Below are 144,179 nucleotides of genomic sequence, written 5' to 3'. Positions count from 1 at the left end.
GGTTCTCAGACTAGAACTACTCAGATGAGTTGTTAGTATAGTAAAATAGCCCAGCTGTAGTATAGTAAAATAGCCCAGCTGTGTCTTTTCTAAGTCTCCCTCCTTAAACCACAACTCTTACATTTTTTTTTAGCTTGGTTTGCTTTTCACTTCCTTTTTTAGAGAAAAGATGTTGGTTCTAAGATGGCCACTTAGCTTGGCCATCAGTGTTAGACTTCCACAATGAGCATATCATTTTATTTTAATTTGATAAATGTGTATACTCCTGTCCTCTCGTAATACCAGAGAATTTCATAGCATTTTTCAATAGCATAAAATGAAGATAGCATTACAACTCTTAGAAGCAATAGAAGAAATCAGCAATAGCCAACTAATTGTAGGAATAGATAACCATAGCTGCTGGAAGGAAAAAATACAAAAGTATGCTATGTATGCCATATTGAGCTCTTGAAGGAAAGGTGAGATAAAAATCTAAATAACCACACTAAACAAAAGCATAGCAAATTGCAGACATGTATATCAACTTTATCCAGGCTGCATCTTTCACATGTTGAACCATAGTCTGCATCATTCATAGCCAATATGACTTTTGTAGCCTTAACATAGCTGGAAGCCCACTATATACTGGGCAAAGGATGGGTACATATTTAATTGTTCAGCTATTATATGTAGATCTGCTTTTTTAAAAACGTGTCAATATACAGTATATTCTAAATATGCTACTGGAAATATTCATAAATAATGTTGAGCTCTGAGCACCCATGGGAGCCCACAGGAAGGATTGAGTGCATTAATCAGACACCTGGATTGGAGAGCTAATCAACCCATGGCACAGAAGGGTTTCCCATCTATGTTCTCCTGTCAATTACCCTATACGTCCTGCACATTTCAGCAGAAGCAATCCAACAATTCCAAGTAGAGATTCAATCCAGACTAATCCAATATTTCAAAAGTTTAATTGGAATCCTGCTTACTCAAAAACAGGTTTACATTCCTGAAATATGCTTCTAAGAAAGTAATGTAGTCTTAACAAGCCAGTGGTTCCAATAGAAAATGTAACTCTATTTTAACCCACTGGAATCCTGGAGCTGCCAGACTGAAGCAAATCAATGTGGCCATCTTTAAATATGGAGAGAGGAGTTGCCATGCAAAGCAGTTTCAAGAAGATACATCACATGAACCTTTGTTGAAGCCAAGCACCTTTCACGATTCTGCACAGAACTGGATATGCACCCCTCATCAGGGTATCCACCCCTAAATGGATCTGCAAAATTAAATAATTAAAAAGCAAATTTGAAACACTAAGATCTTGTGAGATGACCATATGTCACCAGATTTCAGAAGATTTCAATTTCCTTGCATGAGGCATCATGAGGGATGTTAGAAGAGCAGGTATAAGGTGGTTGAAACCTTGAGAGATTTAACTGTCTTTAAAGACATTTCAATTTGTTTGTTGGATGTTAACATGGGGAGGCAGGGCCCAGCATCTGAAGAGGTCACCAATCCCTGATTTAGCAATAGGGTACATGCAGCAACTACTTCACAGACTGTCAGAGGAGACAGTATCATGCTGCCTTCAGGCATTCATAGAAAACCTCAAGTTGCTTGGGTAATATTTCTGCACACCCAGCAGTATGGTAAAGAGCTGCACTGTGGAGCTTTTATATGTCAAAAAAACAGCAGTTTGGTGAAACTGAGCCACAGAAAAGCCCTTAGTATCTGCCAATCTCTGTGCTCCACCTGATGTTATTTTGTAGAATATTTTAATTTAAAAAAACATATTGGAAATACCAGTCCCCCTTCTCCAAATAATCTTTATTTCTAGGAATGCTTCTGGGTCCCACATATACCCTGGAGGCATTCTTGGGAAATTAAAAAAAATGCAGACTGAAGCCTAGTGTTTGGCTTAGAAGCATGTCCATTTGACACCTTTCCCCCCAAAAAACATTGCTTAGTTGAGAGGGTGCATCTTAGGATCTACCAGAGGAGGCTGATCACCAAAACGACGGCTATTTGCTCAAACAGGAGGGACAGTCATGAACCTGGACGCCAATAATACAAGGCAAGGCAATAGATACCCACCACCTATTTGAATGCATCTGTTGATTACATACAAGTCTATGGTGTGTGATGTCACTGCTTTCCATCTATATCCATGAACATGAATCTTAATCAGACATGCTTTTACAGTGCTCCCAGTCAAGTATGTGCCTATGTTCCCAGCATTACATCAGTGGTATTTAATCCCAGAATGTTTTAGTTGCCCTGGAGAACTAACACCCAACATAAGCTATTAAAATGCTAGCCCAATCATGTAATATGTCCATGGCTGGGAAATCAAATGACTGCATTTTCAGAATAATGTGCCTGTGTGGCTGATATTTACAGAGAAACCCACTGATGAGTCTGAAAACTACTGTCTAGAAATGCTGTCCCAGTCATCTCTTTTAGCAACTTACAGTAATAAACAATTTTATATCAAATTGCTCAAGATAATGCCTATTGTTCCCTTGTTTTGCATTATTTGTCTGTTTATTATTTTACAGTTTTTAATAGCCTACCTAACTCAAAAGGCTTGTGGACAGCTTACAACAAGTTAAAATTATAGATATAACAGTAAAATAAATCAAAACATGGGAATTACATGAGAAGAATGGAAACTATCATTGCTGATCAAAATAGTTGGACAGCAATCATTGCCCAGTGAAATGTATGGCATAGGTAGAACTAAACCACCTAAGCCTAAGGTGCAAATGTCCAGGCAGAAAGAAGTCCTAGATCAGACCTGCACATAAATAACTCACTGAGTAATTCCAACTAGAGCTGCTGCTGAAACACAGAATGAATAAATTCAGGTCAAAAGGGGCATGGCTGCAATTCTTGACTGTATAGTTGTTGTTGTCTTAATTTATATTGTACTTTTAATTTGTTTGTCACATTGTCAGCCACCCAGAGTCAATTTGGAATTGGGTGGTGTCCAAATCAAATAATTAATTAATCAATCAATCTAACTTAAAACATATTAAAAAGTTAATTTTTATTATCTGTGTCTGCCCAAAACTATGTACTGTTAACGAAGTATTCTGGGGCCTCTGAAACCATTCTCTTCTTTATTAATTTTAAAACACTAGGAAGTTCATCTCCTGTGATGCAGCAACAGAAACCTTCCATAAGAATTTTCCATGCCGATAAATAATGTAATGAGCACATTCTGAATGATGATAAAGTTCTTTTGCCCTTCATCACCTGCAAATATCTCTTCTATGCAACCATCATCAAGTCTAGACCATATCTGAATTGAGCCTGACCCCTTCCATGAGTGGCCAAAGAAAATCTGTGTTTTCCATGACAAATCTCAGTTATGACAATCTGGATTGGGGCAGAGACAAGGAAATCGAAAGCCTCTCATCAAATTACACAATCAGTCCTTCTTGCAATTGCAGATGGTAACAAAAACCTGTATTACTATATCACTGTAGCAAAAGAACCAAATTACTCTGCTCTGTTAGTGAATCACAGGAACTCTGCCCCCATTGTTCCACAGATGATTCCACTGCAGCAGCTAAAGACAACTCATAATACTACATTATTTGAGGACAAGGAAATCTATATACACCCAAGCGTCAAAATCTGTTCCTGGATGAAATTTAGCCTTACGGTTCAATCTACCGCTGGTGGTCTCTCTAAGTCAGAACTGTTAGAGTAAATCAAACTGTACTCAGAATGTATTTGTAGGTTAGTGTTGGTTTGCTTAACAAAGAGTTCAAGGTTGGATGGCAGAACAAGATGCATACAGTGAAACGTGTTCACTTGTGAAAGATATGAGGTAGTTCAAGCAGTATTTGCATAATCACATTAACTTAAAGAACCTTCTTTAAAATTGTCCTAACAATGCCTCCCATTGTTAAAAGCCACAGCTGTCTATGGTGATCTGACACAGAGGGGAATTGTGCTGTCACAGAGCAAACATCTTCACAACCATTCAAAAGAATCCAAATGTAAAACCTTTGACAACTTTGGCAGCAAAGGGGAGCTTTGCTCTCCATGAACACCTGGGCCGAACAGCTCTGTCAACATTCTATTTCTTCCTTTGATTATTCTTATCTAATTGCCATCACATCTAAGACCATAGCATGTGAGATAAGGAACACACACATCAGGCTAGAAATGCTTATTCAAATGTTGCAATGAATAAGAATGAGCTGTAATAATTTACCTTCAGGTATGTTTACTTTTGGCTCTGCAAAAATACAGGTAGCATGTCATAATTCCACACAAATATTCCACACATCCTATCTCCTAGTAACATAATTGCCACCTTTAAAAACTAGGCTAGGTAATATGCATCTTCGTCTTCTTTATCAAAGCTTATCCACTTTGAAAGTGGTAACTGATCTATTACCTGGCAGGTAGTAGCTGAGAAAAGGAAATATCTGTCTATTATACTACTGAACATGCTAATTGAGGCAAAATTTACCCAAAGACTTATTGTGGTTATGAAGGGGGAAAAAAACATAGCCAACTAATTTCTGAGGAATTTAATTTGGCAGACACAGTCACACTTCCATCCAAACACTCCTGATATTTATTTTTAAATATCAGCAGAATTCCTGCTTAGTCATGAAAGGTGTTTAAAGATCAGCACTCAGATTAATCCCATTTCAATGCTTTGGCTGCCATTCTTTGTACCAATGAAGGTGGAAGGTAAAAGGGAAGCAAAGATCTTCTCATATACACCAAGTTAATAGTATATTGAATTGGTGCACTACCTTACCTGCACTCAGCCCAGCCTTAAATCAGATGACTTTTTAAGGAAATGGAACCTGGCAGTCAATCTAATCATCAACCTCCTATCACATCCTCCTCCTCCTCTGCAGAGCAAATGTATTAAAACCATGAAAGAAGAAGTTAAAATAACAATAATAAAATATAATCCATTAACAATTTAAAAATCCATAAATCAAAAAGGTGTAGTTTTCTGTCTTTTCAAGAGAGACCAATTACGTCTTCAGAGAGATGTTCCACAGCTTAGAAGTGACATAGGAGACAACCCTTCTTTTTGGATCTTCCCCAAACATCCCTTTGGAAATGGAGCTGTCTTAGAAGACCCCTTCTTGCAGATCTTAATGACCAGCAATCAGGCCCAAAACCAACAGTACTGCTAATTAATACATGTGGGATTTAGAGATTTGTCTTACAAAATGTCCTCTTCCATGGGGAAGGGTTATCAACTTACAAACTGCCATAAAGGACATGGCCAATCATAGTTGATGGAGTTTTTAAAGGTTAATAAAAGAACTCCAAGCAGCAAACAGCAATCTTGCAGAGTAGAAGCGTGAACCAAAAGGGAACTTGCACATTAAGCTTAATTGTGTTCAGAAATAAATTCAGTCTTCACACAGTAGTTAGATGAAGAAAAATAGAGATAGCTTACTTTTATTCAGTAGATCTGGATACAGGTAGGTTCATAGTAGAAAGCACTTAATCATCACTGGTTCTTTGTAGACACTTTCTATGTGGAATAGAAAGTGTGTGCGCGAGCAAGATGGAAGGGCAGGAGCTGCATTTCTGCAGCAGCTCCTGCTTGCATGCCTGCCGATGAGGTAATGGAGATTGTTAATCCCCAAGCCCAAGAAGGAGTAAGTGGAAATCAGGTGACCCATGTGATATCCCACAAGCCCAGTAGAGGTGCACTTGCTAGAGAGACCTCCTTACTATGTTTGTGAGACAATGCTGAGTTGACCGCCTGATAATTCCAACAATAGTCACAAAAGTCAAGGGGTGTCAGAGCCAAGCTTGCTTCTGACTCAGAATTAGTTTCACTTTCTGAGTCAGAGGAAGAATTGGAAATTTATCACGCTAGAATCGGAGAAACAAAACTCCAGCATGACTCAGCAGAGCGGGAAGAACTTACAACGCTGATTTGGTGAGATCCTGGGGAGGATTTGAATACTCCAATCAGTATGCACCAGAGACAGGCTGAAAAGCACACGAAGGAGAAGGCAGCTTGATTGGCTGCAGGAGACTTCAAGCACACCAAAGATAGGGATAAAAGGCAGCCACATGGACAGCAAGCTGCCGGAGACAACCGAACCTCTAACTCTGCAGCTTTGGGAGAAGAGTCCTTACCGGTATCTGAGTCAGCATCTATGGCTGAAGAGGAACCAGAGCTCAAGCTCCATTCTGAAGGCGAATCGAACCCTGCATTTGTCGTCAGTGAGGAAACAGAGTCAGCTGTGCCCAGCAGCCTTTGCCTTGCTTCCAGCCGCGAATCTCCACGATACCCTCAGCAGCAGCATGAGTTGGCTTCAGCTTCCCAGAGCCACTGCTTGTCCACAGTTCTACATGATGGCGCATCGCAGACTCCAGAGTGTTCAGAAGTTTCACACCTATCCTGTTCAGGATCTGGAATGGTGGACCACAAGGTCCTTCCAGCCAAGTCCAGCCTAATTCCAAGTCCCAAGTCTTGCTCCAGATCTCCAGTCCAGAGGATCCAGCCTAGTCCAGGGCTTCCAGCCGAGTCCAGCCTAGCTCCAAGTTCTAAGTCTTGCTCCAAATTTCCAGTCCAGAGGTTCCAGTCCAGTCTGGGGTTTTCAGCCGAGCCCATCCCTGTTCCGGTTTCAAGCCTTGTCTTCAAGTCTTCAACTCAGAGTAACCAGACTTGTCCAGAACCCCCAGCAGAATCTAGCCTTGCTCTGAGTTTGAGTCCTGCTCCAAGCCTCCAGCTCATCCCTATCTGTTGTTTGTAGTCCTGTTCCAGGTCCAATGAGTCAGAGATTCAGTGTCAGCATTGTTCCAGTACTGTTCCAATTCGAGAATTGTTGCCTCCAGCCTTCATGTTCCAGTTTGATCCAGTTGGCCCAGTTGGGCTTGTTTAACCCAGTCTTGCATATCAAGGATTTACTTATTGTAAATAGTTATTAATAAAGAATATTGTTTGAGAACCTGTCCGGTGCTTAGTCTGAACAGGACAAGGGGCACAGATAAATACTTTATTTCTGACAATATCCATCTGGGTAATCTTAATTAATATATTGCAATATATATGAATAAAAATGTGAGAGGATATATTTAGGGAGCACCAAATGTATTATACTTCATAATTAAGATTCTAGCCCAATGCCTCTTTTCATTGTTGTAAAGTGCTGAATTAGCTGTCCAACACAGAGATTCTACTGCTCTCTTCAGTGAATGAACAGGGATCTGCAATCTAATGGCAATTATTCAAAAAGTGTTTGTTTTATTAAAATTTTAAATACTTTTGGAGAGGTTAGAACAGTTTTTCAATCTTGGAAAATTGTTTTTTTTTTCCTGTGCAGGAAAAAACTAAGCTGAACTACATAATATTTTAGCTTTTGTAGAATAGATGGTTGAGATTAAATATATCCAGTCTAGTGGACAAATTGGATCCTGGCTTTTCTTCTTTCTTCAACTCAGGTAATTCTGTAATTCTGCATTAGGTATGTTTGGCTTATTCCAGACTTCCTCAACTTAATAGCCTTCAGATATGGGAACTAAATTCCAGACATTTGAGAAAGCATTTCAATGATAAAAGAATACCCTCTTTAAAAGTTAAAAAATGTGAAGGAGGCCCCAAAAGTTGGAAAGGCAGTATAGCTATGTTAATGTTCTGTCTCAGGGATATATACAGTAGCTCTTTCCTTTCTAACATTCAAGCATTGGCATTTGTTCCTATAAAACATTTATATTCCTAAGTTTTCCAACATTGGAAACAGGATCATGCAAGGCTCCCAGCTTCATTCTGAATTCAGCACTGGATGTTAGGGGACAGGGATGCAGAAAACACAACTAGACTAAGACCAAGAGTAAAAGAGGTTTGTTGCTTCTTCAACATGTGGAGCCCATATTCACTGAGCAATGTACAAGGAAGCTATGGAAATAATTAAGAGGATAAAGATGCCATTTCTTGGAAGACCAAGAGACAAAAATGGGAAAGCAGGAGTATTTATTCCTTATTTAGAGGACTGACAAGCAGCCAAGAGAGAAGCCATGGAATTAGGCTTTAAAGCAAGTTGATCTAACTGTGGTGTCAAAATTAGTATTATTCTAACCTAAATTTGTTGTTTATTCATTCAGTCGCTTCCGACTCTTCGTGACTTCATGGCCCAGCCCACGCCAGAGCTTCCTGTCGGTAGTCAACACCCCCAGCTCCCCCAGGGACGAGTCCGTCACCTCTAGAATATCATCCATCCATCTTGCCCTTGGTCGGCCCCTCTTCCTTTTGCCTTCCACTCTGCCCAGCATCAGCATCTTCTCCAGGGTGTCCTGTCTTCTCATTATGTGGCCAAAGTATTTCAGTTTTGCCTTTAATATCATTCCCTCAAGTGAGCAGTCTGGCTTTATTTCCTAGAGTATGGACTGGTTTGATCTTCTTGCAGTCCAAGGCACTCTCAGCATTTTCCTCCAACACCACAGTTCAAAAGCATCGATCTTCCTTCTCTCAGCCTTTCTTATGGTCCAGCTCTCGCAGCCATATGTTACTACTGGGAACCCCATTGCTTTAACTATGCGGAGCTTTGTTGTCAGTGTGATGTCTCTGCTCTTGACTATTTTATCGACATTTGTCATTGCTCTTCTCCCAAGGATTAAGCATCTTCTGATTTCCTGACTGCAGTCAGCATCTGCAGTAATCTTCGCACCTAGAAATACAAAGTCTTTCACTGCTTCTACATTTTCTCCCTCTATTTGCCAGTTATCAATCAAGCTGGTTGCCATAATCTTGGGTTTTTTTTGAGGTTTAGCTGCAAGCCAGCTTTTGCACTTTCTTCTTTCACCTTCATCATAAGGCTCCTCAGTTCCTCTTCGCTTTCAGCCATCAAAGTGGTATCATCTGCATATCTGAGATTGTTAATATTTCTTCCAGCGATTTTAACTCCAGCCTTGGATTCCTCAAGCCCAGCATGTCGCATGATGTGTTCTGCGTACAAGTTGAATAGGTAGGGTGAGAGTATACAGCCCTGCCGTACTCCTTTCCCAATCTTAAACCAGTCCGTTGTTCCATGGTCTGTTCTTACTGTTGCTACTTGGTCGTTATACAGATTCTTCAGGAGGCATACAAGATGACTTGGTATCCCCATACCACTAAGAACTTGCCACAATTGTTATGGTCCACACAGTCAAAGGCGTTAGAATAGTCAATAAAACAGAAATAGATGTTTTTCTGAAACTCCCTGGCTTTTTCCATTATCCAGTGGATATTGGCAATTTGGTCTCTAGTTCCTCTGCCTTTTCTAAACCCAACTTGTACATCTGGCAATTCTCGCTCCATGAAGTGCTGAAGTCTACCTTGCAGGATCTTGAGCATTACCTTACTGGCATGTGAAATTAGTGCCACTGTTCGATAGTTTGAACATTCTTTAGTGTTTCCCTTTTTTGGTATGGGGATATAAGTTGATTTTTTCCAATCTGATGGCCATTCTTGTGTTTTCCAAATTTGCTGGCATATAGCATGCATTACCTTGACAGCATCATCTTGCAAGATTTTGAACAGTTCAGCTGGGATGCCGTCGTCTCCTGCTGCCTTGTTATTAGCAATGCTTCTTAAGGCCCACTCAACCTCACTCTTCAGGATGTCTGGCTCTAGCTCACTGACCACACTGTCAAAGCTATCCCCGTTATTGTTATCCTTCCTATACAGGTCTTCAGTATATTCTTGCCACCTTTTCTTGATCTCTTCTTCTTCTGTTAGGTCCTTGCCATCTTTGTTTTTGATCATACCCATTTTGGCCTGGAATTTACCTCCAATGTTTCTAATTTTCTGGAAGAGGTCTCTTGTCCTTCCTATTCTATTGTCTTCTTTCACTTCCGCGCATTGCTTGTTTAAAAATAATTCCTTATCTCTTCTGGCTAACCTCTGGAATTTTGCATTTAATTGGGCATATCTCCCCCTATCACTGTTGCCTTTTGCTTTCCTTCTTTCTTGGGCTACTTCTAGTGTCTCAGCAGACAGCCATTTTGCCTTCTTGGTTTTCTCTTTCTTTGGGATATATTTTGTTGCCGCTTCCTGAACCATGTTGCGAACTTCTGTCCATAGTTCTTCCGGGACCCTATCTACTAAGTCCAGTCCCTTAAATCTATTCTTCACCTCCACTGCATATTCCTTAGGAATATTAGTGAGCTCATATCTAGCTGATCTGTGGGTCTTCCCTAATCTCTTTAGTCTGATCCTAAATTGTGCAAGAAGAAGTTCATGATCTGAACTACAATCAGCTCCAGGTCTTGTTTTTACCGACTGTATAGATGTCCGCCACCTTTGGCTGCAAAGGATGTAGTCAATCTGAACAGTTGTCCATCTGGGGAAGTCCATGTATAAAGCCGTCTCTTAGGTTGTTGGAAGAGAGTGTTTGTTATGCAGAGTGAGTTGTCTTGGCAAAATTCTATCAGCCTATGTCCTGCTTCGTTTTGTTCTCCCAGGCCATGCTTACCTGTAATTCCAGGTGTCATTTGACTGCCCACCTTAGCATTCCAGTCTCCCGTGATGAAAATAATGTCTCTTTTAGGCGTGTTGTCCAGTAGGTGCTGCAGATCCTCATAAAACTGCTCTACTTCAGCTTCTTCAGCATCTGTGGTTGGGGCATATATTTGGATCACTCTGATGTTAGATGGCTTGCCCTGAATTTGAATTGAGATCATTCTATCGTTTTTTGGATTGTATCCAAGCACTGCTTTAGCCACTTTACTATTAATTATGAAGGCTACTCCATTTCTTCTGTGGTCCTCTTGTCCACAGTAGTAGATCTGGTGGTCATTTGATGTGAAGTGGCCCATTCCAGTCCATTTCAGTTCACTGACGCCCAAAATGTCTATCTTTAATCTTGACATCTCACCAATAACCACATCCAATTTGCCCTGGCTTATAGATCTTACATTCCAGGTTCCAATGGTGTGTTGATCCTTAGAACATCGGATTCGCCGTTCAACCACCAGCACCGTCGGCCGCTAGCCGTCCTTTTGGCTTTGAGCTAGCTGCGTCATCACGTCTGGGGCTAGTTGAACTCATCCTCTGTTCCTCCCCAGTAGCATTTTGACCATCTTCCGACCTGGGGGTCTCATCTTCCAATGGTATACTGACATATGTCTGGTTGTACTGATCCATTTAGTTTTCACAGCAAGAATACTGGGGTGGGTTGCCATTACCTTCTCCAGGGATCGCATTTAGTCTGACCTCTCTGTCATGACCTTCCCGTCTTGGGTGGCCCTTCATGGTTTAGCTCATGGCATCATTGAGGTGCTCAAGCTCCAGCACCACGACAAGGTAACGATCCTTTGCTGAAGAACCTAAATTAACTGAAGCTAAACAAATGTTTTATCATGGACAACTGCAGGAAGTTGCTGCTTTCATTAGAAAGTTCCCTTTTGTACATGAGTGTGATGTCACAACATGTGTACAAAAACATGTACAAAAAGATGCTGCATTCAACAATCTACCCCAGCCCCTGCTAATGCTGCTGGTTTCTACTGATTTCTTTTAAAGTCATTTTAAAATTGCACTGGCACTAGACTGTACCCGTCTCCAAACCTGGTGCCTCACATGTATGTTTGGACCCTAACTCTCAGAATTCCCAACAAGGATGGACAATCCATCATACAAGTTGGGAATTCCTGAAGTTCTAGTTGAAACACATCTAGAGAGGAATAGGCTGGGAAAGCAGTCTGTAAACTAGTTAAACAATCTGAGCTGCAATCAGCTCCCAGAAATCTCCATTGTTATCAAATTTCCATTTTTAATATGCAAAAGAGAGAATGAACTCAACCCATGATTGGAGAGGAATCCATTATCTTTTTTTTCTTTTATTAAAAGCGAATGAAAAGAATCAAATATAGTGTTGGCCTGGTTCCATTTAATACTTTCTGGGGTGCAGCTGCAGCAAGTACACTTAGATGCCAAATGTGTCCCTTGGCCCAGAAGAACTTATGGATAGACAAGACAATCTGCAAGGAATGTCTTGAGGAAGCTCTACCTTTGAGTAATGCCATCTACATTTCAGTCAAGCTTAGCAGTAGAATAATGCAAAAAGAACAATCAAATACATTTTTCTACTTAATTTGGCAAATTCATCAAATTCTATGATATAGTCAAAACTAGATTAAGTCAGAGGAAACAAACGCCTGTCTGTGGGGAGATCACAAGTGAGTCGATTGTGTTTTCTTTCCGGTTAAGTCAAAAAAAAAAAAAAAAAAGGCCGCTTGATCCCGTTGCATTCTCCTCACCAAAAGAGAACTTCTCATTCAGCTCAAAGGCAACCAAGAACTGAGGAGGTGACAATGTTTCACATCACATGTCAGGTGTAAACCTCCCAAATGGGAGCTCTTAGCCCGTTTTTTTTTCCTTTATTGTTATGTAGCTGAGAACACCGCATCCTCTCCAGTTCACAATGAAACACGAAGTGACGCTCCTTTTTCAAGGCAAGAGCCCACGTCCTTTCTGACAGGGTGGCCTATCGATAAAAGCCTGCCCACTCCATCTCTCCCTCTCTCTCTCCCCAGTGCGTCAAGGAGCGCGACTTGGTTGGCAGCTGGGCCCTTTTCTTTCTCCATTCACAAACAAAAGGTGGGGCACGCACCCGCCCGCTGTCTGTGAGGGCCGCTCTGCCCGCTCCTCGCTCGGGAGCCTGCGGAGTGATCCATCGCCCCCGATTAGCATAAATGAGCAGACACAAAGGTTGCTTGCGCCGTGGACTACGCCGCTCTCCTGGGAGAAATTTATTATCCGAATTGGGCCTTTGAGTTGCGTCTCTTCGCTGTTCCGTTGCCCCGTTTGGGGGCTGAGGGATGCCTCAGCATTACCCCGCGCTCTCCCAGAGGTGCGGATATTCCCGCTATTTTTTTTTTAATGACCCTGTAGGTGCAAGAGCGAGCGAGCGAGCGGGCCAGCCAACCAGACAGCGCGAGCGCCGAAGGAAGGCGCGGCAGCTTTTCCTTGCCTCGCCGCAGCCCGCCGTTGGCAGCATTGCTGCGCCGCCTGCCTGCGTGCCTGCGTGCCATAGTGACACAACACCTTTGATCCCTGGGGAGGTGAGGCGGAAGTTGGTCCTCGCTATAAAACATTTTTATAGATAGCAAAGTCCATCCTTCTTCCACCTGCATCCAAAGCAGCGAGGCAGCTGCTAGAACAAAGCGAGGGAGCGAACGAGCTGGCCAGAACGTGTCTGGTCGCAGTTGCCAGGTGCAAGCTTGTTTTTCTCTTACTGGAGGCGTCTCTGGTGACTGTCAGGGTTTGACGGAGACTCAGTAACCCTTTCTTCCCCGAAATGGGTTTACGTTCTATCCGCGCTCCGAAATGCCGAAGCGAAAGGATGGCTAACAGGGCTGCCTTCGCCTCCGTTCCCAAGGCTCCTGAGGGGCCTGGACAACTTCTGCTTCGAAAGCCAGTTGCCCAACTTCATGGTGGCTCTCCTTGCCAGAAATGGGGAAGGCAAGAGCGTTGCAGTGAGAGCAGGAGAACTCCAACTTTAAAGAGTTGATCTGCCTCCTGCAAGCCATCTTCTTTATACTGAACAAATTTGAAGGAATTAATTAAACAGCAGGAAGCACATTTACCATAGCTGTCTGCCAACAAAGGAAGATTCATTGCTGGGTTGCATAAAACATTTTTCTTCTCCTTCCCAGGATGCTAGAGTGACACTCACAAAGTGCATTCACCCACGACTCCTTCAACACAACCGACTATTCAATATTTATTTATTTATCTATCTATCTATCTATCTATCTATCTATCTATCAATCAATCAAATTTGTCACCGCCCATCTCCTCCCACTGGAGGGACTCTGGGCAGTTTACAACAAAATCTGGTGTTTCTAAATAAGATCGGTTCATGATGTTGTGATAGATCTTTAAAAGGAAAAACACATTAAATCACATGTGATATGACTATGTATAAAAAGTAGTTAGAGTTTTTGTAAGATGTCAAATTATGTGTACAGCTTGTATGTACATAGAGCTTATCCTCCCATTGCCCTAACCATGGCAGAATGATTTTGGTTATTCCATTCCAGCTCCATGGCTGACTGCAGGCTACTTCTGGGTGTTGCCGGCCACATGGACAGAACAGGACTTACTCTTAGTGTTGCCATTCTCCAGCAGCACAAGTTGAGGATGGTGTTCTCAAGTAACCAGTCCCTCCCACTTCACCATGTACTTCTCCTTTATGCTTGCACATAGACACATGTGCTGTTTTGGGGCGTGGGTTTAGCAGTCTTTGGCAATTTAGAAACAGCCTGCTACCTGTTAATTGGGCAACTTGATGGATGACTAAACATACTGCTCCAAGCATCCAGCTGCATCAGTCCAGCTCCACCCCACCTTATGGTGGTTATTTTCCATTGGCTGGCAAAATTAGGTTGGAGGAGATACAAAGCTGGAGGAATCCACTTAGTACTTTCTGTAATTTGACCCGCATTAAAACAGTAAGGACAGCAACAACCTCTGCTCATGTTCTTGTGGCAAAATAGGGCTGAGCAATCAGGGCAACACAAGTTACTGTATGGCAGCATATTTTTTGGCTGGCTCAAGGACCGGCAGATAGCACTTTAATGTGACCATCTGGTTGTGCCCATAAACTATGTGTCAAGTTTAGGAAGAGAGCTAGAAGTCAAGTCCTCTAACTTCCTTGCAAACAGGGTCTTTCAGATTATTTGAGGCAGTCTGGTATAACTTAATGCCTGCAGACCAACCACACATACCCTCCAAACCTCTATCTCCTGGGGTAATTTTGAATATATATTATTTGCAACTTCCTCCCATTTGTTTGAGGAATATCCAAGATCTATATACAGTGTAGAGAAGGATGAAAGAATGCCTGGCATAATCTTTCTTCCTATCCTTCAGATTTAGACAGATTGGGGCAAAGCTGCACCCGGTTTTTCAGCCTGCTGGCTATATTTTGCACAACATACCATCACGTTCCCATAATTACAATTATCTGTTGTTGTTATGAGAGAATGAAACCTTGCATTCTGCTGCACCAAGAAACAGAAGGAAGATGCAGGGCTACAAAAAAACCTGAAAGATTAAAAGAGTAGAGAGGAAGAATTACAATGATACAGAAAGACAGTATGACTCTGTAATACACAATAACATGATAATGGAAAATGAATTTTCTGATAATACAAATCTAGGGTCATTTTGTTGTTTTAGGGGAGCATTAAATGTTTTGTCTTATTTTAGGGTGTTTGGGGGGGTTTTTTGTCTGTGTGTGTGTGCTTTTGAGTCAGTGTTACCTCCTGATGACTACCTGGACAAGCCCCTGCAGTTGTCTTGGCAAGATTTCAGAAGTGGTTTGCCATTGCCTGCTTCTTGGGGCTGAGAGAGTGACTGGTCCAAGGTCACCCAGCTGGCTTTGTGCCTAAGGCAGGACTAACAGTCTCCCAGTTTCTAGCCTGATGCCTTAACCACTATATCAAACTGGCTCTCTATTTTAGTTACAGATGTGGCAAAATAGCTAAAAGTATGTTGGGGGGCATGTGAAGAAAGAAAAAAAGGAGACTGTATAAGAAAACTGAAGCTGATGGAGAAAGTTAATTCCAGTTTATTTAAATTTATAAGCCTTTAATTGGACAGAATTGCTAAGCAGTGTCTCCCAATTATTTCAGTAAAGTTTATGTTCAAGTAAATGGTTTGGATTTGCCAACTAAGTTTGTCTTTCTGTCTGTACAGATAAATATTTTCCTACAAAGGGTATGTATCAAATTTGTAACAGAAGCACTGTAATAAGAAGTAGATCTCATTAATTGCCATATACCTTATTCTCAAGGAAGTATGTATAGAGTTGCAGCATCAATCCTTAGCATTATGTAGTAGAACAATTCTACCCATGAAAGACTGGAAAGTTCAGGGCATATACTGGAATACCCAGTCAGGTCTCCTGAGAATGCTTATGCTTCAAGGCTGAGTCTGACATAAAGATCAATAATGCGATGGATTTGGGCCATCACATGATATTTAGAAGATTTCATGTCATACCTGATAAGGCCTTTTACAAAGCGCAGTAGCTCATGGATGTCTACATGCTTCGTGGACTCTAGAATGTTGTATACCAATTGACACAGTGCCTGCTTACATGTGGGTTGAGGTTAAGCCTAGTAGTAAAGTCTTAGTGTTTCATGGAAACAGAAGCAGGATGTAAATGTTTGTCCTATATAAAATAATCTGTAACCAAACACATATGATCTCTACAATAGAAAGTTTAATAAACAACATTGGCTTGGATCCAGAGGATTGTTTCCATCAGTACAAAGGGCCCTGAACTGATTTCTACTGGGAATGTTTCCAGTAGACAAAAGGTGGAGGCAATGTCCTGCAGTTCTGTCTACCCTGCAACCTTGAATGCTATCTTTCTTACTCTTCCAGAAGATCCTTCGAAGCTCCAGGTCATGGAGAAATCGTCAAATATCACTGACTTTTAAATTCAGCCAATGGAAAAACCTCAGCTGGAACAAATGCCTCCCCCTAATGAAAGGAACCCTTCTGTTCAAGGCAGGATTTTGCTGGATCCAGCCCAGTGGCAGATTTGTATATACATCATGATATGTTTAAAAGGCAACTATAAATCTTAGAAGTATGTGAGTAAACAAGTAAATAGCACTTTTGCTGTTATAATCCAAAACATCCTGGTACTTGAATGACTTGATTTACATTCATATTTACTATAATTCTTTAGTATCTTCACTATCAAGACACACTATGTTCCTTCCTTACAAGCCATCTAGCCTTGTGATTATAACTCAGGGCCATTTTGCATATGCAGGTGTGGCTGAGTTATTATGTAGGGTCAGAAGGGGATTGCTCTTTCATTCACTGAGATTAGATGAAAGACAAAGTTAAATACTTCAGGATGCCTTGAAACTCCTGGATCATGCAGGAACTGAAGCTTTAGCACCATGGTGATAATCTAATGATGCAAAGAACTTGGACATCCTTCAATTGTGACAGAACAATGAGTGCTGTCAATGCAACTTAGGTAGGTCCTAACAAATGACAAAGTGGGACTGCACGTAATTCTCGTTCTTCCTGTGTTCTACATTCCGGCTCATTATCAAGTCAGAAAGTTTTATATATGAGAAAGCTAACAAATAAGGAACTGCTTGAGAGCAAAGCTCTCCCCTTGATCCTATACTGAACACTTTGCCAGAGATTAGATCTTGGCTCAATAAAAACTTACGGTGTACTTCAAGAGGAAAAATACATATTTGAAACACATTTTTGTACTTCACACTACCAAAACTAAGATGTGCTTGACCTCAATACCTCATCTTTTCATGTCCACATGAGGGTTACTCATTACAGGACCAATCCTAATGAGCTCTGTCCCACTCAGCCACTTTGTTGAGATAACACCAGTTCTTCAGAATGTCTACCAATATAGTGGAGGGGAACACAGGACAAAATTCTTTATGGATGCAACTGTACATTATAGGTTTCCCTGTGAGCAAGAGCCCTTGATAACACAGAGCAGTGTTTCTCAACCTTGGCAAGTTTAAGATGGGTGGACTTCAAACCCCAGAATTCCCCAGCCAGCCCAGCCAGCCACCCATCTTAAACTTGCCAAGGTTGAGAAATACTGGCATAGAGTCTTTATTGGCATAGAAGCATATATACTTATATTTGTGCATGCAAAATCTATTTCAGCTGCAGATATCTGTACTTGTATGTATCTATGTCCTATACTGTCATTTAATAATGTCAGTGGAGTCAGGCCTATCAGGAATACTTATTGGAAGTGTTAATATCTTTCTAAAGAGGACCACTATAATCAACCATCTTTCCTATTAAACTGAAGTATTGTTCTGGTCCATCAATAATTTTGTTTTGTGGATGAAGATCAAAATACATTTGAATGGTCAAAACAGGATAAGGTGAAAATAGGCCATGAGCAGGCACTAACCATGAGCAGACTGTCCCCCATCTTTTTGTTATTTTACAATGTTTAACTGTTTTATTGTATTTTAATGGTTTTGTTTTACTTATGTTGATTGTTTAGCTTTATTTTAATTGTGTGCACCACCCAGAGTCAAAAGTGTGAAATAGGCAGCTATATAAAATAAATAAACAAAAAAATAAAAAAATAAAAGAGTCATCGTCAGCTCTGGGTATGAATTCAGAGAAAAGTGTATTCTACATATCAAAGAGTGCATAATGTTAACAAACTAGAAAGATATCAACAGACAATAAAATATTTTTTGAATATTTTGAGAGGCTATCCCTGGTTAGGGTTACCAGATATCTAAACAGGTAAAGGAGGACACAGACAAATGGAAAGGAGGACGAATGGGAGGAAAACGAGGACAGACTGTTTAACTTTCTTGGCATCTGCAACAAAAATTACAGTGAAAAACTGCAAAAAAAATGTACTTAGCCTATATGTATATGAAAATACTTTTTCCAGCTTCAGAAAGACTGGTTTTTCAATTGCAATAATTTTCTGACAAAACTTTATTTTCAAGAACATATGCTAGTGATAATATAGAATCAACAACGACAAGTTTTTCAAATTTCACCACAGAAACGTAGGGCGAGTCATGTGATCTATAGACTACAGGGTTCATAGATCTGAAGGGGATGGATTGAAGCTGATTGCTGCAATAAGGAAATAAATAAAATAATGTAAATCTAGGCTCTTGAGTCTGTCCACAGGCAAGGGAAATGAAGAAGCAGACAATTTACAAGGTCACAATACATAAAAGTCTGAATGATTGCTGTTGTGCAAACAGTCCAGAATAAAAAACAAAAACAAGACACTCAAAAAGCTGGACAAAATTTGATTATAAGGCTGGACAGAGGATATGAGGACCAAAAGGAGGATATGACCTCCTTTTGCTGGATATCTGGTAACCCTAAGGGTCCCTGGTAGTATTGAGAACACAAAATAATAAAAATAATAATTTAAATACATTGGAATCAAGGAACCTTCTTTGGGGGGCACCAGTTGATGGTATGAGAACTAAATGAGATTGTTGCAAAGCTGAATTGTGCCTGTCTTCATTGCCAAAGTAGGTGCCTGGGCCCAACCTAGCTTTTTCAAAAGGGAAGAACTGAAGCAAACAGAGGTGACAAGAGACAAATGATGAATGGAAGGCAAACAGATCCTGGAGTCCAGATGGTATTTCTTCAGCATTATTAAATCACTGTGGTAAATTAATGTCAAACATTGATAAGACAAAATTATCAAGCATGTTGAAGCACAAGAATGAATGTGGCATCAGCAATGGTAAGTCCTACCTCAAAGCATGGGGGAGAAAAAAAAAAGCCTAGCACTTTCCTTGGCCTCTCAAAACACATTTGACAAAGTCCCCTTCAAGATATGTATGAGCAAACTTAGGTGCCATGATTGTTTTGAAAAATAGTTTTCCCATGGTACAATAATCACAGCGAGCAGGTACATTCTGGGAAAGCCAAGAAAGTAAACAATTGTAACCTGAAGTTATAATATATTTCTATGCATTCATATTCATATTCAGAAGTAAGTCTCACCACAGTCATGGGAATTTATTTCCAAGAACCTTTGTATGGGCTTGTAGTCTTAACTCTGTAGCCTGGTAATGGATGTACTTGAGAGATCATGGCTGCCTCTTATCCTTTGCTAGAGTGGGAACCATAAGAGAAAAACAAACTAAAACAAGAGGGATTTTCATTGCTACTTTAATGATTAATACAAAGAGCAGGCGATAGTTTACATTGGGAAGTGTTTTTCCTCACTTATCTCCAGCTGATACAATATTCAAACTAGCTCATTTCATGATAGTTGTGAAGGTGGGGCTGTTTCTCTTTCTTCATGCCAGCACCTCCAACATGTATGTCTTATCTCTTGATCATAATTACATCTTCATTTAAGAATACAATAACGCCTAGAGGGGAAATAACCCTTCCTTTTTCGAAAGAACAAAGACTCCAAGGCTTTCAGCTGTTCTGGCCACACTCCATCCCAGCCTTAAAGCAAAGAAGGCCCCAAATGATGTAACATCTTCTGAGAAGACAATCACTGTGGTGAGCAACAGGCTTCAGAAACAACTGAAGAAACCATTCATCTGAGCTGCAAAGTTTCTAAAGATGAATCAAAACAGGAGCAAGTAGAGGCCAATATTTAAAGTTGCTTTCAGAACTCTGAACGCAGGGTGAGTATCTGGTGGGGCCTGCTTCCAGTTGTCCCTACTTGAAACAAGAGTTGCCACAGCAAGAATAGAGTTTCCTACATGTTATTGGTGAATGGCTCCTTGATATAAGGATCTGTCTGAGGATCTATGCTATTCACATTTGAAGAGAAGATATTTTTAAGCCACAAACAAATGAATAAATAAAATCCTCATCACTGCAAGCCATAGTTCATGTTCTTTGCACACACAGACTGAAAATGTAGTGAAGGATAGACAGTTGAGATCTTCCTAGTATTGGCCACCTGCTGCATGAAGATAAAAGATATTTTTGCTCTCCCATCACTACCACTCTCCAGTCCCTCAGAAGCATTTTCAAGCCAATACCCATCACCTTCAGCCAATCTTGAAAAATAGAGAACAGTGCCATATGCAGGGCAGGGGAAAAGGGAGCTGTGGTGACTCTAGAATACACAACAATGGGGGAAATGTCCACAAATTGCAGAGCCACAATACTTCAAGAATATGATTTATATTTGCAGTGAAGCCAGCAATAAATTAACTCAAGTGCCATGATGTTTTTCCTTGCACACTTTTCCCCTTCATATGCTATCCAGAGTCACGTGCTCTGAGTTAGGCAGTCATATAAATGCTCAGATAAATAAATAAATAGACAGACAGACAGACAGGTCTGGAGCTATTGAAAAGACCTGCATGGAAATGCCCATGTTCCACAAAGAATCCTGCAAGCACCTTTCCCCCCCAAATCATATGCATTTCAAAATTTAAATCACTAGGTGCATGATTTATTGCATGATTTATACTCTATCTTGGCAGTACTTAAGGCAACTAACACATTTAAAAAAAACAAAAGCAGAATAGTTAACAATGGAAATTAATGCTAAAATTAACATTAAAATCATTTAACAATTAAGGATTTGATAAAGGAAATGCATTTTAAAGGATGTTCTAAATGGCAAGAAGTGGGACCAAATGGAACTTCTGAGAGATTGTGTTCTGTTGCCTGGAAGGGACATAGGATTCTCTCACATGCCAGAAGAAGGAAGCTCTGACATTTTCACAGGAGCCTTTCCTGCATATCTTAATAGGTGGGCAAATTCACCATGGAAGAGATGATCCTTAGATAGTCAGACCATAGGCCATTTAGAGCTATAAATGTTAGGGCCAACCCCCTAAATGGCACCCTCTAAGCAACTGGCAACCAGACTTGATCTTTCAGGACATGCATCAAATGACCTCTCTATCTTGTAATGGTTTACAGCCCAAAGGTCTTATTTTGCACTAGTTGCAACTTCTTAATTCTTTTCATTGGTATAGCCATGCTGAATCTATTGCAATAGACAAACCAGGATGTAACCAAAATTTGGATGACTATTACCAAATCTGAATGGTTCCAGTAACAGCTGAGGATCAAGGACCACTCCCAGGTAGCAAATCTGTTCCTTCAGGAGGAGTGCAGTCCTTTGCAAAACAGGCTGAACCTCAGTCCCTGAATTCAGTTTGTCATTTACCAAAATACCTCCATTTTGAGAGGATTTAATTTATTCTTCTTTATCCAGTCCATTATAAAACTTAGGCAATATGGAAGGGCGCTAACTGCATCCTTGAAGTTGGATGGTATGGAGTAATAGAGCTGGGAGCATCAGAATACTGAGGTCACCCTGCTTCAAAATCTGGAAGACTTCCCTGAGCAACTTCATGTAGATGTAGAGCAACATAGGGAGAAGATGGAACCCTATAGGGCACCAGAGGTCTGTAGCTTAGTGGTTGAATAGTAGTGCCCCAGCCCCATCTTCTGGATGCAACCCAACATTTAGAACCAGAACTGTTGTGAAATACAGCTGCTAAAGTCCAATCACACTAGATAGTCTATAAGGATAATAGATGGTACTGAAAACTGCCAAGAGATCCAAGTAAAGTAAAAGGGCTTATTCACTCCATCAGTTTCTAGTTTAAGTGATCCATGGAAGTATCCAAAGAAGTTGCAGTATCACCCCCTGGCTGAATGTCTAATTGAAATGGGTCCAGAAAATCAATAAAATTCAGAGGCTTGTTTGGTGCTCATTATGCAATCAAAAACACTCTGTCAATGATAGCAAGCATATGTGGGCATGAAGGAATTCTGCCAAATATTTTCTACCACTTCCCCAAACTGTTCAAAAGTCCAGAGAGAAAATCCCACTCCCAAATGATCAAATTATTGAGAAATTTCAGCTATATTATTTTTCAGTAAACAAGGAGAGGATTGAGAGGAACAGAAGTTAATTATTTTGGCTTTAAAATAGAATTATACTGAGTGGTGCCATTACCTCCAAGTTGAAGATGTCAGCATTGGGTGAGGAGGCAGGATTCAAATTCCTATTCTTTCCCTCCACAAACATATCAGAAAAGTCTTCAACAATTTGGAGGAAGGAGGTTGAAATGTCCAACTGTTTGGGTTTTGGCTAGAAAAACCCTTAGAATGAGTGAGGCTCTGTATGAGTACAATTCAAAACCTTCTATGACTATGGAACAGCAATGCTTTTAGGCTACAGACATCAATGCCAGGATATTTTCCACATTTTTACATGCAGGAGAGATTGAGCAGAAGAGTGAGACAATTGTATGTGGAAAGAGTATCCACCAGCTAAATCCTGCCAATGAAAATAAGGATTTACTCAGCATGTGCTTGCTAACAACAGACAGTTGGGTGGGACTTTTCTGATGCCCACAGCATACGTGTGACCATTTGGTCTTAATTGTATATTCATTTCAATAGTCACTTTTTCATTATGTCATATTTTCAAACCATAATGAGGATTAACTCTCTGCTTCCCTTCTTGGTCTTTTAAAAGCCTATTAAAAGCTTTTGCGTGTTGTTATAACTCAGCTATAGAAATCGTTTTGAGAGGCTGATGTCATTCATAATCATTGCAAGCACAAATGAGTGACAAGGAGTTACAGTAACTTATTACGAGTAAGCTCCAAATTAAAATTAAAGCTTCAAACTGTTGCTCAGAAACAAGTTGCTATTAAAATTCTCTAGATGATATACGAAGTAGTTGACAGGAACTGATGATAGTCTTTTGGTGAAATAAGTGCATGAAAACAAATACTGTGGCCTGTAAGTTTGGCATTGAATGCAAATTGACACTATGATGAAAATAAGCATTTTAGCATCAACTAAAGGTATGTTTATTAATGCACCATTTCCCCACTTTGGCTGTACCTTAAGTGATTTCACTTGTGATTCGCATGATCCCTTCGGAGACATAAGCAGACTGAAAGAGAGGAAAATTAAGAAATCCAAGCAGAACCTTTTGACGTTTACAAAAATGCTTTGTGTTATTTATTTATTTATTATTCAAATTTCTATCACCGCCCATCTCCCCTCTGGGTGGTTTACAATAAAATTAACAATTTAAAAACATCCATATATAAATAACCTAACAAAGAACCAGACAATAAAATAATAATTGCCCTTCCCATCCCAGGCAAGGCAGCAGAGCCAGGTCTTCAAACCCTTCCAGAAGGTTGGAGCGAAGGGGCCTGCCTCACCTCTGGGGGCAGAATGTTCCCAAGGGTGGGTGCCACTGCAGAGAAGGCCCGCCTCCTGGACCCCATCAAGCGAAACTCCCTTGCCAACAGGATCCGTAGCATGCCCTCTCTGCATGACCAGGTGGGACGGGCCGATGTTATGGGGATGAGGCAGCCCCTCTGGTAGCCTGGCCCCATGCCATGTAGGGCTTTAAAGGTGATAACCAACACCTTGAATTGGACCCCAAAGCAAATTGGTACCCAGTGCAGCTCGCGCAGCAGTGGCGCCACATGTGCTGATTTTGGAGTACTCATAACTGTGCGTGTGGCCACATTCTGGACCAGCTGAAGCTTCCGGATACTCTTCAAGGGTAGCCCCATGTAGAGTGCATTGCAATAGTCTATGTGGGAGATGATGAGGGCATCTCGATCCAGGAAAGGGCATAATTGGCACACAATGTTAAGTTGTGCAAAGGCCCTCTTTGAGCAGGAGTCGTGAGTCCAGGAGGACCCCCAAGTTCTGCACTGGTTCTGCATGGGGCAGTGCCACCCCATCCAGAACTAAAGATGGTAACTTCCTGGACACCGAAGTGCCATCAACCCACAGCCACTTGTTACCTCTCCATCTTGTCCTCAAACATTTTGCTTCTCTTATTTCAAGTCAAGCCTTTTTACCCAAACTGGTGCTCTCAGGTGTGTTTGGACTGTAACTTCCAGGAATCTTAGGAGAGTTGGGATTTGCAGGCTTAACAAATCTGGAGGGCACTCTGTTGGAAAAGGCAGCTGTGAAGCAGCTGGCTCAACATTGATGGCATGGACCACTCTTAGGAACGTTTTCTGTAGACTGTATCTGCCTCTATCATCACTTTTAAATATATTCTTCTCTTGCCCTGTCCAAGACATGCTGATGATAATGTCTGTAATAATAATTTCTTAAAGTGTATTCATTTAAAAACAGCAGCATAACAGAGCTGCAGAATATAGCTTGCTTATACACCAGCTTTCATTAGCAAGTGGCCACTGTGTGTGTGTGTGTGTGTGTGTGTTTTGGTGCCTTCAAGTCAGTCTTGGCTCCTGACAAGTACTCGGACAAGTCCCTGCAATTTTCTTGGCAAGGTTTTTCGGAAGTGGCTTGTCCTTACCTCATTCCTAGGGCTGAGAGAGAGTGACTGGCCCAAGGGCACCCACCTGGCTTTGTGCCTCAGGCAGGACTAGAACTCATGGTCTCCTGGTTTCTAGCCTGGTGCCTTAACCACTACACCAAACTGGTGTGTGTGTGTAGATAGATAGATAGCAGGTTGTAGGTAAATCAGGGTAGAGGCAAAACCACATCAGCCCATAGAAGCCAGATAATAATAAAAAAGGACAATTATTTTGTTTTTGGCTACTCTTATGAAATCGTGTTTTCACTCATGTCCATTAGAGTACTTGGAAGTTCAGATAATTAGAAACTCTTTTTTTACAGAACATGATACAGTGAAAAGACATAAAATGAGTTTAAGGAAGACAGTCAGAGGGAAAGTAGGAAAGTAAAAGTTTTGTAGTTGTCAGCCCATCCACTTTTCCTTTTCCCAGCACTCTGGAGGAACAGGGAAGGTTCTGTACCATGTCAGGGTAAATGGGGCAGAACGGGGTGGGCAGTCCTGTGAAGTCTAGGCTGTAGCATTCAGGGAGAAATCTATCTTTTGGATGCCACTTCTGACAGCAGCACGATCTTGCCTAGTCGTTTTTATCATTCATGTCTTGATCTCTCTTAATACCTGCATTTTAGGGCCAGCAGAGTTTAAAACATCTCTACTGTAGCAAGTCTGTTGCAAGTGAATTGGTTGTTTCAGTTTGCCAGACCTGTCATAATAAATTAATTACAGGATATTGCAGAAATGGCTATGTTCCAGCAGCATCTTGCACAGTTTAATATAGCCCCATTTCCCCATTTCATTGTATTTGTGGTTAGATAAATCCTCAGAAAATTTACAGCTGCGCAGCTAGTTTTCTATACTCCCAGTCTATGTAACTATAGAAGTGTAACTATTTTTTTAGCTTTTTTTTTTATACATGCATATGTCTTGACTGATGAAGAGGCATTTTTCTATTGAAAGAAGCATCTTGCAGAGTTAAAAAGAAAGACCGATATTAAGGCAATTAAAAGGAATTGGTCAGCAACTTACAGTAGTTTACTAAACTAAAAACAATATGTTAGCTGGATATATTGCGAGAGTTATTTTAAAGTATCCGTACTCAGAGACCCCAAGAATTGTAATTTCTTTTTACAAAACAGTGAGATTTTTTTAGAGGCACGGACACTTCTAACTCAGGAGTGCAATCACAGCACATAAATTCTGTTTGTCTGAAAAAATAGATGTTCCTGCTCAGGTACAAAGCAGCGATGCATTGAGCGTTACAAAGATCTTAACAAAGCTGGCTTGTAACTAGTACAATGCCTTTAGATGACTTTACATGGCCAGTGGTGCTGCTCTGCAAAAACCCTAGATGGCTGAGGGTGTGTTCCTTTTTTAATTTCTTACAGACCTACTGTATATGGCCACCCATTTTTGTTTGGAGGGATGGATAAAGACAGTGGAAAGAAGGGGAACAAGCCAGAATAAACCCTGCCAGGATGCTGTTGCCTTAATACTTGCCCCCCAAATACTGGGGCTGAACTACTGTTGTACAGTAAGAATTCAGTAAGACCTGGATGGACCTTTGAATTTGTCTCCATTCACTGTTGTTTTGGGGCAGCCAGATATACAGTGGCATACCTTCTTCTGGAGGTGTCAAATAACTATTCATTCTTAACCAACATAATTCATTGTTCATGATGGCTGGGAATAATGGGAGTTGTGCTCAACATCTGGCAGAAAGCAGGTCAGAAAAGCTGTATAATGCAGTGGCCTTTTGCCAGGAAGCTGCCGAGGGAAGACAGCCTGCTCTCGTCTTAGACGATGCACTATCCTTTACTGTCCCCATATATATCTGCCGACCTCTGACTTTTGTTATATAACAAGCAACTAACAAGTACATCATTTTGAACAATAGAAGCAACTTGACCTGCATGCAGAACAAGGAAATCAGAATGTCAGTTATTCTTTCCAGAGACTGATCTTGAATCTTCAAGAGCTATACGGTGGTGGTATCTCCTTCTCTTTTTTTCCTAAAATGGATCTCCTATCCACTTCTGACAACATCAGCAAGATAGGCATCTCAGAATATAACTGAGGTTTCTACTGATCAGCTATCATTATTTAATCTATTTATACACCAGTGTGGTGTCATCACTTAAATACTAGACTAGTTCAGGTGTGAGTTCACCCTCCGCTATGGCAAATCCCTGCGTGACTTTGGGCCAGTCACTCTCTTTCTCTCAGCCCATTCCACTGTGGCAGGTTGTTGCTGCAGGGTTAAAATGTAAGCCACCTTGAATTCCTGGAGACAAGGTGGGGTACACTTAATAGGCCTCAAGGCAGGGTTTGCAAGACTTCCATGCTACTTCCCCTTCCTCTATTGGCAGGTTGTACCCAAGTGCAACTAAAACATTTTGTGGCATTCAAAAGTTGGACAAATGGGAGTGAAGACTTTTAGATGAATCCATGTAGTCTAAGCCAACACGTTCTGCTCTCAGAGGCTGTGAAATGCTTTCAGTATAGGCTGCTGTTGAAGATGAAAAACAGCAAGAAATATATGTAAACATTTATGAATCTAAACTTTATAATTCTGAAATGAGAACTGTGGACTGATACTAGTGCACTAAAATGGTATCTTTTGATTGGATAAGTACAATTTAAAATTTCCTTATAAATTAACAAGGAACAAATTGGTAAATTCATGCAGTTCCAAAAGAACAATCCATAAACTTGAATGTAAAAGGGAAGCAACACAACGTGAGTAACAAGAGATGCAACATACTTAGAGAATGAAAGGAATTACCAATAGTTTTCTTTTTGTAATTGCCTACCCATTCAAGAGAAAGGAGGTTTTCCTCCGCTAAGTTCCATTTTCCTGTTATTGCGCTCTTCTATGACAGCATTCAATAAAGAGCTACTGTTCCCCACTTCTTTCTGGATAAACTAAATTTAGTTCTAATTGTATACTTTTATAACTGAAACCAAAGGAACCCAGTTAACATGGCACATTCCTTAATTATTTTCTTAAAGCTACTATAAATGAGACAGCTGAACTAGAAATTACTTCCTTGTCTTTCAGCAACTAACTACTATTTTTCTTTGGAGTTTTATCTCTCAAATAATAGCAATATATTTCAAACCAGCAGCAGCCAGAAGGTGGGCAAAGGGGGCCAGACTGACAAAAGCAGTGTTGTAGTGTTGCATTGCAATCTCTGCTTCTTTTCTACATGTGTTGAGATGTCATATATCCACAAAGGTCTGTAGTTTGTGTTATGACAATGCAATGCAGCAAGATCCTACAGCCACCACCATTTCAAACCCAAATTTTGTCAATATTGTGCCCTAATTTACAAATTTTATTTTTCTGTCAACACAATATTGATCTTTAAAGAATTTTTGACACATACTGTATTGTCACTAGCAAAAGCAAGCTCGTTTTTAGTAAGACACATAAAGACTAGCTTTTGAGAATTCTTTTGCATATTCAAAAGCCATTGCTTGATCAACCGTTCCTTTCCTACAACAAACAGCATTTTTTGCAGAACTTTAATAAATGGTACTTACTAATGCAAGTTACAGTAATAGCAATTCTATACATGCTAGAAAAGGTTCCTTTAAAGGATACTGTATTTGAGTTCACAGAATAAAGGGCTGTGGAGGGGGGTTTCTTGCTTTATGCTCTTCTGCCCAGATTAAGTATTCTTCATTCACCTTAGTAATTAGAGCAGAAGGATGTGGTGAATGCAGGCCTCATTATCAAGTTTGTATCCCTGATCTATACAAAATGGCTACCAGGGTAGCTATTTTTCATAGTTGTCTGCTTTTGCTTGTATTGGACTGTTGTTAACCCTAAATCATCCTGACATTCAATTCTTCCCCAGACAATTGGGTCCTTCCAGCAGACTTCATTACCTAGTCAATGGAGACCTCAATTATCATCTTCCTCTCTGTTCCCATTAGTCCTTATTTGATGGAGTTCCATCTCCTTTTGCCTTTTGAATTAAACGATGCTACAGCTACTCTGCTTCTGATTTGTGATGTCTGTTCCTTTAAAGGCTCCAAGGCAAAACTCAAATGTGAGAGACTGCAAGGGCAAATGTATCTTCTACACACTTGCACACTCTTCAGTGTGCCTTAGCAAAACACATCTTTACGTAATAGACTCATCAGTTCCTAGGGAAAATCGGTAGTTTATATATCACAGTGATGTTGATTTTTGGAAAAGTGGGACATAAATTAATATTAGCAGTTAAATAGGAAATCCCATATCCAAGCTGCTTTACTTAATCCATTTGTCCTAATACACTTTTTTAAAGCATAAATCTGTTTAGCTCTTTCTACTCCAGTAAGATATAATGGAGCTTGTCATTTAGAATGTTTTACTCACTGTAAAAGCATTGAATTTCAATTTACCCATTGAAATTGAAATTAGTGGGTTTCCCCCCCCAAAGAAACACTACATTTGGTGACTACTCTTTTAACCTGGAATATAATTATTTGTTAACAGTATCATAAATGTGCATTCAAAAGTAAATACTTCTGTATTCATTAGATTAATTCTCAGGTAAGTGAGCATAGGTTTAAGCCTAACCACATGATGGATCACCACCCTCACCATGCAATATATTTGCTCTGGAACAGATTTTAATAAGATCAGTTTTATAAAAGCATGTGAGTAAATTAAGTTAATGTTCAAGAGCAATTTTATTTTACTACTATGTCTACTAGTGAGAGAACAGACAAGTATTTAAAGGAATAGGGTTCCTATTCAGATATTTTAATAAACCTTATATTACAGGAGTGACAGGAGAATGCAAAATTTGTAAGGATAAAGTTGAATTTGGCAAAACATTACACCTCAAATCGTACAAAATAAAGGACCATTTCTAGACCATAAGATAATCACTTGTTGTGCAGACTTTCCTAAAGGAGAGAAAGCACTTAATTAGAGTCTTTTCCAAAGATAACATTTTTTTCTCTTTCTTGTGGACCCCCACATATTCTCACACACTGATTGGTGTTGACAGACTAATTTTGTGGAAAGTATAATTCTATTGTTAGAACCTTTCACAGAAATGTACATTACTCCATACTATTCAAGTATTGTAAATAGGATATTGAAATTCCATACTGAAAATCTTACATCACCCAAAAAGATGAGTTTATGTCTTTTGCTGGTCTAATGTCTAAGAAAAAAGCAGAAAAATAATGCAAGAAGTTTTTGTGAAGGCTAACCTTTACTAATAAGGAGCCTTATTATTAGAATAATGACCACTTTGGGCATTGAGAATGATTTGCATGCTGTCTTGTTCAACAAATATCTTTGCATAGGGCAACAAAGAAAGACAGGTATTAATTCAAATGCAAAACAATAAAGGAATCTAACTCCATGAGTTGGGTGGGAAGATGAATGCAAATACCGCCCCCCCCCCACTATTATTATAGTGACAATAGCCACAATACCATTTTATAAAGTAAGTTTTCAGCTCCATAAATCTTCATGTTGGGTCTTTTATCTGATTTCATTCCTTAATTGTTATTTGGAACAGTGCCTTAAAGGATATTGTTCTTGCCTGTCCTCTCTCAATTTGGAAAGTGTGGCAAAGCAGCTCCATTCAGCTTCAAAACAGTGTACATAATTGGAGTCCTAGTTTTGCAAGCTGAAAAGGAGGTGCTGTGCCTTTACCATTTCTTTGGCGTGTTTATGTGAAGTGCTATTTTTATCTTCCATGTCCATAATATCAGATTAATAGTTAACAATGCCATCCAAACGAGCATCAAAACTTTGGCTACTTCTCAGCAATCCCTAATATGTAGAACGATGCATGTTTAAATTCAGCTTTAAGGAAGGAAAATGTTTCAAAAAGGCAAATTAAGGATATTAAATAAGCAGAAGAATAAAAAATGTAGCATCCTTCCAACATACTGAGGAAGCAAGAAATGGCAACTTTTCCAAAATTTTAGTGAAGAAATGCTAACTCCCATTATTTTATAGTTATCTGACATTTAAAATGCAGATTAAACATTAGAGATGTTTTAAAATGTAGCTGTAGATCAACCGCATTCTTGATTTCAGTCTATTTCGTCTATAATTATCTTGGTAAATGACTTTCACATGAAGATGGGTAATGGAATACAATCATGTGAATTCTTCTGAACTACTCAGAAGTGATGATATGAAAGGAAAAGATGTCAACAGGATTAGTAGGCTCTGTTCTATGGCACCTTTCACTTACTATTATTAAAAGTTCCAAGAAAGTAGGGCCAGCAGATAGTACTACTCTGCTTTGTAGTCGTTCTCGTAAGGTCTAATGTTTTATATTATCCCCCATGCTCTTCAAAATCTGTATGCACAGATCTCCTAAAAAGGTAATGCTGCCAATCATATTCGTAGTTCTTTTGTTTCCATCCTGTAACATGAAGATTATGGACCAATAATGCTGTTAAGTGGTTCTGCTGTTCTAGACAGAGATGTTTTGGCTCATCATCTACCTGATGAAACAGCATGTTCTTCATGCTGAGGTTTTACCTAGACTGGCCTATTATCTTCTTGTGCAAATGAATTAAAAAAACCAACACACATTTTATCTGATAGGGAGCTACTTATAGGGAGTGAACTGAAGGGGGTCATCTAACATTTGCTTTTGAGAGCAAAGAAACTAGAATGTTTTGAAGGTAAGACAGAGTATTAGCTGATGGGGAAGGGCTGTCTGCCTGGTGAATTTAACCCTTTCTGTCACACTTAAGCAGGGTTTCTCTTTTTCCCTTTCTTCCTCGACCACTTATCTCTTCCCCATACAGTACCTCATTTTCTTTCTTCATCTGTGCAAGGGTGGGAGGGCAGGAGGATGTGTGTTTGTGTGCAGTGTGTTTCTGTGTGCAAGAATAGTTTGTGAGTGATAATTGCTGGAATATACAGATGGGTCCAGTTACTTTTCAGTGGGGAACTTAATTTACATACATTTCTATTTAGCTGTTTTCAATTCAATTAATGCACATCCATGTAATATTCGATATATATTTATATGTATTCTAGCCCTGATGTGTTTTTTTTAATAGTTTCTGGCAGGTATATTCACAAACTTACAAGTATGCATATTCATTCACAAGTACATTACACACATGGTTCAATTTGGATAAGAAGGTGTATTAATTTTGTTAATAAAAAAACAAGTTGAAATAGAACTTTGTACAAATGATCAGCATCTTAAGAAAATGTATAAAATGTTGCAATTGAATTAAGATGAGTATGTCAAAGATTGTACAATTAAATGGGTTAAGAATTTTGTATATAACATTATACTTGAACAATGGGAGAATATGTGGAATAAAGGTTTGAAATTTACTTTGAATTATAATTTGAAAGAGATTTTTTATAAAATTATGTACCATTGGTATTTAACTCCTGATAAGTTGTCAAAAATATACAATGGGATGTCAAATGTTTGTTGGAAATGTTTACAGGGTGAAGGAACTTTTTATCATTTATGGTGGACTTGTGGAAAAGCTAAGAAATTCTGGAATCAAATATGTATTATTATTCAATACAACTGAAACTGGAGCTGTTTCTCTTGGGTCTGATGGATCAACAGTTCGAGAAGCAGCATGGGACTCTGTTCTTACATATGGTAACAGCAGCCAAGACTCTTATATGCTCAAAAATGGACTTATAAATCCCTTCAATGGAGGACTGGGCAATTAAATCAATGGAACTGGTGGAAAGGGCTAAACGGTAAGCATCGATAAAATACCGTAACTAGATTTGTTTCTACCTGGAAGCCACTTCTGGGCTATTTGCTTGTAACAGGAAAAAAAAATGCAATTTTGATTTTGGGTTTTGACGATTAAATAGTTTGATTTTAGAGAAATAATGTTATTAAAAGTTTAATTAAGAGATTAACCTTTTCATACACTTTTGTATCTGTGAAGGTCAGAAGCCACCTGTCTTTTATACCTTTTTATCTATTCTTGCACTCTTTGTTTTACTTGTTTCTTTTTAGATCTGTATTGTTTTATATTCTGTATTCTAATTATACTTTGAAAAATATCCATAAAGCTTTAATAATTAAAGAAACAAGTATGTTACATGTACACATTTATTGGTTAAGGACAAGGAATCCCCAGAATTAATTTCAGGTGGAGCTGGCAATCTCAGACAGGCAGACAAAAGTGAGAAAGTGGGCACTGCATGAGACTAGTGTCTGTCCTATGCATTTTTTCCTGTCTACTGTTGTTTTGTGGAGTGAGGATTGTTTTAAATTCAAGGTTGTCTTCATTTCAGGTAAATATGTATTCAGTATTTTTATGTTTTATGCCTGCTCAACATGTGGGATGGTTGTATAATATTTGAAATTTAATCCTGTGCATCTGGGTGTTATTTTGCACATCAGTGGTCAACTTGGTTATTCTCACTTCTTTTTTTTTTAATGGAATCAAATGCCATGACTACTAAAAAAGGGGTTTCTAATTTTATGTTATTTATTGCTTCAGAAAGGAAGAGGGCAGAATTTCCTAACGTGATATAAATAATGTGGGCATCCGTAGTCAACATATATACACAAGAGAATCATAAATAAAGTTACCGGAAATCATCACTAATACGCCATTCACAACTTAATGCTTTTTAATTTGAAAACAGTTCCACCTGAACACAAACACGTGCTGCATAAAAACATATCTCACTCATATACGGATGTAAAATTATTCTTCTAAACAGTAATAAAAAAAGGGCAATGGTGCTTTAAAGGCAGAAAAAAATCGCCTTCACAAATTTACAGAACGAATTTTGTAAATTCATTCTCACTGAAAATATGTATGAAAAGTTTTTATTTAAAAGTTAACATACAAAACGCTACAACTTCCAACTCTTGGTGGTGATACATACGCTTTTATCATATAGTTTTCTTGGAATTCCTTTTCTTCTTCAAAACCATGTCAGTACGAGAGGCTGCTGCAGCGGCTAATCCTATGTGTACGTAGATCAGGAATAATAAAACCATGCATTGAGCTTATATTTTTAAGTTTAAAATCCTTCAGCACAATCACATTCAAGCTTTTAATATTGCATTCTTTATGTACAGTACATCAAAATAAGACTTTCTAGAATACAGTGTTTCTGTCCCAGTTAAGCTGGTTGGTTTTTATTTACAGACCATAATAAACTTTAAACACCTGTCTACTGTCTTTACCCATAATGGCATTCTTCAGCTTTTAGTAAAGACTGCTTTGTTTTAGTGTACTGAAGAGTTTCAACAAAATCCTGGATACTTCATTACTTTAGATAGCAAGGTATATCCAAATACTTCTACTGGGAATAAATGTATGTATGCATGTATGTCAGTCATTGTTAAGATTTTAACTCATGTTAAGTTTTACTGGAACTTTCAGTATATGTTCTTCCCCTTGGTTCCTTGGCCTTCCCACATCATGATAAATCTCAATTGGTTTAGAGTAAATCTATATATTTAACAATATTCCAAGTTTTCAAATATATAAGATTATTTCATAACAAGCAGTAATTCCACAATTTTCCATGTACTTTTAAGCCATGAAACGAACAGCCACGAACATAACGGGCACTACACTTTTGCATCGTCTAACTGGAAGCCATCATCTGATGTTCCACTTCTACAAGTGGCTTTCGCTATCCCTTTCTTCCTTTTCTTCCTGTTTTTCTTAGGCTCATCCTCAACACCATTGAATGGAATGCTGTGATTTGCCTTATATTCTTTTTCTTCTTCATCCATGCCTTTCTTTGTTTGCCCGCATGTAATTCTGTAAGAAATATAGGATAAAAGATGTAATTGGAGGTTCTGAGGTCCCAAGCATTTAAAATGGATTCCTTATCCAATTACTGACCAGTTCCATTCATACACATTACTAAAAACTGATCTTCTGATACTGGAACATGCCAAAGCAAAAGCTGAAAAACATGTGCCTGAGGCTGCATGATCTTTATAGAAATTTGAGGTCCTTTATCAGTTTCTGCTCTCTGAAAGAACATCTGATAGAAACAGATTGGTATTTTCATATGTCGTTCTGGATTGCTTGCCAAATTCCCCACAATACGACTACCCAGAGATAATACAATTTAATCTTGGTTGTGCAGCAATTATGATATGCAGGTCATTGTTTTCCCAGCATTACAATATGATGAATAAAAAGCATCAGTGAGTACCTCTAGAAAAGCATTTATAACTTGGGCAAGATGAGAAATGTGTATACCTATAAGTCCCATTTACTGTACCTACTTCTTCCATTTTTCAGTAAAGCAAATGGATATATTATCCTGCCTGGATTACTGACTGTTTTGTTTTACTTTCTTTTGGCTTCAACTCACATTGATCCTATATAAAATATTAGCCTGGTCTTGCAATTACATGCCATAGTCTATTTTCTACCTAATGCATCTAACAAAATAGCTAGATCCATTAGGAGCCAACAAAAGAAAGGAAAAACAGAATCATGGCTTTTTAGCAATCATGGTGTCTTGAGACAATGTACCTTATTGTAATATCTTTGGAATACAAACATCTATTGTAATACAACACATTGATTGCAGTTTTATATTTCCTCAGCAATTTCTCTGAACCCTTTTGGAAATAATTTATACCAATTTAGTCCATTATTTATAGATGACTGCAGTGATAAACCCCATGATTTTCATCTTCTTCCAAGCAATTTAACAGTGTATGTTGTACAACTGGTGCCTTACTGTGCAGCCAGGTAGTCTGTGTCATTCACTGAAATAAATCTTTGGTCTCCCAACTTGCTGATGTCTGCTAGAATCTGCAAGAGGAAAACTTTAATCAGTAGAGAAGGGGAGGGGGGAGAAAATAGAGTCAACACGTGCGTGATGACAAACCCACGGGCTTCCTGAATGAGGAGAGAATATACCTCACTTTATATGTAAGATCTGTCACCCATGAAATTCTCATAATATGTGGTTTAAAACAAGGAAACAGTCCTCAGCTTTAAAACCCTTTGAAATGTTCAGGTGTGCTTAGAAAAAAAAATCACACTCAAGGTTATTAATCTAAGCTTGGATGAGACTTAAATAGAGATTACCAGTACTATTTGAAAACAAATACAAGGAAACAACTAAACACATCACTATTTTTGAGGGAAGATTTGTATGAGTTAAAAGTTATACTTGCTAGGATTAGCAAGATTTTAAAATACCAAACGCAGTATCCTTTTAGGCACATAAATACATATTCAGAAGTGACAGAAGATTCTAATTGCCATGTATCAACTACCAATTCCATTGTTTTGGCTTTTTTTTACAATGAAAAGTCAGCCTGTGGTAAGTGTAGTTCAGCACTTAAACACATGTAGTACTTTGTATTGAAGATGCATCATTACTGACCTATTCTCCACAACTAGGTAAGGAGCTATACAGATAGTCGTTTAACCACTTATTCAGCAACAGTTTGAACTTACGATGGCACTGAATGAGTGGTACTTATGACCAGTCCTTGTCGTTGCAGCCGTCGCAGCAGGCACATGATGATTTGTGCACTTGGTGACTGGCCTGCAAACGTCGCAGTGTCCTGCAGTCATGTGATCATGATTTGCAACCTTCCCTGCCAGCTTCCCACAAGCAAGTCAACGGGGAAGCCACTAGGAAGTCGGAAGGCACGGTCACGCATGGTCCTTGCTTAACGACTGCAGTGGGACTGCGAGAACTGCCATCACTAAGTGGTACGGTCATGTGACGTTGCGCTTAGTAACTGTGCTGCTAGAGCTTCCAGTCCCAACTATGGATGTTAAGTAAGGACTACCTGTATAGACCAACCTAATGAGGGCCAGTTTGGCCTAGAGGTTAAAAGTGCTGGATTAGAAGCTGGGAAATGGTGAGTTTTCGTCTTGCCTTAGGCTTGGAAGCCAACCAGGTTACTCTGAACCAGTCACTCTCTCAGCCCAAGGAAGAAGGTGCTGGCAAACCACATCTGAAAATGTGACGAAAACTGCATTGACTTATCCATGTAGACACCAGGAGTCAAAACTGACTCAAAGCCTCTCTCCCCCAACAGCAACAAAACTAGCCCTAGCTAAGACCATCCCATTTCAAGGGTTATTTGTCCATTTAAGATGATTTACCAATGTTATTTATCCCATGAGGCTCAGCCTCAAGCCTCCAGTTGTTAAAAATAGAGTTGGTACCCAAGACAAGGCTTTTTCAGCAGTGGCACCCAAGATCTACAATGGATCCACCTGCCCCCTTCACTACTTGAATTTAGTCAGGGCCATTTAGACATTTTTTAAATAGAATAAACCTACACACCCATGGAAATGATGAGAATTGTGGTCACCCATGTATTGCATCAATAGCTCTGCCAGTTTTTTATATCCAAAAGTCCCATTCCTTTTGTTTTTATACTGGTACTGTTGTGCTTTTTAAATGGCCCGTTAATTATAATGGAAGAGAAATTGTGCCATCTTCAAGGCAGATTAGATTATAATTTGAATCAGATAAACAATGGAGATATTAGCCTTGATCTTAGACTACTGGCATATTCACAGAATCCTGCTTTGGACCTGTTACTGGTGGGAATACTGCTTGCAATCCATAAATATTTACATAGCTTTCCACTGTGTTTTGGAAGCCTCTTGAGAATGAATGGCAATCTCTTGGCAGGCTCTCCTTTTGCCACTGGCATCCCATTTTATCACCCATCAGCCACCTTTGTGGGAAGGACTGTTCCCTAATTTGTTTTATTAGTTAATGCCACTTAGGCTTTTTAAAATTCCTCTTTAGAGAGCTTTCCGCATATACTAGTCTTTCATTAATATTAGAAAAGCAGAAAATAAATGCTCTAAAACAGCTCTTTGGTTACCCAGGGGAGAAAAAAATCAGTTTTAAATTACTTCATTCTATTAGTTTATTTGGAAGAAAATAATTAACTATAGTTCAGCGAATCTAATGCTTGGTTCATATAATGACAAGGAAAGAACCATAGTAAGACACAATTGCCATGAATATTTTTCACATTTAGTTTGCATTTCTGAGATAATTCTATCTCCTGGTTAGAACACAAGGTTTTGTCATAAGTAACATAAAAGGGATTCCAGAAAGAAATGGCAGAACAGCTGCCCACACTATATCTAAAAAAGTTATTTTCCAAAACACTCTTGTCTTATACTTCATTTACAATCCAGAGTGTGCTCCTTTAGGTGTCCCCAAGGGACTTTTGAATTTGGGTGTTTTTCTTAAATAGCAGCTTCTCATGTGATATTCTCAACTGCTTCATAAACTCCTCCAGGTTTCATAAACTCCTCCAGGTTTCAAAATTTCCTTAAACTAACATATGGGAGGGCATTATGGATTATGACCAGAACTTTTCACTACTATATTCATAGTTAGCCAGGTTAATAATTCAGTCTGACTACAATAAATTAAACATTGCATACTTTATTGAAAGTATGGGATTCAAATAATATATGACATTACCAACTACATGTATTCTTCAGTATAGTTTTGAAGGGGCTCATGTGAGATTGTTAATTAATGCAAAATATTTTAATACACATACACCTTCATCTTTTTTTCCATTCTACTTACTGATGTTTACTGAGATTGTTCTGGTAAACTCAGCTTCATCTAGCATAAAAGATCTGTTTAATTTTTTAACTGTTGATTGTATGTGAAGTGGAGTCTTTGGTGCTGAGCTTGGTTGTTTGTTTGCAGATGTTTCATTACCCAACTAGGTAATATCACCAGTGCACTCTGGCGCATTATTTATCAGTAAATAATTATTTACTGATTATTAAATTAATATCATAATTTATATTATTATAAATATAATTTATATTATTATACTTTATTATATATTATATATATTATACTTTATTTTATTATAAATTGCAATTAATGTGCAATATTAATTTATATTATTCAATTATTATCAGTGCATTATTTATCAGTAAATAAATTTACTACTACTACATTGCATCATAATCTAGGGGTTACAACAATACATTACATTACTATTACTACTACTACAGTATGTATGTGATTATACACTGTCATTTTATTTTGGATACTTTAATTTTAACTATGACAGCACCTGGGGAGATATGTGGGCAGAGAAAATGGGGTGAAATAGCTTTTAAAAATAAATATATATTGCACCATTCCAGAGATTTTGGAATCAATGGGAGCAGATGTATGCAGCTGAGCAGGATGAAAACAAATACACCCTAGTTCAACAATGTTGCCAACCAGTCACTTAGGAAGGCAGAGTCCAAGCCACCCAAACAGATTCCCTTTTAAGCAAAGTAAGAAGGAGGGATGCAGGTCAGAAACTGCCCCTTCCCATCTGTTGGGGACAGCTTTTATTTCCTTCTTTAGAAATTATATTGGTTAAATTCCATTCAATCCCTAGAGCTATTTTGATTCAGCCTCACCAGCTGACTGGCAATTTCAGAGAGACTATGATGTTCAGTTTGCTAAACTAAAATTACTGCTATGTTAAATCACAATGGCTGGAGCAATATAACCATTTTTTAAGTTATACTTGAGAGTGCATGCATTTTACTCTTCAGTCAGAGAAACTGAGTTGCTATTGGATTTTGTAGAAGTAGCCCCTTAAATTAAAACCCACAGATCTATTTTTTTAAAATGGTATTATGTCTTTCCCTGTTCTATGGACTATTAAAAGTTTGGTCACTTCTTTTTTTTTTTCTCCAAATATAAGAGACTCTTGGTCTTTTAGCTATATACAGTAACTTCCTTATAACGCACAATGGAAAAGGCAGTAACTGCATGGTAGTCTGAATTGTGGCCAAATATTATAAAAGAAAAAGAAAAAAGAACCATTTGAGTCTTCCTATTATCTTTTATGGGCATGTTTAGTAAATAATCAAGCCATATAATTTTTAATGATAATTAAACTCAGTTAAATGTCAGCTGTTCCCTCTCTATCATATAAGAAGGTTTTCCAACATACATAGAATGTACTTTGTGAACATAATAACTTCTGGGCTTGTATTCCTGGAGAATGGCTGAATCCAAGCAAGTCCATACATTAAAATTAACACATGCTAGAAGCACTTGATAATTAACTTGTTACCACAAGAAATGGAAAATACAATCCCATCTTGTGAGGTATGGCTCATGCCTTCCTCCCAGATAGTTACCTCAGGCACAGCTGGTGATGTTACTTTTACAAATTCACTAGATGGAAGAGTAGACTCTTCTGTTAATCCTTTAGATTGCTGTTGTTCATATTGTGCTGAAAAGGAACCATAACTCATTAAATAAAAGTGCTTAAAATGGTTATTTGTTTGATCCATAGCTTTTTCAAATTAGTTCTCCCACTGTCTTATTTCAGAATGTTTTTAAATGTGTTACTTAATATATCTTTATCAGTAACTCTAACCTACTGATTTATTTGGTATTCGCAAGAGATGATCCCTGAATGATGTTCACTATTTCTATACACAGCTCCAGGACCAATACTGTAATATTTGAAAGGGAAACCGCAAAATATGGTGAAAATGAATCACCAAGTACCTTGGCTCTTAGCTGTGGACTTAGTATAGGTTCTCAGATACATACCACTCTTCTGACTGTTAAGAACCTTTCCGTATGAGATATTTAAAAAATTGATGTCTATGAATGTCACTTACTACAAATTTATAAACGGATATTTTGCAGGTGGACTTTTGCATAGGGTGCCCTCTGCTGTGGAAATTAGTTCTAACATCAGTGGGCACAATTCTCAACGATTCAAGGGCTCTGGAAGGGAAGACACGGGCAGACCTAAATGAGTTCTACCGAGACAGATTGCTCTCTGCACTTGTGATCAACTTGCTTGCTCACACTTGGTAGAAATAAAATGTTCAAATATTGTACAGGTTAAGGAGTCATTTTTGTGGTCGGAAACAGTTCCTGCACTGTTTTCTGCATAATCTTGCATATCTTCCCCATGATTAAGAAAGACAGAATAAATTATGCAACCATTGAGAACGCATATAAAATTGGTTACATGTAATTATCATATAAAATATTTATATATAATTAAACTATTGATTTAATTAACATAAATCAGCACAAGAGAAAAAAACATTTTGGTTTTGGATAGCAAATACACATCAGAGCAAGTACAATTTTCAGAGGATCACGGAGGGCCACTGAGTCCAATTGTTTTCTGCTATGGAAGGGGAAAAAAGAGGAACACCTCTTCCAATGGTGCTTCAGATCTCTGGTTCTTTTTTAAACAAGCAGATTATATATCCTGCCTGCCGTGTTTCAGACAAAGCCAATAATCATTGGGGCACACGCTTTGAGTGAGCAGTTTCAGTTAGCGAGAATTCAGAACAGACCCTCAGTCAGAATGAATAATACATGGTAGCAGCATCTAGCTCACTGTGGAGTATTCTTGTTTCTTGGTCAAGACACTTCATTTTCAGATTATTTACACATTTAATTCTATTTTGGTTATTTTGATATATAGCATGAACTACAATACATTAAGCCATAGGATAGCAGCTTTCAGATAAACAATTTACGGCCCCACAGGTATCACATACTAGGTAAAACCATTATACGTACTTTCTCCAACCACATAATTGGCTGGAAAATAGCCTTGCTGTCCATTCGCCAGACTGCCAAACCACCAGTTATCATTATCTTTGTACAACACTTGGATAATGTCACTGCAGTGGATGGTTAGCTCATCTGATCGATGTGCTGTGTAGTCATAAAGAGCCACTACCTAAAAGAGAGATAACACCACCACAGCTTTATCACAACTCTACCACAGAAGCAAAAGGGCAACATTCACTTCCTCTAATAGAGAAGTTGCTGCAACCCGAGTGAGACTTGGGCAAAAACTCAAGCCTGTCGCAGGTTTCAGGGCTGGTGGGAACGCAGCAGGAGAAGTCAGATAAAGGGGTTGTGGGATTCTAGAAAGAGTTAAGAACATTAAAGGCAGTAAGATTAGCTTTCATGAAAGGGAAAAAAAAAACCCTCTGAAACTGCAGCAGCTGTTAGTTTTATAAGCAAATGAAGTTTGATAGATTTAGTTTCTTAGAATTGTTAACAGCCCTTTTGGAACCCGCTTGATTTGTGAGCTGGCTGTTATGGAAGTACGCAATGAAAGAATATACTAGTAGGAAAATCTCATGAAATTCATGGACTGCCAAGTTGTAATGAATTTCACTTTGAATGTGCCTTTATCATAGACTACATGAAGCTATTTTGGTATAATGGATCTTTTTACTCTGCCCTATTGGTCTTCCAATATTCTACTACTTTTAGGGGATCTATTCTGCAGTGTCTAGACTACTATCCCCATCCTTGCACATATCCACTGCAGAACCTACCTGTCGTGTTTCCCCTAGCATTAGTTTATCACTCCCTCCAATTTATTTTTCATAATTAAATTATTAAGAATTACAAGGGTGTAATACTAAGCCTGCTTGCTTCATTCCATTCAAATGAATTTCCTTCACAGAAAATATGCTTAGGATGGAAGCATTATGGTGAAATGTAAGGCTACTTCTCTTCTAAAAAACTGGAATAGGAGACAAAGTTTCCTGAAATGCACTTTGCATCCTTTCTGCTCTCTCACACCCAGTACTGCTTACTGCTTTGTGTGCTGAAGGAAAGTATTCACACAGTGAGCGGGCAGACCATTATTCGTCTGTTCTAGGCAAAATGAAAGCACGCCATACAAAACAAAGACCGGATTCGCGTTTGGCCAAACCATTGTTTATTTAATGACAGTTTGCTGCATGGTCACAAATGGCTACACTTGCACTAAGGAAAACAACGGTTTGTAATTTTATATTTTGAATTTATTTTTTTATTTTGTGTTATTTATTGCTTACTGTTATATGGTTTTGTTTTTTCTTCATTTTGATTTATTGTGTGCTTATGCTGTACGCCACCCAGAGTAACACTGTTTGAGTTGGGTGGCCTTATAAACCTTAAAAATAAAATAAACAAATAAGGCTAAATGTACATAATAAGTCAAAATTAGGCAAACTATATTAGGGTTGAGAGTGATGTATGAAGTAGCCTCACAATACTCTGCAGCTGTAGCTTGCATGATAAAATAAATTAAAGATGGAGAGGCTGATCATGTCATCTTTGTATCTATATACTATTAAAACTCTTGTGTCTGTTGGATACCTTGTAACCTTTAACTGGGGGAAACAGTGCATCGCAGCGCAACAATTTTGGGACCAAGCTACCTCAAATGGGCTAACTTAGAGAATGTGTCCAAAATCTGGAACCCATGACTCCCATGCAACAGAAATTTGGCAAATTTTATAAAACATTTTATGACATAAAAACTGTAAAACATTTTATGACATAATACAAAATGTCATAAAACATTTCCTGTGGTCAACTCCTGATGTTTGACTGTGCTATACGGTTCAACACTGGCTAATTTCAAGGCAGATACATCTCTCCCTGAATTTTTAAGAACTTTTCCAGTTCATTAGAAGTGATTCCATTGCCACTGTTGAAGGCACTGAGGAATCTGGTAAGGAAGTATCTCTGAAACAAAGACCCAACAGGTCACGGGTTGTCTAGTGTTTACTAATACTTTCACAGAGGAGCCCCAATAATGTAGGAAATTGCCATAAACCAGGAAGACTAATTCTTCTTTTGCTTTTCTACCAAATTCATGGGCAGGGAATTCTTCAGCTTTCTGATTAAACTTCAGCCTTCTAACTAGAGAGACCAGGGACTGAGTGTTCATTCATTTTGCATCTGTGCTAAATGACTAGAACATTAACTAATTTTCTTAATACATTCAGTATCTGATCCTGTTAATTATTGGCAAAAAATAATGACTGGCGGTTCCTAATTAACTTTAAATGGATCAGAAAAAATACTGGTTTTTTTAACAAAATAAGCATTAAATGATGATTTTTAATGTAATACTATATATGGTTTACTTACACAGCACCCTTGTTACTTTAGAAATTGATCATAATTACTTAAAGAAATTGCAAATATTGTATAGTAGATCTATTCCAGGATAGTTGCATATCTTAGTGCCTTCAGATATTTTAGCTCAATTTAAATAAGCATTGATTAAAATTCTGATTTTTTTAAAAAGGTAGCTACAATCTTAAACTAATGTGTGTGGTTGATTTCCTTATTATCTCACTGCAAGGAATATACATGTTTGAGAAGCAACTAAAGCAAACAAACAACCCCCCACCCCATCAACTCGCTGTAGGGTCACTAATGGATCAGCTTATACGTAAATTGACAGAGTTGTCCCTTACCCAGAGACATCCAGTGTTACCATATCTTTGCAAGCTTACACTCATTTAAATGATTAAGCGCTCAGAAAATCTAACAAAGTATTTGAAACAAAATGGAGTAACTATTACAACAGATATTCTATCAGGCAACTTACATAAATTAGTCTCCACCCATCAGAGCTCGTAAGACATTACTATAATGACCAGACACTTATTCTCAATTATTTGTATAAAATAAGAGAATCAGCCTTTTGAAAAAAAAAATATTATCTGCTTGTTTTATGAGCTGCTGAGTAATACAAAATTTGCCATTATTTTTAACAGATAAATGTCAAAGATTTTTGCTCCATCCAGGAACAAGTCTTCCTTTCAAAGAATGCACACTTTGGCCATGAGTCAATATAATGAATTTGAAAATGTGCCTCACTACTTTTATAGTACAATTATACAATTTATTATAATCTGATAAATCTTCTTTTAAATGTTAAAAACTATTTGGTGGTATAACACCCAACATTTATACACTTCTATAAATGTTCACTACAAGTCACAGGACTTGTTTGCTTCTTGGCTAAGTTTTTGCAAGTGACATTTACCTCTTGGCGTTGACAAAATAATCAATGACATAACAGCCTCCAAAATGTAAAGGAATATATGATCTTGGTTTGGAACGAACTGGGCCAATATAAGTCTAACAGCGCTTTAGGAGAATTAATCAGTGTTCAAGCTAAACAACTGAAAAATCAATATACAATGCAATAAAGAGATTTTAAAAATGCAAAGCACTTACTGTTTCCTGGACAGAGATTGAATTAGCATCTCCTTCGGTGTATGATGAAGCTGTAAAGTCGGTGTTCTACAAAAAATTATTTGACATTGACAAATTACTAAAAGATCATTCTTGTATCCATGCTCATTGTCTAGATGGTATCTGTCAACCTATGCAAGTAAAGAGTATTAGCAGCATGCTGCCTACAGTGTACCTCATCACTAACTTCCATCAAATCATTTAATGATTGCCTTGTTATTTAAGGAACCATCTTTCTCCTGTAGTGTCTGCCAGTTCTGTAAGATCTGACAGAACTGGCATGATAGGTTCCATCTATCAAGGAATGCCATCTGACGGGACTAGGAGGTGTGCCTTCTCTGTCATGACATCTGCCCTGCGGTACAGCCTCCCCCCAGAGATCAGAATAGCCCTGATCCTGCTCTCCTTTAGATGAGTCTTAAAGACCCAGCATACCCTCCAGACATTAGGCTAGGACACTGCGTGTTGGTTTTGCCGACTTGGTGTTTCTTTTTTCCCTGTTTTGCCATCTTTTCTCTTTTTTATAGTGTTGACTCTTGTTTGAAAAACATAGTTTTATTTTTTTAGCTTGTATGCCTCCCAGAGTGGATGGCCTACAAATGTGACAAATAAATACCCTCAGCTAGATTCTAGTATTGGAAACAATAGGAAAAAAAATTACATATTATCTTTGCTCCACAACTACCCCTTCTTCATTTCTATACAAATACTGGTTTCAGGTGTAAGCAGAGTTTTGTGACAATAGATCTAGATCAGCCCTAGACCACAGAACCATCTGATTTACCACATTATCATCTCAAAGTGGCCATGACAAGAAAATTAAGAGCCTCTTCTTTGCTCTTTCCATAATATGAAGATTTGTACAACAGCAACATTGCAGAGGCAGTGAATTTTACCCAAAGGGAAGGAGTGACTCTTGTTACTCTGGGATGAGTCAATGTGATGATTATTACTATTCTCATTATAATTCTTTAAAAAAGATGATAGTTATGAGCTCTCCAAAAAGCTCCATCAAACAACCCTGTGCTGAGGTAAGCTTTAGGAAATAATAGATTAAAAACTTCAACATGCCCTGGGATATTTTGAATGCACCCAGATGTTGTATTAAAAGGTTATTAAGATGTGGCTCCAAAGGGCTTCCTCTTAAAGGAATACGTGCTTTCCTGTTCAGTGTTGTATTCGGGAAGAAGTATGGACTCCATTTTAAGGGATTAAGATCTGCCTTAAATCTCAGACATAATCTTGCATTGGAGGATATAAAAGACATGCATAAATTTGCATGCCACTTTGAGTATGGCTACACTGAGCAGAATTCCCTTCACCTTGGATCTCATGTGGAGCTTTGCTTCACACATTTAAACCTTCATCCATTTGCCCAATGGCTAGGGATGGGCAATCTGATGGCCTCTAGATGTTCTGGACTTCAACTCCCATAAGCCCCACCCACCATAATCAATGGCAAAGGATCTGTTCTCCATAGGACAGAAAATGAACAAATGGTTATAACATTTTTTAAAAAAAAGATACTTCTGTTAGAGTTGGGTGAAAACTACAATCCATTTTGAATGGATGCATGGGTTTGGTGGTTGCCATTTTCACATTTTGTGGTTTTATGCAAGGGAAGTCTTTAAAGCTTGAGGCTGCAGAAGTAAAATAAAAATCTCCCTTACGGCTTTTTGGAGAAATTTGTATGAAAACGTCACACACTGCAGAAATAGCCTCTGATAGATAATTTGCAAGATTTGGGGAAAGGCACAGGGAATAGAAAATCATGATGAAAGAAAAGTGATTTAGCAGAAGATATCCAGAGTTTCAAATCAACATGGCCTTCAGTCGGGAATTACAAGGATTGAAGTCCAACACATCTGGAAGATATATTTTTGTTGAACAGCTTGGTCTACACTTAATGTAAAGAAAAAACCACAAAAAGCGGCTTTCAACATTACATTGTTTTCACCAAGATGCCAGAATGTATGTTACGGACAATGCTGCACAAAAAGTTTTTATTGTTAACAGATATCATGGTAAGTAATGGATATTTTTATTTCCCAGTCTTTACATCAAGCCAATTGTTAAAGCAAATTATGGTATGTTGTACAACACTAAATTTCTGGAATAAACTTCACTAAAACTAAAAAGGTTTCTTTTGCAAATTCCTTACTGGTAATTTTTCTTACATACATACTGGTATTTTGTTGATTTAAGCCTTGCTTGCTTCTCGTATTAAAGTATACAGAATTTTGGATCATTTAGATTGGTTCTATGGTAAACCCTCTAACAGGAAGTATATTTTTCAGGTATGGACAGGGTTGAATATAATTAATCTGCACATATCCTGCCAAGTTCAGTCTCTTCAGTCTTTCAAGTAAGAACTTTCTCTTAATTTTGGAAGGGGTAGAAAATCTGGAAACTCATCCTGACAATCGCTTTGACTTGCTATTTCCACTGACTTGAATGAGAAAAGTTTCACCAATAATGGAGAAGCCTATGAGATTGCATATATCAGTGCATGTACTGCGAGATGAAAAGTTAATTATGGAGCAATTTTTAAGGGAGAACATTCAAGGAAAGACATTCAATTTACTGTGAAAATTTTCAAAGTACACACTTCAAAACCAACTATTCCCACCCCTACTTTCTTTCTTTTCCTTTATTATCTATCCTGATTAAGAGTTTTAAAAATACAAACATTGCAATAATTGTAAGTTTTAAACCGGCCTAATAAAAGTTCTATTTTTTTCTGGTTTGGAGATGGCAACAAGTGTGCCTGAAGGTCTAGATGTAGCTATATGTAATTGCTGATATTAAATTGTTCCTTCTCCTTTCTTGAGGGGATTTAGTAAACTGAACAAAACACAAGAAAGTAGTATGTAATTCCATCTATGTTTATTACTGAATGTGTCTGCACAACATATATTATGCAGTCTGATGTGAACTACGTGTAAATGACTCACCTGGTGATCTGAGCCGGGAGTAGAGGAACTCAGAGCTGCCCCAGTTACTGGGACCAGCCATTATTGACAACTCCAAGTCTCTTTGCTTCAGGAGAGTAAAACGGCATCAGTTAATACACCTAAAAGTGCTTAAATTTAACTAAGACGTCACCCCTCTGGATATAATCCTGACAAAAATGGCTTAATAGTTACCTATGCCTGCAGCTTCCCTGTTGCTCAGCAAACTGAACACTTTGGAAAACCAGCTACACTGTGGATAAACCAGCCAACCACAGTATGTCATGTCATCTGGTTCCAAATTGATGGATAAGAGGGTTACCATGGTTAGTTCTCAACATGGCTTTGCATGTCATGTGAACACGCTCATTATCATCACTGTAGTTAATGAAGTCACTTGACATGGGAATTCTTTAAATGTCAGCTGAGTTGATTGAGGCTGTATTTAATGCTGAATGGTGCAGTGAAAAGAAGATCCGTATTATGTAGAAGAGGTTTGACACAAAATACTGTGGAATGTGGAATTTCCTAAATAGAATTCTGCTCAGAACGCTCCTGCTTATAAAGGTGGGGGAATGCATGTAACACTGATTGTCCCTTGCCTATTCCAAAAGGCTCCTTAATATTCTGAGCCAGTATGGGAAGCACAGAGGACTGCAGAAGGACCACAGAAGGATTTATTTATTTATTATTCCAATTTCTCTTACTGCCCATCTCCCCCGAAAAAGGGGGACTCTGGGCGGTTGACAATAAAATTATCCTTTAAAAATCCCAGCACATAAAATTACAAAATCAATGTCCACTTTGGACAATGTCCACAATGTCCATTTAAAATAATAAATATAAATATAAAATCCAAGTGGGATTCCTTGACTTCATCAGAAGCTTTACCAATACTATAGGTTTATACTGAATCAAGCCCAACTAGGAACAGAAAGGAGAAAAAGTGGCAGTAATTCAAATATAAGAAGTAACAAAACTCTGATCCTATTCTAGTTCTTATACAATATGAATCATTACATTACTAGCAGTGCTACTGCTGCTGCTTTCCTGAGTTCTCAGATAACTATGATCCTTATTTGATTTTAGTCTTTCAGAGATTTAATGAGCATGGGAATCTATAATCTGCCTAGAAGAAAAGCTGTGCCAGACTGTACTTTATTGAAATCTGTAATGTACAAACATACACGCATGAAATGCAAACACAGCTGCTGCAACAAAGCCTATAGGAATTTCATTTTTAAAAAAGATGAATTGTAAAGCAGAATAATTCAACAGCCAAGATTAGTCAGACTGTACAACTATTTCAACCTGTTTTTCTTTAATCAGAAAACATCCTTTTAACTTTAAAATGTTAATTTGCATACTTTTAGAAGAAAAAAATCTGACCACTTCAATTGAAAAGAAAAAAGTTAATGAATAGCATAGTGGATTTCTACACCGATGCACCCAAAAAGAACTGTTGTTCTACAATTATGTGGACCGCTGTAGCCCAATGCAGAACAATTTCATGGAAAAATAGTTCATAAATTCAAACCATGCTTTAATCGAGGATCCCAGAAAGTCAATTAAACATTGTAAAAGTGCACACTAATTTTCAGCTATGACCATTTATACAAATGATTATGTGAAGGATGAAGTCATGGATAAGCACAGATATACAAGGGAATTAAATATGACACAGTATCTATGGTATTTCTGGCTAGCAAAGGAATACTATGGCAGTCGACATCCAGGGGAGGCTTAATTAATTAATTAATTCTAGAAAAATAAGGTAAGGCTGCCCAACTTGAAGAAAGACAGCCATGAAAAGACAATCAAACATCCTTTAGAAAGTGCTCTAAGTTGTAAATTGATTTAAATTATTTCATACCCAAGTAGAGCTTTGACTGAACTGCTGCAACTGCCATCTTTCCTGTTTTCACAACCCCCTCCCCGGCCCCAAAACCAGATGCCACTACCTCTGGATAGTTGGAACAGGGATGTTTATACAGAAATGTCATGTTTTTATTTCCTTCCTGCTGGGTTGGTTGTTTTATTTCCTCATACTATTTTGCTGCCTGGACCTCTTTTATTAAGCTCCTTTCTAGAGAAGCCAGGTTTTAAACCATGGATACTTCTTTAAAAACTAAGTTGTGTTTTTCTTTTCCACTCCCTTTTTAAATTTTTATTACCCAACCCAAGATAGTAATTTTAAACGACTGTCATGCTTACGTATCATTCTTGGGACAACAGTCTTACTTTTTTTATACCTTACGTACCTATACCTAAAAGACCAGCTGCTTAACAGAAACACCAATAGACAATTCAGTTATAGTTTAAACCATCACTTTTAAAAATCTTAAGTCAAATCTAGGAGGATAGGGATTGTAAATCAGGCATTGTAAAACAGGAAATGGCAATATACCAAAAGAAAAACTGATGGACCAGGGAGATAATCTTAGTTGCCATTCTGGGGCACCCAACTAGGAAATAGGGATGCATAATGGTTGAAAGCAAGGTCTCACCACACTACCCAGTCAGACTTCTTCCCATGGTTGTTGAAGACTGCTACAATTGCTACAATCTGTCAACTCATAGGAAGTTAGAGAAAGTTTGAATGTTTCATGGCAATGGTATGTAATGGGAAATTACAAGTTTTCTAGTGCTTTCAACGACCATCCACATTTTAATTGTTTTTCAGGTGAGAAAATCCAAGAGAAGAAACCTAAACATTTGGGGATGACCTAATAACCTGTTGCAAATGAATGTTTCCTTTTTTTGTAGACCTGCTTATGGTTTCTCCAAAGACTAACAGCATGTCAGTCCGCACAGTATAAACAACAGCAGTAATGCTTAAGTCAATAAATTAGCAAACATTAAATAATCTTCCTCATCTGAGACTGCAGTCAACATCCCAGTTTGAGCCCAGTTTATCCTTTTTGCCATATTCGCCGTAACTCTGTATTTTCTTTTAAAGTGAAGATGGAGAATTTGCAATCGTGGTTTATCTAATTAAAATGAGAGAGAGAATATTGTATCTTTCATTCTTTGGTTTTGCTAGTATGGAAAGCAGACAGCTTTTCTGGAGGGAAGTCTTTATAATAGAAGGCAAGTGGAAGAAAGCTTTTGTTCAATGGTGATGTTTGAAGATTGTTTTTGTCAAGTTTAATTTTTTTTTTCTGCAGAAAGGAAGTAAAATACCACTTCTTACCGTGTGTAGTCCAGCTGATGGCGTATGGCTGAAAGGATTTCCTACTGGGATGAAGCTCCCTGTGAAAAGATAAAGCTGTGAAACTTTTGCTTGTTATCCCCTTACTGTTCAATAAATGCTTTTATTTAAAAAGAAATGATAGTCAGCCATTTCACAAAACCTTAAGTAAAAACCATCTGCTTTCACTCCCAGCTATACCTATGTCAGTCAGGAACAGCTGGAGAGTTTATCTAGCAGACCTGACACAAGGTTAGCCAATCCAGTATTGCCATTCAAATGATTTGGGAAAATAGCACAAGAAAATCCCCATATACCATTATTTAAAAGTATCACTGTTTTGCCTTGTTGTTGAATTTGTCAGCCATCATTTCTTGTTTGGTCCACTAGGAATTTATTCTGCACACCCATTTCAAAATTGCATTGAAACACTCATTTTATCTGAAAAAACAGATATAAGCAGTTCAATGTATTCCCTTTGATCACACGACATCCTGCCTCCATACATCTTGCTCTTTAACTCCCGCCATGTAGAGTACATTGCTCATTTTACAGCCTTTTGCATTTATCCTTCTAGTGGCTATTAAGCTCACGCAAACCTTTTCAAGAAAGGCAGGGTGCTTTTTATTCAAAGAAAAAGAAACATCTTTTTTAAATGGAGAATCTTCTGTCCCCAAATAGATTCCAAATGTCGGCTTGTGAGACACTGAGAAACTCAGTATTGTGTAGTGATTTGTGTTTACATAGGACTGACAGAGAACCAGATTCAATAGTCTCAGTGCCCTGAGGAGAGTAGATACATTAATCTCAGTAGCAGGGATAAAAATGAGAGACACCCCCCCCAAAAAACGTTGTTAGGAGTAACATTCCCCAATATGGTGCCCTCCAGATTGATTATTCACAATCACGTGTATGCCTTGCATGATTCTAACCAGCTTACAGTATAAAATTGTAAACACAATAATCAATAAAATACCTACTGAAATTCACTACTCTATTTCCCTCCCCAAAGCCCCTTCAGAATACTATTTTAGCAGCCTTCCTGTAACTCAGCAGGGTGGGAGTCATCCTGACCTTAGGGGGCAAGTTGAGGGGACTGCTGCCAAGACTGTCATTCTCCAAACATCCAGCTCCCTGGTCTCTCAGGGAGTGAGGACCTGCAAGGATTCCCTTGTGCAAGCAGATGGTTTCAAAGGTAATGAAGACCCAAGCCATACAAGCTTTATAGGCAAAAACCAGCAATTTGAACTCGGCCTGGAACTTTGCTAGCAGTAGTTCAGTCCCCACAGCAAAGGTGTTATTATGCTAAACAGGTTGGCACCTGTCCACAGATAAGCAGCCACCTTTTGTGCTAGCTGCTACTTCCAGATTATTTTCAAGGGCACTCACAAGTAGCAAGTACTGCAATAGTTTAACCAGGGGGTAAGAAGGGCATGTGTCACAGCCTCTAGTGCCTCTTGGTCCAGGAAAGGCCACAATTGGCAGAACGGCAGAACCTGGATAAACGTGTCCCTAACCATGGCTTCAACCAGTGGCTTTAGCAAGAGCTATGATGTTTACTTTTCCAGAAAAGCTTAGAACCAGTAACAAGCTCCACCACCATGAAATCAATCAATCAATCAATCAATCAGAGAAGTTTCCATTATGAAGCAGGTAGAAATTATTACAAAATCAGACACTCTTCATTTAGCATATTTTAATCCCAACAGCCACATAACTGAAAGCGAACAGTAACACTCCTCTTCGTACACATTACAGTACGGTCACCCAAATGGCATTTCTGTGGCAGATTTCCCACCCCACATGAAAGAATGCCATTGCATGATATAGTGACAGTGATATATTGGTGTGATATATTTGAAAGTAGGGCTTCACAAAGGGCATCAGCGTAAGTGAAACACCTCTGTTTATAGCATTAAAGCCACCCTATCCTCTGAAGGCTTTGCACATACACTTCAGAAACTGTCCATAGTTTTGTTTGTGTAGACACAGACGCTTCTAGCTGGATCACCAGCAAAGCAGCTGGAAACATCTTTTGAAATAACTGCATCAGTCTTGCAAAAGATATGGCTGCTCTGATGCTGGAAGAGAGGTTAATACACTTAGTGAAACACCTCTTTCAGAAGTTTTACATAGCCCTAATATTGCCTAATTCTGAATGGACTCCCAACGACATAAAAAACTATCGTGCTACAGAAGCTGATCGGCCATAATAGCTATCTACAAATGGAGCCAGCCTGTTTAATGGTCTATTTCTCCACTCAACTCTTTTGGAAAGACTGTTCCAGTCCTTGAAATGTGGTATCTAGAATACCAGCGAAACACTGAAGAAGCAACATCAATTGTTCGCTGGTCCTCATCATCATTCCTGTTGCTGGCAGGAGGACTTCTGGAACCTCTGAGAAAAAACACGGTAATTTGGACAAAATTCTTTCAGCATCTTTCTTAATTACTCAACCCATTTTCCTTAACAAATATACTCTAAAATCTACTTTAGGTCAAATTATGGCAACTTAAGAATGTATAAACATCCTGAACCGCCCCCCCTAGTTAAAAACATCTGGATACTTAAACATGCACATTCTGGAGAAATTGTGAAACGTTCTTTTGCTTTCTTAGTAGTTCCTGGGCTGTTTTCTGCAAAGCAATCCCTCCAAACTGGCTGACATTTTGCTTTAGTTAAAAACAATAGATAATTGTTCCTTTAGGCTGAGCCAGAGTGGTCAGTGCTAAAATAAAGCCTAATAGCAACTGAAATAAGGGCCTCATTAGTGCAAAGTCATGTTAGAGTTCAGCACATTCAGATGGCATCTGGTTGGGAAAGAGACAATAAAGCTAAAAATGCAAACAATCAAACGGCTAAATACTTTAATACTAATCAATATCCAATAGATCAGAGAGAAAATCTAATGAACAATGCTGCCTGGACACAAAGGTTTGGAGTTTTAACCTGTACCTACCAATAAAAAAGTCCTGCTTTGGGGTCTCATTCTGTGTAGTTTCATATTCCATGACTTATATGTCAGCCTGTTGTAATGGCTGTAGTGTAGAGCAAGGTTTCTCAACCTTGGCAACTTTAAGATGGGTGGACTTCAACTCCCAGAGTTCCCCAGCCAGCCATGCTGGCTGGGGAACTCTGGGAGTTGAAGTCCACCCATCTTAAAGTTGCCAAGGTTGAGAAACCCTGGTATCGAGTCATTGGTGAAAACTGCTGCCTATAATGTTTTGGATTTCAATTCTCTCAGCCCCAGCCAATATGGGAAGAGATCCTGGGAGATGTAATTCAAAACATCTGCAGGGTAGCAGCTTGCTTACCATTTAATGGTGTTTAACTACAAACATAATAGGAGATAGTCATTTAGACATACAGGTCTCAAACTGTTCTGTGGTTTCTTATCGTCACCCAGTGTTCAGGAATTAACAGATCAAATGGGAATATTTTATCACTCCAGTGCTACTGCTCCTGAAGTAATGTTTTGACTATTGCTTCCCTTCTCGCCTTTCAGGATATCATGGCCTTTTTCATGATGGTCTTTTCATCAGGCACAATTAGCAGTTTGAGCAGGTAGGCAGCTCAGATGTAACTTGATGGACATTACATTGATGCTTTCTTAAATGGGTATTGTATTATGAAAGAGAACAGAACATCCTGAATTAAAAAATAGAAACCAATGATTTAAAAAATCTGCAAACAAAGCAAGGCAAAACCTCAGACAAATTCCTTTTAAAGTAGCTTCTCATTCACTCAAGTCTGCATTCAGGTAGTATGAAGAAATATTAAGAGTATTTGCTAACATCCATATGTGCATAATTCAATTAAATGCTGTGGGTGATATCAGCTCATTAGTTGCCTGGTTTCTCAACTGGTAGGAGTTTTTAAATTGAGATTATTCAGGTGCACTGGCAGGGATCCATGGGAAAGCTTGCAACCCTCCATCTGCACTTTGCCTACCTTAAGCCAGTGGTATTAGTCACACGCATAAGAAATTTCCTCACAAATATTTGAACACTGGAAGATATTTATGTATGTAATTACATGGCATCACCTCAAAGAACTAACTTGCCCACAGACTTTCAAATTCATCTTGGGAGTAGCTTCAACTTTAACAAGGCAATGTATGTTCTAGCTACTAGGTTTTCTACATACATATTGCTTGATATAGCCTTAAAATAAATGTTTCTGATTAAAATAATATTAATAGTTACATTATTTGGATATAATTAGTTGTCACAGATAATCTAGATTGCTAAAGTCTTGAACAAAGACAGTATGTGTGTCTATTGATTCTTAGTCCTGATTGATATTATTTATCTCATTTCTTGATGTCATTATTTCAAAAAAAAAAATCTTGTTTCAATTCAATGAACTCTTGTTTCAGTTCAATGAAAAAAAAGTGTAAAATAGGTAATCTAAGCCTATGGGGTCTTAGTTCTGATTTGTGTCTGATTTTGCATATTCATCCTAGGTGGTGAGATGTAGACAAGTCTGTTGGCTTGCAAGATAACTCTCTCCAGATGAGCTGCACAGGACAACTGGCCAACTGGGTGATGAGTATAAGAGGAATAAAGAGTACGAATGAATAAATTAGATTCTGTATTGTGAAACTAAGAAAAATAAAGCATTTCATTAATCTAAATAAAGGTGGTCTGATCTTATGGAGGGGAATTGATGAATACATACAGGGAACTGAACGTGTAGGGTTAATCATGAATGAGAGGGCTAAAATATATGTCAGAAGTGGTAACATCTATACTATTGTGGTATATACAAAAGTAGGAATCCATAGGTCTGGATATACACATGTACACTCAAGTTAAAGGTGATAATGGAAGAAATACATATGAGTTTTGGGATAAATTGTGTTAATATTCCGAATGCACATGATCCAGCAGAAAAAAAATATTCTAAATGGATGGGCAGAAATGAATTGAGAGTGATTGGGTCATCTGAAGACCCAAGAAGGAATGAGAATGCTGTCTCGTTGAAGACTATCTCCTTGGAAAGAGATCTATTTTTTTTAAATACATGGTTTAAGCACAAGTTTATTTATATATACTCATGGTCAGGGCAGGGATATAAATCTGTAAACATGATTGATTGATTTGATTGTTTATTATGAAAGATCAAGAGAATTAGAGAATGACTGGGGAAATGGTCATAAGGAAAGGTGATACAAAGCTGCTTGGAAGAGGATGAAAAGTATGTCACAAAGTGGCAGACCTCAGTGTCCATGGGGAGGGCTGAGGGGATAAGACTGATTAAAACAGCATTGTGGCATTCACTAAAACTCCTACCCCAAGTCTGTCTCTCTCTCACACACACACACATGAAGCAGAGCTTGCAGTGTGACACTGCTTTAGTCATTCTGATAAAAGCAGTAAGTTCCTGCTGATGCCATTAACCACAGAAGCACGTGGAGTTACACTTATCAGAAGTATGAAAAAGGATGATTGGGAGATGAAAAAACATGCATATAAAACATGATGAAATGTATTGTATAATCTAAAGACAGAGAAAAAGAAAAGTGCAAAGAATAGTGAAGCACAACAAAGAATTGGTTAAGATTAAAAGAGGGAAAGAAAATGCTGAGTGAAACTGCAAGAAATGAAAATGGTTCTGAATGTGTTTGAAGAGGTCCCAACACAGTGAATGAATGGAACACACACAATGAGATAATTTGGGATAAAACCTGGATATGGGAATGTTGGAAGGAATATTTAGAGACTTGTATAGGAGTGGAAATATGCTGAATAGTGGGGTTTAAACTATTGATGAAGAGGAAAACATACATGTTGCAACTGATGAAAAATAGCAAGACTGCAGATGTAGTGGAGAAAAGTTAATTATTGTGGTTTGCTTATAGAATGGCTGTGTGACTTGTTTAACATGTTTGTGAAGACTATGTCTGTGCCTGACAAATGGAAACATACTGTTATTGTTACCCTGTACAAAGGAAAATGTAGTACGAGGGAATGCAAACAATACTGTGGAATTAATTTATATGTGCATGGGAAGATGTCTGGTAGAGTTGTGATCGCAAGGATACAAAAAATATCACTGAGCAATTTGGGAAAGGCAGAGGGGCTTTATATCAGGCAGGGATGTACAGACAATATTTCTGCTCTTTAGCAAGTCACTGAGAATTGACTCAGAGAACACATACAATAAAGTGAGTAGGCTTTGAACGTTTCGTTTAAATATGGAGCTGAGAACTGGTTGCTGAATTTGGTAAGAGCGGTACATGATGGATATAAAGCATGCCTGATAATGTTTAGCAAATGGTTCACTGTTGAACATGGAGTAAGACAAGGAAGCATATTTCCTTTTGGTTATTTAACGTATTTATAGATAAATGTATAAGAAATGCTTTTGGTGACATTAGAGATGTGTTGGATGGGGATGTGAATATACAGGATATTTACTTTTAATTTTTAAAAATTAAACTGTATAGAGTTTTGTAAGAAGTTACACAGCTCATAAGATAAAAGAAAAAATTCTAAATAGGTTACACACAAAGAGATCAAACTAAAATAGAATGTAAATAGTTACTATATGAAGAAAACCTAAAATACTAAAACACTTAAAAGCTTAATTACTAAATTGCTAAACATCTAAGTATGTGAGATATTAAAATACAGACTACTGAAACTTTAAGCTACTGAGCCACTAAAATACTAAACTTGTGAATTAATTGAATGTACATGTACTTTACTATGCAAATGTTCCCATATTGATGATGAGATCTCAAAAAAGAGAAAGTTGAAAAGTTTGAAAAACCAAAAGACAATGTATGAAGTGGTGTCTGGACATGGTAGAAACAAGTAGGGTTGCAAAGAAAGGAAGGTATCCAAGTTCCATCCACAAGATATAGAATTTTTCTGTAATAAAAAAATTTCTGCCGAGCAACATATATCATGACTATTCCAGATAAACTGAAATCAACAAGATCTGTACAAGCCAGTACAGTACATCTGCCAGTAGTCAGCTGGGAAAAACTGCACAATTCAGTGTATTTTCAAGGGAATAGCCTGGAGCTGGGGTGGGCAGAAAGCAGATTGGGATCTAGTGGATGATCTCTGGGCAATGTGCAATAGATCAGTAAGTGTCTGTATTTCCATTTGTTGAACAGTAGCAACAGCTAAATAATTTTTTTCCACTTAAATTGGACAGTTTGGGGTTTCCAGGTGTAGACACTGTATGAAAAGACAACAAGCAAAGCAAGCATAGTTCAGTTCTGGGACTGAAAAACAGTTCACAGGGTAAGAATGTGCTTAGAGGCTTTCTGTGCTTTAATTTTTCTAAGTGTTTACCTCTTGAATGTGGCTCTGGCTGGTGAAGTTCCAGTGAGAAATTCAAGATGTGGCAGGTCTATCCACCTGTAGCTTAGAAGAGGGTCTTTAACATTCTCACTTCTGGAAACACTGTTAGTCCCAAACTGTAACAGAGACCTATTGTAACGTGTGCAACAGGTATATGTATGCATGCACAAACACAATTTCTCTTTTTCTCAGAATAATCCTATGTAAAGACTTGGAGTTTAGTATTTAATAGTGGCGCAGAATGGGGAATTTCAACTAAGGTGAAAAAACCTCATCTATTGCAATATATCATTCTTCATAAGGATAAACTGTCCTTGTATCTGAATTCCCTCTTTTTTTCTTTCTCTCAACTGTCCGTGAAGAAAGAGGAGGAGGAGGTACTGCCAGAAAAATTACCTTAAGATAGGGGCACCACATACTTGAACCTTCTGTTTCACGTTATGGCAAAATATAAAGGAAATCAGAGCTTCAGCAGCTATAACCTTCAACCTTTGAAAACTTTGTTCCATGACCTAGCCAAAATAGAGAACAATTTTTAACAGCCAAAACTGGCTTTGGGGAACTTTTTTTTTTTGTGCCCTCGAGCTAGTGTTCATTCCTGGTAACTGCCTGGATAAGTCCCTGAAGTTTTTTTGGCAAGATTTCAGAACTGGTTTGCCATTGCCTGCTTCCTAGGGCTGAAAGAGAGTGACTGGCCCAAGGTGTGCCCAGCTGGCTTTCTGCCTAAGGCAGGACTAGTACTCACAGTCCCCTGGTTTCTAAAGCAAGGTTTTCTTCAGGCATCTATTATTACCTGCAGAGTATAAATGCAGAGGAGAAATGGGATTGGCATTGTCAATACTGCAGGAGCAGGTCTTTCTATTAATCATGTTGATCATCACTGAGGTCAATAATCAAGGAATAACTGATCATGTAGTATTGTAACAACTGAGCAACTACTTGGCTAAAGGACCATCCAGAGAAGAATTTAATTATAATATGAGATAAAGTCTCATTTCAGACATTCCTGTACACAAATACAACAGTATAGTTTCTTAGCCATAGTATAGCCTATACCCTTGTATTTCTGGATAATCTAACTAGGCCAGACCCTGCCAAACATAATGATTTTTTAAAAAACAAACATGACAAATTATAACCTTAACATAATTGCTGTCTATTGAACTACATAAATGACCTGCAATATTCAGACTTCCTGATAACAACTTGTTCAGTGCATAGTATATGGCTGCAACATGTTAAGTCTTTCATATATTGTTCCACAGGACACTATTGTTCTACATATTGAACCATTTCTGCATATTGTCTTGACTATGGATGCTACAAAACGTAAAGATGCATTGCAAAGGCAAGTTATTTTTCTTTCAGATGTTAACGATAATAACAACTGCAGCTTCTGAGCAAGATCCTTGTACAATCTGGCTTGCAAGCTTCTGCTGCTGCCTTCCTTCCAAACAACAGACATTCAAATTCTAGCAGAACACCTTTCCTACCTGCATTAGAATAGACATTCCACTGGAATCCTGAGCAAAATTATACCTAACTCCATTGCCTTTCCCTGCTCCAAAGATAAACTCTTGCCCTTTTCAAGGATACATTCTTGAATGAGGCTCACTGTGAGGGCCTTCAAACCATCTGCAAGCATGAATTATAAATCTTATCAAAGACTGATTAATCTGAGTCCAACAGTGGGATTCAATTGCAATTTTGGAAATCAAGGTTTTGTTTATGGAAAAATTGGACCACAATAGATCAGGTCAAGATCCAGGCCTTTACCACCAGTTTAGACAATAGTAAGGACAGATCAGAAGCGCAGCAGAAAGAAGAAAATCCCTAGAAGATCCATGCCACAGAAGAAAAACTGGGTCCTGGATGGATCACTGCACAGTGAAGCAATCTAACAGATGTTGCTCAAGAATAGCCTAAATATCGGATATCCTGACATTTTGCCAGTAATTGTGACTCACATCTTCAGAGGCAAAGTAATCTGCTCTGTAATGCACTTCTCAGCAGCTCACAGATAACTGAGCAGGAACTGACTGAGATCTTGCATTTGTAACTGAGCTAATCTCTAAATGGACCATGCCACTGGAATTCTGGAAAGCCGGTTTCCGATTGGCTCTTCGTCCAGGTGAATTTGTAAAAGGTCTGATGTTAAGAAGTTCTAAAGGAGCTAATTCTTGATTGGTCTGTCTTTGAAACACACTACTGGTTATTTTTCTTTTAGACTGGTAGATTCTACATGGTGTTGCTAAATTAAGGGCTGTTTTACTCTGGTGTGAAGTAAAGCTGGAAAAAGTTTTGTTCATCTTTAGACTCTCTTCCTTCTTGTTAAAGTTGTTGGCATGATTATAAATCATGGCAAAATGTCAGGACACCAGATACTTAGACCATGGTGCATTAAGTCAGAAGCTCATCACCATTAAGAGTGTCAAAACACATTCCCACTTTGTCTCAGCAGCCCTCTGTAGAACTGTACAGCAAAGAGGGGAACAAAGCCCAGAGTGAGTTTTGAGAGAGGACCAAACCTACCAATCTACCCATAAGTCAAAACCATCTGCCAAATTCAGCACTTTTATTTATTTAGTTTTATTTCACAATGAGAATTGCAATGTTCATTTAACATTTAAGGAGAATATAATACTACAAACTTTGAGAGCCCCTGGTATAGATAGAGAGCTGATAAGAGGAAAACTGAAGACATTTCTTAGACCTAAGAATGTCTTGCATAACATCCAATCTCTACTCCAGATAATCTAGCAAATGTACTACATTTTATTGATTTACTGGATTTATAAGGCTGCCCAACACATACAATATGACTGTGGGTGGCATACAGCAAAAACAAACAATAAATGAAAAAATAACCACACAGCATTAAAAAAGCTATCCAACATATAAAATATAAAATGGCAACCAAACATGATAATTAAACAACCAAAGGGGGACTCGACTCCACTGGACCCAAACACCTGAGGAAAAAGACAGGTCTTAATTACTTTTCTAAAGGCAAGCAGAGTTGGGGCATGTTGTAAATTGGGAGGGGGAGATCATTCTGCAGCACAGGGGCAGCCAGTGAAAAGGCTTCCCAAGTTTTCAATATGTATAAATAGATAAATAAAGTAAAATGAACAGATTTTCAAGATCAGCCATGGAAGTTGAATATTTTGGTTGCTAAATTGGATAAAGAAAGGGAGGGGAAACAGAGAGGAACAGAATGCAGAGCTCCGAGCTATAATGAAGTAAGACCTGTTACATCAAATAGAAAAACAACTAAAGCCAGAATTTTAATTAGAGATTAGAATCAAATACATTTACCAACTAACACACCCATTTAATGATTCTTTAGTTATCTTATGGAAAGGCCATTGCATTTTTTCATTTATTTTAGAATCCCTGTAGAACCACACATATAATAGAAATGGTCTGGGACTGGCATTGCATTCCCTTCCCACAATGGCAGATATATCACAATGCCTAATAGAATTTGTTCTCATGTGCACTCCCAGATACGAGACTAGGGTACTCCTCCCAGTTTATACGCTGGAGGATTGGGGGGAGGGATTATGGAGAGAAGGATTTGGGAGATAAGGGTAGGAAGAAGGGTCTTGAGGGAGAATCATGGCCCTAGAAAAGCCTTCAGTCCGTGGAAAGGTTTATGAATATATATCTAGGACTAAGGAAGGCAAGGACTGACAGCTCATAGATAATGTAATACTTTAACGTTATGGGAACCTGTTTACAACTCAGGCCATTTTAAAGTTTTTAAATCAAAGTTGATTTGATTCCTTGTTTAAATGGCAGCAAGGTGACTGTGATATTCTGTATCTTTCCCATGTTCCACTTAATCATGTCAACTCAGATGGATAGATAGATAGATAAAAAATAGGAGAAAAACAAAGGAATTTCTAAATCAGGAAAGGTAGTGGTAGTTTGGTGGATTATACATTAGTTACAGATATCCCTGGTTAATGGGATCATGCTTTAATTTTGAAGAAAAAAAGATTAAGAATAAAATCCTCCACCATAGGAAGGGTACATGACTTGAGATCATAGCACAGTTCCTTCCACACTTGAAAAGAATATAAAACACTTTAAATGGTTAAGGAATTGATTAGTATCCAGGAGGCTGAGATTCAAGTTCACATTTAGCCTTAGGAACTCACTGGGTGACTTTGTCAATCACTCTCTCAGACTTCAACAGGATTTTATTATTGTGGAGATAAAATGAAGGGAGATTTCCATGTAAGCTGCCTTTTGCTCCCAGAGTAAAAGAGAGATAAAAATCTAACAAACAAATTCCCTTTTTCTTATTAAACAAAACGTCTCTGCCAGGTAAGGAAATAATTCACCATGGGTGCTATCAACCTCACGTTTAAACAGACCATTTAAACAGTTTACTATTAGTGCTAAGCAGTTCATTACTTGATCACTGACTAATGGTAATCAACATCTCCACTCCACCCTTGGTAGAGGAATAAGTGGTTATAGGGATACTATCTACCTTTGCAGTGTGTTTTTCCCCTCCATTTAGTCCTGACATATTTCTCATGACTTTATTAGTTAGCAATGCTCCACTCCATCATTCTTGCTTATCTGAGAGTATCATTTTAACACATGGTGTTGCTTGTAACACCTGGGTTTTCTCTGCAGTATCAGCCCAGTATCTGTGGAATTGTTGAGGTGGGGGAGGGGGGACTTGATCCATCCAGATTTCAACCCTCTCACCCAAAAATCTCTTTGAACTGGGACTACCTGTGAGCATTGTTAATTGGCATGGGCTGAACAAGCATGAAGAATCAAGAAACATATTGTTGATGTATGCTCTGGGCAATAAAGCAACCCAAGAGATTGCTAGAGTATGGGTGTGCATGAAACAGAAAATATGCTTTGTCTCAAACCAGGAACAAATCATTATGTCCATGGAAGTCCTGCAATGCTATTTCGGCAGAGACAAAACCAAGAACATTTTAGTTGTTCTGGGTTTTGGATGAAAAGACAACTGGAAAGATCCTGAATGATTTTACAGGGGCAAGTAGGACAACACTGGTTATCCTCACACGGCACCTCTCTCTTCACACAGCGTATCTCACCCCCTCAACCGTACCAGCATCTTTCTTTCCCTCTCTCCTCTCAGACACAAATGTTCCAGTGCAGCACATACCATCGACCCACCTACTCCTGATCTCCCCAGAACGGTCCTTCAGCCAATGGCACTGCCAATATGCCAGCACTGTTATCCCCCCAGCCAGCCCACCCCTCCAATCTTCACGGTATCTTCCCTCTTTCCCCTCAGCTACCACTACTGCTGTTATTATCCCACCACAGCATATAACAGAATCCACAGACTATAAGGGTTGGAAGAGACCTTAAAGATAATCTAGTCTATCTCCCTGCCCAGTGCAGGAATCCACCACTACAGCTTCCCCTACACATGGCCATCCAAATTCTGTTTAAATTCCTTTAGTGAAATTCAGCATTGGCAAAGTCAAGTCTGTTCCATTGTTCAACAGCTCTTGGGAAATTTGTTCTGCTGTTTAAATCTAGTTGGGAATTTAAGCCTGTTGAATCCTGATCTGCATTCTGAAACAATTGTGTCCCATTTTCTACATAACTTTGGATCCTTGAACACAGCTATCATGTCTCCTCACAGTCTTCTCTTCTCTAGACTAAACATATTGAAAACCTGCAACTGTTTCTCATAATTTTTTCCTTCCAGGCTCTTTTCACTGTGCTTGTTCTTCTCCTATGCTCCCCAATTCATCAATGCCTTTCCTAAAATGCGGTGTCCAGAGCTGAACACAATATTTTAGGCACAGTTTGGCCAAAGAATAGAGAGCAAAGATGACTTCTTTTGATCTGGACATTATACTTTTGTTTATTCTACTGTAGTGACTAAGTCTATATGGTAAGGTTAGAGGTCTTAGACATTCTCTCCAAAAGCCCTCTGGGTTTATGTTTCCTGACTCTCCTTCCTACCTCAGTGTAGCTACTTGGTAGTTATTACCGCTTCCACCTTCTAGGATATGCCTTTATGTAATGTTCTTCCCATTAACCCATCCCATTAATCTCTATTCCCATGGATAGAAATTCTACTACCAGTTTGCCTTACTGGCAAGAAATGGGGGGAAAATCCCAACAAAAATTGAAATAAATATTATATTTCTATCTCATAGGCCAGTAGTGAGAGGCACGTCACTAGGAAACTCAGCCTCCCTGCAATACATACATATATTTTTCTAAAGGAAAAAAAAGGAATGTAAAATTTCCTTTTTAACATGCAAAAATCATCAAGGTTGAAGGAAGTAAACATACAGTTCTGCTAAAATCACATATGGTGTCTCAAAATATCCCCCCTTCCCCCCCCCCAAAAAAAGAATGTACAAACGGGAATGTAAGTTTGGAGGAGGATGGGATGGATCTAGTAATAATATAGAAGGCCCTGCTGCAGAGATCCCAAGATACATTAAATGTTCAATATCTGACCATGCATAGGTTGACTAAAAAATAGAGGTAATAAAAAGCTTAAGTACCATACAAAAAATAAAGCATAAACTTAGTATAATGCTATAATGCTAACTAAACATTTACCATGTCTACTCAAGTAAAAATTCCTTGAATCAGAAGTTCCATTCTGATTCTCTCTCTCTCTCCACCACCCCCCCCTGCCCCGCCTGACCAATTGTCCCAGACTCTTCTTGTCCCTCAGCTGGTAACACTTCTCTTTTGCACTAATAAATTCCTGCATGAGATCCAGAGGGAGGTGAGAAATTTGATCCTGCCTGATCTCTTGGCAGTTTTCGATATGCCAACCACCATATCCATTTGAATTATTTTCACGAGCTGGAGTCCTTGTTTCAACTCCTACTTGCAGGAACAATCTCAGGGAGTAATAATGGGAGAAAGTAACATCTATATGAAGCCACTGGAGGCAGTAGGCAGTTTGTGAGCTGAGTATCATCAATATGCCAACACACACAGTTCTATTGCTCTTAACATCTGAATCAAGAGAGGCTGTGCATGTTGTGGACCAGTTCCTGGACACAATGTTGGGTAGAAGGCCAATAAACTAAAACTGAATCTGGAGACCTTGTGGGTGGTGGTTTCTAGTCATAAGAACTAGTAAGAACTGCCTGTTCTCAATGGGATTGCACTTCCTTCTGAAAGAGCAGGTAATTATCTAAACGTCCAGACGAAGAAATTTAATACACAATAACAAGATCTATTAAGATGGGTATCTTATGGACTGGAATCTTCTGCAAGCAGTTTATATGCTCTGGCAGAGTTTCTCCTCTGTGGAGATCAACAGGTCATCACATTATTATTGCAAGAACTAAACGCACTGAGTAGCTGCTTCATGATTTATATCACAATCCAAATACACCCATGTTTATTCTAGAAAATTAGTAGTGTCTGAAGGGTAGATTTACTGAGCAAATCTGAATCCAAGAACACCCCGTATCTTAGTTACAAACCTGTAACTCAATTCAGATTAAGTATTAATCTGATTATGCTAACTTTTCCACTCAGTCCCCAACCACCAACTCTATCTTATGGGAATTTTAGGTTCCGTGGGATAGAGTTGGTGGTGGAGATACAGCAGGACCTCTTTCTTTTTTTGCCTGGCCACCTGACATATCTGAAGGTTCAGTTCAGCTGTAATGTCAACCCAGAGTTCACTACATTTCCAACAATGTTCCCTGCAATCTTTCCTAATATTACTTCTATTCCACTCTAATGTCATTTCATTTCAAAGGCTGGAGGCCCCCCTTTCTTCATTTAAAACCCTTGATGACCCATTTGATAACCCATTGCTCTGTCTACTAAGACAGAAACTTCATCTCCAAGTAAAATGCCCACAAAGTCTAACACATTGCAAACTCCATTACCTGCTTTTTGAGACACATATTCACCAAAATATACTGAATAACAAAACTCTCAAAATGAAAAACTGCCTATTCACATTTCCATTCTGTCCAGATTATCCAGATCATTATTTTATTTAATCATCAAGAATTATAGATGATGCTTAACCTAGTTAACAAAAAAAGTCTAAATACATGGATTTATACACTTAAGCACCTACAATGTCTCATCAAACTTCAGAGACAGAAAGCATATTTATAATACTTTAACCTCTAGAAGGCTTCACATAGCAGATTAAATAGATGCTATTTCCCAAAGCCAACCTGAGGTAATAGCATGATCATACCCTTGTGGCCCAAGCATCCCAATCAAATTTGGATCAGTGAACCCATGTGAGTAGGAGGAGTTACTCTCCCATGAATGGGAAAAGTTGGCCCTATCTTCTACACAGAAACAGAAGATTACTATGTTACTAAGAGTTGAACCCTTTCCTGTCACTTCCCATAATCAGGTAACTACAGTACTGCATCAAAGAGCAACATTCATTTACTTGGCCAGAATTCGTACTGAAGTGGATCTAAATATCAAGTTTCAGCCCAAAGTTCCAGGAACTGCACTAAGATCACCTAGATGCTTATTATCTGATGCTGATCCCCATATGTAATCAGAAACAAACTCATTCACTTCAAAAGAACACAATTCCATGTAAGTATATTGTACAGAGGACTGACACTTTGCTTATCGAATAACTGACCAGTAATGTTTTGAGAAATCCATACAAAAATCTGTCCTGCGTCTTTAAAATTGTAATGCTGAATTCTAATGATCAAAGATTTTGGATTATACTTCCATATATTACAAATTTGAGCAAACATTTAGAACGCATCCTTATTCATAACATATGCACTTTAAACTTATTTAAAGTTAAACCGGTAATTTTTCTTGATTATTTCAATCATAGCGTAAATCCATCTTGACTATAAAAGGTCCTAAAATATTCACTAAATTGAATTCTACTAAGTCCTTTTCACAAAGCTGAATTAAGATTCCTCCCCCCCCCCCAAATAATTTAAAAAAAAGATAGGAACATATTTTGGCAAGTTATTCGCACAATACTACGTCATACCTTGGTTTTGCAATCTAGAGATCATGCCAAGTAAAAAGTAATGCTTGATTTAATCCACACCCTTGTATAATTTGGCTGACAGTACTTCCTTTATCCCAAAGGCACAGCGGTAATTATCCTAACATATACCAATTTCACATAAATATGAGTTTTCTCATGATAAAGCTTTGGAATCTTCAAAGTTTTGCAGCTAATGCGCTCAGCATTTCTATACTTTTCAGCTAAATATTTTTAATTAACATGCCTAGAAGTAATTTAAAAAAAAATACATAATGGAGGAATCTGTGCAGTCTTGATTTCAATATAAACACAATAAGCAAGCCAACGTTTTTTTAAAAAAAGATATACTATTCTGACATTTGTATTGTCACTTTTAAAAGATTATCAATTAAAGGGAAGATTTTGAAGCCCAATCTTTTAAATGCAAAGAATACAAACCTAATGTGATGTTATGATTGCAGTAATTTCCATGAAAAACTCAAACATCTTTAAACAGAGAGTTCCACGGAGAATTGTGTGTTCTGGGATTGATTGATTCATTCATTCATTCAAAAAAGAACAAGTGGACAACTTTGCAGCTTTCCTGCTGATTTTTGCAATCACACATTCGAGTCTTTGTTTCCGAAGCACTTTTTCTATGCCCTTTCAACAAAGCAAGATTCAATCATTTTCCTGGGCACAAGCTCAGCTACCCTTAGGCAGAAAGCTCTGAACTTCCCTCAGCAGCCCTAAGAACAAGAGAGCATTTCCAGTTGTTCTTTTTTTCAGACAGAGAAAACAATCTTAATGTGATTAATTTACTGAAGGTAGGTCTAGAAATAGCATAAAGCAGCACCTTGGCTGACCTTGAAAATGTAAGAAGGGTTCAACCTGGCTTGGACTTGAATGGAAGACCAGCAGGAAATACCCAGGGCTCTAGAGTATATTAGGAAGTTGAAAAACAGTCCAGAAGACCACAGTGGCAAATCACTTCCATACTGTTGCCAGAAACATACAGTTGCCCAAGACCTCCAAGAGTGATTTGAAGGGTATGTTATTTTACCCTATATTCATATTCTTCTCTGAATGTCTTTTAGCCAAGTAGCTGATCAACTGTCACACTGCTTATACTCAAGAAGTATCACAATTAATCTTGAACCAAGGGATATTACCTGTCATTAAAGCTGCTGGCTTTAAAATGGGAGGGGGGCAACTTTAATGCAACCTGGATTATAATCTGTTTTAAAAAAATGCTTCCAATGTCCAAATGTCACTTGGGGTGTGGTCAGCAATACTGTACTGCTGAAGTGGGCAGAGTAAGATTTTAGGGCATTTGGGAAGAAGATAAGGGGCTTAAGTTATCCCCTGACATTCTCCAAAATGGGGGGAATTGTCCCAATGTTCTGGAGCTTTCTGGGGTTTTTAAGAGTTGAAATTAGGGCCCAAGACCCTAAGAGCCTACAAAACACAAGGCACCTGTGATGCCCTTAAAATTTCCCATTAAAAAAGGGGGAAGGGGCTAAGCCACCTGTACTAGAGGGATGATAGTATTTGTTACAAAAGAGGTGGTACAAGACTATCATGCAGTCCAAGGGTTATGTGAGTTTACACTTTAATATATTACATTTTAAGGACTATAATCTGATTCACAGATTAGTGCCATGGCACCCGAGTGCTGCAGCAAACTCACAGGGGTGCTATAACACAATGATACACATTTTTCAGACACTGCGTGAACCACAAGCCTAGGGGTGCCATGAAAAAATTACTGAGACACTAAGGCAATGTTTCTCAACCTTAGCAATTTTAAGATGTATGGACTTCAACTCCCAGAATTCCCCAGCCAGCATGTGGCTAATGGTTTGCCAGAACCAAACAGTGAAAGGGACTGAAGTATGTAAAGGTATGGGACCAGGTTATTTTTGGGGCTGCCTTTCTCCAATCATTTCTGTCTGTCCCATTAGATCCAATCGGGTGGGCCTTCCCCAGGTCCCATCTATTAAATAGTGCTATCTTGCAGGACCCAGGAAGCATGCCTTCTCTGTCATAGCCCTGTCCATTAAACACCATACCCTGAGATTTACATTGCCCCAGCCCTGCTGGCATTTTGTAAATCCTTGAAGGTCTGGATTTTCCTTTGGGCTTGGGATCTGGAGGCTGGGTGAGCCCATCAATGTGATTATGTTTTCTTACTAATTGAGCTGGATTTGCCCTGGGGTGCCACTATTTTATTATTCACTGTTTTTTACTTTTCTTTGCTTTTTAATGTTTGCTGCTCAGAATTGCAATTGTGAGATGGGGTGGTACATAAATTGATATAATAAATAAAGCAAGGGAGGGAGGAGTTGGAATAAGTGAACCCAAGAGGCATTCTGAATGCCACACTGTCCCATTACATATGGACTGAGCTGAGAGCAATCTGAAAACACTGAATCTACATAATTTATATACAAATCGAAATGTAAATGTTGTGCTTTACTTCTACTCTATGGATTCTAATACAAAAACTGAAGGGTTCTTGTTTGGAGTAATTCAGGACAACACTACCTTTTCAAACCATTTATTCCTTCTCTAGAGAAAGAGTCATTGATTCCTCAGCCCAGTCAAGAAAAGCAAGATCACCCCTCACCTGGATCTTTCCACTGGGAATATGTGCTCTAACCAATGCTGAGCAGCAACTGGAAACTCCTTCCTTCCTTCCAATTTACATGGCCACCCATCTCAGGCAAGGGACTCTGCTCAACTAACAACCCCTTTATTTACAACCCTTTTCTTCCATCATGACACTCAAGATGGTTTAAAGAAATTCTAAGCTGATTTCCCAAGGAGGCACTAATCAAATTAAATATATTAGGCTTTCCATTAGATACATTATGCTTTCCTGTGCCTTAGACCATGTCTTATAAGTTACAAATATTCTAACGGTTTACAATCAAGTCTATTTATATATTGCATTTATATTCTTTTCTCTGAGAGCAAAAGATTGCTTATGTAGGGGCTGCCTTAGTTTTACCCTCACAACAGTCCTGTGAGACACATGGGGCTGACACAAACTGGCTAGCCCAAAGCCATCCACTGAGCTCTGTTCTTGAGAGGGGACCATAACCCAGCTCTCGCCAGTCCAAATCCAACATTTTAAACAGTACACTACTGGCTCTTATTTATTTATTTGCCAGAATACATTTTTGTATTACAAAAGCCCTTACTTCCCATTCTAGTCCACATCAGAAATAAATTCAAATCTCCATAAATATTGCAAGATTTTAAATTTCATCAGTACAAACAAGATTCTGGATTTAATTCAGGATTTTTTTCTTCTTTCTCTCTTTAATGCTGAAATACACAACTTTTTTCTCCTGCTTCTGAAGAATCCCATAAATTCTGGGGAATTCTTATAAAATATGCTGGTGCAATCAATAACTAGCTGGATAGGGAAAAAGCACAACACTCTTTCTTAGGCAAGACTTCACACCGTTTTTCTTCAATTAATATCTTCTCTCCTTCCCCCAAGTTCTTTGCACAGCACAACATGTCTATTTATTTGTGCAAACATACCACTATAACCTAATCAGGCTACTTTTCCTAATGGCTAACAAGGATACAAATGCATCAGGTATATCATTTAATTATTTTAAAGAACCCAGATAGCAATCAGATTCTAGAAAAATGGGACCAGTCTCAAACAGAATACAAAGAATTGAAGACAATCACAAGCCTTTGCTTACATACAAGTAGTACTTCCCTATACCTAGAATATTTTCTCAGCCAATAATGGCAGCTATGTGACTCTAATGCTGTGATGACCTATACTGCAATTCTGAGCCTTTTCTTTTTGGGATTCATGGCAGATTTCTCAAAATATTTGACTATTATTAATTGGTTAAAAAAACCAGACAGAAAATCACTTCGCCATTATTTAGCAATGTTATCTCTGGGGTTCCAGGAACTACAAGAAAAGGGCCAAGTAGGCACTGACTGTTCCCTCTGCTATTTAGCTACAATTAAGCTATAGTACCATAAAAGAGTGGTTTTAACACTGTAATTGTAGCCTAATTTTTAGGACAAATCTCAGATGAACCAGTCTAGCCTTCATAAGCCATGAAGTGACTATGTATGCAATATTTTACCAAGCCTCACTAAATAGTGATTTGCACCTTCAACGCAAAAATGCTGAGCAAATCTTTCTCTAGTTTTTATCAAATACTATATTTCATCCCACTCAGCTATTGCGGAAGTGTGGAACAACAGCGAGGAAAGCTCACATGCTGATATGCTGTTAGATACATAGAGTCCTTTATTGTTTATCATTAGAAAAAAAAGGAAATTAAACTGTGATATAATTTTTAAGGAGCACATGACAAGTATGTGTAGGTTCTGGTTATTTATCACCTTTTTTCTTGTTCTGTCCAGGTTAGTAAGTACAATGTGCATTAATGTTGGAGGGAAGGCTATCTACAATACAAAGTAACAATTTGGGATAACCAAAACCAAAACCAAAACCACCACCCCCCACTCAAAATAAATGTAAATTAAAAATCTGAGACTGGCATTGTAGACAACTGAAACTTCCCTACTTTTTTTATTTACTTATATACATTTGACATGCAAAGGCCTGAGGACAAAAAAACCCAGAAAGAAAATATTGGGGGGCTGCTACTTCCCCCAAACGTTTAAAAAATTATGGAACATTTCAAAATATTTCCTTTTTAAATGATACGTAAAATGGTTAAGAGTATAAAATAAATTGATCGATATATATAAATAGGTTAAAAAATAAATGTACACTTGAAATGGAAGAGATGCTCGAACACTACTATAATTGTTTAATGTTTCAGAAGTCCATGAAAATAATGAAATTACAAACACAGGGGAAGCAGTAAAAACTGAAGATCTGGAAAATAAGTGATTACATATTTCACGGGGCAAAATGCATAGTTTCAGCCTTGCTTCCATGGTTTTTTTCTTTTTTTCCAGTTGCTTTCTGAAAATTAATGATTCTCTGTATACATTTTTTATAATGTACGCAAGCCCAGAGTAATGCTTTTTTCTTTATTGTCAGATCAATAGTTTCTTCTAACCAACTGATATACAAAATATCTTATAAAGTAACAAAGTGACTTCATATCTGTAAAGGCTGCTAAATAAGTACTGTATATATTTTCCATTTTTCCCAAAATACCCATTAAAAAAAAAGAAAAGATAAACAACTTTTTGCCTTGTTGCATCACAGTTTCTGGAAATTTTAATCTCTATTTACCATATAAAGAAGGCTTCTATTCTCACTTCTTACATATTCTTACAGTCCTCTCCCACCTGTTTTTCCAAGTTGCACAATTATTTGCATAACATTTGTTTGTTCCTTTAATCCAAAATGTCCCATATGCGGTCAAAACATTTCACTGAGTTTTGGTATGATTAATCTAGCTCTAAAACAACCTACTCAGAATCTTCTGTTCAGAACATGTGTCTCTTTTTCTTTTATCAAGAAATCTTCCTTTTATTTGCCACTTTGATTTTTATTTTCTAAGTCTGCAACTGTCTAGGACAACCTTCCTACAATTAACTGTGTTTCAAAAGGGCTTATCTTTTAACATTATTTATTTATTTATTTATTATCCTGCCTTTATCAATTTTATAAATAACTCAAAGCAGTGAGCATACCTAATACTCTTTCCTCCTCCTATTTTCCCCACAACAGCAACCCTGTGAGGTGGGTTGGGCTGAGAGAGAGGAACTAGCTCGTCACCCAGCTGGCTTTCATGCCTAAAGTAGGACTAGAACTCACAGGCTCCTGGTTTCTAGCCCGTTGCCTTAACCAACCACTAGATCAAACTGGCTCAGTTTTCAGATAAATAGCGTTTAGTTTTCAGATAAATAGAGAGATGTGTACACCACAGATATATTTACTTATGCTACTATTATTCATATACTATAACAAATAATACTAAAGTCACTAACTGACATTCTAAGAGGTCATGGCGGTGGTAAAAAACTGAATTTGGCCCTTGACCCCATACTTCACCTGGCAAGACAGCTCTTTTCTTATGTTTCACCTGCTAATATCATCATCTGTGCTTCAGCCATGTTGAAAGAATAGTCTCCCAGCTTGCCTGATGCATAGAGAAAGGGTGGAGAGTAAAAGATGAGATAGAGTGCGTTTTGTATGATATGGCTTCAGATGATTTGCATGATTCCCTCCTGAAAAACACTCAGGATGGAAGAAAACTTGCAGATAACTCTGGCAGATGTGGGGCAGCCAGGACAGAACCATACTGGTAAGCTTTTAGCTGTGGCAACTGCTAGTACTCGTATTCCTAATTGGGGGTAGGTTCTGATGATCAGTATGGCTAGTCAGGGTTTCCCTACCATGGCAACATCCTGATATATGGCCTTTAGTACCCAAAATTCCTCAGGCACATGGCCACTGCTGAGAATCTGGGGGTTGGAATCCATATATCTGAAAGTTGTCAAGGTTGGGAGACACTGGGCTACTTCTACTGTTACCTTCATATAAAATCTACCCTAGTGAACTGGTGGCAACCATCTGCCTTTAGAGCAGAAGACCTAACCACTACAAACGCAGCAGGACTACTGTCATTTCTTATTGTAACTTCCCTTAACATTTAAAAGAAAAGGTAGCCTAATTGGGGCCACTACAGATAGGCTGAGGGAAAGCATATCCAATCCCTTTCTGTCCCTCCCAGAGGCTGGGGGGAAGGAAGGGCAATAATCAGAAAGATAAGAGCACCTGGAGAAGCTGTTTCTATGGGGTCATTCTAAGAAAGCTAGCACTGTGCAGTTCACTTTGTACATGGCAATCAAACATTAACAAAGCACTATACTGCCAGTTTAGAATAGATCATAAAACAACACTTGAAATGCCAACTTTTTGGAAGGCAACCCCCCCCAAGTTGAATTTACAAAGTAACGGAGGAAAACCAACATGTATCTGCTACTTATTTTTGAAATAATTTCTTTAGTTGTCAGCTAATGGTGAAAGATGTGCAAAATCTTTTCCCACGTCTCTCTAAAAGCAATATTCTTATAGCAGAAGGATCATAACAATGAGCCCACAAGAGGTAAACAGAAGTTCCATTGTCACCTAAATGTTATGAATGTTCTCATGGGAACTTGAATGAAACAATGCTGTTCCTTTCCCAATATTTTACATTGGTTCTTCTAGAATTCCTGATGGCATGAGTTTGAAAGAGCCATTAAATATATCACTGAAATATTGTTCTTATTTTCTTAGCTTCATTTTCTTGACTAAAATAGTGTATTTTGTTTTTTAAAAGAGCTGATACCTAATTAGTCTGGCCAATAAAATGCCCAGTTTAAGAGTCACCGCTGCAAACTGAGGTTCTTTCAATAATATCTAAAACATATCAAATAATTTGCATACTAGGAAGAATGATAAATTATTAACACATTGCACCTGTAAAATTTACAATGGCACATAATCAATCAATCAAGATTCAGAGAGCCGTGGAGACCTGATTTTATTTTCAGCAGACCTTGGGCACTGCAGTTTGGGCTTCTTGCTTTTATGGGGATTTTAGGAACATTCTGTTTCTAAAATTTTATTCTAGCAATTTTGTTTGATTTGCCTCTCCTCACTGTTGTGTTAACCCTAATTATTTCTACTCTATAAGCCATCTAAAGCCACAACACACTGAAGCTGCCTGGGAGAGGGGTGGGTGTGGGTAAAATAAATAAATAATAAAGCAAGACAGCAGAAAGGACTACAAAGATGTGGTAAAAATGCTGGCAGAGAGGGAAATCTCCCTTTACTTCCTATCCTAATCTGTAAAATGTGGCTGTCAGGGTCTTTCCAATCATAGTATTAAGAAAAAGCCTTCGGTGTACAGGGAGTCCTCGGTTAACTATGGTAATTGGGACCGGAATTTCTGTCACTAAGCGATGCAGTTGTAAAGTGCAACATCACGTGACAGCATTGCTCAGCAATGGCAATCCCTGTTGCCGTTGTTAAGTGAGGATCGCAGGTCGTTAAGTGAGGACCTCCTCACAACTTCCTGCCAGCTTCCCACAAGCAAAGTCAGAGGAGAAGGGGGCAGGAAGTTGCAAGTCCCAGGCAACTCATAAGCAAGCTGGCAGGCAGGTAAGTGGCTGCTGTCAGGTGGGAGAGGGTGTGCGAAGGGCTGGTAGGGCACGGTGTGAGCACGGTGAGGCTTGGGGTGGCTGCTGCAAGGTGAGGGAGACTTGCCTGAGTGTCTTGTGACCTTCCCTGCTGGCTTCCCTATACACTTTGCTTGTGGGAAGCCAGTAGGGAAGGTCACAAATGGCGATCACGTGAACGCGGGACACTGCAACTGTCGTGTGAGCCAGTTGCCAAGCACCCATGGGGGCGCTTGGATGGCTGGAACTTCGAGGACTGGCCGTAAGTACCATTTATTCAGTGCTGTTGTAACTTTGAACAGTCACTGAATGAGTGGTAGTTAACCAAGGACTATTTGTATAAAAAAGATCAACACTGATCAATGCCTATTTTGATGAAGGTCCCCATAAAATCAGTGAAAGATGACACTCCTTCCAGCTCACTGCAGTGATCCTACTTGTTGAACATTATAGTCTTAGTGCCAGAACCCACAGATATTTAGCCGAATCACTGGAAGAAGTCTGAGAAGCTTAAACTATCCCTTCTCCCCTATTCTAGCAATCCATTAACATGGTGCTTTTTTAAACCATCAGTTTGGTAGAAACATCTCAACCTATCTGAAATTCTGTAATTTGTATCCACAATAATTTTGTTCCATAACATCAAACTTATGAGAATTTAGTTAAAAAAAAGAAAAAAATAGAGATTAAATGAGATTAACTCTTTAACCTTTGCATTTATCTCTTTGCCTAACAATCCTATTTAAAGAAAATTACAATCATTTGTGTTTTTCCCCACTAACTAATGTAAGCCATCACTCTTGCCTTGGATCAGACCCTCAGATGAAATGGGCTGTCCATATTCCATCTAAACCAATTTGGGCTGTTTTCAAGTACTGCCTTGGATTTTGAATCAACTCCTGTGGAGAACTGAATCAAACACAATCTTGGATGCAGCCTTATCTGTTTATCTCAGTTGTGGAACTGCTATGACCTCCACATTTCTCTGTACCAAGGAGAGAGAAAAAAAACATACTTTATAGGTAGTTTCAGTCAGGATATATTTTCCTTCCAGAGTTTGAACCCAGGTTATAATCTATGTTACATGGATGATCAAAGTGCTTACTGTATAGCAGTATGGGTTAGACTGAATGTGCTTCTCTTAATTTTTCTGTTTTGAACAACTGCTACTCAAGTTTGATTCCAGTTGTCTGTCATTCATCTCTGTATTAGTGTTAGCTCAAAATGCATTGAGTAAATACAGTATAGGCATGTTGATTATTTACACAAAATCAGTCACTGAGCAAGGAAGGTCATTTTATATGATCACAGAACCACTCAAAAAGTACATTAATAACCACAGTAAAATGCATTACCACTTTTAGTAGGAAGAGGATATGATGGAATTACTGATATACCTAGAGTGCTTGTCAGTTTTAATCTGGAGTGTGGTGACAGCAGAGATCGGCTAGGAAACATTGGTCTGGAACTGGCCTGCAAAAAAAATAAAGTTGAAATATAACTTTCTGAGATACAAGAACTAAAATGCAAAGCATTACTAAAAGTAAAAATAACTAGATTAGTGTAATAGTAATTCATTTTTGAAGAACTTTATAGTTTGTTTGAAAAGAAATATAGATTATAGAATTACTTGAAACACCAATAAATTATGAAATATAACTGCCTCCATTCTTTCTAAAAGGATACATTAACACTTCCTTTTGGCACCCTTTTTCTTTTAATTATTGCATCAACATTGTGGTCTCCAAACCTACAAGATATATGCCTTTTTTTCTTTCTTTCTCTCAAAGTTAAAAAAACCTCTCTGAATTATTACATAAATTATATAGTTTATCTGACATAGGTTGACAATTTTATTTTTTTACTCCCTCAGTCTCGGCTTTCTAACAACAGTTTTGAATGTCATGCCCAAGTCCTTCAAGTGGTACTGAATAATCAGAGAAAAATAATCAAGAAACTCAAAGCCATGATCTAAGTGCAGGAAGTTACAGCAGAGAAGTATAGAGGTTATTGTAATAGTTCAAAAATTAAAAACTCTGCAAATTCATGGAGTTTACCAGTCTTTAGTGTTAGGGTTAAAGAATACTCTACAATCTCCCCATTTCATCAAAAAATATTTATTTCTACATAACATCTTTTAGAATAGCCTTTGGGGCATACTGCCCAATGCCTTCATGATGTACAAAAGTGCATCTTAAAAGTGAGATGCAGGTACACCATCCAATTTACATATGGGAAGTTCACAACTCTTTCTGTGAGCACTACTTCAGGAAGAATTACAGACAAACGAATAGTTGGCTGCCAGCTGGCTTCTCTGTGTAACTTTTCCAACCCTCCTTCCCATACAAACAGTACACACAGTGTAAGGAGGAATTCAAGTCTCTGAAAAGGATAGATTACTGGTATAGTTTAAGGGTTGAGAAAGCAATTTATTTTAAAAAGACAGTTAAAAATAAAAATTGTTTAGAAGTGGAAGGTGATGAAGGTATTTGTTTACTTACACAAATTGAAGTTGTAAAGAATGCTAACGATTAGGAAAATAATTGCTTTCAGGGCATAAAAGAGAACTAATGTAATGAATATTTGCAATACCTCTTATTCCTCTATCAAGTTCTTATGTAGCAGATGATGTACAAAATGTCATAAATTATTTTATGTAAAGGGATAAAACAAAGTTGTTTTCTCCTGTTGTTTTTCTTTGGCTTTCATAGCAAGGATTTAGACACACCTAATGCTTCTCTGTCTTCAGCAAAGGATCGTTACCTTGTTGTGGTGCTGGAGCTTGAGCACCTCAATGATGCCATGAGCTAAACCATGAAGGGCCACCCAAGACGGGAAGGTCATGACAGAGAGGTCAGACTAAATGCAATCCCTGGGGAAGGTAATGGCAACCCACCCCAGTATTCTTGCCGTGAAAACTCAATGGATCAGTACAACCAGAGATATGTCGGTATATCATTGGAAGATGAGACCCCCAGGTCGGAAAATGGTCAAAATGCTACTGGGGAGGAACAGAGGATGAGTTCAACTAGCCCCAGACGTGATGACGCAGCTAGCTCAAAGCCGAAAGGATGGCTAGCGGCCGACGGTGCTGGTGGTGAACGGCGAATCCGATGTTCTAAGGATCAACGCACCATTGGAACCTGGAATGTAAGATCTATGAGCCAGGGCAAATTGGATGTGCTTATTGGTGAGATGTCAAGATTAAAGATAGACACTTTCGGCGTCAGTGAACTGAAATGGACTGAAATGGGCCACTTCACATCAAATGACCACCAGATCTACTACTGTGGACAAGAGGACCACAGAAGAAATGGAGTAGCCTTCATAATTAATAGTCAAGTGGCTAAAGCAGTGCTTGGATACAATCCAAAAATGATAGAATGATCTCAATTCAAATTCAGGGCAAGCCATCTAACATCACAGTGATCCAAATACACGCAACCACAGATGCTGAAGAAGCTGAAGTAGAGCAGTTCTATGAGGATCTGCAGCACCTACTGGACAACACGCCTAAAAGAGATGTTATTATCATCACAGGAGACTGGAATGCTAAGGTGGGCAGTCAAATGACACCTCGAATTACAGGTAAGCATGGCCTGGGAGAACAAAACGAAGCAGGACATAGGCTGATAAAATTTTGCCAAGACAACTCACTCTGCATAACAAACACTCTCTTCCAACAACCTAAGAGACAGCTTTATACATGGACTTCCCCAGATGGGCAACACTGAAATCAGATGGACTACATCCTTTGCAGCCAAAGGTGGCAGACATCTATACAGTCGGTAAAAACAAGACCTGGAGCTAACTGTAGTTCAGATCACGAACTTCTTCTTGCACAATTTAGGATCAGACTAAAGAGATTAGGGAAGACCCACAGATCAGCTAGATATGAGCACACTAAAATAGTTAAGAGCAGAGACATCACACTGACAACAAAGATCCACATAGTTAAAGCAATGGTGTTCCCTGTAGTAACATATGGCTGCGAGAGCTGGACCATAAGGAAGGCTGAGAGAAGGAAGATTGATGCTTTGGAACTGTGGTGTTGGAGGAAAATGCTGAGAGTGCCTTGGACTGCAAGAAGATCAAACCAGTCCATCCTCCAGGAAATAAAGCCAGACTGCCCACTTGAGGGAATGATATTAAAGGCAAAACTGAAATACTTTGGCCACATAATGAGAAGACAGGACACCCTGGAGAAGATGCTGATGCTAGGGAGAGTGGAAGGCAAAAGGAAGAGGGGCCGACCAAGGGCAAGATGGATGGATGATATTCTAGAGGTGACGGACTCGTCCCTGGGGGAGCTGGGGGTGTTGACGACCGACAGGAAGCTCTGGCGTGGGCTGGTCCATGAAGTCACGAAGAGTCAGAAGCAGCTAAACAAATAAACAACGAATGCTTCTCTGTACTCTTAGTATTTTAGTTCCATTTCATTCAATTACATAATCAGTAACAAGGACAAAGCTTAACATATTAAGCCAATATAAACTACTTAATATGCATAAATCAGATCCTCTCCTATCTGAAGTAGTATACTGTATATGAAACTTAGAAGTTAAATATTTTAATGTGGGAACTAAAATTCAAGATTTATTTTGAATTATTAGCTATTGAGGCTACCACATCAGTTCTTTTACGTAGGCCCTATAAAAGTGAATATGAATGCACTCTATACAGAAAATCCAATCTGAAGATAGCCTCCAAATAATCCTAAAGTGAATTGTTGCCAGCAAATAAATTTCCAAGATTTATTTGGCCTGCTTTCATAATTTATTACTCAATGTATCAAAGCAGGTTTGAGCTGGAACCCCTATCCCCTTTTGGGCTTATTACATCAGATTCTTCTGAATTGAAACTATTAACTGAAAGTAACCCAAAATCCTTTGATCTGCTTCTTTCCTGACCTATGGCACCTATTCCAACTAACTGGTTTAATAATTGTGGGTAATGTTTCACTTTCCTAGCAAGGGCATTACGCTTTAAAAAAAAAAAGTTTTAGCCAAATAGCCATTCAGGAACTATATTTTTTCTTCTTTCATTTATGTCAGCATATTGATAAATCCTTTTCCATTGAGAACTAGCTATTGTGATATAGTGCAATAAATAAATAAAATAAATAAAAGCATAGGCAAATACAAGGTAAAAATGCAAGAGAATGGGTTCCAAAGACCGAAGTGATAGGTGGAGGACCGTATTGACTTAGCCTATTGCTGCTCAGTCTCAGTTATTCCCAGTATTGGAAAGAAGGTTGAAAGAAGGTGGGGGAAGGGGAAGGACCTTGGCATATCATTAAAGAATTAAGCTCTGCTTCTTTAAAACTGAATTCCCCTGTACTGGTATTGAGGGCCCAGGGGCCCGTAGAAAATTTATTGTTTAATGCTTGCTTGGTAACAAGGCACAAGTGGAAAAATTAGGATTTGATGCTTGCTTGCAGACAAATAAAAACTAGATGCTTCTTTCTTTCTGGTTACTGCAATCTCCTCCTGTCTCCTCTCTCTCCAGCTGTTATCAGCTGCTCTGCCATCCTGCCGCTGGGAGAAGGTTTGAAGTAAGAGGGAGGGAGGCAGCACAGATACCTGTCATTTTTCAGGCAGCCTGCTCTCCCACACTGCTGAACTGTTGAACCAGGAAAAAGGGGAGGTATGAGACCACTAGCTGACCTAGCTGCGACCTCAGGGCTAATTAGCATAGTAAAACACACACCCCTAAGGCGGGGGGTCTTAGAAAACATAGAACATGCTAAAGGATATTATGGGATAGCATGGAGCAGGTTACTGCGCAGGTGCTAAAAGAATCAGCCAGTAAAGAGATTTATTACCTTTATCTCCTTGCTAGAAGATGCATAAAAGAAAAGCCAAGTGTGTGTTTCGGGGCTCTTGCATTTAAGCAGGAGACCTCTCTTGTTGCTGTGCACAGAAATAAGAGAGAACAAAGGACCTTCCCACCTCAGTGTGGTTTATTGGGTGGCAACTCGCTTCGAGTCATGGGCCTTCTTGGCCAACAGTATGATAAAGCAAACCTATTGTTGAGAAGCCTTTATCTCTATACTAACCTTTGATGCTAAGCTATAAACCAGCAATACCCCATTCAAAATATCGCACTACTCTGCAGCCTTAGGCAAAGTACTACTTTCTAATGTTGGCCCATGTGCATTGCCCCCACTGTAGGGGAATGTGGGTTATTTTAAGGATTATGCAAATAATTAAATCATATGAGCACAAGAGAAAGAGGAAATCAATACTCCTACTGTTAGATAAAAGAATGGTTAGAAGAAACATATAATTATTTTATTGTGTACAGGTAGTCCTCGTTTAGTGACCACAATTGGGGCTTGGTCATTAAGCAAAGCGATTGCTGAAACATCATGATTTTACTTCAGCTTTCCTTTGCTTTATAGACCTGTGAAGGTCATAAATGTGAGGAATGGTTGCAAAGTTACTTTTTCATAACTGCTGTTAAGTGCAAGTGGTCACTGTACGAGGCAGTCGCTAAACAAAGACTAATGTTAAAAAAATTGAAACTCTTGTTTCTTAAAATATGCAATAACAGTTCCATTGATACACGGAAAGCTGGTGAACCTCTGCATCATTTAATAGAATCTCTTTTGCACGCTCATGCTAAATGAATGACATCTGCATCACATTCTTTTAAAGCCTTCACAATCCAAATGAAATGCATTAAATTCATTGGTGCACATTGTACCTGCTCCTGTATCACTTATCTTACCCTCTCCTGCCATCAAAAACTGCCAAGCAAACTAAACTAATCTTAAGAGGTGGTTTGTTTAGTACTACGTGCTAATTGGGGGAGTGGGAGCCAGAAACAAATCTGTTTCTGTTTGTTAGGAGACGTGATTCTGGTTTGCACATAATTCTGAATTAACTAGTGGTGGAAATTATTTGGTTTGTTTAGCTACTCCTGGGGCCCAGCAAGAGCAAATCAAAACTGCATTAATCAGCATGCCTCTTTGTTCAGGATAAGCTAGAATTCTACACCAGTGTTTATGGCTGCACCCATTCACTTTCATATAAGTATTCTATCAACATGGGAGGAGGTTTCAGTTGGAATGAGTATGTCTGATTACCCTTAATTTGCAGTTTTTAAAGAGAGTACTCTTTAAAACAACCTATTTCTGTGAGCATGTGAGAATGGCAAAAAAACCTCACCTCCCCTGCCTGCTCATGAGCAACAGAAGTGGCTTGTGTGAACCCTGCACACCCTCAGGAGCCAAGTTATTATTAAATAATGTGCAATATCAAATAGGTACATAAAGCAAATACAGATGTAGATTTCAATGGTGTGATATAACTTGAGACCAGTGTTCCAATGCTGTCTGTTAAAAATAGACTGACCTCTACTTTCCTCTCTTTTAAGTTAATATGCCAGCATATAATAGGACCTATGGAACAATTACTGTGAAGCAATAATTTCTGAAATGCAGGCTGTGGGAAGAAATTGCTAAACACCTTTTCAACAACAAGAAAAGGTTGGCTAAGATAACTAGCACCAATCAACTAATTCTTTTCACAACACTTCGCTTGCTTAACATAAAAACCATAGTTCTATCACCGATAGTATATTACAAAGCCTGAGTGGAGTAAAATTACAAGTACAAAAAGTAGTGTGTGTGTGTGTGTGTGTGTGTTTAAAGAGATAGAGAAGCTCACACACTTCTGCCAAGTTTAAACAGAGCTGTTTTGCATTTGCTTTATAATGTCAGCTCTATAGGAATTATGCATTTGCATTTGCTTTATAATGTCAGCTCTATAGGAATTATGCAAATATTCACTTTCAGTGAGCCTAATTTTCATGTAAAAAAAAAGTGAACCAGGTAAGTTCAGGATCCAACAAGCTAAGAACAATTTTGCTAATTTTTACCTGATAATGCAGGGCTGTGACCTTTACAAATTAAAATAATAAAAAAATTCATACGTGGTTGCAAGTCAAATTAGGCTGGCCAAGTCAACACTGCAAATTGTCCTTTCTGGAGTTTTGTGACTTTATGAGCAAAGTTAATCTTTCAAATGACAGTTTTGTCAGACTGGGCAGCAGGCAATGGTTAGCTCTAAGTCAGTCTGCAATCTCTTTTGTTTAGCACTGGAGAGGTTTTACATGCAACCCTCCCTCAAGCAGAAAAACAGAGCTTTACAGTATTATCCATGCAAACTTGTACCATGACCCTGTGTACAAACTTATCACTTGCTATTACCTTATATCACCTATTCCCCACGGAATAATGAAAAAAAGGCCAAGCCAAATGATTCAAGAAAATATTTCACTGAAGAACATGGTTTGAATTTTTTTCTAAATTTCTAATGCACTTTGAACATTTACATTTATCTTCAGGATTAAAACTATGCACCTTTTCTACCAGAGAAAGCCATCAGAGACCCAGCCAAACTTGCCAGCTTCCCTCCTGAACTTGGAAGCAGCGGCTTCTGTGAGAACTTGTTTTCTACTGTATAACTGGGGCACGAAGCAGCGCGACTGTAGCCACCACCATGGCTGCACACCTGGAGAATTTGTCAAGAGCTCCATTTCCCCCCTTGGCGTAAAGGCAGGAAGTGCCTGCCATAGCCTCATCCAGCCCTCCTCCGTTTGCACAATGCAAGTTCTCCAGAACACTGTCTTCTTGCAGCAATTGACCTCAACGAGATTTTTTTTTTTTCAAAGGCTGTGGAAGGAACCAACTACACCTGCTGCCACCACAGCACCACATTAATGCAATCAGCCAAGTGGCGAACAAGTTTTTTTAACCTCTTTACTGTGTCTTTATTAATTTTGCACATTATGGTACCTGCTTTGGTAGTATAGTTGGCTATTAAAATGGAAGAGATACTCAGAAGCCATTTTCTTCTCTCTCTAGTATTCCCACACACACACCCAACTGCTGAACTATCACTACCATATTGCTAACCACTGACATGAGCTGGGGCTGCTGGGAGCCATATTTAAAGGTCTCAGGTCTGGCACATCTACACAAAATGAACTCTCTTCAAACCTGAACACGTGACAACTTACTATTCATAGCTATGCCATCCACTGAAAGATTTAATCTTACATCTTTTCTGCCTGAGCTATTTTACAGCAGGAGTAAAATGAGATTACACTATACCACAACTTAACTTTGGGATAGAATGGATAAGTATATCAAAGTATCCCAGCTTCTCTATATGTTTTCATTTCTTTGTCAAGAGAGATCTATTTTTGATACGATTTCTGTATGATACAGTAAACCCTTGATTTAATGGACTCGGATGCAGCAAACAAAACCTGATCATATCCTTATTCTTTTATGCATACATAAAATCCCCTTCATCATTTTATGCTTCTTCACTATTTCACACATGGATAAAAAGCAGAAAATACATGTGGTTAAAATCCCATTCCCATTTTACACACATATAGAATCCCATTCACCCCATCAATCGATTTACTGTATAGTTATTACAGATTATGCCCTTATTTATTAATTGAGATTAAAGAAAAAAGAAAAAATGCTCGTCACATGACTAAACTCTAAAATGGAGTTGTGTCCTAGAGACACAAATATCTGTAGGGAAGAATCTAATGTTCTTACTCATAATTCACAAACATGTATCAACCACAAGAATAATTCAATAGCACAGCTCCAATAAATGGCTGCCTATGAGAACAGAAAGGGTTTCAGTTCTGTCCAAAAGTCTGATAGTACCAAAAACACCATCGTTTCAGAGCCATGAATGGCCTAAAGCTCTGATGTTTCAAATACGCATTAAGTCCAACATGTTACAATAGCACGGAGATTCCATTCAAAGGCATGTCCCATACTGAAAGGACATGAAGGCCTCTGAACAACAAATTCAAATCTTTCTTTGTCTAATCTACCTCTGCTTGAGGTTGGCAGTTACAGGTAGTCCTCGGATAACAATGGTAATTGGGACCAGAATTTCTGACACTAAACAATGCAGCTGTAAAGTGTGAGGTCACGTGACTGCATCGCTTAGCAATGGAAATCCTGGCAATTGTTGTTTGTTAAGTGTTAAGTGAGGTTTGTGGGTCGGTAAGTGAGGACCTCCTTGCAACTTCCTGCCAGCTTCCAACAACCAAAGTTGGTGGAGAAGCTGGCCGGAAGTTGCAAGCCCCAGGTGGTTTGCAAGCAGGCTGGCGGGCAGGTAAATGGCTGCTGCTGGGTGCGAGAGGGTATGCAGTTGGCTGGCACGAGCACAGTGAGGTTTGGGGTGGCTGCTGCTGGGAGGGGGAGGGCACACAAGGGGCTCGTGCAACATGACACAAGTGCAACAGAGCTTGGGATGGCTGCTCTGGGTGGGGGAGACTAATCCAAGTGACTTGCAACCTTCCCTGCTGGCTTCCCTGTTGAGTTTGCTTGTGGGAAGCTGGCATGGAAGCTGGCAGGGAAGGCTGCAATGGCAATCACTTGACCATGGGATGCTGCAACTGTCTAAGTGTGAGCTGGTTGCCAAGCACCCAGATTGCAATTGCGTGACTGTGGGGTTGCTGGGATGGCCAGAACTTTGAGGACCAGCCTTAAGTACCACTCGGTCAGTGCCACTGTAACTTCAAACAGTCGCTGAATGAGTGGTCGTTAATGGAGAACTCCCTGTAGTGGATTAAAGGGAAAAAAAAGAACTCTACCATAACAGAATCCAGTTTTTGTTTGACTTTTTGCATTCTCATTGATACTCTTGCAACATTTGCAAATTGGTCAGCTGAAGACATCATATTTTTCTCTGCAAGAACACTGGCAGAAATGCTGAGAATCTGTGGGCTTCTGGAGGACTTGGTTAGCTGTGATCCACTCAATTTCTTTACTGCCTCAGTTTCCTGCTTGGCAACTGCAGAGGAAAAAGCCAAAACAAAATGTTTGAACAATATTAATCCATTCATAAAAGCATGCTGAATCCCAGATATCATTGGAATTAAATTTGATACAATAAGGATAAAAAGCAGGAAATTTAAAATAGTCACAATCACTTAAATGTCAACAGATCGGGTATGTCTAACAGTCATTATGGAGGCAGACAAAAAGCCTCAAAAGCTTTATCTAGACTTTCCTACTATGAGTTCAATTACCATCTCTTATGTACAGCGAGAGAGAAAGGCCACTTCAAACACAACACTAAATCATAGTTTAATGCTGTACAAACAAGCCTGGAGCACACATACTTTTCTAGTGTTCTTTTTTAAATATTTTATTGTGTTTATTTAAAACAAAAATAAGTTTTCAGAAAAGATAATATCAATAAGTGGACAGAGAATTACTGATAATAACGATTTCTGATTCTTGAACTCTTTTCCAAAGCATGGTTACTGTTGGGGTATAAATTGTAGACAGAGACCGAGCTAGTCTCTAGTGGCAAAAAATCAGGACTCTGGTAGTATCTTTTATGACTAACAAATTTCATTAAAAGGAGTAAGTTTTTGTTAGTTAAAAAAGGTCCTACGAGATTCCTGATTTATTGGATGTAGGTTAAATTAAATGAAATTGCGGTTTTAGACATAACAGAGAACTGAAGTTAGTTTCTAGCTTTGAAATAATTTTTTCCATTTCTTTTCATGGCTCACCAAACTTAAGTAACCCAGTAAGTCTCTTTGCATTCACACAATGTGGAAACTTGAGATAGATAGATGGATGGATGGATAGATAGAACTTTTATTGTCATTTCACTATACACCAAGTATATATTAAAATGAAATTTTGTTGCATTGGCTCAAGCAATAAAATAAGAATACCATAATTACAATATGTAATATACATTCTTTACCCATTCCACTTTAATCTTTATCCCTAATAAATATCAGGCCTACACCCAGCATGGGTACCCATGGAGTGAGAAGGGATTATTAAGAGTTAAGGAGTCTAATAGCCCAGGGGACAAAACTGTTGCCTAATCTAGCTGTTCTACATCAGATGCTATGTATTGGATGCTATGTGGATCATATATGGATACATAAGGAACTAGTGGATCTTCACAGCAATATTTAATTGAATCTGTTCAATAAACTTGCAATGATGTCAGAAATCAAGCTGATTTAGACAAATTGGACGAGAAGGCTGTTCAGAAGCATTATTGTTTCAAAAAAAAAAAAGGTGGAAAGCTTCTGTCTGAAGCTATAATGTGGCTGAATAAGTGAAAGAAACTCAACAGCAAAAATGTTTATAAATCTATCCATTCATTGATCCATCCATCCATTAACATAGTTCATACTGGTGCATTTCACCATGACTCCCAGCTACGCGTTAGAAGTATACATATTGAAGTCAGAAACAGAGCACTAAGATTCAACTTAGGGTAACAAGCAGCATCACCAGATTTTCTAAAATTATTTGATAATAAGATGGAAAGTAGAAGAAATAGGAATAAATTATATCTTAAGGATTCACCACATTGTTGGAGTTCAACTGTTCACTATTTCTGTTAATCTGGCTACATTAGCCCCAGCATCTCAAACTCTTGCTAAGACTTACTTTTACTTTCTCATTTTACATTCCTGATTCTGAAATCTTTCGGCTCAACCTTTGGCTCTTTATTAACTGTACAATTTAGCTTTGAGAAACACAATTGCAAAATTAAGGGGGATTCAGAAAACACTGTTAACATGCCACAGAAATTCATGCTGAGACAGTGTCTGGGTAGTTACTGAATTAAAAATTGACGAACATTTCAGAAGAACAAAGATCCTGAGATGGTTAATGATTGCCATCTCTATTGGACCTCTCCAGCCATGTCATCTTCTGTTGTCCCCAAGAAGCAGAACAGTATAAACCAATCTCCTGAGCTTTCGGCTTTCACCGAAGAGTTGAAGGAGACAGCTGAAGTAATTGCTAAGTGCAATTGTCTGATTTGATTCATACTATACATCTTTTAAGGAATCTTCTTTCTGATATCCAGCAGATTTTTTTGAATTGCTTGTTCTGTTTATTTCTTTATTATGTATGTTTGGTATTTTAAGTAATTTTAGGGTTTTGAACTTCTAGTTAACGGGCAATATTTTTAAGATTTGATGTTTATTAAGTTACCCTAGATTGCTGGCTTACAGATTTATAATAAATAAATAAATGAAGAAACAACATTGTATTGTTTGGTTTTTGAGAGTACTTCTGATTCTCTTCTGAAGGGCTTAAAATTTGTTCTTAATCAGTCTTTACAATATGTTAACATCATCCTCAATAAAGTCACTGACAAATGCATTATACAAATAGTCTTCTGTAGTAGCATTTCTTTTCTTCACTGCCAACAGAAACTTTAGAAAACAGTGCAATAAGAAACTCCTCCCACTCCCATTTGCAAACTATGCAGTTGTAGTCGGGACTAAAGGGGGGGGAGAGCAGAAAAGCTTTCTTTCTGCACGAACAATGTGACTCCGTTACTGTGATAAGGTATAAACACATCCTCATGCTAACATCTGAATTTGCTAATGCCACAAACATCTGTATTTGCTAAGCCCAAAAAGTTGGGACCTGAGGCACAGATCTGAATGAACGTCCCAAATTCATGCCAACCTATTCACTCATGCCTATCCATCACCTTAACGTAATTCTTTATTTTTCATGTCAATAATTTACTTCTACATCTAAGGGCTAATGGAATGGATAAAATATAACCACTTTATCTGTTCTCTGATATTAACTATTGCTAAAATGCTCCAGTATTTCACCAGAACTGAATCTGAGTTTTTCTATTTTTCCCTAAATTTGATAACTCTATACTCTCCAAAACCATAAATACAGCTTGTAGTTACTGTAAGGCCCAATCTTGCGAAGAATTTTTAAGAAAAACAGACAGAGAAATTCCTTTGGCAATGACTAGTTGCCTGTGGGATCAGGCAGAGGCTAGTAGTTTCAAGTGATTTCTTAACCTCTTGCATCTGCAACAACCAAAATCTCAGCTGTAATTCAGTAAAGATGTTCAAGGGCAGATACAAAAGAAAGGAGATGGAAGGAGGCAAGGGCGCATTATAAAAATTGTATTTCTAAAAATAAGGGTGAGGGTGAACTATAAAATTATATTTCTAAAATAATCCAAACATTTCCGAATGATAACTATAACTTACATGATACATCTATATTTTACTTATATATTTTTATAGAGGAATTTTTAATTTCTGGGTGCTCTTGCTGGCAAAGCCAAAAATTGTTATCAGTAGTCTCTTCTCCCGCACTGACTTGATGGAGGAAAGCTACTTTCTACAAAACCAAAGGAAGTTTTTCCACTGGAAAGACAGGGAGACCATTCTTGCTTCAGCCAACACTTGGTGAAGTCATTCTCAACTCACTTCAGCAGTGTCCCCAAAATTGTAACTGCTCTTCTCTAGGAACATATACTTTAATCAACTCAACAATTCTCCAAATCCAACACCGGGCAGCAACTGAAGCTCCACTACACTTCTCCAATCTCCATGCGGGAAAGGGAGGTAGGAGCTTGTTGGCTTTCGCTGAAGTTGGGTAGTGGTGCTTAAAGTTCCACTGCTGAGCAACACACCAGAAAATCCTGCTTCTTAGTTTTGGAAGAAGAAAAAGCAGGGCTATGGTGATTTAGCCTAGGAAACTCTACCCAACATTCCTCCTAATCTTGGACCTGGGGAGGGTGAAATTAAAGAGCTCATGGAGTAGTTTCAGGATTACCACTCATTCCACTTATCAAAAGGCAATGCTACATCTTTGATGACTAGAAATATAGCAGAATACACACCCACACACGCGGGTGTACAAATGCACACACATAGTAAATTACCTTTGTAATCATAAATATACACAAGGATTGGCTGATTTTGACCAAAGGCACAAAATGCCACCATATGTTCAAGCGGATGGAAAGCAACATCGCGAAGTGGGGAAGTGAAAGAAAGATCAGAATACATGGCTACCTGATCACCTGTAAAAGAAAAAGAGAGAGAGAGGGAGAGAGTACTTTATTTACAAAGGTTACTTTTTTTTTCAGTACATCCAGTTTGGGGGAACCCACGTCAACTGAATATGAAGGTTAAAGGATGGTTTCAAGCTAAGAATTTGTAAACAAGTATCCTGATCTTGTTTAGCTATTCCTCTTATTTTTGGAAAACATGCAAAATATTTGACAAAGCATTCAATTTTCTTTTATCTTTGCACTGTATAGAAGTATTTATATTTATTAAAATATACTGTATTAGTTGTTGACCTATATATCAACTATTAATAAAGGTGGTCCATAAAAGCATTAAGAAAAACTAGATTTAATCCTAGTAGCTCAAGAGCAGGAAGAAGAGAAGGAAGAAAAACACTATAGAAGAAAGAACTTTAGGCTCTAAACTTTTCACCAGATGAAGAGGACAGCATTAATCAAAATATAACAACATCCTTCCACAGTGAAGTCATTTCAAAGGTTCACGTTCACCATTCCAAAGGCTACTGCACATAAAGAAACATACACAGGTATCATAGGACACTTATACATCTTCAATGTAATGCAAGTATGACCTACAACAGAAGGTTAGAGTTATATATTTGTAATATAGTACTATATATTGTAAGTATAATAGAGTACTGTATGTTGTAAAATAGTAAGTACATTACCATAAAAAGTATTTAAATATGTATGTATGTAAAAAAATTGTTTTCCAAACTGATTTTGCATGAAGAGAACCCGTTATTCTAACAATAAAACCTATGGAATGAGGTTCCCCCCAAAACTGAAACGGCTCCCACCCTACTGGTATTTCGAAGGGCCCTAAAGAGCTGGTTCTTGGCCCAGGCCCTTTTGCAAGGATGACTGATGCTTCTTTTTTCTAAACCACCCAGTGTTACCAGGAGTCGGGCAGCTAATACATTTAATAAATTATTATCATTATCATTATTATAAACTTAATTCTGGCGATCCCACTATTTTGATGTAAAGAGGAAATTACATCAATTTAAAATATGGACAAAAAGCAATTGGGAAGCATCACTTAACATACACAAAAAAATTCCCAACAAAAACTCCCATGAAAAAGGTTTTGACTCTTTTAATTTTCGACCACAGTTAGAAGGTCCTTTTAAAACATAAGTTAACTGTAAACAAACATTTCTAACATTTCAAAATAAAGAATTAATGTACCTGTTTCTAAATTCCAAACATATGCTATACCATCTTCACTTCCAGAAAAAAGAAATGTTCCACATGGTGTTAAGGTGCTGCAAATTTTTTCTCGATAGTTTGTAGCACCAATATATTTCTTTGTAGCCAAGCTGAAGAGTAAACAGGAAAAAAACCCCATGAATATAGCTACTTTTAATTATGCCACCTGATTTCTGGAATGATCCACCCTCAGTTATAAGACTGAGTCAATCTAGATGAAAAAACCAAAGAAATAGAAGCCTTCAAGATTCAAGATGGTTGTGACCAACTTAGCTTCAAATAAACCTTAGAACAGATGGAAAGGTACAGGATCTAGATCAATGTTTCTCAACCTTGGCAATTTTAAGACGCATGGATTTCAACTCCCAGAATTCCCCTGCCAGCCAACTCTTTCCATCTGTTCTAAGGTTTACGCATCTTAAAGTTGCCAAGGTTGGGAAACACTGACCTAGACAGATGAAGTAGTCAAAGAACTCAGTAACATCCTCTAAACCATTTCAGATGGGGAAAGAATCCTGCCCCTGTTACATCCTAGAACAAATATTCATTGCAAGTTGAACTTCATTTGTACAGAAAATGGGAGGGCATCCTCAGGAATATAAACATAGTACCTCTCTTTAACTCCCTTAAATGAAGCCAGTTATACATACCACTATCTTCTATAGCTCAGGATATAACATCTTTGATCTAACAATGTTAGGGCAATCACAACTGTAATTCTGTATATCCCGTCTTCTAATTAGATCCTTAAGTGCTAGGGATGTGGAAAATTAAGCAATTCCAAATAGTTGTTATACTGTTCTGTTCCCCTTCCAGATCATGCTATTCCATGGTCTGTTTGGCAGTTTTAAGAAGGTTTTAAGAAGTAAACACAGGAGTGGTTCAATATGTCCTGGACATGGTATTCTGGTTAAATTAGGTCTCAGATTAGTAAATTCAGATTCATGGTCAGAAACCACAGGTGAATTGTTGCTAAAATAATTATTTCTGAGAACCCCAGAAAAATGGAATGATTATGAGTCCCTTCAGAATTTGGTAATACATTTCACTAGGAGGACGTTAGGAGGAAAAGAATAGATTTCAAGGCCCGACTGGCAGAATATCCAGCAATTCTGCTCCCTCTATTCCAGTCCTAACATTAAAGGGGACATCACAATATCTATTCTTCTGTTATTTTAAAATAAATAAATCTCTGTTATTACAAGTTATCACACTAGGTGCTTCAGTGCTCCAAGTTCAAAATCATATAAATAAGGTTGCCTACCGAAATGTGCCTATTTGGATCTGGAAAGGTATGCCCACCATGTCTTTTAAATCCTACATACAGACCTGGCTAAAAAATCCAAGAACACTTGAGTAGTCTAGTGAAATATTAAATGGGCGAGAAAAGCTATTCCCTACAGTCCAGTAAGCACTATTAACTCTAACAGAACTTCCATAAATTCCTTTAGATGTGAACTAGAGATGTTTTGTAAAGATGGCTCCATATGCCACAAATCCTGGATCTTTTGTAATCTCACAGCCAGTCTTTTTTTTTTCCACAAATTTTTCTTCCTCAGAAGTTAAGTGCCTTGCTATTATCTTTGTTTTCATTGTTTTTGTATCTGAAAAAGTAACCAAAATCTTTGATGACTTTCATCAACTGCCACATGGAGCTTTGTGGTTGCACGATTCTTAATACTACATCATTGGCAAAACATTTCATCTTGTATTCCTCTCCCTGAATTTTGATCTCAATTATCTGTTTTTGTTTTTGTTTTGGATCTTGCTGGCTAAGACTTCTAGAGAAATTACCAACAGAAAAGGGGAGAGTGAACATCTTTTTGTATGCCACAAATCCTGATACCAGTATTGACATTTCAGAGTAAAAAATCAGCAGTGACATATTTCTTATTTCATTTCAAGCTTAAATGTGAAAACACTGCCTTTATGTTGCTTGAAGCAGGTGTTGGCAACAAATAAAGAATTCTCTTTGGTAAACCTGTTTCTCATATTATTGTACTTACCTAATCCAAATCTTCCCGTGATTCCATGTTCCTGTTTCTCTAATTTTTGCATTCCAATCACCTATTACTAGTACTACAGCTCTCTATAACGTCGTATTTAAAACCTCTTACAATTCAATTCACTTTATAGATCTCTATGAACCTGTTTCACCTTATTATTTGGCAACCAAATTTGTCCAAACATTTAGCCATCTCTATGCAGCTTTCTTGAACATACAGAGTTAATTTGCCTCTTCCAGATTGTAATTTGATATTACTTCTCCTAGGTGAGCTGGCTTTCCTCATTTCTGCTGAGCCCCATCACTATCCCTATCACTCTCTCACCCCTCCTCTTTTGGCTTCACTGGTAGGGATGACCCTTTCAGCTCACATTCTTGCCAGCATCACTCTCAGATTCACTGAAGCTACTGAGCCTTGCCCCTACATCAGGGCTGGGTGAGGACAGCTTATAAAGGCTCATTTAATTGGCCAATCTATGACTTTAAGAACCTTAAGACCAGGAAATGTTAAGATGTCTAGAAGAAATGAGATGCTAATTTTTAGAAATGCCCCCACACTGCCCTTTAGTATCATTTGAATAGTACAAAACAGATTTACTTTGAAATACTTACATTCGGAGATCCATAATTCTTACAATACTATCCTTGGCATGGATCAGCAAACGCCTTCCATTTGGATGTACCTCCAAATGATTGATTGCTGTTCCTTTAATGTCATCATCTTTTATTTCCTGTCAAACCAACCCCAATACAAAACACAGAGCTATTGAAACCACGTTTACAAAATAATAATAAATTATATGCTGCCTGACTCCCAGTGACTCTATAGAATAAAGATACTATGCAGAATAGGAGACAACAGAAAATCGGTCTTGTTAGGTGAGACCAAAGGGCCAAGGAATCCAGCATCTTACCAGAAGCCTATGAGACACCCATAAGCAGGATAGGTAAAGGTAAAGGCTTCCCTTGACGTAAAGTCCAGTCGAATCCGACTCTAGGGGGCGGTGCTCATCTCCATTTCTAAGCCTTGGAGCCGGCGTTGTCATAGACACTTCCGGGTCATGTGGCCAGCATGATGACTCGGAACGCCGTTACCTTCCCGCTGAAGCGGTACCTATTGATCTACTCACATTTGCATGTTTTCGAACTGCTAGGTGAGCAGGAGCTGGGACGAGCAACGGGAGCTCACCCCGCCGCGCGGTTTCGAACCGCCGACCTTCCGATCGACAGCTCAGCGGTTTAACCCGCAGCGCCACCGTGTCCCTATAAGCAGGATATGAATGCAATAATTCCCTCCTACTACTGTTTCTCAGAGAATGGCATTTAGAGTTACACAACCTCTGATCCAGGTACTAGTATAGCTGTGATTGCTGAAGTGCGTCGATAGCATTGTCTTGTAGTACCCATTTAAAGCCAAGTAAATAAATGGCCATTACTATCTTGTGATGGAGAATACCACACTCATAATCTATGCAAAGAAATGTATGAACTTTGCTGGTAATTTGGGACTTAAGTTACCAATAGGGTTATTGCATAAATAATACTGAAATGAGGAGAGGGAAGAATATCTGTGTAAATTGCTGAACTGCTGGATAGAAAGTGGGATGCACTGTAATAAATATTTCACCGCAGCAAAATGAATGAAAAAAGAAGTCAAGTACTCAAGTTCCAGCGGTTACAAATGGATTTACAATTTCATGACTGTCACTGACACACTGTTCTTCCGTAAGTAGGTAGAGTTATAATAAGAGAGCCAGTTTGGTCTAATGGTTAAGATGTTGGGGTATAAGCAGGGAAACCTGACTTCTAATCCAGCTTTAGACACAGCAACTGGCTAGATAGCTTTGGGCCAGTCACTTTCTCTAAGACCTAGGAAGAAGACAATGGCAAACCACTTCTGAAAATGTTGCCAAGAAAATGACATGTTGTCCAGGTAGGCACCAGGAATTAAAACAGGCTTAAAGGCACTAAATTATCATCATCATCATCATCAGGGAAGAAAATTAAGCAACAAGTATCTACTGTTACCTAGAACTGATTGTTTCTGTTTCTACTATAACATTCTGAAATAATTCAAGTTTTTTAAAAAGAAAGAGAATATGTCATTCCCAAATCATCATGCTTTACTCCCTTTTATTAGTGCTCAAGTACAAATTCAATTATCAACTGAACACTGATAACATTAGGAAAGCATGTAGCAGAAAAAGAGATTATTGGACATATACATGAGATACAAATGAGTACAGTTAAAGCTTCTAGGAGATTCATGTGTATCAGAGTATTAATGATGTTAACTTATTCAGACAAAAATTTTACTAAATGTCACATATCAATTAATGCTAACAGAAACAAATCATTTTTGCCTATAGTCAGAAATCTAATTCTGAAACCTTAAAAAATACATTGCATAACTTAATCAAATATACATGATCTACACGATGTTTTAAAACTTGCTGATTTCTTTTCTGTATACCTTATCAATGCCCCAGTGTTGAATTAGTGACTGAGAATTTTCTTTAACAAAAGTATTCCAGATAATTATTAGCCCTGTGCCATCTCCAGAAAACATGTGAAATCCTAGAAAATAATAAATTGTTTGCTTAATACAACATGAGTTCTGACATTAAAATTACACATATAATGCATAAAGGTTTATGCAAAATATATCTAGGCAAGTATCTTTTTTCATCACCTATTTTTCCATTTTGTTAATTTGTTTCTGAAACAGTCAGGCCCAGAACTATATTTGGATGTACGCAACCACACCCTAGAATGGAATTATTACCCATAGCAGGGAGGACATTATTCTTTTGTCAATGAAGCTTAAGGTTACATGACGTATTTTATCTGCTCAAAATCACAGTACTATACCAGCTCACATTCAGTTTACAATCAGCTAAAAGGCTCAGATCTTTTCCCACATACAGTACTACAGATACGTGGGTTTCCTCTTATCAGATCTCATGCATAACTTATGCTCTGCACTTTAGCTAATACATTAACTCAGATAACCTATTCTATTGCCCCAACATCTCATTCCACAAACTATGTTGCCCAACTTCATGGGGTTTTTTGGTACATAGAATTCCCCCCCCCCTTGTGCTGCAGAATGTGAATACTCATTGCTTATCTGGTACCTGAATCCGGAGATACTGTATTTCCTATAGGTAATGCATGCTATATGCCAGCAAATTTGGGAAACACAAGAATGGCCATCAGACTGGAAAAAATCAACTTATATCCCCATACCAAAAAAGGGGAACACTAAAGAATGTTCAAACTATCGAACAGTGGCACTCATTTTACATGCCAGTAAGGTAATGCTCAAGATCCTGCAAGGTAGACTTCAGCAGTTCATGGAGCGAGAATTGCCAGATGTACAAGCTGGGTTTAGAAAAGGCAGAGGAACTAGGGACCAAATTGCCAATATCCGTTGGATAATGGAAAAAGCCAGGGAGTTTCAGAAAAACATCTATTTCTGTTTTATTGACTATTCTAAAGCCTTTGACTGTGTGGACCATAACAAATTGTGGCTAGTTCTTAGCGGTATGGGGATACCAAGTCATCTTGTCTGCCTCCTGAAGAATCTGTATAACAACCAATAGCAACGGTAAGAACAGACCATGGAACAACGGACTGGTTTAAGATTGGGAAAGGAGTATGGCAGGGCTGTATACTCTCACCCAACCTATTCAACTTGTACGCAGAACACATCATGCGACATGCTGGGCTTGAGGAATCCAAGGCTGGAGTTAAAATCGCTGGAGGAAACATCAACAATCTCAGATATGCAGATGATACCACTTTGATGGCTGAAAGCGAAGAGGAACTGAGGAGCTTTATGATGAAGGTGAAAGAAGAAAGTGCAAAAGCTGGCTTGCAGTTAAACCTCAAAAAAACCAAGATTATGGCAACCAGCTTGATTAAATAACTGGCAAATAGAGGGAGAAAACATAGACGCAGTGACAGACTTTGTATTTCTAGGCGCAAAGATTACTGCAGACGCTGACTGCAGTCAGGAAATTAGAAGATGTTTAATTCTTGGGAGGAGCGCAATGACAAATCTCGATAAAATAGTTAAGAGCAGAGACATCACACTGACAACAAAGGCCCACATAGTTAAAGCAATGGTGTTCCCTGTAGTAACATATGGCTGCGAGAGCTGGACCATAAGGAAGGCTGAGAGAAGGAAGATCGATGCTTCTGAACTGTGGTGTTGGAGGAAAATTCTGAGAGTGCCTTGGACTGCAAGAAGATCAAACCAGTCCATCCTCCAGGAAATAAAGCCAGACTGCTCACTTGAGGGAATGATATTAAAGGCAAAACTGAAGTACTTTGGCCACATAATGAGAAGACAGGATACCCTGGAGAAGATGCTGATGCTGGGGAGAGTGGAAGGCAAAAGGAAGAGGGGCTGACCAAGCGCAAGATGGATGGATGATATTTTAGAGGTGACAGACTCGACCTTGGGGAAGCTGGGGGTGGCGACCACCAACAGGAAGCTCTGGCGTGGGCTGGTCCATGAAGTCACGAAGAGTCGGAAGCAACTGAACAAATAAACAGCAACAACAAATATTTCCTGTACCAAACCCACCTTGTAAATTCAGTGGGGTTTTGCAAACAGCATAGACACCTAGTGATGTGGATTCTGATGGATTCCACAACTTTTCCCCTATGTGTGACCATGTTTCATTAGTTTTTGATATTAAAAAAAAATCATTTTTTTTAATTGCAGGGTTTTTTTAATAGAAGTTCCCAGTATCCCTGTATCTATTACTAACTCTCAGCCTCCTAAAAAGAATGGCAATAGTATATAATAAAATTCAGAGTAATTACATGGATGAAATGAGATATTGTTATATGCAGCATTTTTTTAGTGTAAAACATTTGCAACTTACCTTCAGCATCAAAACACAATGTATTGATAAAACCTTTGTGACCATCAAACTCTTGTAAAAGCTGCCCATGAATTTCCTTTACTTTTGCATTCCAGATTCTAATCACAGAGTCGTAACATCCAGTTACAATGAGGTACTCAGCTACTGGGTGGAATTTTGCAGCATAGACAAATGAAGGGTGTGGGAAAACTTTGGTGGCTGATGTAGCCTGGGCTTCAATTCTCCACATTCTAAACAGAAACAGTAATTAGAAAGCTTGTCTCTTTCTTTCTAGATAATTCAATACATCATTTCAATACCAAACTGTATGTTAATATATTTTAGAAAATTATCTGTTAAATCTTGAATCTACTTACACATATATGAACCAGATAACAAATTCTGGGTAACCAAGAAGTTTACTCATTAGCCAAATTTCCATAATGAATCATTCTTCAATTAATTATTCTATAAAATCAAGATTACCTAATTCCTAGTAATGTTATTGACCTAAAGTCATCGTTTAACAACATCAGCTTGTTTAGTGTGAACTAATGCTCTTGATGCAACAGATTGTTCACATTATTTTAAAACAATCTGTTTCTGTGAAAAAAACAAATACTTAGCAGTAAAGATTAATACTTTTAATAACAGGGGCAAAGATATGAAGCAAGAGACCAAATATGAAAAATGTAAAGCCTAGGAGGAGTGGTTATGTGTGCACACATAACTGTGTGAGACAGGGAAAAATGAGATGTGAAAAAAAAAGAACAAAAGCAAGAATCCTGGTCTTTAAAGTAACACTGTTGTGGGTTCAGCAGCAAAAGGTGGTTCTGAAATTCCTATATCCAGTCTTTTGAAAAAGAGAGTTTTGAGTTTTGTTCAAAACAGGACTTTTTAACTTTTGTTCAAAAAGTGTTTGACTTTGAAACATTTTGCATATCACGATTATTCATTTACTGGATTTTAATGTAACTGTCTGTCCTCATCCTGCCTCTTTGGGAAAGTGTCTTCTGGCAAGCATGTATAGTATGTACATAAGGGGATGCATACATATAGTCATGTTCAGGTTTGAAATGTATACTATTTACTGGGGAAAAGGAAATCTCCAGGGTTAGTTTCGCTGGACTCGGCAACCCAAGATTGATAAGCTGGGTATTTCTGTTGGTATGTTTTTAACTTCTGTCCATCTACTCTTCTGACGGGTGTATGTCTATCTTAAATTTGGGCCAATCTTCCTTTCAGGTAAACTCCATACCTCAATTTTAACAGGAGAAACTTGGTTATACTGACCTTGCAGTGCCATCTGAGGAAGCAGTAAGAAGATGCTGATTATCCTTTGACCAACAAAGATCATACACAATGTTCAGATGTCCATAGAATTCCCTTAGGTAGCACCCTGAAGGAATCTCATACACTAATGAGAACACAACAGGATCTTTTAAAGATTTAGAAATACATGGCATAAAGCAAACTCAAGAAGCAAGTAAACAAAATTCTCATTTGAAGAAGATACTTCACATAAAGCATAAGGATTGTTAGATAGTTTAGCAATATTAAACCAATAATCAGAGGTCAGGATAGCTATCACATTTTTTTTAGATATTTTTATCCGACATGTATTATTTCCATAAATAACTCAAGTCAGGGAGCATACCTAATACTCCTTCCTCCTCCCATTTCCCCCACAACAACAACCCTGTGAAGTGAGTTGGGCCGAAAGTCACCCAGCTGGCTTTCATTCCTAAGGCAGGACTAGAACTCACAGTCTCCTGGTTTCTAGCCTGGTGCCTTACTTTTCTTACTATCACCATTTCTAACTATAAGGAATGCAGGCAAGATGGTTCTTTTTCATCATACATTTGAGTGTTAAAACATTATTTTGCTGGTGATTTCTATGTAATTTAATTTGGTGTTATGATTCTTAATGTTAGTTTGTTGAGCTGTTTTAACTGACATTGGTTTGTAGTTGTGACTGTGTTATTATGTTTTAAAAGATGCAAGCCACCCAGACTCTTTGGATAGGATGGGGTATAAATTTTGTTATAAATATATGAATAAAAGGAAATGATTTCATAAAATTGGTATTCATAATAATAATCACAGTAAGTAATCTATTTTCCTAAAGGAAATCCACTGCTTCTGGGATCATTCAGCTCTACTGGCACCTACATTTAAATAAACACTCAAGTATCTGTCTACTACCATCTAGCGGCTGGCAAGTATAGTAACAAATATTTAAAGTACAGATCTCAGTACACGGGATCATAAACCAATCTAGATGAAGAAAAAACAGTATTTCACTTTTTTGCTGTTGTTGTTCTCTAGCTGTATATTGCTTACTGTTCACCATTCATTTCCTTTTTATACAACCTCCAAGCTTTCTTTTATATTACTTCCTCTGTTTAAATCATTTTACTTTCAATCAGTAACAGACTGGGCTCACACAACATGCAAAATCACAATATGGCTTGTTTTGTTTTGGCTTAGATTGTTGTATAAACCCAGCATTATTGTTTGTAACCCTGTTTAAAGTTTACCATGATGTATCAATCTAGCCAACCGTGAGTTAAACACAAAAAACATAATTAAGTAAACCATGGCTTAGTGCAAGAATGTATAATTAGTTGAAAAGTGAAGTGAATACTTTCAGTTGAGTCTTTAGCACCATGTTTCTGGAAGGGACGAGGACTTACATCAAATTCAAGCCATTATGTTAATCATAAATCCATTAAACTTGATGTTCTAAATGCTTATGATGTTTTATAATTCAGAAGCTATGTAAGCCTAATTCTGATGGACTGTAATATCAGGGTTATGTGACATCTCTATTATAAATAGTGGTAGCTGAATATTGAAAAGTGTTAGGACATAGGGGAAGGGAAGGAGGAAGGATTTACTGACACTATTTGAATTACACTGAGAGGATGCCAATAAAATAAAAATCTGTCATGCTAGGAGGAAAGATTAAAAAGAACTCTTTAGCATTTGGTTATACCTTACATTTGAATAATCAATTAACTTTCAGGATAAAAAGAAGAAAAACCCTTTCAAATAGTTCACTTTATACATAGAAGGTGTGTTAATAAAAATAGGCCTTGAGGGTTTCACTTACAAACAACAGGATAACCATCTCTTCCTGCGCAACCTGCTGCTAACATTCGTCCATCTTCAGAGAAACGAATACAGAAGCATCCCATATCTCCTGCTTTCAGGGAAAAGAGATACTTGTTCGGCAGTCGACACACCTATAGTTCCAAAGCAAACTATTATTTGTAAACTTGTTTAAATACAGTATTTTTTCAGAGCCAGACAAGACGATAGACAGACAGACAGGCGGATGGATGGATACACTGATTTTAACTGTAGGAAAAACTTCTCATAGCTTCATATAACAAATTGGTTATGACAAAGACCTCTGAGGAACAGAGTCTATGTCATCATGTTTGTTGGCCTATACTAGGGTTAAATAAGTGGAAGGAGGGAAAAGAGTAATGAAAAATTGCAGGCAGTGAAATTTGATACAGAAAATTAGGAACACATCTCAAGCTTGGCTCTTATTCTCTAAAGCACTGCTTCTCTCCCACTCCCCTCTGCTCTGATGCGCATTACTTGTGAGGGACCAAATCATACATCACGCTATGCGTATTTTATAAAAGACATTTATATTACAAATAAAAAGCAACTGGGTCATCTCAACCTAGAATATGCTTTTGAATGGGATCCAGTCTAATTTCTTTCTCCTTATAACTCCTTTCTCTATATATGTTGCTTCCAGCAAATAGCACCCAGATCTGGAGCACATTTGAGTTTCAGAAACCAGAGGTATTTTTTTTCCCAGAAAAAAAGTCAGCCATTTATAAAGGCACATCAACTTTGGCCCTGAAAGAATGCATTTTTAAGTATGAAATCACTGGCACTTCAATCTAAATGTTGCAGTAAGTACATTTTACAACAGGATTTCATCATTTTTTTCCTATACTATAAGGAGGAAAAAAGTACATGGGCTTATAGCTTTTCCCTCAACTTCGAAGTGGAATTCTGGGTATGAAACAGCACTTCAGCAGGCCCAAAGAAACAGAAAGATTCAGACTACTCAGACTACTATTAGTTTTAAGTATTAATTTTCTTAATTTTACTAACTTAACTTTCGCTACTATTCGTATTTTAATAATAATACAGGTGCTGTATTTGGTTTGCAAAAAATCTGCAATTCACATAGTCATAAACAGCACTAGATATTTTTCAAATAAACGCTGGAAAATAAACATCAAGTCCTTCCTGCTTCCACAAAGTTCACTAAAGTAGGATTATATCCTAAAATAACTCTAGTTTGACTTTTTAAAAAGGTTATATCAAATTGTATAAAAAAATACTCTGAAAATGTTTTTACCTGTCCAGGAAGTTTTGACCACTTAAATGGTTCTTCCTTTTTCACTTGAGTTCCAGAATTCAATACTGTTTTGGATATATCGTTTTGTAGATCCAATGATGGGCTATGATATTCTTGCTGAATAGCCATCATGGACCGCAAAGAAGGGTCTACCTAGAAAGAGATTAAAAAACATTAAAACAATTTTATTTTGGCACATGAAAAGCATCAAGACAATGTAATGGATCATTAAATACCAAGGGAGTGCATATTAGAATATTCATATTGAAACTAACTTCATTTAAGTAGATCAAACTGCAAGTTCATCCGGAGTTGGTTAACACAGTAAATGATTTGATTTCTCCAACCTCAAAATCTCATACCAAGCATGCAAATGTGTTCAATTGCAAATACCCTGAGTTTCATCAGAATACTATTTATTTCCCGTCAGTGATACAGGATCTGTGACTGCTCATTCATACCCAAAGCCACCACTTGATGTCATGAAGCCACTAACTGAACCAACTTATATTGCTAACATAGCATGGCGAAAGCACATTAAATTCTGTAACCAGCAAGCAATCGTGAAAACATAGATGCTCATGTGTTAAGGCTGGGTTGTGCTACAGTAGTAATTGTTTCTATGAAAGCATGAGACAGCTTTCTAAACAGAAATAAGAGTGTTAGTATAAACAGCCCTGAGGAGCTAAATCACTAAGACTGCAATCCTAATCATGCTTGTAAATAACCCCTTTGAACACTAGCATATAAATAGGCTGATATTCTACAGTACACCTATACCTTTTACATCACTAGCTACATCCAGTTTACCAAAAACATGGCAGCAATAAAATTGCCATTAATCAACTTCACAAAAGCAAAATCTGACCAATACTTCTCAACTTTAGCAGTCTTCTTTAAAACAAAAAACAAAAAAAGAGGAAAACCTCCCAAAGTCTTGTTACTTCAATATTCACCAGAATGAATTAATTTTTTTCACAGAGAGCGTCATTTATTTATTTACAGGGTGAAACAGAAATATGCTAAAATTTTCAGAGATTACTGGAAGGGAATAATTAAAAGTGAGACATTCCATTATTTAACACAATGTGGAAACAGTTCTCTCTCCACAGCTAGTGATAAAAGGCCAAGAACACTTTATTTTTAGATTCACGGTCACAAGACGTATTTTAAAGACACTTAAGTTAACATACATGATCAGGAAGTTTAATGCCTTTTACAGTCACATACAATGTTGAAGGGTAGCTGCTTCTAGGACACTTTGCCCACCAGTCATAAACTTCCACAACATGAAGTAGCGACCTGGTCCGTGGAGGAGGAGAGTACAACTGAAGACGTACTTTTCCACCAACATTCAGAACTCCATTTGCACCAACAAGCTGAAAATGACCAAATAAGGAAGATGGAAAAAGTCATACATTACACTGAGGCATTTTATTGATGAAAGGACAAATAACAGGACTCTAAAACCATACAGAACAAGTGTGGTGTGGAGTCCTTGGTGCTCTCTAAGCCTTGTTGTTTTCTTGCAAACGCTTCATTGCCAGACTAGGCAACATCTTCAGTGCAAAGCGGGAGTGGGCCTTGCTCTCAGTTTATATACCGTGGCTTGCCCTGCTTGTGTTGGTGGGGGTGTTGTTCTCTCCTTGGGAGTTCTTTGATTGGGCTGTTGTTTGCTGCTTGGTTGATTGCCTGAGTTGATAGTTCCTTGATTAGGGTGTATTGTGCTGTTTGATGGTTCATCTGGTGCTAATCCTAGTGTTGATTTTTGCATATCTGGGTGTTGATTGCTGGCAAGGGAGTGTACTGTCTTTTGGCTTTTCTATTGTCTCTTTTGAATGGTATGTAAATGTTGTTGACCTCTATGTGTCTGTTGATGGCTGCTTTGTCTGTGTGCCAGGCTTCCAGGAATTCTCTGGCATTTTTGGATTTGGCTTGGTTTAGGATGCTCACCGTTTCCCAGTTGAAAGTATGGTTGAGTCTGTCCATGTGTTGTGAGATTAAGGAGTTCTCATTGTGTCTTCTGACTGCTAGTTGGTGTTCGTGGATGCGCTCTGCTAGTCTTCTGCCTGTCTGTCCTACATAGTGGTTGTTACAGTCTTTGCACTGTATGTTGTAAATAACTCCTGTTTTTTATTCTTGGGCTATTGGGTCTTTTGGGTTGTTTAATATGTATTGAAGAGTTTTAGTTGGTTTATGTGCTACGGTGATGCCATGTGGTTGTAACAGTCTGTCGGTGGTTTCTGAGATGTTTCTGATGTATGGCAGTGTTATCCTTTTCATAGTTTCCATTGGTTGGGTTGTAGTGGGTTGGGTGGTGGGCAAGCCACGGTATATAAACTGAGAGCAAGACCCACTCCCTCTTTGCACTGAAGATGTTGCCTAGCCTGGCAATGAAACATCTGCAAGAAAACAACAAGGCTCAGAGAGCACCAAGGACTCCACAGTTCAACCCTGAGCTACAAATATCCGCTTCGAAGTGTGGTGTTGCAGCTAAGGTACTGGACTAGGACTGGGGAGAGCTAGGATCAGCCCCCGCAACCATGGAAACTCATTAAGCAGCATTAAGGCTACTCTCTTTCAAATCAATCTAAGTCACAGGATTATTCTGAGGATGAAATGAAAGGAGATTCCTGCCCCCCCAGCTCTTCTGAGCTTCTAGATAAAAATAAATTAAAGTAATAATATAATAACAACAGTAATTTAACTATTGTTTTGCAACTGAAGTAACAGTGAACCACAGGTTTCCATCAGAAAAGGCAATATGTATAAAGTTAAGACAGAAACAGGTCATCTGATTAGTTACTGTTCTGTCCTCTGTTTATGTGAATTCACATGAGAGTCAGTGCAATAGTAAGTACAATAAATGTGATTCATCTGTTAGACAGGGAGAATACACAGTTTTTTGCCCATTTACTTCTGAACTTTGATCACTGTCACTTACTGAACTGAATAAACATATTAGCTCAAAAGGTCCAAGAACATTTTGTAGTCCTATATACACAACAATAGCTCTTGCCTTTGGTTTAACAGCCTAAAAGATACAGCATACCACAAAGTGAAAAAGGGCCAGAGATAGGCAAGTAAAAAAAAAAAAAAAAGAACCTTCAGGCATCGATGCTTAAACCTTTTCAGAAGAGCCAACTGGTTAGTTCTGAACCAGCTGGGAAATAAGACCAGATCCCAATAGTTTCTCACCAGAACCAATGGAATGCCAATGTCTTCTATCCTTTTGCTACAGCCTGATAAATGGGTCCTGCCGGGCTATGCCAGAGTTATTTCTACCATGCAGTTTTTAATTTTTATTCAGAAGGGATGCAAGGAGTCAAGCTCATACTATAACTTGCAGACTGTAGGTTTAGATATAACAGCTGAGTCAAAACAGACAGGAAAAAAACATTTGCAAAAAGTTATCATCCTATGAAAATTTGCTCCCCACTTCAGCAACTAAGGATGGCAGCTGTGAAAAGGCAGCTACGCCCAACTCCCAATGACTCTGGGTGGCTCAAAACAATCAAACACCGAAATTACAATAAAAACCAATAAAAGATAAAAGGTGGCAAGTGCGACAGACCAGATGGAATGAAGCGAGGGGTCTCACTCTCTTTTGCCTGGGTGAAGGGCCAGGTTTTCAAACGCTCTTCTGACCAACAGCAGAGTGGGGGCACAGCTGCCCTCCACAGTTGCAGCATGATCTCAGGAAAAGACTGTTTGGTTTAAGGAATGGAAGAAAAGTGCTACGTACACAACCCCAAACACTTAGGTAGAAATCTATTATATCACATACATGCAAAACGAGAAAATGATTGCAAAAATATTGCTATCACATTAATTGGGACTCCCAATGACATCACATAGCCAAGGTATAGTTGACAATGCTTTCTGATTAGCCTGGTGATTGTGTAATTGTATTGCTGGCATCATTAATGACTCAGAAATAAGCTGGTTTTGTATTTCATTAAATGGTGCCAGAATAAATCCAGGAAAGCAAGCATAAGTAGGCACCGTGTATCTCATCGGAAATTCAAACAGAAATAATTGTGAAGACCCTCCATCCAACTTTTCAATAATGGGGGTAGGTGGATTTTTCATCCACTACATTTTGCAAACTGAAAAACTATTTGAATGTGAACTAGCTGAAATATATCTTGACTAATTTTCTGACTATATACAAAGTAATTTCTATGTTTATCTTTGCTCAGATTTGTTTAATGCTTCAGTACAATGTTTCCATTAAAATAAAAAATAAAAACCTTTAGAAATGCCCAACAGATTTTCCGAAAGCCACTTTCCTGAGCTTGAATATCAAAGTTGGCCTTTGCATCATTCATGCTCAAAAAATCAAGGATCTGGAAGTAGAAAACACATTTTATTCAGTTTACATTTCTACAATTACAGTCATAGAAAATATCAACTAATTTTGCTGGAGTTTTTTTAAAATCTTTTGTACATATTACTTTCCTATGTCAAAGAACTCTTGGGGCAAATTCAGTAAACAACTGAGATCATGTACAGAACAGAAATCTAAAGCCTGGCTGTATTTGATGAATCTCAGATCTCAAACATGCAGAAGCCACTCAGAACAAAGCAGGATGCCACAAAAGGCAGTGGATGTGAGCTTCACCAAAAGAAAATGGTTGTAAGGGCATATATGCAAACTAGGTGTAGGCTGTTTGTTTTGAATCAAAGAAACTTCCCAGATGATACTCCTTTACTTTTGCTTTGATCCAAAATTTGTCTCCTTTCCTAGCAACCAGGTATTCAGTAAAGCAGTAAAACAGCTTGTACAGTTGTTAGGAGACCTGAAAGTGAAAGATCATACTCAATACTCTTGTATAATGGCCCAAGTATATCTTTACATTTCACAAAACTGTCTAAAAAACTTTAAGGAAAATGTTAAGCAATTAGATTATCTGGTCTGTTTCCACCACAGTAAGTGCATCATTCCAATACAATCTAGTTTTGAAATAATGTATTTTACCAGTAAGAGGAAAGATACAGAAAATATTTGCCAGAAGGAACAAAGATAAAACGGAAATGATCGAGTCATTCTGTACCTCAAAAAAAAGAATGATTTTGGGACTTTCTTCAGCGTCTTGGAGAAAATAGTTAAAACGTTCATTAAATAGGATTTGCTCCTCCCATTGTGGAAGTGTTGATTTGAGCTGTCTGAAATCGTAAGGCTGGGTCATAATAGGAAGAATATGCCCCACTTTCTCTTGTTCGTAGAAGGATGAAACTTGTCGATTGCTATATAAAAACAATACATTCAACTGAGTCTCACTGTGTCTCATTTCTACTACATACTACGTTATCTACATTGTAAGTAGCTTTGATCGAATAGAAAAAGTGTTCAACATCCAACTCTCAACTGGCTTAAATGACCCACCTCAAGGCATAATGAGATTTGTCTGTCTTTGGGTTAGCTAGATGTATGAACACAATCACTGTGCTTTAGAAACCATTTCTTCCTTTGGATTGGTTCATATACTGTGCTAAACCAAAAACAAACAAATAACTTTGGGCATTAGCCTTATGAGCAAATCAGAATATATTAAACCTTATTCAGACTATTCTAAGCGAAATCCAAACTCCAACGAAATACAGAAAGTGAATTAATGTGAGTTTGGTTCAGTTCAAATGTAACAGAACATCACAGAAGGATAACCTTAGAAGAAAGCATTTAGAAGAAGCTGAATATCTTCATTTATTATCATTTAAAACCAATTCCTACAGATGGTTAAAATATGATCAAAGTAGCATATCACAATAGAAAATGTTTCATACAATATCTGTGACAGTTTTACATGCAAGCTAAAATTGTCTAAAGTTCAATGGAGCCTGTTCCCCGGAGAGTATGCATAAGGCTGCAGCAAATGTTAGAGATCAGGGAATAAGTAACTTCTTTATTTTCCTCTTTTCTAGATATTGCAGATTGGATATAATATTGATTCCAAACTGGGCCTGATACATTCTTGACCTTATCATCAAAACTCTAGTCTGATTACTATCCTGGAAAGAAATCTGTGATATTTTACAGGCTCTCTTATTTGACGTGAACGTTCGTTACTTCTGTTGTTATCCAGCATATCTAGCATATCATCTGACCGCCCAACAAACCTTACAGACAGTATTAGTTGGAAAAATCTTGCATTAAGTTCAACTAGCAATGGGAATTATAATCAGCAATTACAGAAGAATGATAAATTCTTAAACTTCTCATCTTAATTTGCAATCCAAAATCCAAATACTGGCTCCATCTGAAGCTGAAGCATTGGAACCTCAGTTCTGTTCAGCAAATGAGAATTATTGTGGTGCAGAAAATTAAGAAATATTAAATAAACTACATTTTTGTTTGACAAATTTTTGTTTGAACATATTGAATGAACCTCATTTAAAAGGGTGATTATATACGTTTCTGATTTATGTTAGATTACAGTTCAGTTATAAGGTGTGCTTATACAAAATGAAAATAAACTCAACTATGCCAAAAAAAAAAAAAACACGCAGATGTGGATCTAGGATCACCAATAGTTTATCTGAGTTTCTGTAAGATCATGGGCAAATTAACACCAAGAATAAAAAAGAAATCTAAGTCAGTAAAATCACCTATTCTCTTTCTTCACATATAAACCAGTTTTCTCATCGATCACATGAACCTTAACCATTGGATGGGATACCATAAGATCAGTTTTAAGTCTATCAGTTCGATGGATGTAAACCCCTAAAACAAGGTTATCATCAAAACCAGGTTTTGATTCTGGTGAAAGACTTCCAGCAGTCATGTGTGAGGTATTTTCTTTAATGTTTTCTGTATTTTCTTCTACAGCTAGGAAAAAGGAAAATAAGCTTTAGTAAAAATTAAGTGGGAACTACTGTTGAGTTTAACTTATGCAATTGCTGCAATTATTGCTAGTAAATCTACAATTTAAAATTTTGTCTTAAATGAATTTCTATCAACTTATTTATTATGAGGCAGATCTTGATTTCTATGCATAACAGCTGTCATGAATGATTCAACAGCATGAACACTTTAACATGGAAAGTCCTTCTGCCTGGGAGCTGCCAGAAACCTTAGTGACTTCATAAAGATACCAGAAGAGGCAGGAATAAAACTGGTATCCCCAGACTAGACAGGGCTAGGTGCTTTTGGGTTTTAAATTGCAAAATGGATACCTTAAGTTTCTCAAGGCTTAAAACACACATTTCACCCCTTAAAACCCTCTCCAAGCACGGAAAAGTCTGTCTGATGCTTTTGGATTTTTCACGGTTTTTAAAGAGCAAAACGGTTTGCTCCTCAATGTTTTGCAAGACCTAAAGCACCATGCTGTCTCTTAAACCTCCAAACATACATCATTACAAAATGAGCCAAACATTTCAGTCCCATCCACTCCAGGGCTGGAGACTGCTTATCCCTGCTCTAGAAGATAAATGTCATTGTTATTCTTATTTTAAGAGAGTTTTGCATAACTAACACTTTCCAATTATTACGTTTGGTATTGTTAAAACGCAAAAGCCTCGTGTGGCGCAGAGTGGCAGGTGGCAGTATTGCAGCTGAAAACTCTCCCCACGACCCGAGTTCGATCCCAGTGGAAGCTGGATTCTCGGGTAGCCGGCTCAGGTAGACTCAGCCTTCCATCCTTCCGAGGTCGGTAAAATGAGTCCCCAGCTTGCTGGGGAAGGTGACAACTGGGAAAGGCAGTGGCAAACCACCCCGCTATAGTCTGCCAAGAAAAAGTTGTGAAAGCGACGTCCCCCCAAAGGGTCAGACATGACTTGGTGCTTGCACAAGGGACCTTTCACTCACATTGTTAAAACAGGAATAAGTACAGCCCTACCAGCACCACAATTTTCAAAGACAACTCAAACTCAACAGTCGACACACATCACATCCTGGCCCAATTCCTGTGGAAACAGCCAAATGCAAGCAAGGTCCATCACTTCAATCCTGCTAATACAAAATCAGCGGACTGCTGTTCAGATCTTTATGCCACAAGAATGGGGTAATCTGGGCAACATGCACACACTATAGTCCTGTTAACTGAGAATTACTTCCATTAGAAAATATTTAAAGGATTCCACGTCTAGCCACACAAACCTTTTGGGGATTTTCTTTTTGCTTTTCTGCCTTTAGTTTTCTGCTCTATTAATAGGTCCCCTTCTGTAGATTCGGATATAAGCGGTCTTTCCAAATATCTCTTTTTCCTGGTATTTTCTTCCTCTGGCTCATGTTGTAATTCAGAGAGGGACATAGCACTGAATGAAAGAAGTCATGTGGTTAACAAGGACATCTATGATTTGGAGTACACTCCCAGACTTAGTAGTTTAATAATGACATTCTGCAATGCAAGCAAACAACATACACATTCAAACTGGGTTGAATGGATTTAATTGATATACCTCTTCCACCCAAGGTTTGTTAAGGAGAGGTTTATTAAAAATCTCATCCTATCAACCTGGATCTATGGTAGGATGAGTTCAGAACCATGCAATGCACAAACTGAGGGATGACACGGCTAGAAATCTAGGCACCATGACAAGGGAGGCATTGATTTCATTGCTCACCGCTACTGCTTCCCTTGGCCTGAAATCTGAGCAAAAGTCCTAAGCTAAACTTCCTTTATCTCTAATCAAATCCAATTCTTATTCTGTCATTTCCTCTTTACAAACCAGGCTACAGTTTTTCAAGGAGACAAAAGTGGTTAACTGAATGTCTTTTTTCAGATATGACAGCACCATTACATTTTCCTTACAAAACTGTATGGAATTATTTCCCATTTCAACAATAACACAACCCAAACAGCTGTCACAAATCTTACATCCATACTTGCTATTATACCTTGTTTGAGATTCAGATGAAACCAGTACTTTTTTCTTTTTCTTTTTTCCTACTTCATTGTTCAATATTGTTTCATGACTTTGAGAGCTGGGAATGAATTCAGACATCTGTTCTTTAAGTTTCTGTTTTATTTTTTTCTTAATTGCATTTGCTTCTTCCTCAGCCACTTGCTGTTCATAAGCTTGAATTAACTGTTCTTCTTCCTCATCTAATTCAGATCTATCTCGTCGTCCATTCAAGGCACCTTTTATGTTGCTGTCACCTTTCTGATGAACTGCATCTGCCTGCAATTTGCTTTCTGCTTTTTTCTTTGTAAAAACTTGAATCTGTTTTTCAAAACTGTCTAATTTAGTTTCAGATACCTTTTCTTCCTCATTAGGTTGTTTCTGTAAAGCTGCCTTTTTCTTCTTCTTAAGCCCAACTTGCTTGCTTTCCTCTCCACTAGCATCATTTGTTTTTTCTTCAATTGATACTTTATGTCTGAACGTATTTTTTGGAATCCGTGGACTACTTTCCTCGGGGTTATATATGTTGTTTATAATCGGCTCATTTTCACTTCCTTTGGTCAGATGACTTTTTAATGTCTCAAGCTATAATCAAAACAAAAACATTGGAAAGCCATCTATCTGTATGCTAATATGTAATTATAAAATTTATTAATACTATATTTTATTAATATTTTACTATTAGTGTCTGAAGGAGAACAATTAAGACTTACTTATACTTCAAGGGGCAACCAACAGATGGAATTCATATAAAACATGAAAAGATTATAGGCCTGAGCAAGTTTTTAATGTAACTGTTCTAAGAAAAATCCCCTCAAGTCTTCTAGAGCCACTGCAAAATTGCTCTGTCAGCATGCCATGCTGAAAAGCATATATTCAAGTATAACTAAAAGAACATGCTAAGTTTATACTTAACATAAATATTTCTTGGTGAAAGGGTATAATTTACTGACCACAGACCTAGGAACTCTGAAATAATATTTAACAAAAGAAGCTCATAATAATCAAGGTAGTTTTTGATTTTCAAACTTTTAAAAAGGGATATATCCACAATGCAATCTAGTAATCTGAAATCACGGTACAAAGAATTATATGCACTTATTTTATACTAGATATACTTTGTCAGAGGGACGCGGTGGCGCTGCGGGTTAAACCGCTGAGCTGTCGATCGGAAGGTCGGCGGTTCGAAACCGCGCGGCGGGGTGAGCTCCCGTTGCTCGTCCCAGCTCCTGCACACCAAGCAGTTCGAAAACATGCAAATGTGAGTAGATTAATTGGTACCGCTTCGGCGGGAAGGTAACGGCGTTCCGTGAGTCATGCTGGCCACATGACCTGGAAGTGTCCTATGGACGCCGGCTCCAAGGCTTTGAAACGGAGATGAGCACCGCCCCCTAGAGTCGGATACGACTGGACTTTACGTCAAGGGAAACCTTATACTTTGTCAGAAGACTGAAAAACCAGTCAATTTCAAAAGATCTGATCATAGCTTTTGGAAATAATTAAAACTTATTTATAAATACGTATATATTCTATTTGAACTCTGTAAAAACTCTGCTTTAATTTGTCAAAACTAGTTTTCCATTCTTTTCCTAATCACCTTCTGATGTTTTCTTCTCTGTATCAACCACAGCCTTCATTTCTTAACCTTACTCCCAATTCCTACTGTCTTTCTCTTCTTTAGGCCACTTTATACTTCACAGTGTGACTGCATCAGAATATGCATGTATCTTTTGACACACCTATAAATTCATGTTTGAAATCTATGGACCAAGCACAATTGCTGGATATTTGGGTTTCCTCTGTGACAAACTGGTATTACATTGTGTACATGAAACAACAGGACTGGTTTTGTAAAATTGCTTTTTGGAATATACTTATTCTAAGGCCTCACTTTATTTAGATAGTAAATAAAAACGTTTCTGTGCCTTTCCTGCATGCATCACATTACAGAACAAAAGCAAGTCACTTAGAATCATCATTATTAGTGGAAACTACAGGAAAACTTTCACTGCCTGCAGTATTTATTTAAAATACTTTCATTCATCTCTGTATTAGACCAGATTTCAGGGCAATGTCCAGCACAAAAATGCACAAAGGTTTCTCAAATCTGTACATAAAAGTGCATTGTAAAAATAGTAAAATACCAAACCAAGCTTGCAAGAAATATGCAGAAAAATACACATTTTTGAGAGACAGAGAGATGAGAGGATTATAGAGGAAAGAGGACTAAAGTCAGTATTCACTGAAAAAATGTGTGTTTTGAAAGCATTTGTAAACTTATTCTGCAGGCAAAATAAAATCAAATTCTCTTTGAACTTATGTCTCTATAGGCCCTAACACTGCACATTTTAAAAGGATATTTTTGACCATGAACATGTCTAATCAGCCAAGGAAATAAATCAGGGATGTGCAAAACATACCATTCTGGGGTCAAACTTTTAGGAGAATTTGGGAATGTTGAATTTCTCCTCTGGACCAAACAGAGGGGGTCATTTCAGGTGTGGTCTGACAATAACTTTCCTGGAATACAAGCCACTTTCCCCACAGTCTTTCTTCTTACACATTCTGTTGCCCACACCCCACACTTTCACCACATGTTCTGTAGAGATCCTTAACCGTCAGAGCATATTTTCAGGGTACAAAAATCATAACTGTAGAGGAAGGGATATTAACAAAGATTGCATCTTGTGTCCATTTAGCCTGAAAATGTTTCTCTGAAACAAAACGTCTGTCCACTAGGCACTTTTCTTGGATGCTTACCATGGCCTGAATTTTCAAATCAACTTGTGATGCAGGCAAAAGGGTAAAACAGATTCATGACACATCCACTTTAATAGCACTAATTATAGAAACAGCAGTCTTTAATCTCAGTGTTAGGGTCGTAACTTTTTTTACTCCAAAAGGGACCAAAGTGACTTGAGAGGTTTTTGTGAAACTATAAAGCTTCACCAATCTATGTCCTTCAAAAGGAACTGACTCTGCAAGTGCAATCAAAATTCCCTGACACTATTTACAGAATTGTGTTCTGAAAGATTACGCTTTACTTTTTTGAAGCAACGAGTATTATTTCATAGTACATCCAACTCACCACAATATTCTCTGGGATGCTTAATTGTTTCTTTTTAATTTTCTTTTTATCAATTAGGCCAGCATGAGTCCTGAATATTTCTTCAAAACGAACCTTAGTTTTTGCCTTGGCTTCGCTCTCAACTGGGAAGTTTAAAAAACAATTTGATAACTTAGTTTATTAGATAAGACAGGTTATCACACTTCCAAATAATGTATGAAAGAAACTTAGAATGAACAATTCCATACCCATGCTGGATGCAAAAACAAAGAGATATACCAGGCCTCATTGCAAAAACAAACAGATCATTACTAGTTGCCTTCAGAGCATATATCACACATGTCTTATGGACCACCACTTATTTAAAGCCTTTACATCCTACCTAATCTCTGTAAAATTCCAGGCAGTTCATGATATCAGTAAAGTATAGAAAGATAAAACAATAAACAATAAGGAACTACAGCAATAGCAGAAATATGTGAAAGAACAGCAATTTTATAAGAACAGCATCAGAATTACACATTGAAGGACCTCCTTAATAGAAAATTTTTTGCCAATATCTGGAAGGTTTTTAGTAAGAAAGTGAGAAAGGCCTGCCTCAGAGATAATATTCTTTAAAGCAAGAAAAGTTGAAGTAAATAGTTTGTTTTGGATTTTTTTTAACCATCACAATTGTTATAGATTGTGCAAAAGATATCAAAACATTCAAGTTTGCACCTGCTGGCATTTTCACATCTCTCAGATATGAAACAATTATACTTTTCTTTGTCCAAGTTCTTCATTCTGCATATAAAAACAGAATATGATGTGTTACTGTTAAGGAAAAGAACACTTGTGTCCGATTAAAATAAACAAAACAATACCAAAAAGGTTTGTAAGCTTATTCAATTTGCTCAAAACTTTCAAATTAATGTTTATGTTAGATTAAGACCTCAAATTCATCCTCAGCCCAGCTCTCTCTTGGCCACCCTACCTTTCAGAACTGTTGAGGGAATTAAATTAGAGGAGGAAATACTATGTATGCTGTCTTGAAATCTTAAAACTTTTAGCTGGCATAGAAATCTAACCTGATTTTTAAAAAAAGTCATACAGTAGCATTCTGTGTTAAGAGATGAAGCTGCTTCATGTACTTTATTTCACCAGTTAATAAAATCTCATCAACCTGATTTCCAAAACAATTACAACGCAGTGTAACATGCATTTTTGTATATGCATAATCAATGAAATACAGTGCCTGTTGCAAGATCAAAATGTTGAACAGGCTCGTCGATCTGAAGCCCTAGGACTGTTTCAGAATTTCCTCAAGCAACACGGGACAATGAGGGAGAGATACTTGTGTCCTTCCAAGGCCACCTGATCCCTCCAGATGCTACTAAACTCCTAATTTCAGGAAGCCACAGTCAACCGACTTGGATGTGGTGGCTCAGTAACACCAGGAAGGCCACGTGTTTCCCGCATTCGGATTACACGCTGGCGTCAAAGGGTTTCCAGGATTCTGCGCCTGGGGCTGTGCACGCGTAAGCCCTAACAACCATCAACCGGCATCATCACAAAGAGAGGTTGCAGTCAGCTCGGTTGAGCATTCGATGAGATCCCCACCTCATCGTCTTTCTGCTCTTCTGAAAAGCGTCTGCACCCTCTGGAACCGCAACCATTTTCAGACTCATATCCAGCCATCCGCGGGACTGACCAAACCGGGACCAAGCCTAGCCAGAAAGCAGACCTGGGCCCAACCACCCCCGGCCGCGATCCCGCTCCGCCAAGCCTTCCCAGACTGGGCAAACGGGGTGGGTGGGGTCACTTTCATTTACTGCACTCGCTTATGGACCGGGCGGCCGGGATCACTTGTCCCGGGTGGTTGGAGGAGGAAAACAAAATGCCTCCCCCAGCGCGGGCGCCGGGCTCTCTAAGCGCAGCCCCCTCGCCCTCCTCATCTGGAGGAGGCGAAAAAGGAACACGCCCCTCCCAAAGCCCAAACCCACTCCCGAAAACGGCAACCCAACCCGGGTACCTACCGCCAGAGGCGCGGCGGAGGGCGGGCGAAAGGACCGAGCGAGTCTCAAAGCGAGAGCAGGAGTTCTGGAGGAAGCCCTAGCCGGAGTCGAGGGGGGCGGGGCGGAGCAGAGCGGCGCAGAGCGGCGCATACACGTGACCCCCAGGGAAAGCTTGGCTGGCGGAGCCCGCGCAGTGTCTCGGAGAGTGTGAGCCTGCGGCTTGTGAACGCGCGAGAGCTGTCCTTCTTGCCTCCAAGGAAAATACTGTAGAGAACATAGAAAAGGGGGCATCACAATCACATATTTTTGTAAAGGAGATAGCATTGCTTCGGGGTGAGGGAAAGAAGCTGGCTGGGGTGGCCTGAATTAGGATGCCAAGCTGGAAAAAGAGCGAAGAATTCGGTATAAAAGATTATCTTGGGGAACTTGGGTGGTGTATTCTAGCCGCTTGGGTCTCTTTTGGGCTGTTTGGGTCCGCAAAAGAGTGCTGGTTTGGAGTTTGAAGAGCTTGCCTTGGGGTTCAGTTGATGATGGGTTTATTTTCTTTAAAAGGTACGTTTGAAGAGGCATGTAATTTAACTTCAAAGCAAGGCAGTAGGGAGCAGTGCTGCCGAACTTGGCTCATTTCAAAAAGCTAAACAGGATGGTCTCGATTTGTATTTCTCTCGGAGATTGCCAGGAAGTTCAGGAATGTAGGTGAGAGTGGGAAGCCAAAAAAAAAAAAAGTCTGGAAGAAGGCAGTCATAATGCACTTATATATTGTTGCCAAGAGAACTACAGGGATGTGTCCACAAAGTCATCAGGAGTCGATCACTGCTTGAGCAGATTTTTCTTTTCCTTAACTACAGTAATTACTGTACAGGATTGGCTCCCCACAGCATGCTAAGTTAAAATCTGGCTTGCTTATTTATGGCTTAGGGTTTTGTTTAAACTCTGATTTGTAACGCATAGATTAGGCTATCATGTGTTCTGTGAACCCAACCAATTGTGAATTACTCAGTGATTAGACCATGGTTTAGTTGGCAGTGTAAACAGCCATACTGAGTATAAGGGATTAAGATTAGATATATTTTTATTTGCTCTACAGTAAAATGTATAAAGATATAAATGTGCCCAGTAGTTCATGAATTTCTACCATGAGCGAGGTGGATGGATGGACAGTCAGTGTATCAAAAGCCAGGCCCCATAAACAGTTTATTATATAAATTACATTAAACGTTCTTTCAAACGTTGTTTGTTTGACACATGAGCTAGGCACAGTAACATTTTCTCTGGAAAAAAATAAGATATTGTGATTGGCCCACGTGCCCTGATAAACCCTGCATGTATGTATGTATGTATGCATGTGTGTATACACTGCTTTCTTGGTCAACGGAAGGAAATATTTAACTCTTCCACAAGAAGGCAAATTGAACATAAATTTACAGCCGTCTCTCCAAGAGAATCAGCAAGATTTACCTGAGAAATTGCATCAAATTCCATAAAATCCTTTTCATTTGCTTACTTGCCAGTCATGACAATTGTGGCTTCCCAAGCAGAAAGGCAAGCACTGCAGAAGCAGGTCATGCTAGCTACATGCTACCTGTAGAAAAGGGGCACAACTTACTTCGCAATGCAGAAACGCTGCTTCATCACTCTGCTGCCCCCCAGACACATAATGTGCTATAGTGCAGTTCTATTCCTTGCCTTTATAATGGTTCTTCTACCATTTCAATATCCTCCTGCTTCTTATGCTCATTTCCCTTTCTGATTGACAGAGGAAATGGTCCAGTATTTGTAAGAGTTGAGGCTAGTGAAGCAGGATTCTGAGGCTACAGATGGTTGTTACGAAAACATCAAGGTCACCGAGTGATCAGTTAATTTGGAAGGTGGGGGGAAGAAGCCTAAAGTGTAAATACTTAAGAAAATATAAACTTGCTTTATGGCTTTGCACTCCACTGGACAATTGACTGTTATTCATGAGGTTTCATTCTTTGCAATAATGATACAAATCTAGGTAAGCCATTTCTGTCTATCATATTTATATCCTGCACACTGTTAGTCAAACAGTGGCTAACAATATAACAAACATCTTGAATAAAAATATGGCAAGCACTGAAGAAAGCCACAGCATCAAAAATGTTATATTTAAATAATAGGACTGGACAGTAAAATTCAAAGTCAAACATTTAATGAAAGGGATCTTAAAATCACACATTAGTAAATGCAGAAGGCTTGAGTCTTATGCCAGCCAAGCTGAGAAGTTGAAATGAGAGTTAGTTCCAACTTGGATGTGAAGTCTGATAGTCTCCTGAGTGAAAGGCTTCTTAGCATATATTCAGCACTTACCCTTGAGGGAGCTTATAAGGGTGCTGATATACCGAGGGATCAGTATTTCTGATTGGGGAGGGGTGTGCATCTGCACAACTGGAGATTGAAGGTAAGTGTCACTACTGGAGGTTTTTATCCCTGTATCCAGCTGGAGTTCTGTGTGGTACAGTTAGCTCTGAGGGTGCTCTTGTTACAGCTGGTGAGCACAGATGTTCTAGAATTAAGAAACATGATAAGCATATGCCAATCACCAAGGGATTATTTTGATCCTGTGCTTTCCAGAAGAAACACCGCCAAGTTATGACTTGGGCCGAATATCATTTCACTTCAGCTTGGCACAGTATTTAAAGGGCTTCTTGAACACCTGAGCAAATTAGGTCAGCAGACAGGATCCCTCTCGGGAAAGGGCACTACATTCAGAGGTTTTTCAGTAGATTATCTAGAGGCGGTGTCTTCAAGTGATCAATCTATTTGTAGATGCAGTAAGCAGGAAAGTTCCAGGATTTGAGTTTGTTTCATGCTTCCAAGACAACGGAGCTAAAGCAGTTGATGCCCTGATAGTACCTTTGCTGGAGTGTCTATTCTGCGCCTTCCCTCATCTTGAGAGGCATGCTTAAGATTAAGTTACTAGGATTCCAAGATCCTTACACTCTACATGTTAAGCTATACATAGCCGGGCAAGATCAAAGAAGCAAGAATTACACAAACTTCAATAAGGTATCCTTAACGCTAGTTTGGGGGAAATAACAGAATCTTGGAAGCTGCAAAAAGAATATAAATTTTCATTTATAAACATGAATTATTAAAATGATAAAGGAATATAAACTTAATTTATAGTTCATTAAGGTAGAGTCTTTTTGAATGACTTGAAACAGTATTTTCAAGCTTGGCAACCTTAAAGTTGCCAAATTTGAAAAACACTGACTTAATACATTTCTTCCCAGGTTTCTTGCCACCTAGGCTGAGTTGCCATTTATAAGATAAGCTATGAGACGACTCAGCTTCTTTCTCTTGACTGTTATATCTCATCTCTCTACCATTACTTTCCAGGCTCCCCACAGTCTTTCACACTACACTGGGCATGGCAACTATGGTTTGCAGGCATAGTGAGCATGAAGCACCATAGAATTTGCCTCACCATCCACATCCATCCATCCATCCTTCCATTCAATTTATATAGCCATCCATCTCACATTCATGACTCTGGGCAGCCCACAGAACGGTTAAAACATAAACAGTGTTTTTTTGGTACTGTTAAAACATAAAAACACTGTTTATGTTTTAACAGTACCAAAAAAAAAAACTAGTCATACAAACAATACAAACATTAAAAACAATTGAACAATTAAAAGCCATACAATACAGTCACCAGGAGAGCACAGCCATTCAAGAAGGAACAGCCATTTTATGGGCTCCATGCCACTCTGATCCCCAGGCCAGATGGCAAAGCCATGTCTTCAGGCCATTCCAGAAGGCCAGCAAGGTCAGGGACAGCCAGACCCCAGGGGGAATGATGTTCCATAGGGCAGGTGCAGCAGCAGAAAAGACCCTCCTGGGCCCACCAGATGACATTCTCTAATGGATGGAAGCTTCAACGAGCCACTTCTGCTGGACCTGGTGGGATAAGTAGATGTCACGGGGAGAGGTGGTCCCTCAGATAACCTGGCTCCATGCCGTGCAGGGCTTTATAGGTTATTATCAGCACCTTGAATTGGACCTTGAAGAAAATTGGTAACCAATGCAGCTTGCTGAGCAGAGGTGTTACATGCACAGTTCTAGGTGCACACATAACTGCCCACTCTGCTGCATTTTGCACCAACTGATGCTTCTGAATACTTTTCAAGGGTAGCCCCATGTAGACTGCATTACAGTAATCTGTACAGGAGGTGGCCAGGGTATGAGTGACTGAGCGGAGAGCCTCCTGATCCAGTAATGGGTGCAGGTGGTGCATAACTTGAAGCTGTGCAAAGGCCCTCCTAGCCACGACTGCCACCTGCTCTTCAAGCAGGAGTCATGAGTCCAGAAGGACCCCCAGATTATGCACTGCATCTGTCTGTGGAAGTGCAACCCCATCCAGAACCAAAGGTGGTAAATTCCTAGATCCAGGTGGCCCCAAGCCCAAAGCCATTCAGTCTTGCCAGGGTTGAGCCAAAGCCTATTGTTACCCACCCAAATCTGGACAGCCTCCACACACCAAGACAGGACATTGGCAGCATCACTTACTTCACCAGGGATAGAGATATATAGCTGGGAATCATCAGCATACTGATGATACCTTACCCCATGGCTACAGATGACCTCATCCAGTGACTTCATGTAAATGTTAAGTAGGAGAGAGCACTGAACCCTGCAGCACCCCACAATTTATGGGCCAGTCAGCTATCTGCAGATGCAATAAGGGTGCAGAAGTACTGATGCTTTGCCACCATTACTGCCACGATGTATCTTATCAAATAAGCAGTGTTATACCCAGCTCTGGATTCACTTCACTTCCATGCATGGAGGTTGAACAGTCTCAACTGCAGAAGAATAGCCTATATGGGACCACATTAGCCTCAAGATATCTGCCCATAAGGAAAAGCAAATTATCTGGTTAGCATTCCAAAGGTGCTGCAGGAAAAAATAGCACAGACATGCTCTTTCCTGGACTCTGAAGAATGCTTGGATTTCTTCTTTCTGGCCTTGAAGGAAGTCCATCTGGTTTTTTAATATCCAATATATTGAAAAGGCAGGGACTAGCTTTGAGTAGAGCCAGTTTGGTCTAGTGGTTAAGGCAACGGGTTGGAAACCAGGAGACTGAGAGCTATAGTCCTGCCTTAGGCCTGAAAGCCGGCTGGGTGACCTTGGGCCAGTCACTCTCTCTCAGCCCAACTCAACTCACAGGGTTGTTGTGGGGAGCATAGGAGGAGGAAGGAGTATTAGGTATGTTCGCCGCTTTGAGTTATTTATAAAAATAATAAAGGTGGGGTAGAAAATAAATAAAAATAAAATTTTGACTGACAAAGACTGCTGCATTTGAATTCCCTTCTATTTTTAGCACTGCTGAAATTGACTTTAATTCCTCTGAGTGATGCTGATTGTACAGGTGACAAAGCATTCATTGGTCCTTTTCCTTTACACCACTGTCAGATGAGGTAATCTCCCTGGGGGAAAAAGAGGAAAGAAAATTGACAATTGATGCTCTACATACACCGTTTTAATGATTATCTTCATCTTGTGAATTATACATACTTGTTCCAAAATACATCTGGATAGGAATTTATTGGAATTGTTCACCCATTAATATAATTTCACCAGAAAGGATTAGGGTTAGGGTTATTATTTTATTACAATTACTCCATTTAAACAGAAAAATAAAGATAATGCTTAATTACAGTGCTGTCTTTGTAGACTGTTGCTTTTTCCTAAGCTATTTCAACAACATGGACTATTTACTTGCTGCTTTTCTCTCCTTTATTTGCCTTTTTGTGCTCACATGCCAAGCAAAACAACTGAACTTTACAATATTCAGCAACACTGTTTATGCAAGCATCTGTCCTCCCGTTGAATCTTCAGCACATGAGTTATGAAGTGCAGAGGGAGTGTAAATATAATCTTTTAAGAAACTTAGATAAGGAGTTTCACTAGGTACAATTCCATCCCAGAAAAGAAACTATCCATCATTTGGAACAGTTTATAATTCTGTCCAATATGTGCAGTACTGAAAGAAAGGAAGCACAAATTTCCAGTATTGTGTAACAGTTTTTGATTTCTAGATGTTTTTCAACATGTAGTTGTGGAATCAACACAGGACTCAAAGCAAAAATAATCAAGGCTGACTGCAGTGTTTATTGATACAGTGAGCGCTGGAGGGATCCTCATCAAGATGGTGGGTGCCTCCCCTGCAAACAAAAGAAATGCACTGATATTTATACATTACAGAAAAGGAAATGATGTAAGCATACATATTTATATGATGATGCAGGCAAACATACATATTCATAAGCAATACATCTCAAGTTACTTTCTGTCCTACTTAACTAGTCTGAAGAAAGCCATTGTCTTAGTGGGAAGAAGGGAGAAAGCCAACATCTTGAATACAGGGATTCGTGGATTGCTATAGGAATGTCCTGATAAAAGTTAGCAAAAGCTGGTGTGGGATAGCTTCCAAGGTTGTTGCCACATACCTTTATGTTTCAATTTGGTTTAGATGGGACCGTTCTTCGGAAACCTTAGTTTTCTCACATAGTTAAAACTATAAATACTGCATTTCATTTCATTATTATAGCAGTTTCTTGACTTATTTTGAGCATTATTTTGAGCATTGTCATAAGCAACTACAGAAAAACTCAGATCTGAAACTAGGATTCAACGGCTGGCTGGCTAAAGCTGCTGGCTTTGACTGTTTTCCTTTTTTTTTCTTTTTTCTTTACCTTGTGCAACATCTAAAGTTGTTTTCCTCCATCCATGAAACCTGTATGTTTTATCTAAGGATTGAAATAGCAACATTGTTTTATAGGTAATTAACTATGTTTTACTTATACACTCCAGCAGGCCTTGGAAAAATCTTAAATGCAATCAGACATAATCCCTGCACCATACAAGAACCCAAGCACATGTCAAAAGACTAATTTCACAACCCATCTGTAAATAGATATGATTTGAACACAGCTGTTTGCCTCACCTTTTTTCTTTTCTTTCTTTTCTGCCTTAACTCTCATATCTCTACCCCCAAAAGGAGCTCTTGAAAACTCAGTTACTTGCAGTCTGTGTGATAATGTAGAATTGATATATAAGCAGATTTAATATAATTTAATCTATTTAATAAAGTTCTTGAATTTTTCTTACAGGCGACATAGGTCATTCGGTACTCATAAGAAATTATACTGTATTTGCATGTAGATCTTTTAAGAATATTGCTTTTGTACCTCTAAGCTTTATTTCCTTCAGTCTAACATGAGAGAGAGTTTAGAAGGGCAACTAAGTAGTTTACAAAGCTCATGTATCACCACTGTCCAGTAGGCTTTAAACTAATTAAGGAATTAAATCTGGTTTATTCTTATTTCCAGATCAGTACAGTCACGTTGTAGCACACTGTGGGAATAGTATTATATAAATAAGAGTAAGGATAGCAACTGATGGATTATGGAAATAAAGGACTTAACCCCTAGACACAGAGGAAATAACAGTAACCTTTGTTCTTCTCTCCTCCCCCATTCCTGTTGTTAGATAATGAAGGCAAACTTCATTTAAATAGCATCAAATCCTAGGCATGCTTACAGGATACATCCCAAAGGCCAGTTAAGCTTAGCATCCAAATATCTCAAACAATACAGCAGGATTGAAATAGATCCCTGACTCAGTTTTTCTCATCATCATCCTTCCACTAGAGCTACACAACAAGGTGGTGTGAATCAGAAGCTCCTTATCATTTAATCATTCTGTCATATACAGCAGTCAGAGTGATTAAATGTAGAGTAATTCTTAGACTTTCCAGTACATGTTTATGAATGAGACAAAGTTTCTAATCTAGAATATGTATTAGAATACACAAGAAATCAGATAAGTAACCCCTGAATCTAGGCATACGAGGTAAAATACTGTATATCTGTAAAAGGGCACTATTTCTCTTCTCTGTTATACTATCTCATGTAATACCATATCCAAAGGCTACTGATGTAGTAGAAAAAAAACCAATCTTGCTTTCAAGTCAAACTTAATATTGGATGATTTACATGGACATATCCATGTAGTTTTCTTGGTATGGAATAGTGGCTTACCATTACCTATTTCCAGGGTTTTTTCTTTTTAATTTCCCAAATCTAGCCTACAACCTTGGATTTCCCAAATGATCTCCCATCCAAGTACTGCTTTGATACTGCTACTTTTCTAGATCAGCCACAGTCAGCTAGGTAGTACCAATCCAACTGGGCTGATAAAGACAGCACAGCTGGCTGTTGTATAAAGAGTTAAGTGGCTAGGTAGGTTATCCCATCTTTCTGGAGTTTATACGGAGATTCCCCTTCATTGGTTATCTTCCACAACCACAATCCCTCTGTGAAGGAGGTTGCTGATTCCATGACTGAAAATAGACTTGAACCTGGTTCTTGGTGATCCTATTCCTACCACGTTGGCTTCAAAGGGGTATGAAGCAATGCCCACTTATCCCAGATTTCCGAGCAGCTTAGATAGGTATCTATCATTACAGCAAGAGAAATAACTATAAAACAAAATGTATTCTGAAAACCTTTATGGAAATCAGTAATAACCATTATCTGGTCCTATCAGTGTCCAGAATCCTGAGAAGTCAATAAGAAGAGAAAATGAAAAGAAAAATATTTTTCCCCCTTCACCTAGTGGTTCCTCACTGTATGTCTAGCTGCAACTGCTGTTCCTGGCTCTATTGCCTTGATCATATTCCATCACCACCAGCATCTTCTAAATCAGTTGGTCTTCTCTTTCATTCATCTCTTCTCCCACCGCTGCTGTCCTTGTCAGAAGAGTTTCCAAGAAACCAGAGACTGCCAAAGTAATGGCACTCACTGTGATGTACATGTGCAAATGTCATGCACAGAGGAAAAATCAAAGTTGTGATCATGTGACAATAGCGACCTTTTAAATCAAACTGCTCATCTCTTTTGCCATAAGTATGACTCCTATACTTGTGTTACAGAAACTGATGGCATTCAGAACCTTTTTTAAAATACTTTTTAGCTTTTATTTTTGCTGCACTTGGGAAATAAAAGCTATTGTAGATTAAAATAGCACAAATACAGCATAAACTTTGAAAATTGCTATTTAGTTTTGAAAATGCAAAAAAACCCAAACACCTCAGATGAAATCACATTGCTGAAGGTACTCCTGAATTTGCAGAGTTTCCTCTAGGTGGCAATGAAGCTACACTCATTTGTAAGTTTTTTTTTTCTTTTTAAGCTCAAGGCATAAACAATTAATTAAGAGAGAGGGAGGGAGGCTTACTGGCATTGTTTGCAGGCAGCTCATCCATTATGTTTGCAGCAGTTTTGCAAGACTGGGAATATATCTCCCATACCTCTTTGCAGATGATCATCACCACATGGAACATAACCAACCCTGCTTTTTTCAGCTTGGTATCCTCCAGATATATTGGGATTATAACTCCAGAATTACAGTATAACTCCCAGCCAGCATGATCATACATTTCTGAGAATTGTAGTCCCAATACATCCAGAGGGCAACAGATGGTAAAAGGTTAAATTATAATAACTGAAAGTTCTGTGATCTAAGCTCCCAAATAAAACTACATTCCACTGCATAGTATGTAATAGAGCTACACACACACATACACACATTATAAGAAGTAAGCTTATGCACTGCTATTATACTGTGCAAAAAGACATTTGGAAAAAGTCACTCATCAGAATATCAAAATTATTAAAGTACTTTAACTACACAGGCAAAGATTTTGTGAATAAGCCAGAATTGTCTGGGTTCACACATTGTACTAATGAACTATGGTTTGAAAAACGTAACAATTTGGTCTGCATAACATACTAAGCCCAAATCAAGCAAATCTATAGCACTTTATGCAAACTAGTCATAGTAATCCCACAATAATCAAGATCCCTCTGCCATTTCTAAAAGGTCCTGCCTCCCAGGACACCCAGGAAGTTCAAATGGTCTCCCTGGGGGGGAGGAGGACAGGGCCTCCTCTCTTTCACTGCAGTCCACTTCTTCTATCAAGTATAGCTGTTGTGTTGGGTGGCCACTCTGTATCAAGCAGCTGCTATTGTGGTTGAACATCATTGTAGTGGCAGGGCAGAGCCTAGCAAATCTCTTTTTCTGGAAGCCTGGTCTGCATATCTTGCCCCTGCTTTTCTGCTGTGGGTTAATGATATGGTGGTTCTTGCTGCCACCATCTATCTTCTGGGAGGGCAAGGCAGAAGACTTACCTGGGTCTCTCCCCTAAACCCTGGGAGTGTGTTAGAGAGAATGCCTGTGTTGCCTTATTAGCAATAAAAAGTTAAAATGAGAAAATAATTTATATAATGCAATCTTCCAGCTACATAGCTTAGAGTAGTGGTTCTTAAACTGGGGGTAATTTGCACCTAACCTGGGGGTAATGGAGCAATTTGTAATTCCTTCTTTGTGAGTCAAGGATCTAGTTTGGGATGCTGCTGCCGAGATGCTTGTGTAAAACAACAGTCTGGTAGTTGTTGTTTTGTGGAGGTAATGACGTTATTTGAGGTGGGGGAAAGGGTAATTGGATCAAATGGTTTAAGAACCATTTGCTCAGAGGCATGTACCTAGAGGTTCAAGCCCTTCCTCATTCCCCCAGAGAGAAATTAATCTCACAAGGAACAAACAAAATCAATCTTTATTAAAGAAAAAAACACAAAAATACTTTATATATAGCCCAGTTTATAAGAAATACGTGCAGGGTTCTTGGCAGACCACAAGATGATGTTGATCTACTATAATTAGTTACCTAGGGCCTATTTTCTGCTCTAAAGTCAGAACTTCAGTTTACAAGAGTTAAATACAGGTAGTCCTTGGGTTACAATGGTAATTGGGACCAGGAACTCTATTGTTAAGTGACATGGTCATGAAGCATGATGTCACATAACCACATCACTTAGCAACAGCAATTCCAGCAGTCCTTGTTGCTGTCATTAAACAAGGACCATTCAGGTTATTAAGTGAGGACCTCACATGACCATGACTCCCAACTACCTGCCAGCTTCCCCATTGACTTTGCTTGTGGGACACTGGCAGAGAACATCAGAAATTGTGATCACATGGCCACGACTTGCTGCAACGTCATAATTGCGAGCTGCTTGTCAAGTGCCCAGATCGCAATCATGTGACTTTGGGGATGCTGAGATGGCCAGAACTCTGAGAACCCACCATAAGTCTCCCTCATTCAGCACCATCGTAACTTTGAATGGTCAGTGAACAAGTGGTCATAATCCAAGGGCTACATATATAGAGAAAGTAAATCTTCTGTAACACAGTTTGAAAATTTATAGGATGTACTATTTGTGAGAACAGAAATAAAAGCAAGAGACAGTGAGACTTAACTATCACACAGTGTGAAAGACAATCAGGTAGAGAAGGAGTTCAGTAGGTACAAGAAAGGAGAAGGAAATGTAGCTAAATAATACCACTCCATGCTCTTGTAACCTTGCAAATCATCTTTGTTGTTTCTTTGTTTAGTCGCTTCCGACTCTTCGTGACTTCATGGACCAGCCCACGCCAGAGCTTCCTGTCAGTCGTCAACACCCCCAGCTCCCCCAGGGATGAGTCCGTCACCTCTAGAATATCATCCATCCACCTTGCCCTTGGTCGGCCCCTCTTCCTTTTGCCTTCCACTCTCCCCAGCATCAGCATCTTCTCCAGGGTGTCCTGTCTTCTCATTATGTGGCCAAAGTATTTCAGTTTTGCCTTTAATATCATTCCCTCAAGTGAGCAGTCAGGCTTTATTTCCTGGAGGATGGACTGGTTTGATCTTCTTGCAGTGCAAGGCACTCTCAGAATTTTCCTCCAACACCACAGTTCAAAAGCATCGATCTTCCTTCTCTTAGCTTTCCTTATGGTCCAGCTCTCGCAGCCATATGTTACTACGGGGAACCCCATTGCTTTAACTATGCGGACCTTTGTTATCAGTGTGAGGTCTCTGCTCTTGACTATTTTATCAAGATTTGTCATTGCTCTTCTCCCAAGGATTAAGCGTCTTCTGATTTCCTGACTGCAGTCAGCATCTGCAGTAATCTTCGCACCTAGAAATACAAAGTCTTTCACTGCTTCTACATTTTCTCCCTCTATTTGCCAGTTATCAATCAAGCTGGTTGCCATAATCTTGGGTTTTTTTGAGGTTTAACTGCAAGCCAGCTTTTGCACTTTCCTCTTTCACCTTCATCATAAGGCTCCTCAGTTCCTCTTCACTTTCAGCCATCAAAGTGGTATCATCTGCATATCTGAGATTGTTGATGTTTCCTCCAGCGATTTTAACTCCAGCCTTGGATTCCTCAAGCCCAGCTTGTCGCATGATGTGTTCTGCATACAAGTTGAATAGGTAGGGTGAGAGTATACAGCCCTGCCATACTCCTTTCCCAATCTTAAACCAGTCCGTTGTTCCATGGTCTGTTCTTACCGTTGCTATTGGTTGTTATACAGATTCTTCAGGAGGCAGACAAGATGACTTGGTATCCCCATACCGCTAAGAACTAGCCACAATTTGTTATGGTCCACACAGTCAAAGGCTTTAGAATAGTCAATAAAAGAGAAATAGATGTTTTTCTGAAACTCCCTGGCTTTTTCCATTATCCAACGGATATTGGCAATTTGGTCCCTAGTTCCTCTGCCTTTTCTAAACCCAGCTTGTACATCTGGCAATTCTCGCTCCATGAAGTGCTGAAGTCTACCTTGCAGGATCTTGAGCATTACCTTACTGGCATGTAAAATGAGTGCCACTGTTCGATAGTTTGAACATTCTTTAGTGTTCCCCTTTTTTGGTATGGGGATATAAGTTGATTTTTTCCAGTCTGATGGCCATTCTTGTGTTTCCCAAATTTACTGGCATATAGCATGCATTACCTTGACAGCATCATCTTGCAAGATTTTGAACAGTTCAGCTGGGATGCCGTCGTCTCCTGCTGCCTTGTTATTAGCAATGCTTCTTAAGGCCCATTCAACCTCACTCTTCAGGATGTCTGGCTCTAGCTCACTGACCACACCGTCAAAGCTATCCCCGATATTGTTATCCTTCCTATACAGGTCTTGTGTATATTCTTGCCACCTTTTCTTGATCTCTTCTTCTTCTGTTAGGTCCTTGCCATCTTTGCTTTTGATCATACCCATTTTGGCCTGGAATTTACCTCCAATGTTTCTAATTTTCTGGAAGAGGTCTCTTGTCCTTCCTATTCTATTGTCTTCTTCCACTTCCGCGCATTGCTTGTTTAAAAATAATTCCTGATCTCTTCTGGCTAACCTCTGGAATTTTGCATTTAATTGGGCATATCTCCCCCTATCACTGTTGCCTTTTGCTTTCCTTCTTTCTTGGGCTACTTCTAGTGTCTCAGCAGACAGCCATTTTGCCTTCTTGGTTTTCTCTTTCTTTGGGGTGTATTTTGTTGCCGCCTCCTGAACCATGTTGCGAACTTCTGTCCAGAGTTCTTCTGGGACCGTATCTACTAAGTCCAGTCCCTTAAAACTATTCTTCACCTCCACTGCATATTCCTTAGGAATATTAGTGAGCTCACATCTAGCTGATCTCTTTAGTCGGATCCTAAATTATGCAATAAGAAGTTCATGATCTGAACTACAGTCAGCTCCAGGTCTTGTTTTTACCGACTGTATACATGTCCGCCACCTTTGGCTACAAAGGATGTAGTCAATCTGATTTCGGTGTTGTCCATCTGGGGAAGTCCATGTATAAAGCCGTCTCTTAGGTTGTTGGAAGAGAGTGTTTGTTACGCAGAGTGAATTGTCTTGGCAAAATTCTATCAGCCTATGTCCTGTTTCGTTTTGTTCTCCCAGGCCATGCTTACCTGTAATTCCAGGTGTCATTTGACTGCCCACCTTAGCATTCCAGTCTCCCGTGATGAAAATAATATCTTTTTTAGGCGTGTTGTCCAGTAGGTGCTGCAGATCCTCATAGAACTGCTCTACTTCAGCTTCTTCAGCATCTGTGGTTGGGGCGTATATTTGGATCACTGTGATGTTAGTTGGCTTGCCCTGAATTTGAATTGAGATCATTCTATCATTTGAATTGAGATCATTCTATCGATCTATCGAATTTGAATTGAGATCATTCTATCGATCAATCCTACATTTTGGATTGTATCCAAGCACTGCTTTAGCCACTTTACTATTAATTATGAAGCCTACTCCATTTCTTCTATGGTCCTCTTGTCCACAGTAGTAGATCTGGTGGTCATTTGATGTGAAGTGGCCCATTCCAGTCCATTTCAGTTCACTGACGCCCAAAATGTCTATCTTTAATCTTGACATCTCACCAATAACCACATCCCATTTGCCCTGGCTCATAGATCTTACATTCCAGGTTCCAGTGGTGTGTTGATCCTTAGAACATCGGATTCGCCGTTCACCACCAGCACCGTCGGCCGCTAGCTGTCCTTTCGGCTTTGAGCTAGCTGCGTCATCACGTCTGGGGCTAGTTGAACTCATTGATCTCAACTCAGCAAATCATCTTTACCTACTTGCTAATTCCCAGCCATTGTGTTGTAAGGAAGGTATACAAAGGCAATAAGGTTGACATTTACAAGAATGTAGGGCACTTAGAATTAAGGAGAAAGGTCATTTGAGCACATGATGTGCCCAGGATTTTTTTTTTTTTTTATTAACAGAATGGGATTTTCACAGGAAAATACACATTTGGTTCCCCACCCTTTTGCAGCCTGTTTTATTTCAGCAGCTTAATTTAGAGAAGCAGAAAAATAGAAACATATTGTTTTATTGTTGTTGTGATCATTAACATTTGGGCACAGAAGCCTTGAAGTTTTACAGGAAATTACCCAGAGATCTACAGGTAGTTGTTGACAGTGTAGATTAGTTTTTATTTTATTTTTATTTCGAATTTAGCTATCACCCATCTCACTCAAAGAGCAATTCTAGGTGGTTCCTAAACTGATGCTCTTCATATATCTTGGATGACAGCCTTGTTAACTGGAATTATAGGGCTTGTAGTTCAGCCTGTCTGGTGAGTCCCAGGTTGAGATAGGCTGGCAGGAATGCTTCAGCCAGTGTTGAGAATCACTCACTTCCAAGTTGTTTAACCTTAGCAGAAACTATAAAATATTATTTCTTTCCTCCCAGCCACAACCTATTATTTATAGCCAGGATGGTGAAGGGAGAGACTTTGTGATTACTATGAGCCTACCCAGTGCTCCCAGTAGACCGGAGAAAGCACCACCAGTAACACACAGTCAAAATAATGAGCTCTCCATTCCACCACAGAATCTAAGAGGAGTACAATAGTTACAATGAGGGGGTGAGGATTTTGCTCATTCATTCCTTTGCTATTATTTTCATGGACTTTGTATATATAATCCATAATCTAGTATTAAATATTAACAGCCTGGGCCCTAATGGGACTGTTGCTGCTCTATGACCAACATTTGATACTTGGACATATTTAAACGTTGGTGGCTTATTTGGAACAGGAGTTCTCATGGGGATGACAGACTGATCTACAACTCACTGGTAAGGTTCAGAAATTGCACTAATCATAGGTTGTGTGTGCACAACTTTCAGAATTGTAACACTCAGTGAGCAAATTAAGCCCATTCGGTCCTGCCTTTTAATTGTGGCTTGCAATTGACTGTGTCTAGTTCTAAAACAGACTCATTCCAGAGTGTTAGGAAACATTAAAAAAAATCCCTTCTCACCCATATCAAACAACAGACAATCTTCCCCTTCTAGTGCTAAAGTAGCTGGGAGTGAGTGAGAAAGAGGCAGGAAAGAAATATGAAAGTTGTATACATATACATGCCATATCTAGCTTGTCCTTTAACTGTCGCGTCACGCGACCAGCCCTTCGCCCTTCGGTCTATGGGATTCCCTGGGGGGGAATGAGCCAACGATTCCCTCGCGAGGGTGAGGTCGAAAAAACAACGGTAGGCACAGGATTCTTTTGTGGTGAGTGACGCTACATCTCAGGAGGTTGCTGGTACTGCCTCCTGGGCCACGCCCCCACCTCCTTTTATTCAGCAGTTCTATCAGGGCGGGGGAGTGAGTACAAAGAGAATAGGGAAATACAAGTCATGCCCTGAGGCTACGTGAGAGACATGCAATCTAGCTGTGCAGTAATGGAGTCAGGTACGTCACAATTCCACCTTTTTTATTTAATTTTGTTCCTCCCCCAGAGGGTCTGAGTCGGGGAGCCAGGGACTCTTCAGTCCAAGGAGACCCATCCCAGCGTCCTCTCTCGGGGGGTAGTGTGACCGGGGGTCCTTTTCCATTTCCGATTCACTATCGGAGGACCATTCCAAGAGTGGTGTTTTCTCCATACCTACAGCAGTGACCAGGTGTTGAACAGCAAGCTTTGTCTCGGATACCTCTGAGTCCAATGTATGAAGTCTCTGCTTTAAGAAGCGGAGAACGCGACCCAGCACACAGGGGCCTATGGTGCATACGAGAATCAATAACAGGAGGGGCCCCAACAGAGCGGACAACAGTGTGGTTAGCCATGGAGAAATGCTAAACATATTTTGATACCATGACATGGATTGTTGGCGCTCCAATTCCCTTGTTTTTAAACGGGAATTGAGCTCTTTCATAGAGTCCAATACTACTCCTGAGTTGTCGGCATAAAAACAGCAGTCTTCCTTTAGAGCAACACACAGACCCCCTTGTTTGAGGAACAGAAGGTCGAGACCCCTACGATTTTGCAAAACCACTTCGGATAGAGAGGTAAGGGAATCTTGTAGCGCCACAATAGATTGTTCGATGGCGCGAAGGTCAGTGTCAATGATAACGCTAAGGTGACGCAGGTTCTGATCATTGACAACAAGGGCTGACACACCAGTGGCGGCTCCGGCCGCACCTAAGCCCAGTAGGACTGATAAAGTTACAGCAGTCACTACTTCGCGCTTAGCCTTGAGGGGATAATGAGGGGGCTCTAAAATGGAGAGAAGTTCGTCAGGGGAATAGATAGAAATCTTGGGGAGTAGGAGCACCTGAATACAAAAGGCGTTAGTTTGTAACAAGGTATCACCATATACACATGCGGTGAGGCCAGAAGAACATGCCCAAACAGAGTTGTTCCCAGGGATAAAGTATTGCCCTGTCAATCGGGCAGAGATATTACCAGAGGTAGTGTAGAGTACACCGTAGCCACCATGGCCGGTGTGACCGTTGATGTTCAAGCGATTTTTTGGAAGATAGAGGGCACAGTGATCATGAGAAGAATTAAGGCAATATTGAATATAGTTAGCAGGAACACGGCCAAGGCAGCAGCCCTGCCCTATTATAGAGGTGATAGTCAACGTGGTGTTTTGCCAGCGGCAGGAGGCGGCTGAGGTAGAGTTTCGGATAGGGTCAGGAGAACCGACTGCTTCATAGAATGGTGGGGAGGAAGACAAGCAAAGCCAACATCGAGATGTGTTAGAAGCGGTGTGAACAAGGGAAAAGGAGGAGTTAAGAAGAGAGACAAGGGGGTTTTTTTGTTTGGTGAGGGGTTTAAGAAAGGTGGAGTGAATGTCGTCGGCATTGGGCCCAACAGGTGGGGACTGAGGGAGAGTGACCTGTCGTTGAATGTAGAATATGTTGCCGTAATGATACCCGGGCCATCCGGCATATATACGACCTCCCCATTTTACACCTGAGTCCCAGGCATTCCCCTGAGCTTTTCCTGCAGCAGTGAATTGTACAATAACCGGATTACATCTATTCCAACCCCCCTGTCCTGCCGCATTCTTTTTGGTTGCGGTGCACCTAATGTCCTTTCTCAACCGAGTGAGGGTGATGTAATCAGTCTTATATGGAGGGGTCCAGTAGATGTAGCCAGTGGAAACGCAGGACCAAGATTTGCAAAAGTAATCTGCTATGCCTCCGCAGTCGTGCACGTGATCAGGGCTGGTGTCATGTCCTGGGCACACATATAGGGGATACCTTTTAACGGTGGAGTGGCTGGGCTCTGGGAAGCCGTCCAGCCTCCTGTAGGCTGTCACTCCTAAAAGCATTTCTGAAAAGTCAAAATACAGGTTAGGGAAACAAGATATAATTGGGCTATAACAAAAGGAGGTATTCAGGATCTGTCCCAAGGCATCGCGGATTGTCCAGGTGATATTGTAAGGGCGATGCGATCCCTGGGCGTCAAATGCCAGTAGGCGTCGTCCCTGCCAACGGGCGGGCTCAGGAAGGGAGAGTAAAAATAAGGTGAGCGTAAGGCGAGATGAGGTGGCGAACCCCTTAATTAATTTTGTTATTTCACAGTGATATTGTCCTAGATCGGTCAACTGTACGTTGGTGATAGCAAGGGTAGTTTGGCGAAAGTGATAAGTGATGGAGTAGGAATCGCCATCTTGGAGAAGAGTGTTGTTGCGAAACCAGCGCCAGAAGGTGCCTTTTCTTTTGATGGGAGAGCGTTGAAGACATTCCATGGCGTTGGATGCTGAGCTGCGGCCAATGGTGGCAGGGTAGCGTAAACGATGGGTTCGAATGAGAGAGGTTGTTTTAGGGTTCGTTGTGAGGGGAGCAGAGATGGAAGAGAGATAACAGAGAAGGAGGGTCAAGAAGGTGCTTGTCAGGAGGCTGCCCATGATATGGCCGGATGCAGCGAGCAGGAACCCAGAGCACTCGATCAGGTAGTTGCACAGCAGCGTAGCCTTTTCCCCAGGTGACGAGTTGCACAGGGCCTTTCCACTCAGGGCTGGGCAGTTGCCTAAAATAAACAAGGGGACGGGAAGAGGGAACTACTGGCTTGGAAAAGTGTCGAGATGCAGCCGTAGCAGGGGGGGTACCGGTAAGATTAAGGAAATTCAAGGTAAACAAGGTGAGATTAAGGATATTTTGTAACATCGGGAGGCTTGGGGGGCCTAAGGCCTTTTTCCCCGTTTGCCGATCAAGGGCATTCTTTAGGGTCTGGTTAGCCCTTTCCACAATAGCCTGACCTTGGCTGTTGAATGGTATACCGAATCTGTGAGTAATGGACCACTTACGGCAAAACTCAGCAAAGGGAGTGCTGACGTAAGCGGGGCCATTGTCAGTTTTCAAAGTTTTGGGACATCCCGATGTGACGAAAGTGCGAATACAATGATTGATTACGTTTTTCGTGGCTTCTCCTCTTTGCAAAGTTGCCAGGATGAATCCCGAATAGGTATCCACAGATACATGGATATACTTCCAAGGTGCAAAAGAGGGATAATGAGTGACATCCATCTGCCATGTGTCACAAGCTTGGACACCCCTGGGATTAACTCCCTCAGGGATGCACTTTGCCTGCAAACTGCAGGTTGGACATTGTTGAAGAATGGCGGTAGCTTCTTGATATGTAATGCCAAATTGGCGCACCAAGGCTTTTTTATTTTGATGGAAATAAGCATGGCTGTCCCCTGCTGAAAGCTGCGGAGGAAGAGGGGAAGAGGCCATAATTTTGCAAGCCTCATCTGCCATGTGGTTGCCTTCGGACAGGAAACCGGGTAGCTGTTGGTGGCTTCTAATATGCGCTACAAACAAAGGGGATGTTCTGTCCTTCAGGAGAGTTTGAAGCTGCAAAAAAAGCGTCATGAGAGAGGGGGGGGTAACAGGGGAAATATATGCATCAAACATGGCCACAGCCATTTGAGTGACATACATACTATCTAATATAACATTCAAAGGCTGTTCTGGGAAAAGAGACAAGGCTAGCAAAAAGGCGGCTAACTCAGCCTGTTGGGCAGATGCTTGTGGGCCTGTTAGGCGTTTATGCCATTTGCAATTATTTTGCCATGTACAAGCCCCTATGGTTTTGGAGCCGTCTGTAAAAACAGTGAGGGCTTCCTTGAGTGGCTGCTGAACGAACGGCGAGGTTAGTGTAAAGGGTACTGTTCGCAACAGTTGCAATCGAGGATCAGGGGGAAGATGGCATGACACCTGGCCACACCAGTCCTCCAAGGCATCCTGCAGTGCAGTGGAGTTTTGTAGGAGGGGTTCCCATTGAGTAACCTTAAGGGGAATGTACAGGGTGGAAACATCCAGTCCCATTAGGGCTCTAATCCTCTTCCGGCCTTTCTCAACAAGAGAGGCCATTTGTGCTGCTCTGGTGATGATGGATGTCTTAGGTGTGTGTGGCAAGTGTAGCCATTCTAAAATATGTAGATGTTTGTTATCAGACGTTTGGACAATGATGGCAGTTAATAATTGATGTGTCGAAAGAATGGCAAGAGAGGGTGGTTTGTCAGTGAGCGCACGGTCCACCCATTGGGTCGTAAGGACGGCATTGACCTGTTGTAGGGCGTGCAATTGTTGTTCTGTAAGGTATACCTTGTCAGCTGGGTTTGTCAAACCCACTAGCGCTTGGAATAAAGGTGATAACATGGGTGTAGTTAAAGCAAGGTATGCGCGGGCCCAGTTAATGACCCCCAGACATTGTTGTAATTGGACCAAGGTGGTCGGCTGGGGAAGCGTGAGCATAGGTAGAAGTGGGGCAGCTGTGGAGGCTAAAACTTTGTGGCCTAGATATTGCATTGGATAACGAGACTGGACCTTTTCTGGTGCAACGTGCAACCCTGCCGTTGCTAGGGTGGCTAAAAGAATAGGAAAAGTTTTTTGAACTGTCCCTTTCGGGCCCTCAGCAGCGACTAAAATGTCATCCATATAATGATACACAAGAAAATGCGGAAATTGGGATCTATAGGGTTGCAATGCTTTATCGACAAAAAATTGGCACATTGTGGGTGAGTTCAACATGCCTTGTGGGAGGACCTTCCACTGGTACCGAGCAGTAGGCTTTGAATTGTTAAGTTCCGGTACCGTAAATGCGAAAATAATTCTGTCCTTTTGTGCCAAAGGTATGGAAAAAAAACAATCCTTGAGGTCTATTACAATAAGGTCGTGTCCTTCCGGAATCAAGTTGGGGTTGGGAAGTCCACACTGCAAAGGTCCCATGGGCTGAAGGATGGTGTTGATAGCCCTAAGATCCTGTAGGAGGCGCCATTTGCCAGACTTCTTTTTGATGACAAATACCGGAGTATTGTATGGGCTGGTGGAGGTTTCGATATGGCCTTCAATTAACTGCTGTTGGACCAAGATATGTAAGGCGTCCAGTTTCTCTTTGGTGAGTGGCCATTGATCAACCCATACCGGCACAGAGGTTTTGAGAGAGAGAGAGAGAGACCCTGAAGGGTCCTGTAAAGCCATTAGGGAAGTTGAATAAAAGCGTGGAACTGTGAAAGCAAGTCACGGCCCCATAGGTTACAGTGCAAAGGCAAGATATAAGGCTTTAGATAAGCAGTAATATGAGAATGAGCAGTCACAGCAGAAAGCCAATGAGAGCTGACCTTAGCGGCCTGTGCTCCGCCTACTCCTTGCACCGAGGAGGCTTCAGCGATAGGCCAGGAGGAGGGCCATTCAGCGGAACGAATGACAGAGACGTCGGCGCCGGTGTCAATCAAGCCTTCGAAAGAGCGACCATTTAGTGTGACAAGGAGGGTGGGTTTAGAGGTTTGGACTGGTTGCTGCAAGGCAAACAATGATGGCATATCAGGAGAAGGGAGAAGTATGAGCGTGGCGACAATTGTTCCTTTATTTAGGGAAAAGCACCTATCTCCCACTCCTGCCAGAGCAATTTGTGTCAAATCTGATGAATCATACAAATAGGGAGCAGCAACCATTCCCTCAAGCGTAAGCGAGGAGTTGGGAATAAGCAAAGCAGGGGTAAGAGGAGGGAGGGGTTTATGCAGCGTGACAACAAGAGGAAGGGAAAGGACAGCCCCCGGATCGTCATACAAAAGATCCTCTGCCAACTCCACAGGGAAGCTGGTGATGGGTAATTCAGCCTTTGGGGCGGGGTTAGCTGACAACCCCCGATCTAGTTTTCCGAAGGCTGGTGAGGGGAGGAGTTATTGCGACATTGCGAGGCCCAATGATAGCCTTTGCGGCACCTGGGACAAGGAGTTTTAGGTTTGGAGGGGGGGGGCGGCCCCCTTTGAGTGGAAGGGGGCGCCCCACCTCCCCCGGGTGCACGGCATTGATTCTTAAAGTGGCCCGGCTTCCCACAATTGAAGCAATTTCCATGACGAGTGATTGCGAGGGCTTCCGGGGAATGGAGCTGAGGGGAGGGGTTAGTAGAAGGCAGCGAGGTGGTAATGGCGGCAGCGAGAGCGCTCACTTTGTGAGAGGTGGTACCAACGATTCTGCAGAGTTGCAGGAAGTCTGCAAGCTTTACACCCGGTTGATTGACTGCGGGTTGCAGAATGGTCTGGCAGTCATGATTAGCGTTAGAGAAAGCAAGTTTCATTAGCAGCTCATGTTTAGCCGTGGCATTATCAATTTGTCGGTCTAAAGCAATCTGAAGGCGACTTATGAAGGAAGCATATGGTTCATTTGGTTCTTGCATTATTTTCAAAAACGTTTGGGTGGATTGAGAGTCAGAATCATCCACTCTTTTGAGAGCATTCATGGCGCACATGTGAATAATAGCAAAACAACGACGGGGGGAGTTCTGTTGCTGGACTAAGGTTGCGAATTGTCCCTTTCCTAATAATTGATTTGCGGTCACCCCTGCGGGAAGACCTCTTCTAATTTCTACTTCCACCCCTTTGTCGTATTCAGATTGCCACACAACGTATTGCGCCGGGGTCATAAGCATAGAAAAAAGCATTTTCCAATCATACAATAACATAACAGTGTTAGCAGTAACTAAAGAGTCTAAAACTCCCCTAGTAAAAGGAGAGTGCAAGCCGTAGGTGGTTACAGCATCTTTGATTTGTTTCAAAACCTTAAGTTCAATATTGTTATACAAATTTCCTCCCGCCGCCCCTAGGCCGATGGTCATGGGAAAGGCAGAGGGACTCTCCATTTCCAATGAGAGGGGGGAGGAGAGGAGTTCAGTGATGGCGCCTCCTAGGGGGTGGTGTTGAGGGGATCCGGGGGTTGGAGCTGAAGGGGGAGGAGGAACGGCTGGGTATGGAGGGGGTGGTGGTGAGGCAGCATCGAGATGGGCGGCAAGAGGGGGTGGGGTTTTTGGGCCGGGAGGAGAAGGGCAAGTTTCCGGAGAAGACGGGGGAGGGTAAAGAGTGTTGATGGCCGCCATAACAGCCTTCCAGGCAGTCAGAATAGGCACGGGTGCTCGTGGGGTATCATGAAAATATTTTCCTATCCTTTCCCAAGTGGATGCTTTGAGCGACCCCTCTGAAGGATAGACAGGGCAGTGTCTGTCCATGTACAGTAGGAGTTGAGTCACCGATTTTTTTGAAATGGGAAAGATGGTCGTACCGTTAGCCTTTTGACAAGAGTTAGCCTTCTTCACTAAATCATAAAGTTCGTCCCTATGAACTGACGAAACTTTGGAGAGTGGGGAGCCCATTACTTACGATTGCAGAGCCTTTTCCAGGTGCGTAGTAACGAGAGTGAAGGCAGTGCACCTCTAGACAGAGATCACACCGTGAGACCGAAGGGATCCCGGACGAGCCCCCAGTTGTCGCGTCACGCGACCAGCCCTTCGCCCTTCGGTCTATGGGATTCCCTGGGGGGGAATGAGCCAACGATTCCCTCGCGAGGGTGAGGTCGAAAAAACAACGGTAGGCACAGGATTCTTTTGTGGTGAGTGACGCTACATCTCAGGAGGTTGCTGGTACTGCCTCCTGGGCCACGCCCCCACCTCCTTTTATTCAGCAGTTCTATCAGGGCGGGGGAGTGAGTACAAAGAGAATAGGGAAATACAAGTCATGCCCTGAGGCTACGTGAGAGACATGCAATCTAGCTGTGCAGTAATGGAGTCAGGTACGTCACATTTAACTTTTTAAATTTTCTAGCAGCCCACTGCAAAATTCCTGCTTTAAAAAAATGGGATTTATTCCATCCCTTGCATTTTATTGAACTGGTAATTAAATAATGCAGCAACATAGCAGAACAGATGGCTGATCCAGGTCATACTGATCAGACAACTTTGATTACTTTATGTACTAATATTGTAAAGACAATCAGATATTTTCAGAGAAATCATAAATATCTTTGCTTTATTTTCCCTCTTGTTAACTGGGCTTTAATGCTACTTTCTCTGCCTGAACTACACTTGATCGGTCTTTTTTTTTCAAAAGGCCACTATTGTTATCAAGTATCCTTCAGTTGAGTCACTTCTTTTGCTGATATTTTCTATTAAAAATTACAATTAAAAAGATAAAAACTAATACAAACTAAAAAAAGAAAACAATAAAAAGAAAAACATAGAAAATGCAGAAAAGAAAAAAAAGAAAAAAAGAAAAGTGGAAATAAGAATATAGTAAAGAAAAAGAAAAGAAATATATAAAGAAATGACTTCCCCCTTCATCACAACAAGTATAAACAATGTTAGTAACTTATCACCTTCTCTTAAAATATAACAAATGATCACTTCTTCCCATATCCCATCTCTTATCTAAAACAAATCTTTAAAGCCTCATCATCCAGTCCTGATCAGCAAAAGTCCATTAAGGGTTACCAGAGATAACGACATATCTATTTTAACCTTGATCAAATAAACCAACTTTCTATTCCTTTCTTTTACTTCTAACAATCTTGATCTTTAATCCCCTCAAATAATGTCCTAGAACTTGATTCCTTTTCATTTTTTCTTTGTCCCTTCTCACAAAATTCTTCAAAGCTTTAACACGTCTCTTTAGTAAATCCAATATAGGAAAGTTATCAAGGTCACTGTTTTGGTTTGTTATTTGTTTATCCCTTTTAATTATTAAGACATCAGCCGATTTCATTTGTATATCCAGCGTAGCTTCTTTCATATCATTCTTGTAGCTTGTCATTTTTAAATCCACTTTCTGATCAGTCTCAGTCTTGTCCAGTAAAACTTGTTTCTCTTCCATAGCATCTTTTAAACACAGTCTATCTATAGAGGCAGACACTCTTAAAATTAACATTTGGGTCTATTGTTCAAAAAGATCCTTCAGTATGACCAGTGTTAAAATATTTTGCTCCATTCTGTATTAGTAAGTCAAATTTTAGTTTCTTCTCTTTTAATTGTAATCTTTAGTTCTGTAATCTGGTTCCCTCTAGTGTCCAACCTTCAAAGTTGCATCCTATTTTTTTTTTAAGAATTCAAAACAAAAGGAATTTCCCATGGGCAGGATTTTTATAATTAACTCCAAAATCTTCTTTCAAATCCATCTGGACCCTTAGTCTGTTTATAACTTTCCAGAATCAAAGTTCTAATCACCCTTTTGCTGTTTACTCCAAAAGAAAAAAAAAGTAAAGTCCTTAAACTTGTACTTAAAACTTCTTTCACTAAGGGCTAAAGGAAACTCACTCTGTGCTTTCATACTTGTCCATCCACAGGTTCCTAATAGCTAAAAAGCAGTTAACAAGCAATTTCTGAAAGTGATTAAAAAAGGAAGTAGGCGAACCCAGTGTCCTTTTGAAGGCAACAACTACCAACTGGGGAAGAAATGGTGGGCTGAAGACAGCTCCACATCAACAGAGCCGATCGTGGTGGGATGAAGAGCTGGCGAGTAGACCAGCTCTTCATAATTCCTCTCTGGACAAGGAGAGGACTTGAGATTGTCCATTAGTGCTCCAGACAGTTGCTCCACAAGATAGCAGTTTCCAGTATTTGACACAATACGCAATTCCAGTTATCATCTGGAAGTCCAAGAAGCTTTGTGGTATGTTTGTACTGTATAATGCCAATTTCAATCTCCTTGGCAAATTAGAGAAGTCGCTCTAAGTTTGCAAAATACAGACATTAGCAATGCAAAAGAACTTCATAGCCCTTAGAATTTTTAAATTGAGAATGTGACATGGAGAGGAGAAATATTAGACTCTCAAGAATAGTTTTGAATTCAATTATATTTTTTCATTCTGCAGTCATAACGTATCATCATGGAAGCCACATAAGTATGCCAGGCAGAATAGATAAATATAACAGAGTCAAGGCTCATGTAGAACTGCTTTTGGCACTCAGACAAGACCTTTTGGATCCCAAATGAGAACGAGAAAATTACATGTATCTGTTCATAACTAGCAGAAATATGCTTTTTAAAGCCAAATGTGCAAGAGACAGACGTGTGCCATCCATTGCTATTTTTTTTAGAAATGTGTGTGTGTGGGTGAGCACACATGTGTTTCTGTGTTCTCCCATAGCTGTTTATTCCCACCCCATATGACAGGCATTCTCGTTCTTCAAATCTTTGAAGAAAGATAAAGATCTTGACCTCCCTTGCACAGGATGGATGGATCAGTTTTCCACCACAGATCTGATGGAAAAATTCTGACTTTTTTTTAAGCAGGAAGTACTAATTGAAAGTGGATGGGATAATTCAAAGGACATAAAAGAACAGAAGAAGCCCTCAAGGGGAAAAAGTTTCATTTCCGTTCCAAGTTTTTCATGCTTCACAAATTGTCTCTAAATCTATGACTTAGCTTTATAACTCTGGTTAGTAGGTTGTTTTAAATGGGAAGCATTTGGAGGAGGGATGGAAGCTTATAGGTCATCTCATTAAAATGGGATTGCTAACATGACCATTATCCACAGCTGCTGTTCATCCATTTTGCCTCTGGATTGGCTTCAGGGGAGACAAATTAAGATTTAGCCTGGTGGTAGTTCCTACTTACTAGGGTTATCTTACTATAGAATCTGAGTCTTGGAAAGTATCTTGGTGATCATCTAGTCCAACCCTCTATCCAATGAGGGAAACCATTAGGACAGCATCCTGACATACGGCCACCCAGCTTCTTAGAATATTTCCACTGGATATTTATGAAAATAGATTGCTGTTTGTTTAACATTGCCTGCAAAGAAAATACCAAGTTACAGCAAACATGACTGTTGGATAAAATGTAAAAGTATGCTGGGATCTTTAATTTTAAAAAAGCCATTGAAGTATTTTGTGTAGCACAGTTGTCCATAACTAATTTTGTAAATCAGTATAGTATGTGTTACTCACAAATATTGAGATTTTGTTGTTGATACACATGTTTTCCATCAGCATACAGAAACTGCTAATTTTGTGCAAGGTACCCTCAACCCACCTACCCAATAGCAATGTAGGACAGTAGTAATGGTTACAAAAGTTAGGAGCAGCTAGCTGGCAATGTGAACATGCTACCCACATGTACCACGGGACTTTTACTATAGGCTTACTATTACATTGGTTCAACACTTGTGGCTGGAACAGAAGACGTATAGCTGCTGCTTTCAGACTTAGATTAAACATTTGTGCCAACAGTGTTTATAGTGAACTTATACAGCTATTTACGTGCCATTCAAAGCACTTCCTTGCTGTGATTGCAAGACAAGCTAGCCCAGTCCCATGTTACTGTTGGACCAAAAGAAACTGTCTTTTACTGAGTTAAACTATAGGTCCATCTAACACAATATTATCTACGCTGACTGGCAATGGCTCTACAAGGTCAAGGATCTTACATATTTCTACTTGTAGATTTTAGAGGGTGAACAAAGGATCTTCTACCCGCAAATTACATTCTCTACTAAACTATGAATTTTTCTCAAACTCAGAACTAAAGACATCATAATACAAATCAAGAGCAAGATGGAATCAATAGAAACAAAAGCCAGCATTGCAACAAATACAATGTCCCCTGG

General features: G+C 39.1%; 1 protein-coding gene across 2 annotated transcripts; it reads right to left on the bottom strand.

Moving 5' to 3' along the window:
• Positions 1–33,369: 33,369 nt before the first annotated feature.
• On the bottom strand, positions 33,370–115,440 carry AHI1 (Abelson helper integration site 1). Of its 2 annotated transcripts, XM_063309692.1 has the most exons (24): positions 115,380–115,440; positions 114,684–114,805; positions 111,591–112,180; positions 110,850–111,007; positions 109,361–109,580; positions 107,809–108,001; positions 107,005–107,100; positions 103,945–104,130; positions 102,752–102,904; positions 101,474–101,606; positions 99,652–99,775; positions 98,380–98,609; positions 95,955–96,058; positions 94,094–94,212; positions 91,456–91,586; positions 90,115–90,255; positions 86,015–86,214; positions 76,771–76,846; positions 50,950–51,008; positions 44,788–44,853; positions 41,323–41,485; positions 39,906–40,000; positions 35,479–35,552; positions 33,370–34,538 (listed from the first exon to the last, which is right to left on the bottom strand). In XM_063309692.1, exons 1-24 carry the CDS (start codon positions 115,387–115,389, stop codon positions 34,343–34,345), a joined length of 3,639 nt encoding a protein of 1,212 aa, XP_063165762.1. In that variant the 5' UTR covers positions 115,390–115,440; the 3' UTR covers positions 33,370–34,342. The 2 variants fall into 2 exon arrangements, 1 of the variants encoding a protein (XP_063165762.1); XR_010068385.1 differs by lacking the exons at positions 33,370–34,538; positions 41,323–41,485.
• Positions 115,441–144,179: the final 28,739 nt, after the last annotated feature.

Source organism: Candoia aspera, chromosome 1 (genome assembly GCF_035149785.1).
Source record: "Candoia aspera isolate rCanAsp1 chromosome 1, rCanAsp1.hap2, whole genome shotgun sequence".
In the NCBI taxonomy this organism is placed as follows: Eukaryota; Metazoa; Chordata; class Lepidosauria; order Squamata; family Boidae; genus Candoia; species Candoia aspera.
The sequence above is the reverse complement of the archived record's forward strand: the minus strand, read 5'-3'. Positions and strand labels throughout refer to the sequence as shown.

Excerpts from the sequence above, each read along its gene's own strand:
- AHI1 (XM_063309692.1), bottom strand. Across the intron at positions 111,008-111,590 it reads TCATCTGAATCTCAAACAAG|TGCTATGTCCCTCTCTGAAT; the intron begins GTATAATAGCAA and ends TCTTTCATTCAG. Across the intron at positions 86,215-90,114 it reads GTATATTTATGATTACAAAG|TTGCCAAGCAGGAAACTGAG; the intron begins GTAATTTACTAT and ends TTTCCTCTGCAG.